This window comes from Balaenoptera musculus, chromosome 2, assembly GCF_009873245.2.
Source record: "Balaenoptera musculus isolate JJ_BM4_2016_0621 chromosome 2, mBalMus1.pri.v3, whole genome shotgun sequence".
Taxonomy (NCBI): Eukaryota; Metazoa; Chordata; class Mammalia; order Artiodactyla; family Balaenopteridae; genus Balaenoptera; species Balaenoptera musculus.
Window position 1 is genome coordinate 116454029 of NC_045786.1, and position 144179 is coordinate 116598207.

Sequence of the window (144179 nt, forward strand, 5' to 3'; positions counted from 1 at the left end):
TCCCCCTCCCCGTGTCCTCAAGTCCATTCTCTACGTCTGCGTCTTTATTCCTGTCCTGCCCCTAGGTTCTTCAGAACTACTTTTTTTTTAAGATTCCATGTATATGTGTTAGCATACGGTATTTGTTTTTCTCTTTCTGACTTACTTCACTCTGTATGACAGACTCTAGGTCCATCCACCTCACTACAAATAATTCAGTTTTGTTTCTTTTTATGGCTGAGTAATTCCATTGTATATATGTGCCACATCTTCTTTATCCATTCATCTGTTGATGGACACTTAGGTTGCTTCCATGTCCTGGCTATTATAAATAGAGCTGCAATGAACATAGTGGTACATGACTCTTTTTGAATTATGGTTTTCTCAGGGTATATGCACAGTAGTGGGATTGCTGGGTCGTATGGTAGTTCTATATTTAGTTTAAGGACCCTCCATACTGTTCTCCATAGTGGCTGTATCAATTTACATTCCTGCCAACAGTGCAAGAGGGTTCCCTTTTTTCCACACCCTCTCCAGCATTTATTGTTTGTAGATTTTTTTGATGATGGCCATTCTGACCAGTGTGAGGTGATACCTCATTGTAGTTCTGATTTGCATTTCTCTAACGAATAGTCATGTTGAGCATCCTTTCATGTGTTTGTTGGCAATCTGTATATCTTCTTTGGAGAAATGTCTATTTAGGTCTTCTGCCCATTTTTGGATTGGGTTGTTTGTTTTTTTGTTATTGAGCTGCATGAGCTGCTTGTAAATCTTGGAGATTAATCCTTTGTCAGTTGCTTCATTTGCAAATATTTTCTCGCATTTTGAAGGTTGTCTTTTCATCTTGTTTCTGTTTTCCTTTGCTGTGCAAAAACTTTTAAGTTTCATTAGGTCCCATTTGTTTATTTTTGTTTTTACTTCCATTTCTCTAGGAGGTGGGTCACAAAGGATCTTGCTGTGATTTATGTCAAAGAGTGTTCTGCCTATGTTTTCTTCTAAGAGTTTTATAGTGTCTGGCCTTACATTTAGGTCTTTAATCCATTTTGAGTTTATTTCTGTGTATGGTGTTAGGGAGTGTTCTAATTTCATTCTTTTACATATAGCTGTCCAGTTTTCCCAACACCACTTTTTTTTTTTTTTAAACATCTTTATTGGAGTATAATTGCTTTACAATGGTGTGTTAGTTTCTGCTTTATAACAAAGTGAATCAGTTATACATATACATATGTTCCCATATCTCTTCCCTCTTGCATCTCCCTCCCTCCCACCCTCCCTATCCCACCCCTCTAGGTGGTCACAAAGCACCAAGCTGATCTCCCTGTGCTATGTGGCTGCTTCCCACTAGCTATCTATTTTACATTTGGTAGTGTATATATGTCCATGACACTCTCTCACCCTGTCACATCTCACCCCTCCCCCTCCCCATATCCTCAAGTCCATTCTCTAGTAGGTCTGTGTCTATATCCCGTCTTGCCACTAGGTTCTTCATGACCTTTTTTTTTTTTTTTCTTAGATTCCATATATATGTGTTAGCATACTGTATTTGGTTTTCTCTTTCTGACTTACTTCACTCTGTATGACAGACTCTAACTCCATCCACCTCATTACAAATACCTCCATTTCATTTCTTTTTATAGCTGAGTAATATTCCATTGTATATATGTGCCACATCTTCTTTATCCATTCATCCAATGATGGACACTTAGGTTGCTTCCATGTCCTGGCTATTGTAAATAGAGCTGCAATGAACATTGTGGTACATGACTCTTTTTGAATTATGGTTTTCTCAGGGTATATGCCCAGTAGTGGGATTGCTGGGTCATATGGTAGTTCTATTTTTAGTTTTTTAAGGAACCTCCATACTGTTCTCCATAGTGGCTGTATCAATTTACATTCCCACCAACAGTGCAAGAGTGTTCCCTTTTCTCCACACCCTCTCCAGCATTTACTGTTTCTAGATTTTTTGATGATGGCCATTCTGACTGGTGTGAGATGATACCTCATTGTAGTTTTGATTTGCATTTCTCTAATGATTAATGATGTTGAGCATTCTTTCATGTGTCTGTTGGCCATCTGTATATCTTCTTTGGAGAAATGTCTATTTAGGTCTTCTGCCCATTTTTGGATTGGGTTGTTTGTTTTTTTGTTATTGAGCTGCATGAGCTGCTTGTAAATCTTGGAGATTAATCCTTTGTCAGTTGCTTCATTTGCAAATATTTTCTCCCATTCTGAGGGTTGTCTTTTGGTCTTATTTATGGTTTCCTTTGCTGTGCAAAAGCTTTTAAGTTTCATTAGGTCCCATTTGTTTATTTGTGTTTTTATTTCCATTTCTCTAGGAGCTGGGTCAAAAAGGATCTTGCTGATTTATGTCATAGAGTGTTCTGCCTATGTTTTCCTCTAAGAGTTTGATAGTGTCTGGCCTTACACTTAGGTCTTTAATCCATTTTGAGTTTATTTTTGTGTATGGTGTCAGGGAGTGTTCTAATTTCATACTTTTACATGTACCTGTCCAATTTTCCCAGCACCACTTATTGAAGAGGCTGTCTTTTCTCCACTGTATATGCTTGCCTCCTTTATCGAAGATAAGGTGACCATATGTGTGTGGGTTTATCTCTGGGCTTTCTATCCTGTTCCATTGATCTATATTTCTGTTTTTGTGCCAGTACCAAACTGTCTTGATTACTGTAGCTTTGTAATATAGTCTGAAATCAGGGAGCCTGATTCCTCCAGCTCCATTTTTCGTTCTCAAGACTGCTTTGGCTATTCGGGTCTTTTGTGTCTCCATACAAATTGTGAAATTTTTTGTTCTAGTTCTGTGAAAAATGCCAGTGGTAGTTTGATAGGGATTGCATTGAATCTGTAGATTGCTTTGGGTAGTAGAGTCATTTTCACAATGTTGATTCTTACAATCCAAGAACATGGTATATCTCTCCATCTATTTGTATCATCTTTAATTTCTTTCATCAGTGTCCTATAATTTTCTGCATACAGGTCTTTTGTCTCCTTAGGTAGGTTTATTCCTAGATATTTTATTCTTTTTGTTGCAATGGTAAATGGGAGTGTTTTCTTAATTTCACTTTCAGATTTTTCATCATTAGTATATAGGAATGCAAGAGATTTCTGTGCATTAATTTTGTATCCTGCTACTTTACCAAATTCATTGATTAGCTCTAGGAGTTTTCTGGTAGCATCTTTAGGATTCTCTATGTATAGTATGATGTCATCTGCAAACACTAACAGCTTTACTTCTTCTTTTCCGATTTGGATTCCTTTTATTTCTTTGTCTTCTCTGATTGCTGTGGCTAACACTTCCAAAACTATGTTGAATAATAGTGGTGAGAGTGGGCAACCTTGTCTTGTTCCCGATCTTAGTGGAAATGGTTTCATTTTTTCACCATTGAGGACAATGTTGGCTGTGGGTTTGTCATATATGGCCTTTATTATGTTGAGGAAAGTTCCCTCTATGCCTACTTTCTGCAGGGCTTTTATCATAAATGGGTGTTGAATTTTGTCAAAAGCTTTCTCTGCATCTATTGAGATGATCATATGGTTTTTCTCCTTCAATTTGTTAATATGATGTATCACGTTGATTGATTTGCATATATTGAAGAATCCTTGCATTCCTGGAATAAACCCCACTTGATCATGGTGTATAATCCTTTTAATGCAGCACCACTTGTTGAAGAGGCTGTCTTTTCTCCATCTTGCCTCCTTTATCAAAAATAAGGTGACTATATGTGTGTGGGTTTATCTCTGGGCTTTCTATCTAGTTCCATTCATCTATATTTCCGTTTTTGTGCCAGTACCATACTGTCTTGATTTCTGTAGCTTTGGAGTATAGTCCAGGAGCCTGATTCCTCCAGCTCCATTTTACTTTCTCAAGATTGTTTTGGCTATTTGGGGTCTTTTGTGTTTCCATACAAATTGTGAAATTTTTTGTTGTAGCTCTGTGAAAAATGCCATTGGTAGTTTGATAGGGATTGCATTGAATCTGTAGATTGCTTTGGGTAGTATAGTCATTTTCACAATGTTGATTCTTCCAATCCAAGAACATGGTATATCTCTCCATCTGTTTGTATCATTTTTAATTTCTTTCATCAGGGTCTTATAGTTTTCTGCATACAGGTCTTTTGTCTCCTTAGGTATGTTTATTCCTAGGCATTTTATTGTTTTTGCTGCAATGATAACCCATACTCTTAAATGTTTTTTTTAGCAGTCCTGAAATGGAGGTAAAGTCATTATCAAGTATTGTGAGTTTGTGAGATAGGGAATGGCTGAAATATGGAAATATTCCTCCGAATCACTCCCAACCACAATATTGATGTTTGCAGCAAATTTACTGAGCTTTTACAGTGTTCTAAATACTGATTTAAGTGATTTAAATATAACAACATATATATTTTTTATGACAATATAGGTGAGTACTATTATTATTTTGGGGATGAGAAAACTAAGGCACATAGAGTCCTATAGTTAGTCCTACCTGTGGCCCAAGGTCTCATGGTTAGGAAGTGACACAGTTGGGGATACAACCCAAGTCTTCTGGGTGCAGAGTCTACACCCTTAGCGCTTACACCGCCAGTCTTCTGGGAAGGTTTGGTTTTGTTATTTAGAACTGCTGGAAGAAAGTGGAATGGAAAAGCTGACTTCTACAGGAATATGCCAGGCTTTCAGAGCCAGAAATTTTTTTTCCCCAGTGCATAATTGTGAATAGGGCTTGTGGATCAAGAAGCACCTTTGAGCAACTTGTAATGATGATACAATAGCCCCAGTATGATTCCATATTTTGGATTAATGCTTTTGTTGTAATCTAACCTCTCGTTGGAAAATGAATTGATACTATCAAGCATTATAAGCTCTACATTGAAGACTAGGAAACTACAAGTCAAACCTGAAATTCTTTCTCTTGTTCAAGTTTCTGACTCACATAAAAATTCAGTTTATGTGTGTCATAAACATTGGGAGTAATCCACACTATTTACTTTTACCTAAAGTCCCAAAGCAATGGCTCCCTTTCTTCTGTAACACTTTGGGGAGATTCTGATCTCCTCATTGAGTGTCATGAAATTATAAGATTAAAAAGTTCCTACTATTATATAAAATGCCTATGATACATATGATGACACTTTTTGGTGGGTGGGTATGAGGGTTATGGCTGTGATATAATTCCACAAAGATTTAATAACTGTGTAAGAATGTAGAGAACATTTTTGCTTACTTTGCTATGTACCTATCTTCCATAATGCCAAGTGTGAATAGATACTTTATAAAAATGGAAGAGAAAGACAAGACTGAAGTTGAACAGGCTGGGTGAGGACACTGGCACAAATACTAAGAGGGAAAGACTGATTTCTACAACAGTTATCTGGGCTGATGGGCATATTGTTGGGGGTAGAGCAGGGAGAGGAGGCTGAAATATGAGGAGAGGCAAAGGAAGACAGAAATCTTCCTCTTTAGAATCAATGCCATCTGCAGTAAAAGAACCATCCCAGTGTCTCAAAGCAGCAGCACGATGTCTTCTGGTACAGCAGCTAGGGATAACTGGAGAAGGACTTTTGCTATGCAATTAAAAGAAAAGAACCAGGATGTCTGCCTTATAGAAGAACTAGCCCTCATGGAGACAGCCATGTAGCTGTGAGGCAGGAGGGCATGGGAGGTATCACGGAAGCCATGGGCATCAAGCTGCAGCATCCAGGCTGGCTTCCCAGACTAATTGGGTGTGGTTGGCATCGCTAGAGGGCTCATTTCAAGTGCGTGAGAAAACGACAGCAGTTTGAGAGGCCCTTGGATTGGTGCTTTAATCCAAGGGACCATTCAGCCAAGGATCACACCATTTCTACCTCCTAGAACAGGAGGAAGGGAATTGCATGGGTATATAAGGGTTTCAGTGAATCAGACAGTGGACTGGTCTTTGCACCATGATCACTCTCCCCATCCCCTAATTTCATTGACGTACTTTCGAGATATACCTGGTACCCTATGGCAATGCCTAATTTTGTGACATCTCACCAGCCAGTGCATTGGCAATCAGAGTATTTCGAGTATTCTAGTAATTCGAATTAAGGGGGTTCAGAGAGTATAAAGAGAAGCTATAATACTTTGAGGCTTTAAAATGCGAGTATTTTTGGCATATATGGTGGAGAGAACAAATAGTTATGTGACAAGAGACCAGAGTCTCCTTTGACACTAATTAGTAAGATATCTTTTTTTTTTAATCCATAAAATTGTGGAGTTGTATTAGGTAATCCTTTAGGTTTCTTCCATACCTAGAGTTTTGGAGTACTCCACACACTATGGGTTTTTTTTCTGTGTAGTCTGTGGTTACCACTTCTTTTTACCATGGACATAAAATTTTATTATTGTCTTTTGTAGTCTTTTTGGTATTGATAGTTTAGATTTAATTTTTGGCATCTGGCATTTGGCTTACATACTGTTGTTGTGGAGTTTTTTTTTTTTAATCTTGTGCCTTGAGGGTTTTCTTAAAATAAAATTCAGTCTCCCTTTTGTTTTCAGGATGATTGCATCTAATTATGTAATTAGGATAAATACATGCAATCAGAAGCACGTAACAAATATTAGGTTCTAACTTTGTAAAATTTATTTTTGATAGTAAATGCCTCAGGGGCAGAGCTTTCTTATTTATGCCTGCTAATACCTTGCACAGTGTTATGCATGTACCGGGAACTCAATAGTTACTTGTTGAATTAATGAAGTATTTTTAAGATACTGTGCAAGTCTCATCAAAATCAAAAATATGCAAATTCTCTCAGAGACTAGAAGTATTTTCGAAGTTATTTAAAACCATATTATGTTTGGACCATATATCAGTTCAGAATAAATTGATTTATCAGGCTGCTTGTTTTGGCACTGTAGTGACTATGAGTGCATTGGCTGTCTTTGGAAGAAAAATGATTTTTATAGGTCGTAAGTTAGGTCAGTTAGTTATCATAGATTTACTGTGTTTCTGAGCTGCTTCTTTAGATTTGATCTGGCTTTTCTCTTGTACATTTGAAGCTTATTTAGGAGTCTGTCAGAACAAGCTGTCTCTTCAGCCCAAATTGTTAGCCTTGAGGGCAGGAACCACGTTGTTATATTATGTTCAGAGCAAAGCACAGGAGAGAGCTGCCCAGATAATAAGGGATAGTGATGAGCTCATGTGGATGACCTGGTTCCTTGGTCTGGACACCGTGGGCTGGAGAACACGTGCCATCTTTCTCAGGGTTTTTTCCTTGACAACCCCTTTGAAGCTACTCTTCACTTTGATATGAAGTCTTATTTTATTTTACTTAAAAAAAAATACATGCCTGTAAACATAACTTGCCTACTTCCATTTTGTAAGCAAGCATTTCAGTTTTATAAGCACTTAAAAGTCATACTTTATCTTATTTGTGTTTTTATACTTAATGCTTAGCTGAATTTCTGGCACATACAGGCGTTTGATAAATGTGTTGAATCAAATTGAGTTGGTACATTTGAGAGTGAGTAATCAGGCAATTGAGAGCTGAATAAGATCTAGAATCCTGATTTCCTGTCTCCTTTCAGAGAAACAGTGAATTCTGATGGCACTTTGATCCTCACCCAGAATCCATCCTGGTTTTGGGTTGCCATAGATCATAAGGCCATGGAATTGAGAGAAACAGCAGACTTGAAAAAGGTAGTTAGGTTTGTAATTGAGTTTGGTGTCACCTTGGGTTTGTAATGTAAGCAGTCTGGGGCAATGCCTGGTTCTCCTGCACTTGGAGAAGTTTGTGCTGCTAAAAGGGGTCCAGAGGAGCTGGGAAGCTGGGAGCAGGAAGACTTAAACTTCTTATTAAAATTGGGCTTTCCTAATGATGGCATGTCGAAACCTTATAAAACAGCTATTTTGGTGCTTTCACTGGACTTGTTTAAACTTGTATTGCTCAATGCCAATATAACAGGAATAAGAAACTGTGTTCTGCCAGGAAAACATTCATTTGAGAAAGATGGTAAATTTACTGGGAACGTTTCAGGGCTGAAGCATATTTGTAATTGTGAGATATGGCCTCAGTTACTAATCATCATGAGAAACCAGAGAGAACTGACTCTGATATACTAGATTAATGACACTTGATTTTACTACCCCAAACTGAAATCATCATCTACAAAGAGATTTTCAGTCGTTTCAGTGATTCAGCCCTGGCTCTGTCATAGCCCCAGAACTGTGGCTTTTAATTACTGCTGACTTCATTTTACCTTCTCCTAGGGATGTCATTTTGAAGCGTGGTGAGAGGATTCAAATCATCCCAAATTTGACACTTTGAACTAAAGTTAATCCAGAGCTGCGGCTTATTTCTTTGATCTTTTTTTTTAGACCAGTAGGAAATGAAAGAGGAAAGGTCTTATTTTTTGATCACTTACTATATTTTAGGAACATTACCCAAATGTAGGTATTATTCCCATTTTACAGATGAGAAATCCGAGACCTGGCATAGTTAAATGTTTTGCCTGTGGCTGCACCACTTATAAGAAGTCATCCAGGATCAAAACAGCCTGAATGACTTCTAAGTCCATATGCTTCTTACTCCTCTAGGGATTTCTCCTTGAGTTTTGCACTTGTTTAAATGTTTACAGCAGTTTGTTCCTCATACGGCACTTACACTGTTGTTGCAGTTATGACAAATTTAGTTTTATCTCATTAGTCTATGTTCTTCTTAATGAATAAGGTTGTATCTTTGTATTTTCTAAGCACCTGGCACAGAGCCTCTTGCATGTAGTAGATGCTTTGTAAATATTTATTGAATACAATTGTTCAAGAATCTGACATTGTTTACTACTTGGTATAGATCTAGTGTTCAAAATTATTCTTTCCCAAAATAATGCTAGTGGCTGGTAATTAAAATGTGAAATCTCTGTTGCAAAGTTATAATTCTCACTTTTATCAATTTTTTTTTAACAAAAACCAGCTTACAAATAGTGATTTATTTTCCTAAAGGGTAAGAGAAACTATTTAGAGGGGATACAAATAAATACACTGAGGTCTCTATCCTTTGGGAGTTCATAGCCAAGTGGCAGTGATGAGAGATATTTATGGTATTTATAATATAGGGTAGAATGTTCTAGTGCCTTAAGAAAATATTCAAGCAGAGTTCTAAAAGTTTAGAGGAGAGATGACTTTTAATTTGCAAGGATCAGGGAAGGATTAATGAAAGAGGGGACATTTGACCTGGAATTTAGAAGGATGAGTACATTTTGACAGATAGATTTCAGGGGAAGGGACTCCAGGCAGAGGAAACAGCTTGAGAATAGTCACTGAGGCATAAGTGTCAAATCAATGATAATGAGTTTAATCTGACTAGAGTATAGGGCATGTTAAAGGTAATGAAAAAGATAAGACAGGAAAGGATACTTGGGGATAGAGTCTGGGGAGCCTTGTACTAGATGATATTTAAGTTCCTTTTTAACAATTTTATGATCCTATAATTCTCTGAATGCTGTGACAAGGCAGTTGAGCTTTATTCAGTAAGCAATTTTGAGTTTCAAAAATATTTTGAATTGTGACATCTTATCTTCATTTGATATTCTTACAAGTGTCACAGAGTGACACAATCAGAACTGTGCTTTGTAGGCACAGATTTAAGAAGATTATTTTGGCAGCAATGTATAGTATTGGATGAAGTGGAAAAGGATTGAAGGTTAGAAGTTAGAAGGCTGTTGCAATAGTATGGGTTAGAAAATGGTACAGATTATACTATTGGACAATAGTATAGATTAGAAAAAAAGCATTGTGTAGATTAGAAAAAATTGTATGGATTGGAAACAAGGACCTGAACTATGATGACATCAATAGGAATAAAGAATTAGAGATAAATTTAAGATGAATTTTAGAATTATATTTGATAGGGCTTGGTAATTGATTGAATATGTATGTATGTATTAATAGTGTTGGAGAGGGTGTGCTTAAAGATAATTTTAGTTTGGAGCATAGGGGATTATAAGAAGGTTAAGACCATAATAGAATTAGAGGAATTAGTTGGTGAAATTTATTTAAGGAAGACAAGAAAGATGAGTTTATTTTTGGTTGTGTTGAGTTAATGGAATGGAATTCAGGGCAATCTATTAGATTGGAAATTGGGAATAAAATAAAAAGGGTGATGTTATTTCTATACATGCAAAACCTTGGTGAGGAAGGTTTAGGACAAGGTACAAAAGGGAACATTATTAAATTTTCAACACATCTATTAATCATAGATCCTAAATGACTCTATAATTAATAAATAGACATACTGTAATAATAAAAAGACACAGACACAGAAACATATACACTCACACAAATATCCCTGTGTAGATAACTCATAATAATTACCATAATGAATTTAGAGTGGCTATCTCTGTCATTAGCAAAGAATGAGACAGCTTTAACTTCAAAATTGATTAGGATAAAATGACTCCAGGAAGTTCCATGATAGTGCTTCTTTTTTTTTTTAAAGTCAGTGAGACAGCTTTAGCTTCAAAATTGATTTGGATAAAATGACTCCAGGAAGTTCCATAATAGTGCTTCTTCTTTTTTTTTTTAAAGTCCAAGACCCTTCCTCAGGCCCTTTTGGTTGATTAATTTTCTTATTGTTAACAATCTCCTATAAGGAGATGTGGGTAGAACAGGATTTGTGCTATCTTGGAGCTATTTTTATCAATTGGTGCTTGAAGGATGCAGATGAATCTTCTAGAAGTTAGGTTTCATTTTATTAATGGATGTCCATAAGATCCAGAATTTGCTTAACTTAGGTGGGGCACAGCTGTTAGGCCATTAACTCTCCAGCTACATTTGTCTTCCAATAACCAAACTGAAATTTAATTTCTAAGATAGGTTTTTCAAGTCTACCTACCCCTCCTCCCTTTCTCTCCTTTCCCTCTTTATTTAAAAAAAAAAATTTATTAAATGCCTGTTGAATGCTAGGAATAGACTGATGGATAATTTTCTGTTTTTAGGGATCTCATAGTCTAGTGGGGTGGGATTATAAATGCTCTGCTAGAGGAACACAAAAATGGAAACTAAATCAGACCTGGAAGTAGAGGGGTAAATTAGAAATGGTTTTCTGGAAGTGGTGACATCTGAACCGAGTTTTGAAGATAAATAGGAAGTAGCTAGACAAAAAATGGAGTTGTGGGATGGGAGAGCCCCTTTTAGGTAGAGGTTTAAAGACATATTCAGAGATTTACAAGTAGTCTGTATAGCTGGAGAAAAGGCAGTGTATCTGAGGAATTCTAGGAGATGTAGTTAAAGAAGTATGCAGGAGGTAAATAAATATGTGTTGGGGTTTTTTTGAAGTATAATTGACCTACAACACTATGTTAGTTCCTGGTGCATGACATAGTGATTCGGTATTTCTATATACTACAAAATGATTACTACAATAAGTCTACTTACCATCTGTCACCATACAAAGATATTACATTATTATTGACTATATTCCCCATGCTATACATTCCATCCCCATGACTCATTTATTTTTGTAACTGGAAGTTTGCTTCTCTTAATTTCTCTTACTTCACTCATCTCCCTACCACCCTTACCTCTGGCAACCACCTGTTTGTTTTCTGTATCTAGGAAACTTTCTGTTTGTTTGTTCATTTGTTTTGTTTCTTAGATTCCACGTATAAGTGAAATCATATGTTTTGAGCAAGAAATAAAAATTACAGGGTCATCCTATGAGCTGATGCCGTAGGCATGGATGTTGAACCCTTAGGGTAATGGGGTGAGGACTGAGGTTAGAGTTCTCAGGAAGACAATCGATAATCAGAGGAGCACATAAAGGAGAGAGAGAAACATGAGGTGTAACAGGAAGGAGAAAAACCAGAGAGGAGCAATGTAATGGAAACAAAGAAAGAGTTTAAAGAAGCAGGAACTGCCATTAGTATCAAACCTGCAATCAGGTATCCTAAGAACTACAGAGAAATTTTTATTGTATTTGCCATAAAGATATAGTCAGGGACCTTTGACCTGAGCAGTTGCAGTAGAGCAGTATGGGCAGGGCTGAGTTTGGGACAGAATTGTGTCCAATTATAAGGGGGATAGCTGAGTTAGGGACAAAAAATGAAATAGTAAGATGAGAACAGATCAAAAGTCTTGGGAGCAAAGCTGGGTTGCGGGCCAAAATGAATAGCAGGTGATCCCAGACAGGAACAGGGAGGGAACAAACACAAGGCTCAGAAAGATTCTATTGGAATATGATACGGTTGTAGCTGGCATGGCTTTAGTTAGGATGCCTTAAAGCCATTACACAACTTCTCACACCGCATTTCTGAGACATGTTTTCTGCTGACTAACCACTTCACATATAGGCTGCAAATCAGAAATCCTAACCAGTTACATGCAACTGCTCATCTGGCATTAAATAGTCAGAACTGTTCCAACACAGTAAGGCAAAGTGTCCGTGGGAAGAAGAGTCCTTTATCATATACTACACAGACCCAGGAATCAATAAGTGCTTGACAATCTGGAAAGCATCCTTTTGGTGATGGATCCAGTGCCACTGGAAGTACTTAAATGCCTCAGCAATGTTTGTCTTTTGTGAAAGAAAAACATGGTTGTAAATTGCACGCACGGAGAAGGCTTGAAGCTCTTGCTTTGTTTTCAGGGTGTGCATGCCAAGGATATCATGGCCACGTTTTGAGGGATACTAATCTAGCAGCATTGCTGAGGTAGCTAATTTAGTAGACAAGGCTGCTGTGTGTGGATGTCCAGCTGAGTAGGCTGTTCTCTGGTCAGGGACTTGCTTAACCTGGTAAAAGTAGCTCTGGTGCAAAGGCAAGCAGACTGACTCTGTACTTGGTTCACATTTGACTCTGCTTCTTACCTACTTGCTCCCCTTAAGCACCCACTTTCTCTGGTTACTGATCTTCAGCTTTCCTCTTGGCTATATTACTGGATCCTCTGCAATCTGGGCTTGTTGTGTTTTCCTGTGAAATACTGGCAGCTGACTCTTGCTCACCTTCTTGGATGATACCATGTCTTATAAAATAAACTTACCTGGGCAGAAATACACCTTGTTACTGCAGACTCAAGTAAAGGGTTTTGCCCACTCTGACCACCAGCATGTTGGCTAAGAATCTTGAGGCTCTCTCAATCCAGTTGTCTGTCTATAACAATATGAGGAGCTCTCTAATTTAGAACTTTATTAAGCAACAAAAGAATTTCTGGACAATGTCTGATTCCCAAGTCTGGAAGGAGAGCTATTTTAGTTCATACAGTTTAATACCACAAAGTATAAAACTGGACAGTGGCTTTTGATATAAATTTCCAGTTTCTTGGTGAAAACACTTCACCAGAGAAATAGTTTTTGTTCTTGTCTGGTTTGAATTTTCTCACGTTGGCCAAGTTTAGCTGACCTTCCTCTGATCCTCTTCTGTATGTTACATATTATTTTTGCCCACTGTCTTCTGCCCAAGGATATAACTTCTTTATTTAAAGGTCATTTTTAGAATGATGTTTTCCATTGATACTGTGAAAAATGTTTAATTCATTTTGTTCTGCAAAATGTTGCTGCCTGCTTTCTTCTTACCTCTGAAATGGCTGGTTGTTGTTGCCCTGTGTCTGTCTATGCGTTGTCATTTATCTCTATCTTCATGGTCCTTGCTCACCTTTCCCACCCAGCACTCTCTGTCCTGATCTGCATTATCCTCACTGTGGTGATGGTTAATAGCTAAGACTTAAGAATGAGACAGGCCAGAATTTACCTTAGCACTGTCTGCTCCTTGATGTGTGATCTTGGACAAATCATTTGGCATTGATATGCTTTAATTTTCTCATCTCTGAAATGGAGTCATAATGATACCTACCTCATAAGTTATGAGGATTACATGAGACAATACATGCAGAGTGCTCAACACGGCACTGGCAGGCAGTAAGGGTTTCATCATTATTAATGTTTACTGCTTGAGTCCTAAACAAAATATGTATTTACTCCCCACTGTTAAGTAGAAACAAAATTCCACGATACTGCCCGTGTTATATCATTAAACCTACCCTTTTCCAGCGGCAGCAGCTGACAGGGAATTCCTCTTCAACTATTGGTGTTCAATATTTGTGCCAGTTATTGCTTCTCTTACAGAAGATCCTACGTTTCTCCTGCTTTTAGGTCCCCAGTAAGATACAATTCCACATCTTTCACCCTTCCTTTCCCTTTTCTTTCCTTTTTTGTTTCTTTATCTCTAACCCGGTGTATTATTTTTCTTTTGTTGCATAATAAAATTACACAAACTCGGCTTAAAATGATACACATTTGTTATCTCACAGTTTCAATGAATCAGGAGTTTAGACATAGCTTAGCTGGGTCTTCTGCTCAGGTTTTCACAAGACTGCAACCAAGGTGTTGGCTGGGCTGTATTCTCATCTGGAGATTCCAGCTGGGGAAGAATTTGCTTCCAGACTCATTCAAGTTGGCAGGATTCATGTCCTTGAGGATGTATTACTGAGGGCCCAGGCTTCTTATTGGCTGTTGGCTAGAGACCTCCCACAGTTTCTTGCCAAATGGCCTTCTCAATATGGCTGCTTGCTTTATCAGGACAGCAAGGAGAATCTCTCACTCTAGTCTGCTGAGATGGAATCTTACGTGATGTAATGTAAACATAAGCATGATATCCCATCACCTTTTCCATGTTCTGTTTGTTAGAAGCAAGTCATAGGTCTCTCTTGCACTAAAGAGGAGGGGATTATGCAAAGTTGTGAACACTAGGAAATGGGCACTCTTTGGGGAGAAGGATCGTGTTAGGGTCTGTTCACCATGCCCAGATGCTTGACTTAATGTTATAAGACATACTGAACTCTTCCATAACCTTAATCTTGTTAATTCTATGAGCAAGATATCAAAATATGGTACCACACCTGGAATTCTTGGAAAGATATCACAATGATAGAAAGCTTGAACTTAAGGTATTTACCTTTGAAAGCACCCTTGAAGCTAAGAAGCTTAGGAAAGGTCAACAAATTTTGCAAAGATCTTTCAGGAAATTAGATAAGGGTGTTTCGGTCAGAGCAAAGTAGAAAGAGTTTGGAATAGTTCAAGTGGGTAACATGATAATAGTAGATTGAAGTGGAGGGATAAAACAAAATTGCTAAGTAACAGTGAGTGTCTAATTTAGACCCATTGGAATGAATTTGTAACAGGATCAATGAACAGTTTCAAGGTGTTTTGCAGCAATATTGGTCAATCTGGAGGTAGGACTAGAAAAAAAATGTGGAGTTTAATCAGAGATGGGGATTGGCAAAGCAAGAACAATGGATATTTAGAGGGTGGGAAATCCTAAATCTTACTACTACTGCAATTTGGCTTGTCTAGCTAGAGACAATTTTTTTCAATCTTAACTTATGAACTATTCTAAACATACAGAAAAAAACCCCAGAAAATAATGTAATAGCAACCACCTATTCCCAATTATATTTAACAGACGTTAACATTTCACATATTTCCTTCAAATATTCTTCTTCTTTTTATTTAAACAGCTAAAACGACACCTCCTATCCAATCTTCTCTCCTTTTTTTCTCCCTTAATGAAGATTTGAGGTTTGCAGTTATTATTGTATCCGTTTAAACTGGTCAGTATGTATAAGCTCTGAATGTCATTTTAAAGAGGGATTTCTTTCACACACTCATTAGCAAGTAATAGATATAAAGCAAGGAGAAAAAACTGGAACAATCTTTGAGGACAACGACTAATGCCCAGATGTTTTGTTACAACATTAATGTGCCTGATTTCAGAGCGAGCATTAAAATGCTTTAATATCCAATTGGCTTGAAAGGTTAAGGGCAGAAAAACAAATGTACTCTTCTGTGGAGGAATTAAACTGGGAGGCAAAGGGAGCTTCTTGTCTAGTGAGCTATAAGAGATAATTATTCATCAGAGAGTGTGAAGTTTGTTGTAAGTACAACCACATTCGTTAGCCAGTTCCCTGCTTCCTGTCAGTAATGGGCATTTTCTCTCTGTTCAACTAGAAGGAATTCTGGCTTTTGCACTACAGATCCTTTTCTGGGTTTTTAATATCCTGGCCTTTGGTCTTTCTTATTTTTGGATTATCACTGAATAGGTGTAACCTCAAGGCAGAGTATAAGTTATTTCTTAAGTAACATGTTCCAAATGTATGACAAGTTCTCAGAGAATATAGCGTATACATAGAAATCAAGCAAAAACACCCCAAACATAAAATATTTATATAAAAGGATACCTAAAATATATTTATACCAATTAACAAATATTATATTTTGCTGATAAGCATAACCAAAAGCCAGAAATTTAGGACATCAACAAAAATTACTAAGTTTGTTTTGTTTTGGAGACACGTCTAGCAACTTAACTTACATAAATATAAACGTCACAATATTTTGGCAGATAAAGATTTTATGTTGCTAGGTATCAGGGTCAACTCTGGATTTAACTCAAGGGTGAGCCCACTCTAAACTACGTGGTTTGGACTTGTTTTCTGGGGTAACAAATAGCCTACCCTTCCCTCTTGATTAGGCCTGATAGGTAGTTAAACCTCCCTAACAGCAAGCAACCTAACCATATAAAAGGATGCATGTGGGAAAGAAAGTGGGTATGTAAATATGGGGTGGTGTTATGAATGGGGGTAGGTGAGAATGGGTTACAAATACACTTACATTATCGTGTAATGGATCTTTAAAATTCATTCCTTTCAAACCACGCATATAGTGAGACGCTGCTTGTGCCACTTACTGTGCTACCCTTAAGAGGAAAGGCAAATATGTGAAAATTCTTACTGTCATGATATTAATGCAGATTGATTAAATCCTTCAAGATGATAAGGAGCTTCATTCTTCTGGTAGAGTGGTGGGTTTGATTCATGGGTAATAGGCTGGATACTTTAGGGTATGGTTATGTCATTGAGTGACCTTTAGAGCCTCTTGATAATTGATTAGGTAAAGAGGGTATTGGAAATTTATTTAACATGTTGAAACACTCATTAGTGATATTCCTGGAGGTTAACCTTGTGTGGGTTACATAACATTGAAAAGCAAATGCCACACCCTAGGAGAACTTCCATGAGATTGGACTTCTGACTAAGGAAATTCTATGTGAATATGCTCTGACAGCAACAGAACCTGATATAACCTTGTATTCTGATAACCTATAATCTGATATCATCTGTTCAACAGGCTGGGAAAGAAAAGGCTCTCAACCTTTGTTTTCCCCTGGTATATATAAGATTCAACTTTGAAAGTGTCCTCCAACGTATGATTTCTGATTGGCTGAAGGAAGGTGACACTGGACAGTCTAAAAGTTCTCATTTCTCCAAAATGTGCCTGAAACAACCAGACAGTGAGTGTGAGGAAAATCATTAAAATCAGGAACACTTGGCTTTATCTCTATTTAGGATTAAAATGGGGATTCCAGATGGAAACTGCACATAAATTCATAGACATGCATATTTTCTGAAATGTAGAGAATTATATAGGACCCTTGCATCATTCTATTCTCAAAGCATTTACAAAGCTCTTATTATATGTGAGACATGGTTCTGAGCATTAGAGATATAAAGATGAATAAACCATCATTCCTGCCCTCCACTGTAAGAACAGTTACAACAAAGTGATTAATGCTACAATAGAGGAATAAACAAGATGCTGAGAAGGCACAAGAGAGGAAGCACTTCACTTTTCTAGGAGAGGCTAGAAAAGGCTTTTCAAAGAGGGTAGCATTTGAGTAGATTCTTGAAGAATGAATTAGTTTTTCAGGGTATTGTCAGCTGAATATAAAACATATGAGAAAAGCAGAAAGATGTGAAGCAGCCAGGAGACCAAGGTGTGTGCAGATATAATTTTTAAAGGTGGATAGGAGCAGAAATACTGAAAAAACTTGTATACCCTACTCTGGAGTTCAGACTTCAACCTGTAGGCTTTGGGGGCCTTTGATGGGTTTGATTTCACAAGGATGTTGAATGGAGTGTACAGGGGGTGGGTGATGGCAGATTCTGGATGACCAGTTAGAAACATATCATAGTTATTTTGATGAGAAATGATGGGGGTCTGGGCAGAGGAACATGATGGGATTCCTTTCAGCTTTCTGACTTTGTGGATCATTGTTTCATTAATCAAAAGAGAAGAGCCAGCTTTTGGGAAGGGAAAGATGGATTCAGTTTTGGACACCTTAAGTTTGAGGTTCCATTGAACAACTGAGTGGAGATGACCATGAAGCAGTTGGTAAAATAAGCTTGAAGTTCAAGAGGAGGAGATCCAATTTAAAGATAACAAATTTTAGAATCATCAGTGTATAAAAATTTTTGGAGCCATGAATGTGAATAAGATTGCTCAGGAAGAGTGTGTCAAATCAGAGGAGAGGAGCAAAGGCCAACCCAGGCAATTCTAATAATTAAGGTGGTAAAGAGAGGAGTGGTAGACAGAGCTGAGAAGGAATTATGGGAGGAAGTAAAAGAAAAATCAGGAGGAAGTGATGCCAGGGGAGTGGATAATTCCAAGAAGGAGGTACTGGGTAGTAGGATCAAATGCTCTTGTTGACCAAGTTTGAAAATGACACTGGATTAAGTCATCACAGGCCAAGAGAAGAGCAACCACAATTTTATTGAAATGGTAAAAGAGGAATAAGATTACAGTGGGTTGAGGATTGAATGGGAAGTGAGGAAGTAAAGTCATCAAATGCTCATTATGATTTGAACCTTCCCTTGAAGGCAAGAAAAAAAGAGATATTTGTAGCTTGAGGGGCCAAAGAGTCTCAGAATTGGACTTTTAAAAATAATAGAAGAAACTTGATATTTTAGGACAGCTCAAGAACGTGGTCTGGTGGCTATTGAGCTAGGTTGAAAAAAATTTATTTTGCTTCCTTTTTGGGTGTTGGTTTAAGAGTGTTTTATAACTAGCTGTGACTTTGAAATGTCTAAACCTGCCTAGAAGTGCCTTGAGAAACACTTGAGACAGAGGATGATTTAGGAAAGAGTCCCCACTGCTGCTGCATGCAGAGCGTGGCTAGATGTGTGAGATGATGAGGTTTAAATAATGGCAAAGAAAGTTGAAAGGCTCTCAGCATCTTTGCTGACTCCAAGAAGCAAAATCAACCTGCCTTCCGGCAAACACATTTTCCCTTCTGAAATTCTGTCAAATAAATTCAGAGGGACATGAAAAAAATGGAAATATATCTTGTAACATGTGCTGATATGGTTGCACAGCCCCTGTTTCATAGATTGTGCATTATGAATGTTAACAGTATATCTGATTTCTCTGGCATGTACACTGTGTAAAAGAGCTTGTAGAGGTACAATGTTATAATCATTCCAGGGAACTTGAGAAGGCATTGCACCAAAATGAGACTACAGATATTATATAAGCAAGAAGAAATCTTTCCCTCAAAAATGAAAGCATTTCATAATAACATTCAAGGAAAATTGTATCCTTCGAGGCACTCTACACATTCTTTCTTACCGATGACAAGAAATGCAGCTTAGGTTTAGCATTTCATTCGGAGTATCACAGCCCTAGATAGTTTTCAATGGGCTTATTTTTCAAGAACTGAAGTGGTAGCTTGTCATATATATTTCAGCTTCTGAAATGATTGGTATTCCTCTCCTATCTAGCAGCTGTTGGTGGGTTTTTTAATTTAACCAGTGAAGAGTTCCAAAATAGAAGTGTTGTCCTGGATATATTTTAAAAACACACATTTCAGGCCTTTCCTCTTTAACTTGAAGTAGTAGATAAAAATTCCCAAGTGAAAACGACAAGATAACATTGTGACATTGACTCACAAAGGCATGAGGCATCTACAGATGCCCCTACATGTCAGCTCCCGAAGCAAACACTGCAACTGTCATACCCAACATCCAAGAGCTAAATAGATTTAGTCAAAACCTTGATTCAATGCAAGGCTAATGGAACCAGGTGTTCTGGGTAACTAAATTCTCTTCTTATTTATTAGGTGGCTAAATAGAATACCCTTTTATTTGAATTTTTGTTACCACAGAGTTTTAGAAATGTGTCACCATATTTTATTAATTTGGTGATTTTCCTATTGGTGTAAAAGTTGAGTTTGAGTGTGGACTCTATTCCTGTTGAAGGTAGGGAGGCAGTTGTTTTCTTGATATTTTCCTTGGGGTCTGTGCACAGCAGAGCGTGGCTGGGGGTTGCTTTTTCCTGTTCTAGACCTTGTGATTGGTCTGTTCAATATGTTCTCAGGCATCCTCCCTCCACCACCCTGTCAAGTTTATATAATATGTTATTTTATTCTTAATCTATTTTTAAACCCTCAGGTATTTGATGTAGGTTGGATTCTGAAGTTGCGAAAATGTATAAGTAACATACAACCCAATAAGGGGAGAGGCATGCACTGCTGAAAAGCTAACTGCCTGGGATTGAATCCTGGCTCTGCTACTGGCTAACTGTATGACCTTGAGTAAGAACTAAATGTATTTGTGTCTCAATTTCCTCTGCTGTAAAACAGAGAAAACATTAATACTTAACTCAGAGGGTTGCACTTTGTATCTCTAAAGTACTTAGATCAGGGCCTAGTGCAAAGTACACTCCATGCATATGCTTGCTGTGATTGTTCCCACCCTATATCTTTATTTGAGGTTAGGCCCTAGAATGCATCTTCTACTCCTGTGCCATGGGAGATGTCTTAGTTTGGGCTGCTATAACAGAGCACCACAAACCAGGTGGCTTCAACAACAGAAACTTATTTTCACAGTTCTGGAGGCTGAAGCCCAAGATCAGGGTGCCAGCATGGTTGGGGACTGGTGAGGGTTCTCTTCCTGGTTTGTTGCCTTCTTGCTCTATCTTTATATGGTGAAAAGAAAGACGGCTCTAGGCTCTTCCTCTTCTTATAAGGAAACTAATCCCATCATGGGCTCTACCCTCATGACCTTATCTAAACCTTATTACCTCCCAATGGTCCCACCTCCTAATACCATCACTTGTGGGGGTAGGGTTTTAGCATATGAATTTTGGGTCCATACTATAGCAAGAGAAGATGGAGATTTCACTTGGAGAGCATAATCCTCAATCTCCAGAGTTTTGGAAGAGCCTTCTCTCCTGAGTTTGGTATTGTCTGGCCCTTTTATGTATGAATGTTCTTAGACTGGGTTTATATGCGCCACTGTAAGAGATGGTGTGCTTAAAAAAACAAATAAAAGAAGAAAAAAGAAAAGAAAAGAAAGAAACACAAAAGAACCCTGATAGAGGTTGTTGTCATTTGCTTCTCTAGAGCTGAAAACAATTTCTGGTTACTAAATTATCGTAAATTGAGGGTTTCAGTGGATTAATCAAGGTTTTCTATAATATGCTACAATTGAAGACAATGAGTAATTACATGAATTACAAAACATAAAAGTAAACCCAAATATAATGAGAAAAGGCAATTTATTAGTGCTTTTCCCATGCCTCAGTGTGTAGCTTGATCTATGCAGAGAATAGCAGGTTGACTTCCCCTCCTCCAGGGCAGGCAGTAACTGGAGGATTCTTTTGATCATTTTATTCATTTTGTGTTAAAACTACAGCACTTCTAATTTATAGACATATTGTGAATGTCAAGGAAATGTCACCCAAATCATTGAAATACAGTGAAATTCATCCATTATATTTAAGTAACAGGTTGCCCTGGGCTCCAAGGGAAGCAGGCTTAAATGGAAATGGGATTTTGACTGTTCAATTTCAGTACTTTAAAGACACAGAATAATCAAGGTGGATTTCTTAAAGGAAGAGAGTCTGAGGATAGAAAAGTAACTGTGAAGTATTTCTGGATGAGCCATTAAGTGGCAGATTGGCATACGGCTACATTTCAGACCCCGATTTGTTTGGTTTAATGTGAATCACTTTTTTTCCCCTTAAAATTGAAGCCCAAATCCTATAATGGAGATACTTAAATTAACCCTCTGGTTCACTTAGGCATCTATTTCAGCATCCCTCTGAGAAATTCAACAGTCTGTTATAAATTGAGTTTTATATGTTTCTGTCAAAGCCTAAGGACAAATTTGATTATCCTCCAGATATTTCCCAATCCTTTAACTAAATTGGATTATTTACTGATTTACCCTTTACTTTCTAGTGCTATAGTAGTGTCTTAGTTGCAAACTTTATAGTATAAACTGACAAGATTATAAAATGTTTATCTTCCTAGGGAAGCAGCGTGGTCATCTTTGCCTTTGGGCTTAAATGGATCCACATTCCAACCCTGCTTTTGTTGCATATTAACTGGGTGACCTTAAGCAAGTTACACGATTTCTGTGGGTTTCAGTCTCTTTGTAAGTACAGTGGGGATACTAATAGTGACCTTGCATGGATTTTGGTAAGGATGAGTAGAGACAAGGCATGTGGAAATACTGGGTCCAGAGACACCCTCAATAAATGTAACTCACCTCCCATGTCCCCAACCCCAAACCATTTTTTATTTATTGAGGAAACATACAACCAAGGATATGTTTAGACTCAGGCTCTTTTAGGGTGGGAGCCCAAGATAATGCATCTTAAGTCAATCTGTATCAGTCAGGATTCAAGCAGAGAAGCAGACCAGTAGGAGATGTATATTAGAGATTTACCACAAGGAATTGGTTTATGCAATGTGTGGGCTGGCCTAGCCAAATCTGAAATTCATAGGGCAGGCTGTCAAGAAGGGCAGGAGCTGAAGTTCCTGTTTCAAGTAGAATTTATTCTTCTTCGGAAGCCTCAGCTCTACTCGTAAGGCCTTTCAACTGATTCTATCAGGCTTATCCAGAAAAAGTGCACATATCATGAGTATACAGCCTGATGATTTTTTACGAAGTGAACACACCCCTGTAATCAGCTCACAGGTCCAGGCAGAAAATATAACTAGCACTCCAGGAGCACTCCCCGCCTACCCCCCCACACCCCCACACCCCCGCTGTTCCCCTTTCCAGTCACTACAGGCACTACTCCTCTCCTTCTCCCTCCCTAGAGGAAGGCTCTATGAATTTCCTGACTTTTTGGAGTGATGCCACTGTGGTACTGTGGATTTAATATTGCTCACAGAGGTAAGAGAGTTAAAGCCTAGCTCTTTTATTTCCTCACTATATGACTTTGGATCCCTTTAACTCTCTGGGCCTCAGTTACCATATCTGTAACATGGAGATAATAATACATTTTTGGTTTAGCAAGAAATTTCAATGAATTAAGAGAAGTGGAATCTTCTAATAAAGTTCCTGGCACAGAGTAGGTACTAGGTAAGTGTTGGCCCCTGAAAGCTAAGTGTCCCTTTATGAGCTGGAGGTTATGAACCCATGGGACATCATATACAGACTGTACGATCTTTTGACATTGACTTTCCCATGTGCAACTTCTTGCCTCTGTTGCCACAGTCCCTTTTCTCAGGCATTTTTCTATTCTAGGGACAAATTTTCCCAAGACATCCTTCATCCTGAATGACTGACACTGGAGTTCCAATATGTAGTCTAGTCTCACCTTACAAGTCCTGGTTTGCTGGCCTCATTGTTAGTTGGATATGAACTTTGATAAAATTCGTGTGCAGTTGAAGAAAACAGCAGTGTAGATCAACAGCTTCTCTCATATTTATGCTTTATACTTGAAGCTTGTTTCAAGTCACAACACTTGACACCATTGGAATGCAATGCTACTCTCTGCATAACTCCAATTCTAGCCTCTGCTTTTGAGTACTGAATGAAGTTCGACAGTTCTATCTTTATTGTTAGTGGTAGGTGCTCAATGGAAAATACATATAATGTCCTCAACTTTTGGAACTGGATATACGTGGTAAAGTCTACATGTTTTCTATCTCATTCCCTTATTTAGAATCATGAACTATTCATTTTGTATGTTCTTGTCATACAGTTTTTATCTTTTACCTTCTTTACTGAAATCATTAGAGTGGCTAGATGTGCACCGAATGTATATTTTATGTTTCTATTTTCCTGAGAGGAGGAAGACATTTTTTCCCTTCTGCCATTGTTTTATTTTCTATGTAGTATAAGCACATTTTAATTGTGTCATGAATTTTTGTGCCCATTAATTTGAGGAAATAGACCATATTTGTGACTTTCAATGAGGCTGTGAAAATTTCATCAGTTTGCATAGATTCACCTGTAAGTGAAAATTAGGGCAGGGTGATAAAGTATAAAAAATGTGAATGGAGGGAAAGGTGGAAATTGCACTTATTATCTGGATATTGTGTATGTGTGTTACTGTATTTTACCTATATTATCTCATGTAATGTCACCATGCCAAAGTAAAGGCACTATGAAAATCAAACACCTGTATGATGGCATCAAGGTGATGGTACCTCTCTATTAGGTATCTTTAGAATTTCCAGATACCAAGTTTAGGTCCCTCTAAGAGAGCAACAGATTGATCAGCCACATGTCTTGAAAAACTCATATGTTTAAGTTTCATTCTTTATTTTATCTTTATTAAAGTCTTATAAAGTTTATATTTTATTACCCTAAAAATGAGAAGTAAAGGAGAGAGGCTCAAATGATTTGTTTGAATTTATTGAGGACAGAATGTCCTTAGAGTCCTGTAGGAAGTCTGGGAAATGAAGTAACACATTCTGGTTTTTGATCTTGTATACATTTGAGTTAGAGCAATGGTTATTACTTTAGTAACAAATATTTATTGAGTTCCTACTTTGGGCCAACCCCTGCTCTGTGCTGGAGATACAGTGATGAGCAAGATATGGTCTGTCCCTGAGATCATAGCCTAATGAGGAAGCCAGGCATGAAAACACAATCACAATCCAAAGACGTAAGTGCTGAAGTAGGGACACTGCTGAATATTGTAGTATCTCAAATGTGGGAGTGCCCAACATCAGGACCCTAGTTAACTTTGTGGGTTAAGGGCTTCAGGAGTCTTCCCAGTAGAAGATGAACACAGGTGGAAGATTAATACAAGATGGATGAGTAGGAAGGGCATTAAAAACCAGCAAGTACAGGGCATAGTGTAGTTCAGAGAAATGCAAGAAGTTGATGTCTCAGGTATTTTGCACAGATGTCTTTGGTGGCATCCACCAGCCACTGTGGGGGAATTATGAAAATCCCTTCCCCAAATCCACATTTGGTAGGAGTCTAAAATCCTTTCAATCCTACCTTTATGACATTGCTCATATCTATTCCCTCTGCTGTTTCCCCATTATTAATGCATCATCTCCTACCAGGGCTATTGCAGTTGTCCTCTAAATCATCTTGCTGCCTTCAGCCTTGACCATCTTGGATCTGTTCTCCATAGTGTTGCCCAAGTGATCATTCTATACGCAGATATGATATTTTCTGTGTCTCTAAAATCCTTCTAAATCTGCCTTCCCTCTGGCAACAAAATAAACTCTTTGCATGTTACAGGAAGCTCTCATGATCTGGCTCCTGTCTGATATCTATTTATCTTGAAAGCAAACACAAGGTTTTGGGGGGCAGAAATGAGAGTTATTACTTACAGCAATGACTGCACTCATTTTCCCATACTCAGTAATTCACAAGTGATGCAATGAGAGCCAGGTGTTCTCCTGTATGCTGGGGGATGGGAGAGTCTACACCGCAGGAGAGGAACCATGAAATTATGAATCTGGGAGCTTATATAGTCTACATGCTGCCTCCCTCACCTCTGGAGAGAGAGAGAGAGAGAGAGAGAGAGAGAGAGAGAGAAAGAGAGACCTTTACTCTCTAGTCTTTTACTGTCCTTTGTAATGTAAAGGACTGGCTTCCAGGCTCAGGGTTTCATCACCCTTAGATAAGGAAACAGAGAAGTAAGTCTCTAAACTAATTGGAGGTCTCTAGGTATTCAATCACTCTTTAACTTCCAAGGTTTATCTTTTAACCCAGGTTCCAATTTTCTTTGGTGAGAAACATGAAAATATCTTCACTCTGGTTTCACACTGCTTACCTTTCCAGGCTTATGTGCTCTTGCTTCCTTGCTCAAACACTGTGCTTCACAGCTGCTGTACTAGTTGCAGTTTTCTATACAGTACTATGCTGTTTTTGTCCTCAGGCCTTTGTTTATTTGTTTCAATATTGCCTCATGAATTTTTTGACCCGTTATTTCTATGGAGGACAAATTTACATACAGTGAATTGCACTGATTTTAAGTTTACAATCTGGTAAGTTTTGATAAATGTAAGTACCTGTGTAACACCACCCCAGTCAAGATTTAAAACATTTCTATCAAACCAAGATGTTCCTTTTGTGCCCTCTTCTAGTCAATTCCCCCCTCCTCTCACAGCAACTACTGTTTTGATTTCTGTCATCATTGATTAGTTTTGCCTGTACTTGAACTTCATAAAAGTGGAATCATACAGTATATACTCTTTTGTGTCTGGCTTCTTTAGCTCAACATAATATTTTTGAAATTCATGTATGTTGTTGAGTGAGTCAGTAGTTTATTCTTTCTTGTGTAGTAGTTTCCATTGCATGAATGTTGCTCAGTAATTTTGTCTTATTTTTATGTGATGACATTGGGGTATTTCCAGTTTTTGTCTATTATAAATAGAACTGCCATAAGCATTCTTATTCAGGAATTTTTTGTGGGCCTATCTTTTTATCTCTCTTGGGTAAATACCTAGGGATAGGATTGCTGGGTTGTAGACAAAGTGTATGCTTAACTATACAGGAAACTGTCAAATAGTTTGCCAAAATGTTTGTACCTCCAGGCTCCATGTTTTTTTTTTTTTTTTTCTTCCCTATTGTCTCTTTGTTGAAACCTCTGAGCTGTAGATTACTGCAGAGCTCAGCTGATGGCCCTGGCCCATGCTCTGGGCACAAAAAGTGTAATTTCACAATACCCTGTCTATCTGACAGAACAAGGACACTTAGATTAGGAACTTCCCTCCTAAACTCCCTGGCCCTCAGATCAAACATCTTAAATCATAACTCGGATTGCCACTTACCTTTTTTTTTTTAATTTTTGAATTTTATTTTATTTCTTTTTTTATACAGCAGGTTCTTATTAGTCATCAATGTTATACACATTAGTGTATACATGTCAAACCCAATCTCCCAATTCATCACACCACCACCTCCACCCCCCGCCGCTTTCCCCGCTTGGTGTCCATATGTTTGTTCTCTACATCTGTGTCTCAATTTCTGCCCTGCAAACCGGTTCATCTGTACCATTTTTCTAGGTCCCACATATATGCGTTAATATACGATATTTGTTTTTCTCTTTCTGACTTACTTCACTCTGTATGACAGTCTCTAGATCCATCCACGTCTCAACAAATGACCCAATTTCATTCCTTTTTATGGCTGAGTAATATTTCATTGTATACATGTACCACATCTTCTTTATCCATTTGTCTGTTGATGGGCATTTAGGTTGCTTCCATGACCTGGCTATTGTAAATAGTGCTGCAATGAACATTGCGATGCATGTGTCTTTTTGAATTATGGTTTTCTCTGGGTATATGCCCAGTAGTGGGATTGCTGGATCATATGGTAATTCTATTTTTAGTTTTTTAAGGAACCTCCATACTGTTCTCCATAGTGGCTGTATCAATTTACATTCCCACCAACAGTGCAAGAGGGTCCCCTTTTCTCCACACCCTCTCCAGCATTTGTTGTTTGTAGATTTTCTGATGATGCCCATTCTAACTGGTGTGAGGTAATACCTCATTGTAGTTTTGATTTGCATTTCTCTAATAATTAGTGATGTTGAGCAGCTTTTCATGTGCTTCTTGGACATCTGTATGTCTCCTTTGGTGAAATGTCTATTTAGGTCTTCTGCTCATTTTTGGATTGGGTTGTTTGTTTCTTTAATATTGAGCTGCATGAGCTGTTTTTGGAGAAATATATTTTGGAGATTAATCCTTTGTCCGTTGATTCGTTTGCAAGTATATTCTTGCATTCTGAGGGTTGTCTTTTCGTCTTGTTTATGGTTTCCTTTGTTGTGCAAAAGCTTTGAAGTTTCATTAGGTCCCATTTGTTTATTTTTGTTTTTGTTTCCATTTATCTAGGAGGTGGATCAAAAAAGATCTTGCTGTGATTTATGTCAAAGAGTGTTCTTCCTATGTTTTCCTCTAAGAGTTTTATAGTGTCTGGCCTTACATTTAGGTCTCTAATCCATTTTGAGTTTATTTTTGTGTATGGTGTTAGGGAGTGTTCTAATTTCATTCTTTTACATGTAGCTGTCCAGTTTTCCCAGCACCACTTATTGAAGAGACTGTCTTTTCTCCATTGCATATCCTTATCTCCTTTGTCATAGATTAGTTGACCATAGGTTCGTGGGTTTATCTCTGGGCTTTCTATCTTGTTCCATTGATCTAAGTTTCTGTTTTTGTGCCAGTACCATATTGTCTTGATTACTGTAGCTTTATAGTATAGTCTGAAGTCAGGGAGTCTGATTCCTCCGGCTCCGTTTTTTTCCCTCAAGACTGCTTTGGCTATTTGGGGTCTTTTGTGTCTCCATACAAATTTTAACATTTTTTGTTCTAGTTCCATAAAAAATGCCATTGGTAATTTGATAGGGATTGCATTGAATCTGCAGATTGCTTTGGGTAATATAGTCATTTTCACAATATTGATTCTTCCAATCCAAGAACATGGTATATCTCTCCATCTCTTAGTATCACCTTTAATTTCTTTCATCAGTGTCTTATAGATTTCTGCACACAGGTCTTTTGTCTCCCTAGGTAGGTTTATTCCTAGGTATTTTATTCTTTTTGTTGCAGTGGTAAATGGGAGTGTTTCCTTAATTTCTCCTTCAGATTTTTCATCATTAGTGTATAGAAATGCAAGAGATTTTGGTGCATTAATTTTGTATCCTGCAACTTTACCAAATTCATTGATTAGCTCTAGTAGTTTTCTGGTGGCATCTTTAGGATTCTCTATGTATAGTATCATGTCATCTGCAAACAGTGACAGTTTTACTTCTTCTTTTCCAATTTGTATTCCTTTTATTTCTTTTTCTTCTCTGATTGTCATGGCTAGGACTTTGAAAACTATGCTGAATAATAGTGTCGGGAGTGGACATCCTTGTCTTTTTCCTGATCTTAGAGGAAATGCTTTCAGTTTTTCATCATTGAGAATGATGTTTGCTGTGGGTTTGTCATATATGGCCTTTATTATGTTGAGGTAGGTTCCCTCTGTGCCCACTTTCTGGAGAGTTTTTATCATAAATGGGTGTTGAATTTTGTCAAAAGCTTTTTCTGCATCTATTGAGATGATCATATGGTTTTTATTCTTCAATTTGTTAATATGGTGTATCACATTGATTGATTTGCCTATATTGAAGAATCCTTGCATCCCTGGGATAAATCCCACTTGATCATGGTGTATGATCCTTTTAATGTGTTGTTGGATTCTGTTTGCTACTATTTTGTTGAGGATTTCTGCCTCTATATTCATAAGTGATATTGGTCTGTAATTTTCTTTTCTATTAGTATCTTTGGTTTTGGTATCAAGGTGATGGTGGCCTCATAGAATGAGTTTGGAAGTATTCCTTACTCTGAAATTTTTTGGAAGAGTTTTAGAAGGATGGGTGTTAGGTCTTCTCTAAATGTTTGATAGAATTCATCTGTGAAGCCATGTGGTTCTGGACTTTTGTTTGTTGGAAGATTTTTAATCACAGTTTCCATTTCATTACTTGTGATTGGTCTGTTCATATTTTCTATTTCTTCCTGGTTCAGTCTTTGAAGGTTATACCTTTTTAAAAATTTGTCATTTCTTCCAGGTTGTCCATTTTATTGGCATAGAGTTGCTTGTAGTAGTCTCTTAGGATGCCTTGTATTTCTGCAGTGTCTGTTGTAACTTCTCCTTTTTCATTTCTAATTTTATTGATTTGAGTCCTCTCCCTGTTTATCTTGATGAGTCTGACTAATGTTTTATCAATTTTGTTTATCTTCTCAAAGAACCAGCTTTTAATTTTATTGATCTTTGCTATTGTTTTCTTTGTTTCTATTTCATTTATTTCTGCTCTGATCTTTATGATTTCTTTCCTTCTGCTAACTTTGGGTTTTGTTTGTTCTTCTTTCTCTAATTCCTTCAGGCGCAAGGTTAGATTGTTTATTTTAGATTTTTCTTGTTTCTTGCGGTAGGCTTTTATAGCTATAAACTTCCCTATTAGAACCGCTTTTGCTGCATCCCATAGGTTTTGGGTCGTCGTGTTTTCATTGTCATTTGTCTCTAGGTATTTTTTGATTTCCTCTTTGATTTCTTCAGTGATCTCTTGATTATTTAGTAACGTATTGTTTAGCCTCCGTGTGTTTGTCTTTTTTACGTTTTTTTCCCTGTAATTCATTTCTAATCTCATAGCGTTGTGGTCAGAAAAGATGCGTGATATGATTTCAATTTTCTTAAATTTACTGATTCTTGATTTGTGACCCAAGATGTGATATATGCTGGAGAATGTTCCGTGCGTACTTGAGAAGAAAGTGTAATCTGCTGTTTTTGGAGGGAATGTCCTATAAATATCAATTAAATCTATCTGGTCTATTGTGTCATTTAAAGCTTCTGTTTCCTTATTTATTTTCATTTTGGATGATCTGTCCATTGGTGTAAGTGAAGTGTTAAAGTCCCCCACTATTATTGTGTTACTGTCAATTTCCTCTTTTATAGCTGTTAGCAGTTGCCTTATGTATTGAGGTGCTCCTATGTTGGGTGCATATCTATTTATAATTGTTAGATCTTCTTCTTGGATTGATCCCTCGATCATTATGTAGTGTCCTTCCTTGTCTCTTGTAACATTCTTTATTTTAAAGTCTATTTTATCTGATATGCGTATTGCCACTCCAGCTTTCTTTTGATTTCCATTTGCATGGAATATCTTTTTCTATCCCCTCGCTTTCAGTCTGAATGTGTCCCTAGGTCTGAAGTGGGTCTCTTCTAGACAGCATATATATGTGTCTTGTTTTTGTATCCATTCAGCAAGCCTTTGTCTTTTGGTTGGAGCAATTAATCCATTCACGTTAAGGTAATTATCGATGTGTATGTTTTATGACCATTTTCTTAATTGTTTTGGGTTTCTTTTTGTAGGTCCTTTTCTTCTCTTGTGTTTCCCAGTTAGAGAAGTTCCCTTAGCATTTGTTGTAGAGCTGGTTCGGTGGTGCTGAATTCCCTTAGCTTTTGCTTGTCTGTAAAGCTTTTGATTTCTCCATCGAATGTGAATGAGATCCTTGCTGGGTAGAGTAATCTTGGTTGTAGGTTCTTCCCTTTCATCACTTTAAGTATATCATGCCACTCCCTTCTGGCTTGTAGAGTTTCTGCTGAGAAATCACCTGTTAACCTTATGGGAGTTCCCTTGTATGTTATTTGTCGTTTTTCCCTTGCTGCTTTCAATAATTTTTCTTTGTCTTTAATTTTTGCTAATTTCATTACTCTGTGTCTCGGTGTGTTTCTCCTTGGGTTTATCCTATATGGGAGTCTCTGTGCTTCCTGGACTTGGGTGGCTATTTCCTTTCCCATGTTAGGGAAGTTTTCAACTATAATCTCTTCACATATTTTCTCTGGTCCTTTCTCTCTCTCTTCTCTTTCTGGGACCCCTATAATGTGAATGTTGTTGCATTTAATGTTGTCCCAGAGGTCTCTTAGGCTGTCTTCATTTCTTTTCATTCTTTTTTCTTCATTCTATTCCACAGCAGTGAATTCCACCATTCTGTATTCCAGGTCACTTATCCGTTCTTCTGCCTCAGTTATTCTGCTATTGATTCCTTCTAGTGTAGTTTTCATTTCAGTTATTGTATTGTTCATCTCTGTTTGTTTGTTCTTTAATTCTTCTAGTTCTTTGTTAAACAGTTCTTGCATCTTCTCAATCTTTGCCTCCATTCTTTTTCCGAGGTCCTGGATCATCTTCACTATCATTATTCTGAATTCTTTTTCTGGAAGGTTGCCTATCTCCACTTCATTTAGTTGTTTTTCTTGGGGTTTTATCTTGTTCCTTCATGTGGTACATAGCCCTCTGCCTTTTCTTTTTGTCTATGTTTCTGTGAATGTGGTTTTTGTTCCACAGGCTGCAGGATTGTAGTTCTTCTTGCTTCTGCTCTTTGCCCTCTGGTGGATGCAGCTATCTAAGAGGCTTGAGCAAGTTTCCTGATGGGATGGACTGGTGGTGGGTAGGCTGGGTGTTGCTCTGGTGGGCAGAGCTCATTAAAACTTTAATCTGCTTGTCTGCTGATGGGTGGGGTTGGGTTCCCTCCCTTTTGGTTTTTTGGCCTGAGGTGACCCAACACTGGAGCCTACCTGGGCTCATTAGCCCCTGGGTGGGGCTAATGGGGACTCTGGGAGGGCTCACGCCAAGGAGTACTTCCCAGAACTTCTGCTGCCAGTGTCCTTGTCCCCACGGTGAAACAGAGCCACCCCCTGCCTCTGCAGGAGACCCTCCAACACTAGCAGGTAAGTCTGGTTCAGTCTCCCCTGGGGTCACTGCTCCTTCCCCTGGGTCCCGATGTGCACACTACTTTGTGTGTCCCCTCCAAGAGTGGAGTCTCTGTTTCCCCCAGTTCTGTCAAAATCCTGCAATCAAATCCCAGTAGCCTTCAAAGTCTGATTCTCTAGCAATTCCTCCTCCTATTGCCGGATCCCCAGGTTGGGAAGCCTGACGTGGAGCTCAGAACCTTCACTCCAGCGGGTAGACTTTTCTGTGGTATAAATGTTCTCCAGTCTGTGAGTCACCCACCCAGCAGTTATGGGATTTGATTTTACTGTGATTGCGCCCCTCCTACCGTCTCATTGTGGCTTCTCCTTTGTCTTTGGATGTGGGGTATCTTTTTTGGTGAGTTTCAGTGTCTTCCTGTCGATGATTGTCCAGCAGCTAGTTGTGATTCTGGTGTTCTCGCAAGACGGAGTGGGAGCCCGTCCTTCTACTCCGCCATCTTGTTTCCAATCCCTGGCTCCATGCTTTTTGAACGTGCTGTTTTTTTTCTGCCTGGAAGGTTATTCTGACCCCTTTTGCTTGGTCAACTCTTTCTCATCTTTCAAGTCATAACCCAAGCTCTACCTCCCCTATGAAAGCTTCAGGAGAGTTGATTATACTGATAAGTGGAATATTCCCTGCCATATCAGTAAACAAAGGATGTCACAGTCATCAGCAGTTACAGCCACTGTCAATGGTGAGCTGGTGAGCCCGGAGGGAACTCAGGAAGGAAAAGAATACCTGCCATCTAGCAGCCATCAGACTGAAGCCACTCCCTATGGTGAGCCCTGAGGAAACTCAGGGTGTAAAAACAGAGGATCCTGTCCCCAGATAGCTGAGGTGCATATCAAAGGAATGATTTCAGGGAGCCCAGACTCTTGCATCTTCCCATACAAAGAAAACTGCTAAATTCATTAGCCTGGCATATCTGGTTTCTTTATTTAACAGTAATCTTTTGATGTTCCTGATTACCTGCCCTTTGTTGCAAAACCCCTGTATATCCTAGCTCCCCCCTTGCCTCCTTGTAGCCATTTCTTAGAGCTATCCGAAATGCTGTCTCCCTGGCTGCGGTCCTCTTTTTGCCCCAAATAAAACTTAACTTGCAACTCTCACATTGTGCATGTTTTCTAAGTCAACAGTAATGGCGACTGATGTAGGGACCAGAGCAGGTTCCTCTCCTTCTCCTGAACTCTATAAGGATCCCTAGCCTTGGTACCAGCAGATGCCTCTTGTGCGCATCTGCCTCCTCAGGAAGTCCAGACGAATTTGGGTGAGTCTCTCCTGATTCTCAGTTCTCCGGTGTTGGTGGATGATCCTGAGTTTTATTTGGCAGTGTGTAACAGGTACCTGCCCTCCCAGGTGAAAGCTACTTGGAGTGGGGGCGGGGGGCCTGGTTGAAAGATACCAGGGAAATACCCACCCAGGTGAAAGTTACCAGGGTTTGCTCAGTTGCGGAAGACTGAGTGGTCTGTGCTCAGTGGTTAGGTAAGAGGCTGGTCTGACGCTTTTCCTCAGTTCGGCTGCCTTAATAGAATTTGTTGGGATAAAAGTGAAGATATTACATGAGAGCTTTGCTCTGAAGAAAAGGGACAAGACTCTTCCTGGACCATTACGGCTCTCTCAGGAGACTGAGAAATTTACGAGAGTGATGGACGCAGAGGCCTCATACTGTGCAGTGGTCCCATAGGGAAACCTACTCATTAATTAAAAGACTTGCTTGTCCGGGGGTCACAAATAAGAATTGGCCATTCAGCAGTCGAGCACCCGCGGTGGTCTTAAACCACTGAAGGGAGAAACCGAGACACGTAAGAGGGCTGAAACGACTCTAGGGTTACGCCTGGAGGAATTAAGCTCACAAGCAGCACATTGGCCCTGCACACAATTTCACTAGTAAATTTTATCCCTGACAAATTCAACTTTAAAAAGAAACGACAGATTGCCAGCCTCCAACTAATACCCCAGCCAGGTTTATGTACGTGTGAAACTTACAAGTACTTACTTAATTGGGAATTAAGGAAATCTCGCCCCAAAAATGAGGGGGCTCTTTTATTGCGTACAGAGTTAAGTTAAATTAAGTTGAAAAAGCCGGCTTGGTAAAAATATCTTTTCAGAATTCTGACTTTAAACAGAGGCCTTCTGGGGGAAACTTGCATTTCTCTGTGTCTTTGAGATGTAAACGTTCTACCTGATCTTCCTGGGACGTTGTGTGTTTGTGTGTGTGTGTATGTGTTATTTTTGAGAATAAACTCTCTGGATTTTACTTAGGTTATATCCTCCCCCACTGTCTTATGGGGAAGCCTCTTGTGTCTTAGTGGTTTGAATCACTATTATATATTTTTTATTTATGGCCAAATGATGGATGCTTTTAAAATTGGAGAAAGTAACAAATTGGTGAATCTAGAGCACTCTCATTATAAACAGCTGTTTTATTTGTACCTATAGAAACAAAAATCAAATTTAAGGTGGAAAAAATATATCTAATGATTAATCTAAGAACTTCTTTAGTTTAAAACAAGTAAGAAAAACTGGTTTGGGAAGCTTTATTTGTGGTCTTTCCTTCCCCTCAATGGGTCTTAACAGATACTAATAAAAGCATTAGAATAATTAATGTTAACAGGAAAAACCCTGTAAGGAAAGTCTAGATACTATTTCCAACAAGGTAGAATTTTTAAATGGAATTATCTCAAATGAATAAAGAAATCTTTAGATAGTTATTTAAAATGGGATAAATAAAATGGACATTTATGTCATTAAAACACAAGGTTTTGATATTCCTACACTACCTAAGGTTAAATGGGCCAAAAGGGACCCCCAATTGTCCCCAACATTAAAAGCCAAACATGTCTGTTCTATTTAGCGTAGTTTTAAAATATGTATTTAAGGGGCTAGAAAAAAAATGTACACTGAGTTACCTGACCAACAATTAGTTGGGGCAACAGTTAGGCCAAAGGGTCTGAGTTCCTTGGCTCAACCCCGCCCTGGGTGATCTCGGGTGGCCTCGGCCTGCAGCAGCTTGAAGCAGGGTGTCGGTTCCCGGCCAGAGATTGAGGTCAGGTCGTGGCAGTGAGAGCGCCGAATCCTAGCCACTAGACCACCAGGGACCAGTGACCAGTGACAAGGCCCTGGCCCTTCGGCTTTGCAGAAGAGAATTCCCACAAAGACAAAAGTAGTGAAAAAAGTAAAGCATTTATTAGGCGGAAAAAAGTACAGAACATGTGGCTAGATACACAGGCGGACTCAGAGAGAGAGAGTCGCACCCTCATGGTAGTTTAAAATCACTTATATGGGGCATTTCTTCCAGGTTTCCTATGGCCAATCATTTTGATTTGCCTGGTTCAGAATCCATATTTGGTGTATCTCAGGATCCTTCCGTGTGTGCGTGCACATCTCTCAGCCAAGATGGATTCCACTGAAGAGGCCTATGGGTAGCTTAACGTCACTCCCCTTTGACCTCCAAGGAGCTTTCTAGTTGGGAAGTTCTCCTCGACTTTGAGAATGAGAAATATGTGGTCTCTTATCTTCTATCTGGGCGGGGCCCAGCCTCCTCTCTCAATTGTCCTGCTATTCTCATCTTGGAGTATCATCCAGGTCCACAGGGAACCAATTGCTTACCCTGGGTGGTGGGTGGTGGGTGGTGGGTGGTGGGGGGGTGGGGCATCTACCTCCTGCGTCATGGGCATCCCAGAGCCTTTTATATAAAAATAGATAAAATGGACAGGGAACAAAAAGAAGAAAAACTTCTAGAACTCCTCCTGTAAGATCAAAGCTTGTTGATTGGATCCTAATGAAAAGTAAAGTTAAAGGTATAAAGTTGATGGAATTGAGATGAAAGTATATAAAATTGGTATATTTAAATGGGCTTTATATAAGATGGTTCCATCTCTTTTGTTTAATTATATCGTGGGATAGGCATGTTTCACTGGGAAATACTTCCCCTGCATGGTATTCTAAGACAAGGCATACAGATTGCCCCTCAGGAAGTATTAAACATACTAAAGGAAACCAATAGGGTTACTTGAGCCATACAAATAAGTAAAAGCTGGGAACTAACATTCAAGGGCTAATAAAAATAAAAAGAGTGATTTTGCTCTGGGCTTAACCTGTGAACTCAAAATGAAGATCTTTGCTGAATGCCTTATACAAACCTTTGAAGGCATGATAAATTAAATTCTAAAGTTCTAGAACATAGAACTTGTAAAATAAATTTCAGTTTAGTTAGAATTCTTTTCACTGATAAAATCTTTTTGTATTGTTTAGGTGACAGACCTGTTCTTTGGGGAACTAAAAGCAACTGTTTTTCTCTTGCAAATCTCTACAAACCAGAAATGTAAATACAGGCCACAAGGACCTGAGACTGAGCCTAATTAGCTCAATCAGGCAAGACCTGAAACCAAGGGAAAAAAAATGACAAAGTGGCAATTTAAAAATTCAAACTGCTGGGAATGCTCCCTCAGCCAAACTTTACAAACAGTAAAACCTTAGTCACCTGAGCAAGCAACTTTAATGTATATCAACTGTTTGTAAAATAGTAAGTTTATATTGTAATAACTGAGTCATAGCTAAGTTTTTAAGTGAAGCCATGAAATCTCTAGTTTTGCCTGTTCATGTCTGTGTACACATTATACATATGAGATATCTCTACCTCTGGAGAATAATATCAAAAATGAATTTATAAAGAGCTCTATCTAATTTAAAAGAAAGCACCTACAAATAAAGAAACCAGCCAAAATGACTTTCAGGTTCACATGAACTGGGAAATATTCAATGTTAAGTTGATACCTGGTATTAAAGTTTAAGTTTGTTAATCTAATTAATATAGACATATCTTTAGAGTCATCAATATTAAGTATAATACTTTATTGTACCTAAGTTTAATAGAAGTCAGATAAGACCTTATTATATCTGTTGCAAGGAAAATAACTTGATATGATGAGACTTTATGAAGTAAATGTAAATGAGATAAGAGATTTTAGGTAAACTCTTTAAAAATATATTTTAGAAATGTCTACTTTAAAAAAAAAAAGTCTACTTAAAATGAGCTTTCCAGATATTTGGTAACTTAAAGTTCTGGAATTGTGCTAATTTTAAGCGATGGAAGTTTTTTGAATAGCTAGATAATCCCCCCCCACACACACAAAAAAGATACTGAGACATCAATTACTAAATAGAGAAACTAAAGGCATTTAGGACTATTAATGAAAATGTTTGGTGACACCCTGAGATGCTCTCTATAAGAAAACAAATGTTTTTAGAAATTATCACTCATATTTATGTTCACCAATCTACAGAATGCTAATGTAAAAGACAGTACATAATTGCTTACTTCTTAACTTTCACTAGAAATTAAGGTTTTTTAGAGCTGAGGATTCTAATTTAAACATGTAATTAAAGCTAATTGGAATAATACGGAAACATTTCAGTGTACAGTAGGAAAGTAGAATGTGTGTTTTCAGTAAAGAAGGTATGAGGAATAGAACTACATTTTATTGAGGGAAAAGAAAGAAAGTGTGTCTTAGAGCTAGTTGGTTTTATTTGGATGGAAAAAAGGGACAGGCTGATACAGATACAGAAAGTGATGAAAGGTTGTGGAAAGGAATTGAGGAGAAAAAAAAAAGTTTATACATGGTCAGGATTAACTAAATTTAGATTGAAGTTAATTAAGTAAATGGATTTTGTTAAGTAAGCTAATATAAGACTGGAATTTGATTTCTCTCTCTGTAAGAGTCCTGCTTTTTGATAACAGATGGTGTGAGTTTCTGCGCCCTTAAGTGATCTACATTTGTTGTTTTCTTTTAATCATTTTGTGACTTTGGTTAAATGAATAAGTATTATTTCACAATGAGCTATGATCCTGTTGTGTTTTAAAACTTTTTTGATGTTTTTAACAAACTTCCCAAATGTCAAAATCTAACTAAAGTTCTCTTAGCTTCCAGCTGACTCTGGATGTTTTGAAGGAACATCTCTGAGACATCTCAGAGAAGAATGTTAAACTAACTAAGTTTATTTGGTATGTTTAGTTACTTCAGAAACATTGTCAAGTGATTGGAGATGAACCTTAGGTTATAGTGTATGTATAAATGTTATCAATATAGATATTCCAAAATTTATATGGAATTCCTAACATCTGATATGCCCTGATATAATGTTATCAGTCATAATTCTAGTTATTATCCTAAAATGTTATATGTCACAGAAATATCCAAGCTTCCTACTAATTGCATTATACTCAAATCTTTAACCATGCTATTTTAAGTTTTGTCCTGATGCTTTTACAAAATGAAGATTATCAAGAAGACTCATAAAAAGAACTTTTCTTTTTAAACAAATATAAGTTTCTGATATAGCATTTAGGTAATACCACTGAGCTATGTAACAAATAATAAAATTCTAATGGAAAACATGATTAGTTCATCCAAATCAGCAGAATTAATAACATGGGAATGAATGAACTGATGAATATGATTTATAACTTTACGAATTTGGAAATATACTAGGTTTAATCTTTGTTTTTCAGAAAAACCTTTTCTCTTATGCTATGACCTACAACAAGTTGATAAAGTATACCTCTGTAAACAAAGATGAAACATTTATCTTTTTCTCTTTACCTGATCCTTCCAGAATTTGGCTTCTCCGGCTGGCTCTCCGGCTGGACTTGATGGTTTATTGCAGCTGGATTACAGCTAGTTATACTAATCATTGTTTCAATATTGTTCTTTGTTTCCAAATTGTTTATGATTTGTGTCTCTGCTGCACTATGACTTTGTCAGTATTACTAGCTGCATTACTTATATCCTGTCTATTTTATAAGATTGTTGTCTCTTACAGTGCTCAGTGTGTAACCAGGCCTCCAACAAAATTGATGATGGCTAAACATCTTGAAAAAAAAATAGATCACATTTATGACTCTTATACAATAATTGTAATAGTGTGATTCTAGGTATGGGAAGAAGCAATAAGGGAAACTATCTCCTGGATCATAATAGACTAGTAAGACAGAGGATCCATAGAATCTTTAATTATCAACAGGGTCTAATCTGAAAGTTAGCACCCGGAATGGAATATCAACAACAATTTTCACCTGAACTGGGACTAACCTCCCAGCGCCATGGGACAAAAATTGGTCATGAAATGTCTCCCAAACATTGGTTGAATTTCCAACCGAGAGGAGGGACTGATAAATGGAATATTGCCTGCCATATCAGTAAACAGAGGATGTCACAGTCATCAGCAATTACAGCCACTGCCAATGGTGAGCTGGTGAGCCCTGAGGGAACTCAGGAAGGGAAAGAATACCTGCCATTTAGCAGCCATCAGACTGCAGCCACTCCCTATGACAAGCCCTGAGGAAACTCAGGGTGTAAAAACAGAGGATACTGGCCCCAGATAGCTGAGGTGCATATCAAAGGAATGATTTCAGTAAGCCCAGACTCTTGCATCTTCCCATACATAAAAAAGTGCTAAATTCCTTAACTTGACATACCTGGTTTCCTTAATTAACAGGAATCTTTTGATGTTCCTGACTACCTGACCTTTGTTGCAAAACTCCTGTATATCCTAGTTCCTCCCTCACTTTCTCAGAGCAGTTTCTTAGAGCTGCCCGAAATGCTGTCTCCCGGGCGGCAGTCCTCATTTTGCCCCAGATAAAACTTAACTCAGCAGCTCTCATGTTGTGCACTTTTTCTAAGTCAGCAATACCCTTTTAGGCCACCACTTTGTCTCATTCATTCCTCTCCTTTTCTGCTCCTCTCTCTAGTCTGTAGAAAGCAGGAATAGTGTCATATGTACTGTCGACTAAAAAAAAAAAATTGCGCAACCTGAAAGTTGAGAATTATGTTTTATTCGGCAAACTTTCTGAGAACTTCAAGCCCATAGGCAGCTCCGAAGAGGTAAGGGAGGAGCCAGGATATGTAGGAGTTTTGTAACAAAAACCAGGTAGTCTGAACATCAAAAGATTACTGTTAATTAAAGAAAACCAAATATCTCAATTTAATGAATTTAGCACTTTTCTGTGTAGGGAAAGATGCAGGAGTCTTGGCTCACTGAAATCATTCCTTTGATATGCATCTTAGCTGTCTGGGACCAGTATCCTGTCCTTTCCCATCCTGAGTCCCCTCAGGGTGCACCACTGGGGTTGGCTGCAGTGACTGACAGCTTGATGGCCACAACGTCTTTTGTTTACCGACATGGCAGGACGGCATTCTTAGTCCAAGGTACCTTACACACGCAGAGTGAAATGGTACATTATGGGAAGCTACCAACGTTGTGTATTAGATGTCATTCCTTTATTCCATGAAATTCTACTAAGCAGTCACCATGCCAGGCAGAGCATGTGATAAGTTTATAAAGGAAACTTATGACATATAGATGTCAATTTTTTTTTTCATTGATTGATGGAGGAATCTGATTGATGAAAGATGTTACATTGAGGACAAGGAAGTTATGGTTGCCAAACCAGCTTTGTACTCCTCTTTGTGTTTGTGTAGTGAAAATCCAGGGATAGCTAGCATGAAGTCACATAGGGTTGAAATAAAGCTACTGTTGCCTCAACAAGGCAAGAAGAAATAAATATGAAGAATGCATATGGATTATTTAGTACTTAAGGTTACAAAACATCATTATCCCCTAATTCAAATGTAAGAAGGTGGCACAGCAAAGAAAACTATCTTATCACTACCACCTTCCATTTCTTTTATGCTATTTTTTGAATTGTAAAGTATTTTATCTTTAATTCATCAAAGGATCATAACTTTTTCTGTCTCCTGTGAAGCTGGTCTAACCACAGAGCACCCCCTGACTAAATAGTGGACGCTGTGGGCTGTGGAGCAAGATGAGAAACAACATCTAAATGACATGTGTGCTGAGCAACAGAAAACAGAAAATGCATTTATTCTAACTTCTCCATGTGTCCTTTTTAAGAAAAAAGATTTCACGACAACTAAATATTTTAATAGTTCATTGTTCAAAATCTATTGCGGTTTCTTCTCCACCTCCACAATTCCCAGGTAGGGGAGATGAGTTATCATTGCTTAATAGTCAGTAAGGTTGATATTTAATGAGAAAGCAGTTCTGCAAAGTGGATGGGTCTTAAAGATCTCAGCATGAAGAAGTTGAAATATTAAAGGTAACAGCTGCCTGTAAATGATTGCTGTTAAGCTTCAATTTACATATTAAAGAGCAGAAATTCTAAGATTTCTTCATTCTTAACATTTTAATGATCAAACTATAAGAACACAACACTTTAAGTTGGTAACTTTTAAGTTTTATTTTTCAGGAATGCACTAAGACAGATGAGTAAGCCCATGTGCTGCCAAAAACACTATAGTAAAATATTTATGCAGTACTATTCTTAGCTAATGTGCCAGTTTTTCTCAGAATACACAATCAGATGCTATTTCTATGAATTTCACAGAGGTTGCTTAAAGGGCTCATGGAGCACAGTATATGTTCCTTCTTTAAGTGAGCTACAGGACAATGGTGACTTGGGGCTGAATTTACCAATGGCATATATGTCGTGTATATTCACTGAGTGCTTGCAATGTTCAAAATGCTATGCAGGAAAACATTGAAGATATGCAACCTAGCCACTGGCTTCAAGAAATTTTAGATTTAGGTTATGCTTTGGAACAACTGAGGGGCACATTTACATATCAATATAAATAAATGCAAATTTCAACAAAGCGGACTAAGTCTTGAAACAACTTGAAAGGAAGTCTTTAAGTGTTCTTTTATTATGAGCTTAACCTACTTTAAAAATGAAACCTGGTGAAAATCAAAAACCTCTTCCAGCTCTCATAATGTATAGATGTATTTTGATTAAATTAAAAATGTCTCTAGTTTTTATTACATATACTTTAGAAAATACATAAAAAAGAAACTCAGAATCACTTATAGTTCCAAAAACCCAGAGAGAGTCACGGTTCATTCTGTCCTTTGTATGTATGTATATGTGTTCAATTATACATGTGTGCAGTCGCACACATATTAACTAATTTATAAAATGGGATCACACGCTTTTATAACCTGCTTTTTTTAAGGTTAGCAAAATTTACACATAATTTCAAATGATGAAATTAAGACGTACACCTATTGTATAGTTGTTCTATAATGTATACAATTAAATCCTTGTTGTTGGACATTAGATTGTTTCCAGTGCTATGATGAACATTTGTGTATTTGTGCTACATCCTTAGGGCAGACTCTAGACATAGACTTCTTTGTGGGGCAAAGGATATGTCCTTTAAGATGTTTCACCAAAATATTTCACCAAAATTTTGTCAACAAAGTAGCCTTCATAAAGCTTGTACAGTTATAATCCTCCATTTCCTTCCTCCTAGCGTCATGTCCATTTCCATAAATCCTTGACAATATGAGAAATTGCTATTAAAAAGCACCCCAGATAGCTTGTAGAGTATTTGATGGAAAACAATTTTATTGTTGTTTGAATTTTTATTTCTTTGGTAAGGAAGTTGAGATTTATGGTATGTTTTTGATCATCTATATTTCTTCTTGTATATATTGTCTGTTCATGTCATTTGCCCATTTTTTTCTCTTTGATACTCATTTTTTCATATTTATTTATAGGAACTCTTACTGTGTTAATGATAACTTAGTCATGCATGCCCTTTTAGACAAAGAAGTAATGAGGTCTGTCATATTTTGTATTCTATTACTTTCTCTTAACATTGTTTCACATATGCATTTCTGTGAGCTGATATAAATCACAAATTTGTTTTTAGAAAGTTGTACAGTATTCCATCTCACATATATATTTTCTGTTTTCAAACTTAGCAATGTATAAACATATCAAAAATTTCACAACACCCCAGTGTTGAAAGAGTATTTTTATTCAGAACCTAACTAAGATATATATACTATCATCAAACTAGGCTTGCACTCCTTCGTTTATAGGGTCTAGGTAGGCAACAATAAAACCAGAATAAATTAACAATCAAAATACAGCAGAACTGCAAAACAAATACCATTCATGTTAATAACCAATGATGTTGCTTTACTAAATGTAACCATTTCTTAAAACTTTAACATGGGGTTGATCCTTAAGGTGCATTTTTGAGTTCTACATTATCATTCTTCCTGTGGGAGTGTGAGAATTCAATTATTCTACAGCTTTTCTTTATTTAAACTGTTGTGAATATTTTGTTAACACAGTAAATGAATTTGGCCCTCTCTTGAATGGAATAATTTTACTCGGTGGTACTAAATTAAAAGTTGGTCGTAGAAAACTGAAAGTATGCTTATCTTAATTCTTTGATATTTTCATCCAACTACAAACAAAAACTTTAAAAATTGTTATAGAAAACACTTGGATGATGATTTGAGAACTTCTGACCCACAGCAAGTTTCCTATGTTCTTCCCCTATGCCAGGGCATTTTTAGGCTGATGAAAAAAATTCACATGAATTAATATAGGAACGTAAGATGGGGAAGTCAATCATGAAACGTTTTATCTCAACAAAATTATCACTGGAAATCTTCTATTTAGACAAAGCCGAATCATTTCTTAATTGTACAAAAATGTGAGCGTACATTTATTAGTACACTTTTCACATTGCATTATAATGTTACATGTTTTCTCCTTGATAGATCAACTCTTATAGAAATCATATTTTTTATCACTCTGTTCAGCACCTAGCAGTGTCTACCTAGCTCATTTGAAATGCTCAATAAATGTGTATTTTATTGAGCTACCATATATGTATTGCATTTAAAATAAATGAGTTAAAAATGCAATTGATGAAATGTTTTAAAATAGTGCAATGCAGTATTAATTTCAGTTCTTATTGTCAACTCAATGAAAGAGCTCTTAAATTTTTTCTGTAAAAAAAGGTCTAAATTTTTATCATTTTCTGGAGGTGATGCTCATAAGGATACCACAGTTGATTTTCCCTGAATTAATGGGGATATAAGTACATTTTATTGAGTTAAATAGTCAACATTTTTAAAGTTATTTGTAGTTGTTTGCTTGACTTAACAATAATTGAGAGAAGTATTATGTAATCTTCCACCCTGATGTGAGATTTGTTAATTTATTTTTGTAGCTCTATTAATTTTGCTTCATATATTTTGAGGCAATTACGTGTATACAAGTTTGAAATTCTTAAATCTTATAAGTTAATCAAAACTTTATCATTCTGTAATGACTTGTAATACCTTTTGTCTTAAAGTTGATAATCATCCCAGCTTTTCTTTTGGTTAATATATGCTTGAGGCACATAGCTAAATTAAAAAAAATTCAATCCATCCCTTTTTGTTTTTTAATTGGCTATTTTAAACTACTTACATGTTTGTGACCACTGTTATATATAGACTTGTGACTTTCTTTTTTTAAATTAAAAAAAAAAATCATTTATTTATTTATGTATTTTTGGCTGCGTTGGGTCTTCGTTGCTGTGCGCGGGCTTTCTCTAGTTGCAGTGAGCGGGGAGCTCTTCCTTGCGGTGCGAGGGCTTCTCATTGTCGTGGCTTCTCTTGTTGCGGAGCACGGGCTCTAGGCACGCAGCCTTCAGTAGTTGTGGCACGTGGGCTTAGTTGCTCCGCGGCACGTGGGATCTTCCCGGGCCAGGGCTTGAACCTGTGTCCCTTGCATTGGCAGGCAGATTCTTAACCACTGCACCACCAGGGAAGCCCTGGACTTGTGACTTTCATCCTAGATTTCCTCTCTGTTTCAGTTTTAAATGTTATGTTTCAATTTTTAAAAAAAATATTGAATGTATTTAAAGATTTATTTTCTTTCTTGTTTTCCTCCTCAATTAGTGTGAAAGTTGTATATTCCATTTCTATTATTTTAAGGTTACCCTTGAAATTTTACCATACAGACTTAAATTCTAGAGTTAATATCTAAACCTCTCTTCCAAATGATACCAAAGCTTTAGGACACTTTAATTCTGATCACTCTGCTTCCAAATAATGCCATTGTTGTCCTGTATTTTAGTTTGGTTCTTTTTTTTTTTTTTAATTTTATTGAAGTATAGTTGATTTACAATGTTGTATTAATTTCTGCTGTACAGCAAAGTGATTTGGTTATACATATATATATTCTTTTTCATATTCTTTTCCATTATGGTTTATCACAGAATATTGAATATAGTTCCCTGTGCTGTATAGTAGGACCTTGTTGTTTATCCATCCTATATATACTTGTTTGCATCTGCTAGTCCCAAACTCCCAATCCTTCCCTCCCACGCCCCCCCACCCCTAGGCTGCCACAAGTCTGTTCTCTATGTCTGTTTCTGATTCATAGATATGTTCATTTGTCTCATATTTTAGATTCCACATATAAGTGATACATTATGGTATTTGTCTTTCTCTTTCTAACTTACTTCACTTAGTATGTAATCTCTAGGTCCATCCATATTGCTGCAAAGGTCATTATTTCATTCTTTTTTAAAAAGATTTATTTTCATTCTTGTTTTCCTCCTCAATTAGTGTGAATGTTGTATATTCCATTTCTATTATTTTAAGGTTATCCTTGAAATTGATGAGTAATATTCCATTATATATATATATACATATATATGTACATATATATATGTATATATATATATATATATATATACACACCACATCTTCTTTATCCATTTGTCTGCTGATGTACATTTAGGTTGTTTCCATGTCTTGGCTATTGTGAATAGTGCTGCTATGAACATTGGGGTGCATGTATGTTTTTGAATTATAGTTTTGTCTGGGTATATGCCCAGGGGTGGGACTGCTGGATTATATGGCAACTCTATTCTTAGTTGTTTTCTTTTTTGCCACACCATGCAGCATGCGAGATCCTAGATCCCTGACCAAGGGTTGAACCCATGCCCTCTACAGTGAAAGCGTGGAAGTCTTAACCACTGAACCACCAAGAAAGTCCCATCTATTATTAGTTTTTTGAGGAACCTCCATACTGTTTTCCATAGTGGCTGCACCAATTTACATTCCCAAGTTTGGTCCTTTTAATGTGAAAAGTGTTACTATAATTGACAGCATTCTGATCACCCCCACCAAAATTACATGCTACTTTGCACAGCATTTAAATTTGTGCCTTTAAAAAGTGATTGTATACAGTGTGTTTTTAAAATTACCTAGTATTTCCCAATTTATTTGTTCTTCCCTTCTTACATCTCAGACCCTCGTTCAGGGATTGTTGTTTTTCCTGGAGTCTATCCCTTAAAGTGTTCCTTTAGTGAAGGTCTGTTTGGGGTAAACTCTCTTGGTTTTAGTTTATCTGAAAATGTATACTTTTTCTCAGTCTTAGAAAGTAGTTTCCTTTGGTTTTATTATTTTCTCCTAGCACTTTGTAAAAATTATTGCACTATCTTCCAGTTTTCATTGTTGCTGTTGGAAAGACAGTTGTCATTCTGTTTGTTCTCTTGTAGGTGGCTTGTCTCAGGTTGCTTTTTAAAATATTCTCTTCATGATTCTTGTTTTCCATACATTTACGTCTTTTAGTTAGTTTTTGAAAATTCATGACCATTAAGTCTTCAAATATTTCCTCTCCTCTTTCTTTTTCTCTGGGACTCTCACAAGATATATATGTGGTTTGATAATAGTCATGATTTTCCCTGAGTAGTCTTGGTGTAAGTCTTTTGTCATAATGAGTTATTAATAAAGTCCCCTTTTACTCTCAAAAATATCTGGATTGTATGATGCCCCAGACCGGCTGCAGAAAGCTAGAAGTTCCTGGCGGTGAGGGGTAAGGAACTGAAAAGCACCAGTATGGGGTCAGAAGGGCCAAGACAACTGATGGTTGCAAGGCAAGTTTATTCAAAGAGCATGAATGTATATATAAGTTCAGCACGGAACGAACACTAGGCAACAAATCAGTAAACCTTGTATTTCCACATAATTCTGCAGCCACTATCTATGCGCCACTATCTATGCGCCACTATCTATGCACCACTATCTATGCACCACTATCTATGCGTCAGCATGCCTTATGGGCCGTTCTTTGGAGATACAGACTTCCCCCTCAGGGCAGCACGTCCTTCTTCTGGGGAACAACCAGGGGCTCTTAGATCCAGAGCAGGCACCTGGAACGAAACTGGCCGCAAGCCATTTTCCTTTTTTATGCTCAATACCGCAGTGTCAGGAGTGCATACCAAGAAAGAGACAAGCAGTTCTCCGGAAAGCAGAAAGCTGAATAAGCTTACAGCTTGGGGGCCACCACATTTCCCCCTTTTTTATTATTTTTTAAAGCTTGATAATGTAGTTTTAAGCCATGAACATCCTGACGCAAGACAGCGAAGCGCCCCATTACAAATCTAACAACACAAGGTAATAAACCGATCACCAATAAAAGTAGTACACCAATTGATATCAGGCCTGAGAGCCCTCCATGAATCCATTGTATCGGATTTAGCCCTTGTAGTTGATCTAATAATCCTTGAATCAAATTCTGGGGTCCATCTTCGTCCAGGTGGGCCTCTTGAATAGCTTGTATTTCGGCATTTAACTTCTGAATATCAAGGCTAATGTGTCCATCAGTCCATACACTTAATATATGCATTTTTACTTTTTCCCAATCCCATTGTGAATCATTATATAAATGTTGAGTTACACAAATCCAGGTATATTTGGCATGACAAATCAAACGCATTTTTAATTTTAAAGCCATAACTTGATCCCCTATTCCTATTAAAACATTTTTTAATTCATCTACTTCCGTTTTTAGTTGGGTATCAATATGACTTTGTAGGGCTAATGCTACACTAGTATTTTTAGATAACTGATTAACATAATGAGCCTGGTGAATAGTTTGTGAAAGAGCAATCCCAGCAGTGGCCGCAGTAGCAGTTAAAGCTGCTAAGGCTAGGATTGCACATATTAGAACACCTATAAATCTCTTTGGTCGTTTTAATGCTTCAGTCAATTCCAGCCAGGCTTGCATGCCAGTGTTATGGTACCATGGTTCAGACAAATTAACAGGTAACATTACATAAGAAGGTTGCTTCATAATCATAACAGATGTAGATCCTTTAACGGGCAAAACACAACTACTAAAGATACAATTAACACAAGTAATATTATAACCTATAGGATTCATAGTGTTTTCTACAATTAAATCTCCAATCAATAAAGCATAAGGAGGAGCGACGCAAGTAATCACCGGTCTATAAGAAAAGGATAAGGCAAGTTTCCAGAATTCCCATTGCTTGTAAAAAACAAGGCTGTTATTATTAACGGGGACAGAAGAAACTAGTATGGTGCCATTATCATAATCTAAAGTACACCAGACAGAGGCTTTAGTCCATGTATCATTACAAACAGGAAAATCAAACTGCGGGAATTCAGAAGCCATAAAAGCAGGAAATTGTAGTCCTGTGACAGTCTTTACGACCATAATTTGATGTCCAGCTAATAACGTCCCTTGATTACCTATGGTAGTTTCAATACACAAATAATGTCCAGTATCTTCAATCCTCAAGCGATATATGCATAGAGAATGATCCAACGAAGTATTAGAAGCAAGCTTAGTTACTCTAGCATTCATGTGAATGGGAACGTTATCCTTATACCAAAATACAAAGGTGGATAAATCTTCTCGTCTAGAAACAGTCTGTTTGCAAGGAAGACAAATATTAGATCCCATAGCTTTATAATTTTTACGTAAATGAGTAAAAAATTGAGAATTTACAGTGGTTTGGTAAGAAATAGCATGTTCTAAAGCAACAGCCGTAACACAACCAGAATTGGTACTCATAGGACTTAAACAAACAGGGGGAGTATTAAACCAATTAGAGTAATTAACAGAAGTATTAGTAATAGGCAAATTTCCTAGCACTCTTCCAAAAGTAGAATCATTATAGAAAATTGGAAGGTCAGCTTCAGACCATGTAACAGGTTGTAATAAAGGAGGATCGGGTACATAAGCCCAATAAGATTTAGCCTCTATAGGTGGGGCTGCCAATACAGCTATCATGGCTAAAAAAAAGGTAAGAGGAGAGCGAGGATGAGCATTCTCCTCCATAATCCTACGTGCTTGAAATACTAAACATTGCAATTGATACCAAGTAATTTGATTTCGATCTCCCCTCGCCTCCCTGACAAGTTGTCTACTACTCCGTCGCCGCATTCTTCTCGTCCGCCGGGGGAACCGGTTGGGGTGTGCTGTGGTCGATTGCGAGAGCCTCAGGCGACGCATTCTTCGAGTCAGGGTGTTTATTGGTGATGGCATGATAATGTCGAACCAAGCGCTCCGGGAGCCACCGAGGAGAGTCTGCCTCCCTAGGGAAAACACAAACATGGCCTCGGCCCCATACTAAAACAGGGTCTGGTCCATGCCAAAGGTTAGTCATGGGATCTTTCCATTTAACAAGCGCTTTTTCAGGAGGGGTTCCAGAAAGACCTGTAAACAATCGTTCATAAGGCGTGTGACTAAATGCATCTAAAGTTAAAAAATTTAAAATAAATAAAGCATGATTAAGCATAATCTGAGGAGATCTATCATATTCCCCCTTTTTTATTTTTTGTAATGTAATTTTTAATTGTTGGTTGGCACGTTCTACAATACCTTGACCCTGAGGATTGTAGGGAATGCCTGTTTTATGTGAAATATGGAATGTTGCACAAAAATTGGCAAAAGCTTTACTCGTATATCCTGGAGCATTATCTGTTTTTAAAGCTTTAGGAATTCCCATAGATGCAAAACAATGAAATAAATGAGTAATTACATATTTAGTAGATTCCCCAGCCAAAGGCGTAGCACATATAAAATTAGAGTAAGTATCAACAGTTACATGAACAAATTGTAATTTACCAAAAGAGGGAATATGAGTAACATCCATTTGCCAAAGATGATGAGGGAGTAAACCCCGAGGATTGACTCCAAATCGTGGAACAGGAAGGTGGGGTAAACATTTAGAGCAGGACTTAACAATGTATCGGGCTGTTTCTCTAGAAATAGAGAATTGTTTTTGAAGCATAGCAGCAGATTGATGATGTAAATTATGTGATTGAGTAGCAAGATCCTGAGGTTGAGATAAACTTAAGGCTATAATCTTTGTATTTTCGTCAGCCAATTGATTTCCCAAAGACAATGGGCCAGGGAGACCTGAATGGGCTCGAATATGTAATATGGCTACAGGAAAGTCATGCTGACGAATAATCTTTTGTAGTTGAAAGAAAGTCTGAAACAATTGAGAATCAACAGTACAATTTTTTGCAAAATGACCTGGCTTCCCACATTTAAAACAGTTTTTACTTTTAGCATTTGGCCCAAATCCTGCCTTAGTTAGGGCTGCAGCTATAGCTGCTCCCTGTAAGTAAGATGATCCAATATCAGAACAAACTCGAATATAATCCTCTAAATTTCCTTTCCTTTTCCATGGACGTATAGCTGCTTGACAAATATTATTAGCATTTTCGAAAGCCAATTGTTTGACGATAATTGCTCCAGAAGGACCATCAGAAATAATTCTATTAACAGCCTGTAATAATCTAGCCACAAAATCAGCATAAGGTTCATCTGCCCCTTGCCTTATTTTAGCAAGGTCTTCAGTCCTAGTGGAGGCAGGTAAATGTTTCCATGCATGTAGAGCTATATGATTGATCTGAGCATAAGCCACAAAAGGGAAAGCTAATTGATCCTGTAATAACTGATGTTGTCCTTCCCCAATCAACATCTCATAATTTACTAGCACATTATGTGCAGTATTTCTTTCAGCTTGTTCAGCAGCCTTTTCATAATATTCTGATTTCCAAAGTAAATAGTCACCACCAGTGAGACAAGCACGAGCAATAGATTTCCAGTCTGCTGGAGGCAATGCTTCTGTTGAAATAGTATCCAACATAGTAATAGTGAAAGGGGCTATAGGCCCATATTGTGCACAGGCTGCTTTTAAATATCTTTCAAAACCTTAAAGGAGAGAGGCTGATATTCCCGATTATTTTGTTGTGGATTTTGAGGATTGGGTCGTTCCACCACCGGGCAGCAGAATAAAGGATCCTCCCCTCTATTAAGAGCTCCCCGTACTGCTTGTTGTAAAGGACTAAGCTTAGGAGGGATAGGGACAGAGACATGTAATTGCTGTAACCGCGGAAGAATATTTTCATCAGGATATTTTTCAGCCTCATATTTGGCTTCTTCGCCCGCTAAATCAAAAGAAAAGTTATCATCATCAAGTGAATTAACTCTTTTTATCCTCGGTGGCAACGGAGGAGCAGTAGCTACTGCAGCAATATGTTCTACAGATTTAGCTGTTAATTTTGGAACTGAATCATAAATTGGATTAAAACAATCTCTTATTAAATTCCACAAGCTAAAAATGGAAACTGAAACAGAAGATGGTCCATGAGCTTCATGATATTTAGATAATTCATCTCCTACACGAGTCCAAATTGCTAAGTCCACTGATCCTCCTTCAGGGAACCAAGGACAAGCATCATATACTAATTGCAAAAATTCCAGAAGTTGTGAGGTAGTTGCCTTAGTTCCACGGGCTTTTAACATTGAAAGCAAAACCTGAGCAAATAAATCACGCTCCTTAGAGCCCTTTTGTCCCATATTATTTTACTTCTGACTCTTTCTCGAGTTACCGTCCTAAAAACGAAATTATTTCTTGTGGCCACACTATCTCACTCGAGAGTTCTACTTACCTGAAATCTTCCGAAATGCCTCACGCACTCAGGTCCCTGTTCGGGCGCCACTTGCCGCAGACCGGCTGCAGAAAGCTAGAAGTTCCTGGCGGTGAGGGGTAAGGAACTGAAAAGCACCAGTATGGGGTCAGAAGGGCCAAGACAACTGATGGTTGCAAGGCAAGTTTATTCAAAGAGCATGAATGTATATATAAGTTCAGCACGGAACGAACACTAGGCAACAAATCAGTAAACCTTGTATTTCCACATAATTCTGTCGCCACTATCTATGCGCCACTATCTATGCGCCACTATCTATGCGCCACTATCTATGCACCACTATCTATGCACCACTATCTATGCGTCAGCATGCCTTATGGGCCGTTCTTTGGAGATACAGACTTCCCCCTCAGGGCAGCACGTCCTTCTTCTGGGGAACAACCAGGGGCTCTTAGATCCAGAGCAGGCACCTGGAACGAAACTGGCCGCAAGCCATTTTCCTTTTTTACGCTCAATACCGCAGCGTCAGGAGTGCATACCAAGAAAGAGACAAGCAGTTCTCCGGAAAGCAGAAAGCTGAATAAGCTTACAGCTTGGGGGCCACCACAGTATGATAAATTAATTTAACCCTGTGTGAGATCTTCTGAGTTTTTCTCATCCATATCTCTTTTCTTTTATATTGTCTACTTATCTTTCTAAACCATATCAACAAATGATGTGTTTTCAACCTCACAAACTCCTGTTTTAGGTTAATTTCTTCAGAAATATATTCCAATTCACTAATTATTATTTCATCTGTGTCTAATCTGCTATTTAACTCATTAATTCAGTTTTTTATTTTAATAATTAAAAAAAATTTTTTAGGTGTTCTACTTGGCTCTTTTCTAAATCCACCTGGTGATTTTTTTTTTTTTTTTTTTTTTTTTTTTTATTCACACACACACACACACTGTATTTTATTTTTACAAGACATAAATAGACTGACACCAAGCATTGTACATGGATGACCACAACAAAAGCAACAATGATTGCAATTACCAAACATGAAACACACTCATACTATGTCATAATATTGACATTCAGTCCAGTAATCCTCCACTGTAACAGCTCCTTTACTTTGCAGTGAAAATTGATTTGTATATTCTTTGCCTCTGAGTCCTTGTGGGATTTTTTTTTTTTTTTTTAAATTCAGACAGAAAGTCACAAAAATTATACTCATCCCCATCAGTTCACTCAGTCCCATGTAATTAATTTTTTTTTTCATCTTGATCTTTTGTTAGCACTTTTATGAGTTCATCAGTTTTTCATTAGAGTTCTGAAAATGCTTATTCATTCAGTTCAACAGTACAGTCAGTTACCAGAAACCTGTACTTGTCAGAGTCTTTTCCATGAATTTCTTGAAGATGAAACCCTTTTATAGGAACATATTTGCAAAATCATCAGAGTACACCCAGAACTGTCTGTAAATGACAAAAGACTTAAAAATGACCACGGTTAAAGATTTGATGAAAGTTCATAATAATGCAGTTGACAAGAATATTAGTTATTTCTGAGATATACATTTTAAAGTAATAACTAGGATTATTACTTATAACATTATACCAGAACATATAAGATTTTTAGAAATTTCATGTAATGTCTGAAACATTTATATTAACATATTTCCATACATATTTCCATACAAATACAAATATAAGATTTTTAGAAATTTCATGTAATGTCTGAAACATTTATATTAACATATTTCCATACATATTTCCATACAAATACAAATATAAGATTTTTAGAAATTTCATGTAATGTCTGAAACATTTATATTAACATATTTCCATACAAATAACCCAATGAAAGTTTAGTATTAGTTGTTTTGTTTGTTTTTTTATACTGCAGGTTCTTATTAGGCATCAGTTTTATACACATCAGTGTATACATGTCAATCCCAATTGCCCAATTCAGCACACCACCATCCCCACCTCACCGCAGTTTTCCCCCCTTGGTGTCCATATGACCATTCTCTACATTTGTGTCTCAACTTCTGCCCTGCAAACTGGCTCATCTGTACCATTTTTCTAGGTTCCGCATACATGCATTAATATACGATATTTGTTTTTCTCTTTCTGACTTACTTCACTCTGTATGACAGTCTCTAGATCCATCCATGTCTCAACAAATGACTCAATTTCGTTCCTTTTTATGGCTGAGTAATATTCCATTGTATATATGTACCACAACTTCTTTATCCATTCGTCTGTTGATGGGCATTTAGGTTGCTTCCATGACCTGGCTATTGTAAATAGTGCTGCAATGAACATTCGGGTGCATGTGTCTTTTTGAATTACGGTTTTCTCTGGGTATATGCCCAGTAGTGGGATTGTTGGGTCATATGGTAATTCTATTTTTAGTTTTTTAAGGAACCTCCATACTGTTCTCCATAGTGGCTGTATCAATTTACATTCCCACCAACAGTGCAAGAGGGTTCCCTTTTCTCCACACCCTCTCCAGCATTTGTTGTTTGTAGATTTTCTGATGATGCCCATTCTAACAGGAGTGAGGTGATACCTCATTGTAGTTTTGATTTGCATTTCTCTAATAATTAGTGATGTTGAGCATCTTTTCATGTGCTTCGTGGCCATCTGTATGTCTTCTTTGGAGAAATGTCTATTTAGGTCTTCTGCCCATTTTTGGATTGGGGTGTTTGTTTCTTTGATATTGAGCTGAATGAGCTGTTTATATATTTTGGAGATTAATCCTTTGTCCGTTGATTCATTTGCAAATATTTTCTCCCATTCTGAGGGTTGTCTTTTCGTCTTGTTTATGGTTTCCTTTGCTGTGCAAAAGCTTTGAAGTTTCATTAGGTCCCATTTGTTTATTTTTGTTTTTATTTCCATTACTCTAGGTGGTGGATCAAAAAAGATCTTGCTGTGATTTATGTCAAAGAGTGTTCTTCCTATGTTTTCCTCTAAGAGTTTTATAGTGTCCAGTCTTATATTTAGGTCTCTAATCCATTTTGAGTTTATTTTTGTGTATGGTGTTAGGGAGTATTCTAATTTCATTCTTTTACATGTAGCTGTCCAGTTTTCCCAGCACCACTTATTGAAGAGACTGTCTTTTCTCCATTGTATATCTTTGCCTCCTTTGTCATAGATTAGTTGACCATAGGTGCGTGGGTTAATCTCTGGGCTTTCTATCTTGTTCCATTGATCTATATTTCTGTTTTTGTGCCAGTACCATACTGTCTTGATTACTGTAGCTTTGTAGTATAGTCTGAAGTCAGGGAGTCTGATTCCTCCAGCTCCATTTTTTTCCCTCAAGACTGCTTTGGCTATTCGGGGTCTTTTGTGTCTCCATACAAATTTGAAGATGATTTGTTCTAGCTCCGTAAAAAATGCCATTGGTAATTTGATAGGGATTGCATTGAATCTGTAGATTGCTTTGGGTAGTATACTCATTTTCACAATGTTGATTCTTCCAATCCAAGAACATGGTATATCTCTCCATCTGTTGGTATCATCTTTAATTTCTTTCATCAGTGTCTTATAGTTTTCTGCATACAGGTCTTTCGTCTCCCTAGGTAGGTTTATTCCTAGGTATTTTATTCTTTTTGTTGCAATGGTAAATGGGAGTGTTTCCATAATTTCTCTTTCAGATTTTTCATCATTAGTGTATAGGAATGCAAGAGATTTCTGTGCATTAATTTTGTATCCTGCAACTTTACCATATTCATTAATTAGCTCTAGCAGTTTTCTGGTGGCAGTTTTAGGATTCTCTATGTATAGTATCATGTCATCTGCAAACAGTGACAGTTTTACTTCTTCTTTTCCAATTTGTATTCCTTTTATTTCTTTTTCTTCTCTGATTGCCGTGGCTAGGACTTCCAGAACTATGTTGAATAATAGTGGTGAGAGTGGACATCCTTGTCTCGTTCCTGATCTTAGAGGAAATGCTTTCAGTTTTTCACCATTGAGAATGATGTTTGCTGTGGGTTTGTCATATATGGCCTTTATTATGTTGAGGTAGGTTCCCTCTATGCCCACTTTCTGGAGAGTTTTTATCAGAAATGGGTGTTGAATTTTGTCAAAAGCTTTTTCTGCATCTATTGAGATGATCATATGGTTTTTATTCTTCAATTTGTTAATATGGTGTATCACATTGATTGATTTGCATATATTGAAGAATCCTTGCATCCCTGGGATAAATCCCACTTGATCGTGGTGTATGATCCTTTTAATGTGTTGCTGGATTCTGTTTGCTAGTATTTTGTTGAGGATTTTTGCATCTATATTCATCAGTGATATTGGTCTGTAATTTTCTTTTTTTGTAGTGTCTTTGTCTGGTTTTGGTATCAGGGTGATGGTGGCCTCATAGAATGAGTTTGGGAGTGTTCCTTCCTCTGCAATTTTTTGGAAGAGTTTGAGAAGGATGGGTGTTAGCTCTTCTCTAAATGTTTGATAGAATTCACCTGTGAAGCCATCTGGTCCTGGACTTTTGTTTGTTGGAAGATTTTTAATCACAGTTTCAATTTCATTACTTGTGATTGGTCTGTTCATATTTTCTGTTTCTTCCTGATTCAGTCTGGGAAGGTTATACCTTTCTAAGAATTTGTCCATTTCTTCCAGGTTGTCCATTTTATTGGCATAAAGTTGCTTGTAGTAGTCTCTTAGGATGCTTTGTATTTCTGCGGTGTCTGTTGTAACTCCTCCTTTTTCATTTCTGATTTTATTGATTTGAGTCCTCTCCCTCTTTTTCTTGATGAGTCTGGCTAATGGCTTATCAATTTTGTTTATCTTCTCAAAGAACCAACTTTTAGTTTTATTGATCTTTGCTATTGTTTTCTTTGTTTCTATTTCATTTATTTCTGCTCTGATCTTTATGATTTCTTTCCTTCTGCTAACTTTGGGTTTTGTTTGTTCTTCTTTCTCTAGTTTCTTTAGGTGTAAGGTTAGATTGTTTACTTGAGATTTTTCTTGTTTCTTTAGGTAGGCTTGTATAGCTATAAACTTCCCTCTTAGAACCGCTTTTGCTGCATCCCATAGGTTTTGGGTCGTCGTGTTTTCATTGTCATTTGTCTCTAGGTATTTTTTGATTTCCTCTTTGATTTCTTCAGTGATCTCTTGGTTATTTAGTAACGTATTGTTTAGCCTCCATGTGTTTGTCCTTTTTACGTTTCTTTCCCTGTAATTCATTTCTAATCTCATAGCGTTGTGGTCAGAAAAGATGCTTGATATGATTTCAATTTTCTTAAATTTACTGAGGCTTGATTTGTGACCCAAGATGTGATCTATCCTGGAGAATGTTCCGTGCGCACTTGAGAAGAACGTGTAATCTGCTGTTTTTGGATGGAATATCCTATATATATCAATTAAATCTATCTGGTCTATTGTGTCATTTAAAGCTTCTGTTTCCTTATTTATTTTCATTTTGGATGATCTGTCCATTGGTGTAAGTGAGGTGTTAAAGTCCCCCACTATTATTGTGTTACTGTCGATTTCCTCTTTTATAGCTGTTAGCAGTTGCCTTATGTATTGAGGTGCTCCTATGTTGGGTGCATATATATTTATAATTGTTATATCTTCTTCTTGGATTGATCCCTGGATCATTATGTAGTGTCCTTCCTTGTCTCTTGTAACATTCTTTATTTTAAAGTCTATTTTATCTGATATGAGTATAGCTACTCCAGCTTTCTTTTGATTTCCATTTGCATGGAATATCTTTTTCCATCCCCTCACTTTCAGTCTGTATGTGTCCCTAGGTCTAAAGTGGGTCTCTTGTAGACAGCATATATATGGGTCTTGTTTTTGTATCCATTCAGCCAGTCTATGTCTTTTGGTTGGGGCATTTAATCCATTCACGTTTAAGGTAATTATCGATATGTATGTTCCTATGACCATTTTCTTAATTGTTTTGGGTTTGTTTTTGTAGGTCTTTTTCTTCTCTTGTGTTTCCCACTTAGAGAAGTTCCTTTAGCATTTGTTGTAGAGCTGGTTTGGTGGTGCTGAATTCTCTTAGCTTTTGCTTGTCTGCAAAGCTTTTGATTTCTCCATCAAATCTAAATGAGATCCTTGCCGGGTAGAGTAATCTTGGTTGTAGGTTCTTCCCTTTCATCACTTTAAGTATATCATGCCACTCCCTTCTGGCTTGCAGAGTTTCTGCTGAGAAATCAGCTGTTAACCTTATGGGAGTTCCCTTGTATGTTATTTGTCGTTTTTCCCTTGCTGCTTTCAATAATTTTTCTTTGTCTTTAATTTTTGCCACTTTGATTACTATGTGTCTCGGCGTGTTTCTCCTTGGGTTTATTCTGTATGGGACTCTCTGCGCTTCCTGGACTTGGGTGGCTATTTCCTTTCCCATGTTAGGGAAGTTTTCGACTATAATCTCTTCAAATATTTTCTCTGGTCCTTTCTCTCTCTCTTCTCCTTCTGGGACCCCTATAATGCGAATGTTGTTGCGTTTAATGTTGTCCCAGAGGTCTCTTAGGCTGTCTTCATTTCTTTTCATTCTTTTTTCTTTAGTCTGTTCTGCAGCAGTGAATTCCACCATTCTGTCTTCCAGGTCACTTGTCCGTTCTTCTGCCTCAGTTATTCTGCTATTGATTCCTTCTAGTGTAGTTTTCATTTCAGTTATTGTATTGGTGATCTCTGTTTGTTTGTTCTTTAATTCTTCTAGGTCTTTGTTAATCATTTCTTGCATCTTCTCAATCTTTGCCTCCATTCTTATTCCGAGGTCCTGGATCATCTTCACTATCATTATTCTGAATTCTTTTTCTGGAAGGTTGCCTATCTCCACTTCATTTAGTTGTTTTTCTGGGGTTTTTTCTTGTTCCTTCATCTGGTACATAGCCCTCTGCCTTTTCATCTTCTCTATCTTTCTGTAACTGTGGTTTTTGGTCCACAGGCTGCAGGATCGTAGTTTTTCTTGCTTCTGTTGTCTGCCCTCTGGTGGTTGAGGCTATCTAAGAGGCTTGATGGAAGGCTCTGGTGGTGGGTAGAGCTGACTGTTGCTGTGGCGGTCAGAGCTCAGTAAAGCCTTAATCCACTTGACTGTTGATGGGTGGGGCTGGGTTCCCTCCCTGTTGCTGTGGCGGTCAGAGCTCAGTAAAACCTTAATCCACTTGACTGTTGATGGGTGGGGCTGGGTTCCCTCCCTGTTGGTTGTTTTGCCTGAGGCAACCCAACACTGGAGCCTACCGGTGCTCTTTGGTGGGGTTAATGGCAGACTCTGGGAGGGCTCACGCCAAGGAGAACTTCCCAGAACCTCTGCTGCCAGTGTCCTTATCCCCACGGTGAAACAGAGCCACTACTCGCCTCTGCAGGAGACCCCCCAACACCAGCAGGTAGGTCTGGTTCAGTCTCCCCCAGGGTCACTGCTCCTTCCCCTGGGTCCCGATGCACACATTACTTTGTGTGTGCCCTCCAAGAGTGGGGTCTCTGTTTCCCCCAGTCCTGTCAAAGTCCTGCAATCAATTCCCACTAGGCTTCAAAGTCTGATTCTCTAGGAATTCCTCCTCCCGTTGCCGGACCCCCAGGTTGGGAAGCCTGACGTGGGGCTCAGAACCTTCACTCCAGTGGGTGGAATTCTGTGGTATAAGTGTTCGCCAGTCTGTGAGTCACCCACCCAGCAGTTATGGGATTTGATTTTACTCTGATTGCGCCCCTCCTACCGTCTCACTGTGGCTTCTCCTCTGTCCTTGGACGCGGGGTATCCTCCTTGGTGAAGTCCAGGGTCTTCCTGTCAATGATTGTCCAGCAGCCAGTGGTGATTCTGGTGCTCTCGCAAGAGGGAGTCCACCTGGTGATTTTTAATGGTCTTTGTATTTGCTCATTTTTGTACTCATTCTTTTATTAACTCAAACATTCTGTGCATAGTAATTTTATATTTTGTTATATGATAATCCCAGTTTTGAAGTCCCTGATGTTGTAAATCCGTTATTTGTTCTGGCTTTCAGTTGTGATTGCTTATTTCCCCTTGTATTTCATAATGGTATTGATTGTGAGCCAGTATTATTCTCAAATATTGGGAATCCAGGAAGCTTACATAGATGCTTTCCTCCAAAGAGAGTTTGTGTATTCTTTTGAGAACCAGGGTTACTATTGACCTGGGACCATGATAACCACCTTCTGGGATACTTCTTAATGTAGAAAGTGCAAGCTAAGTACTCCAATGTTGTCATTAGTCCATAATGTATTGTTATACCATAGTGCCTGTATTGGCATTTGTCCTTAGGTGTTTGCTTGCTGCTCTTGGCTCACTGCTTTAGTTTCAGTTTTTTTTTTTCCCCTAAATCAAGGAGAGTGTCTCTCAGAGAGTTCCTTTGCTTAATTGGAACACCCAAATGAATTTAAAGTCCATTTTCCTGAGATACAGTTGTTTTTTTAGTGAGAAGGTCTTTCAGAGTATCTTGTTCAACTTAATGCTAGAAGCAGAAGTCTTAGGTTATTTGTTGTTATAGTCAGTGTGTTTTAAGTGGAGGTTGATAAAAATTCTTAATTCTTTTAAAACTTTTTAATAATTTTTCTTACACGTAAGAAAGCTAAATTTTGGATGTTTCGGCCAGTTTTAAAGTTTGCACGTGAACTAATATATTTCACATTTAGTTTCATATATTAAGAAATGTTATATTGTATAATTGATGTTGTTACTTGATTATTTTGAAAGCCACTGTATATTTTGGATGTGGCAGTCAACCTTTCAAAGCTGTCCCCCTAATTTCCAAACTCCTATCTTCTAAGCGCCGTGTGTGTGTTTGTGTGTGTGATATGTTTGTGTGACTTTTGGGTTGCGTAGAGTGTAGGGTGAAAGGTGAATGTGTGCTTACATTTGGGTGTATGTGGGCTTTTTATTTGGGCAAAGGTGGGGGTTGATGGAGGTGGGGTTGAGAACACAGCTAGTTGTTGATATCTCTGGGAGGAAGGGAATGGCAATCTTGAGTTGAGAAGAAATTGTGCAATAAATAACTACTATTTATTGAGCCTGTGTAAGGCTTTGTGCTAATAACAAATCCTCAGAAAGCCCTATAAAATCTGTAGTAGTATTACTTCAGTTTAAAAATGAGGAAACTGAGGCGTAGAGAGGTTAACTATCCTTGCCCCAGGTCACATTGTTATTAAGTAGCAGAGCCAAGACTTGAGCCCAGAGTTAGTGACTCCAAAAGCTGCACTCCTTTTCTTATTCCAAATTGCCCAAGGAATGAACGTTAGCCTGTGTATAATCTTTAGCACCCACCTATGGGTTTCACATTCCTTTTATATTACTAACATAGAAATGAAATTATTTAATCCATTAGTATCTTAAATGTTCTTTAACTTTCATTTGGAGATAACTATTTTCTCCTTCTCTGTTTAGGAGACTGCTTTGAACAAATGGATTTTTAATATTTTGGGTATGTAATATGGAATAGAAAAAAATGGATGTGTTGGCATAGTCAATAGGGAGGAAGATCATATATTTTGAAGATGCAGCCTACTTCGGTCTGTTCCATATTTCTGGGAAAATGTTTTATATACTTGAATATCTTTCATTTAAAAATTATATCCTATGCTTTCTTATTTTTACTCAGAAACATATATTTATGAAAATATTTATAAATTAACTTCTCAAATCAATGACATTGAAGTATTTTACAGCTTTTGAGGGAGCAATCTATTCATAGCTAAATGACTTAAATATTAAAACTTTGACTCGTTCTTTATATCAGTTAATAAAATGCTAAATTTACATAATTAATTAATTTTTATTAATATTAATGTAACATGTTAAATTAATTTATTAATCACATTAAATTAATTACTTATTTAAAAAGCAGTACAATACTTGAAAAGGCTGAACATTTAATCACACTTATAATATTTCATATTAAAAGTAACTCCAATTATATTTAACTGCTGACAAAGCTGTTGAAGAAACTGACATTATATTAAATAGTTTTAATTTTTTTTTCTGCTTTGTGTTTTTCTTTTGATTTGGAGTTAGATTGTTACAAAAGAGATCTCATAATAATAGGTTGATACTGAGGGATGTAATAACATCTTGGGATTCTTTTCTGGAGGTCTGTTAGGTGGTATCTGGTACAATAAATTAACAGTGAACTCCATGTTAGGAAACACTAGCACACACTTGCTTTCTTTTAAGCTATTTTAATGAATGTGCTTATTGTTTACTTGACTTTTTGAAAACACAATTTATGGAATGTGGAATCCTTGAGGGATGCTGTATGAAGATATTCACTGATATTTTATGAAAAGTTTGAAAGTTTGGGGTTTGATTCTATTTTTTCTTAAGCATGGAGTTGAAAAGTAATTTAAAAACTAAATAAAAGTCTCTACAGGGACCTTTCAGCTTGTGGGCTTACCAATAACATTTTGAAAAATCCTATTACTATTAAGCATTACACTTCTTCATTAGATTTCAACAGCCCTTTATCTCTTTCTCTCCGACACTTTGTAAGTAACAAATCTGTCCAATTGGAATATAACACTTAACTGTGGCTTAGTATTAATTGTCTTTCTTAGTCCATCAAATAACATTTAAAACAATGCTTTGAAGAATATTAACAACCTTTAATTGAAGGTTAAAGGTTGAAGAGCAACCTTTTCAGTCATTCAGAGAAATGACTTTGAAGTGACATTAACTTTCACATAAAATTCTGTTGGGAAACCTTATAATGGCTCATTTTTAGGGGGGGCGTGGAGGGAAAGACTTCTGTGCTAAAGTTTTTGACTTTCTTTAGCCACATTCATGCTTTTAGCTTGCTCCATCTAAGTCAAAATAACTTGGTATTTTAGAGACTTAAAGATTAATATTAACAGTTTTAAATAATCCTCTTCCTGAGAACCATGTTGGACATTTCTGTTACTTTTATCATTATATGCTTTGTAGCAGTCTCTTAATGAGACTTTCATAAAGTCATAAATTTTCTAATCCACTTTAATCTCTTGTATCTGTGAATTTCATATTTCACTGCATTTTTAAGTCAATTCAAATTAAAGTTTGTTTTTATAAAAACTTTATTTCGATAGAAGTTTGTTGTTTATAGTTAATTTTCTTAAAGTAACTTTGAGTTTTCTCATTAACTGAGCCAAATAGCTTTTGGGGAAAGTATTTCTCTGCATCTTTTCCCCTCTTATGCATGTAGAACTCAAGAAAGTCAAAGCGTCAAGGTACGTTTGCCATTTCTTTAGGAATGTCATAAGACTTTCCCTTTCTGGAACCTATGTCGATATCCAAGTGGGTGGTATATATATCTAATGTTACTTTCTTAATAGTAGAATTTGCTAATATTTCATTTACACTACTTGACTTAAAACAACAAGGACTTTTTACTTCTGGGCTGTCTGGATGGTTCTGCTATATATGGCGTTGGCTAGGGTTCCTCATGTATGTTTGTTCAGTTGGTGGGTGGTCTAGCCTGCAAGGTCCAGGAAGTCTTCTGGCACATATTTGGGATCTCAGTATTGACTGTTCATTGGGTGACTATTTTATCTTCCAGGTGACCTTTCTGTTCAAGTAGTATGTATTGAATACTAGGCTTCTAACTGGCACCGCATCACTTCTACCACACTGTGGCAAATGCTATTCTAGTGTATTCTAGATACAAGTCCCTCATCAGCTATATGATTTTCAATTTTTGGAAGGGCAAGCAATGGTTTCTTAGATATGACAGCAAAAAGCATAAGCAGCAAAAGAAGCAAATGGATAAATTAGACTTCATCAAGTTTAAAAACTTTTGTGCATCAAAGGACACTATCAAGAGAGTAAAAAGACAGGATGGGAGAAAATATTTGCAAATCTAGAATATATAAAGAGCTCTTTATTCTTTATATAAAGAATATATAAAGAACTCTTATATCTTAACAACAAAAAGACAGACAACCCAATTAAAAAATGGCTGAAGGACTCAGATATTGAGTGGAGACATTCAATTTGGAGAATGGAGACATTCTCCAAAGATGATACACAAATGACTGATAAACACAAGAAGATGCTCAACATCATTAGTCATCAGGGAAATGCAAATTAAAAGCACAATGAGATATCACTTCACATACCACATAACAAGTGTTGGTGAGGATATGGTGAATTTAGAAACCTCATACATGACTGTTGCAAATGTAAAATGGTGTGGTTGCTGTGGAAAACAGTTTTGCATTTCCTCAGAATGTTAAAAATAGAATTACCGTATGACCCAGCAGTTCTACTTCTAGGTATATACTCCAAAGAGTTGAAAACAGTTATAGAAACAAAAACTTGTACACAAGGTACAGTACTGTTTGCAACAGCCAAAAGGTAGAAACAACCCAAATTTCCATCAACTGATTAATGGATAAACAAAATGTTGTAGATCCAGACAATGGAATTTACTGATCAGTGATAAATCTTAGTGCATGCTACACATGGATGAACCTTGAAAACATTATGCTAAGACACAAAAGGCCACATATTGCATAGTTTTCACTTTTATGAAATATCCAGAGTAGACAGAAAGCAGGTGAGTGATTGCCAGGGACTGGGGAGAACGGAGAAATGGGCAGTCAGTGCTTAATGGGTATAAGATTTCCTTTTGGGGTAATGAAAATGTTCTGGAACTAGAGGTGGTAATGGTTATCCAACATTGTTCTTTAACTACATGTCGCTAAGTTGTATACTTTAAAACAGTTGAAACCGTGAATTTTATGTTACATATATTTTACTACAATGAAGACAAGCAATTGCGCAAATGGATCTGCTCGCTCCTATGCCTTATCCATGAGAACATGCTCAGGCTAGCCATTGGGAAGATAAGTGGAACAGAACTGAGTCACCCCAGTTGTCCCAGCCAAAGCAATCCTAAACCACCAGACAACCATCCAACCCCCAAACATATGAGAGTGCTGGGCTAAGATCAGCAGAGCCATCTCGTCTACTCCTAGCTGACTCTAAATCAGCAATAAATGCTTTTATTTTACGCTTTTGAAGTGTTTCAACTTGTTTAACAGCATTATCATGACAATTTGACTGATACAGTGTCTAATACCATTTCTCATTAAAAGATATCAGGGCTTCTTTTCTTCAAATGGCTGATTTGAAGACCCTTGGCAAAGAAGGTAACAGGTGAATCTTGGATATCTCATATCAGAAAGGAATCTTTTAAGGAATAATGAGGTTGTCTTAAAAGGGCATAAAGTTCTGGAGATGGATAATGGTGATGGTTGCACATCAATGTGAATGTAATTAATACCACTTAATTACACACTTAAAAATAGCTAAAAAGGTAAATTTTATGTTATATATATTTTACCACAATTAATAAAAAAGGACACAGGAGCCAGGCTGAAGGGATCCCTACTAATCAAAGTTACATCAATATGAGCATTAAATTTGACCTCAAAAACAATAATGATTGTAGTATAGTAAAACACATTAAATATGTAAAAATCTTGAGTTCATAATAATATTAGAAATAAAAAAACTAAAGTCAGAAAAAACTCATGTATCACTAATGAGGTGACTGTTAAACCTGCATAAGGACTCAACCTTAAGGTAAATATAACAATGCAAGATCCTGGATTAGATCTTTGTTTAGTGAAACCAGCTGTAAATGTCATTTTTGGGGACAACTGGGGAACTTTAGGGGAAAAGTGACCTTACGGTAGAGATTGCTAATTGCTTTCCAATAGTTAATCTCCCTTTGCTCTATTTAGAAATAGAACTGCCTGAGTTTTAGCTGCAGTCACACTACCCAACTAGAGACTACATTTTCCAGTCTTCTTGTGACTTTGGGTGATATGTCATTAAGTTCTGGCCAATGGGATATGAGCAAAAGTGATGTATGTACTTGGAGTTAAGGCCCTGGCTATTCCGTAAGAGATAATTCTATCTTGTTTGAACCACTTGTTTTGGGGGTTTCTGTGAAACCTCAGTTTAGCCTATTTCCTAATGAAATGCAAACCCTGTTTGACATCTGGACAACTGAAGCATTCATACATACATATACCCAGATGAAGTACGAATAAGATAAGAAATAATAAAAAGACAAAGTAACATAGTAAAGGAGAGCTAAAGGGAAATAAGTGTTTCTTTAAGACATTCAAGAGTTTAAAAAGCTAAAGGAACTATGTGTTAAGATATTTTTTCTAAGTGCTGAAAGAAATATACCAGTTTATAAGGAGAGAGAGATTTTTTTGCGATACTGAACTCAGAGAATTTATGAGATGACCTTTTTGTAGTTGTTCAAATATATAAGGATTATATCTTTAATATAAATTTTATAAAAATAAATTTTACATATAGCATTTATTTTATTATCTTTTGATTAATAATGTGTTCTCTGTGTATAGCTTTCTGATGAACTGGCTTAATACAAGATAACACAAGCTAAAGTAACCAGCAGCAGGAGGTTAATATATCTTAGATCAATGTTTCCAACTGTGTTCTATAAATGGCAGGACAGAGGAGGGAATCTACAACTGTTTGATTTGAACTTGTGTGAAATGTTTAAAAATATGTTTTAACCACTGTTAAAAAACAGTTGTTATAACATACTTTCCTGAGATCTCTATTTTAGTGAAGAGAATTCTGAGAGTGCAGAGTGAGCTATTACAAAACTTTTACCATTTGAAATTAATTTCTTGTGTGATTTAGATTGTCTCAATATATGAAAACAAATTGGAGGGCTTCCCTGGTGGCCCAGTGCTTAAGAAGCCTCCTGCCAATGCAGGGGACATGGGTTCGAGCCCTGGTCCTGGAAGATCCCTCATGCTGTGGAGCAACCAAGACACTGAGCCACAACTACTGAGCCTGCACTCTAGAGCCCCCAAGCCACAACTACTGAGTCTGCATGCCACAACTACTGAGCCCACATGCCACAACTACTGAAGCCCACGTGCCTAGAGCCCATGCTCCACAACAAGAGAAGCCACTGCAATGAGAAGCCTGTGCACTGCAACAAAGAGTAGCCCCTGCTTGCCACAACTAGAGAAAGCCCACGCACAGCAACAAAGACCCAACACAGCCAAAAATAAAATTAAATAAATTAATTAAAACAAAAACAAGAACAAAGAAACAAATTGGATGCTGAGGCTGGTGAAGCTACTGTTGACAACCATAACCACCAATTTAAAATCTTTGGGGTTCAACCGAACAACTTCATTTTCTATAAATTTGAACTAAACTAAATTTAAATATTATTTTGTATATTAGAATTGAGTGGAGAATTCTAATTGACAGGGTTGCTTTGCTAGAATAATTTGAAATCCATGTATTTAGATTTTCCCTGTAGAATATCAATAGTCTCCACTAGGCTTTGGATAAGAACCGTGAGACAGATAATTCTCCATTGAGATAGATAGTCAGTGTCTGACAGGAAGAGACTCTCTGCTGTTGACTGAAAGAATATCAATATGTTCTAGATGCCAGTAGCATAGATGGTGAAGGTGCTGATAGGAGCCTAATTTGTATTCCAGGCTTAGTTGAGGGCCACCCAATTTTGCTTGCACTTGGTCTCAGGAGGCAGGACAAGACTTTACTTGGACATTAGCTCTGGATCTATTCAATTGCTTAACAGAGTCTTGCTTTTAAGGCTGAGAGTTTTGTGCCTTAAAAAAGAAGAATGTCCTTGTATGAATATTTTTTTTTAAAAAAATTTTATTTATTTTTTATATAGCAGGTTCTTATTAGTTATCCATTTTATACATATTAGTGTATGTATTTCAATCCCAGTCTCCCAATTCATCACACCAGCCCCCACCCCCCCTGACGCCACTTTCCCCCTTGGTGTCCATAGGTTTGTTCTCTACATCTGTGTCTCTATTTCTGCCTTGCAAACCGGTTCATCTGTACCATTTTTCTAGGTTCCACATATATGTGTTAATATACGATATTTGTTTTTCTCTTTCTGATTTACTTCACTCTGCATGACAGTCTCTAGGTCCATCCACATCTCTGCAAATGACCATTTTCATTCCTCCTTATGGCTGAGTAATATTCCATTGTATATATGTACCACATCTTCCTTATCCATTTGTCTGTCGATAGGCATTTAGGTTGATTCCATGACCATTGTAAATAGTGCTGCAATGAACATTGGGGTGCATGTGTCTTTTTGAATTATGGTTTTCTCCGGGTATATGCCCAGTAGTGGGATTGCTGGATCATATGGTAATTCTATTTTTAGTTTTTTAAGGAACCTCCATACTGTTCTCCATAGTGGCTGTATCAATTTACATTCCCACCAACAGTGCAAGAGACTTCCCTTTTCTCCACACCGTCTCCAGCGTTTGTAGTTTGTAGATTTTCTTATGATGGCCATTCTGACTGGTGTGAGGTGATAAGTCATTGTAGTTTTGATCTGCATTTCTCTAATAATTAGTGATATTGATCAGCTTTTCATGTGCCTCTTGGCCATCTGTATGTCTTCTTTGGAGAAATGTCTATTTAGGTCTTCTGCCCATTTTTTGATTGGGTTGTTTGATTGTTTAATATTGAGATGCATGAGCTGTCTATATATTTTGGAGATTAATCCTTTGTCCGTTGATTCATTTGCAAATATTTTCTCCCATGCTGAGAGTTGTCTTTTCGTCCTGTTTATAGTTTCCTTTGCTGTGCAAAAGCTTTGAAGTTTCATCAGGTCCCATTTGTCTATTTTTGCTTTTATTTCCATTATTCTAGGAGGTGGGTCAAAAAAGATCTTGCTGTGATTTATGTCAAAGAGTGTTCTTCCTATGTGTTCTTTGCTCTAAGAGTTTTATAGTGTCTGGTCTTACATTTAGGTCTTTAATCCATTTTGAGTTTATTTTTGTGTTTGGTGTTAGGGAGTGTTCTAATTTCATTCTTTTACATGTAGCTGTCCAGTTTCCCAGCACCACTTATTGAAGAGACTGTCTTTTCTCCATTGTATATCCTTACTTCCTTTGTCATAGATTAGTTGACCATAGGCGTGTGGGTTTGTCTCTGGGCTTTCTATCCTGTTCCACTGATCTAGATTTCTGTTTTTGTGCCAGTACCATATTGTCTTGATTACTGTAGCTTTGTATTATAGTCTGAAGTCAGGGAGTCTGATTCCTCCAGCTCCATTTTTTTCCCTCAAGATTGCTTTTGCTATTCAGGGTCTTTTGTGTCTCCACACACATTTTAAGATTTTTTGTTCTAGTTCTGTAAAAAATGCCATTGGTAATTTGATAGGGATCGCATTGAATCTGTGGATTGCTTTGGGTAGTATAGTCATTTTCACAATATTGATTCTTCCAATCCAAGAACATGGTATATCTCTCCATCTGTTGTGCCATCTTTGATTTCTTTCATCACTGTCTTATAGTTTTCTGAGTACAGGTCTTTGACCTCCCTAGGTAAGTTTATTCCTAGGTATTTTATTCTTTTTGTTGCAATGGTGAATAGGACTGTTTCCTTAATTTCTCTTTTTGATCTTTCATTGTTAGTGTATACGAATGCAAGAGATTTCTGTGCATTAATTTTGTATCCTGCAACTTTACCAAATTCACTGATTAGCTCTAGAAGTTTTCTGGTGGCATCTTTAGGATTTTCTATGTATAGTATCATGTCATCTGCAAACAGTGACAGTTTTACTTCTCCAATTTGTATTCCTTTTATTCCTTTTTATTCTTTGATTGTCATGGCTAGGACTTCCAAAAGTATATTGAATAATAGTGGCGAGAGTGGACTTCCTTGTCTTCTTCCTGATCTTAGAGGAAATGCTTTCAGTTTTTCACCATTGAGAACAATGTTGGCTGTGGGTTTGTCATATATGGCCTTTATTATGTTGAGGTAGGTTCCCTCTATGCCCACTTTCTGGAGAGTTTTTATCATAAATGGGTGTTGAAATTTGTCAAAAGCTTTTTCTGCATCTATTGAGATTATCATATGGTTTTTATTCTTCAATTTGTTAATATTGTGTATCACATTGATTGATTTGCGTATATTGAAGAATCCTTGCATCCCTGGGATAAATCCCACTTGATCATGGTGTATGATCCTTTTAATGTGTTGTTGGATTCTGTTTGCTCGTATTTTGTTGAGGATTTTTGTCTCTATATTCATCAGTGATATTGGTCTGTAATTTTCTTTTTTTGTAGTATCTTTGTCTGGTTTTGGTATCAGGGTGATGGTGGCCTTGTAGAATGAGTTTGGGAGTGTTCCTTCCTTTGCAATTTTTTGCAAGAGTTTGAGAAGGATGGGTGTTAGGTCTTGAAATATGGAGCAAATTCACCCGTGAAGCCATCTGGTCCTGGACTTTTGTTTGTTGGAAGATTTTTAGTCACAGTTTCAATTTCATTACTTGTGATTGGTCTGTTCATATTTTCTATTTCCTCCTGGTTTAGTCTCAGAAGGTTATACCTTTCTAAGAATTTGTCCATTCTTCCAGGTTGTCAATTTTATTGGCATAGAGTTGCCTGTAGTATTCTCTCATGATATTTTGTATTTCTTGCGTATAACACAATGGTGTTCATTGTAACTTCTCCTTTTTCATTTCTAATCATATTGATTTGAGTCCTCTCCCTCTTTTTCTTGATGAGTCTGGCTAAAGGTTTATCAATTTTGGTAATCTTCTCAAAGAACCAGCTTTTAGTCTTATTGATCTTTGCTATTGCTTTCTTTGTTTCTATTTTATTTACTTCTGCTCTGATCTTTATGATCTCTTTCCTTCTACTCACTTTGGGTTTTGTTTGTTCTTCTTTCTCTAGTTCCTTTAGGTGTAAGGTTAGATTGTTTATTTGAGATTTTTCTTGTTTCTTGAGGTAGGATTGTATTGCTATAAACTTCCCTCTTAGAACTGCTTTTGCTGCATCCCATAGGTTTTGGATCAACGAGTTTTCATTGTCATTTGTCTCTAGGTACTTTTTGATTTCCTCTTTGATTTCCTCAGTGGTCTCTTGGTCATTTACTAACGTATTTTGGAACCTCCATGTGTTTGTGTTTTTTACATTTTCCCCCTGTAATTTATTTGTAATCTCAAAGCTTTGTGGTCAGAAAAGATGCTTGATATGATTTCAATTTTCTTAAATTTACTACGGCTTGATATGTGACCTAAGATGGAATTTATCCTGGAGAATGTTCCATGTGCACTTGAGAAGAAAGTGTAATCTGCTGTTTTTGGATGGAATGTCCTATAATTATCAATTAAATCTATCTGGTCTATTGTGTCATTTAAAGCTTGTGTTTCCTTATTAATTTTCTGTCTAGATGGTCTGTCCATTGGCGTAAGTGAGGTGTTAGAATCCCACACTATTATTGTGTTACTGTCGATTTCCTTTTATAGCTGTTAACATTTGCCTTATGTATTGAGGTGCTCCTATGTTGAGTGCATATATATTTATAATTGTTATATCTTCTTCTTGGGTTGATCCCTTGATCATTATGTAGTGTCCTTCCTTGTCTCTGGTAACATTCTTTATTTTAAGTTTTATTTTATCTTATATGAGTATTGGTCCTCCAGTTTTCTTTTGATTTCCATTTGCATGGAAAATCTTTTTCTATCCCCTCACTTTCAGTCTGTATTTGTCCCTAGATCTGAAGTGGGTCTCATGTAGACAGCATACATATGGGTCTTGTTTTTGTATCCATTCAGCGAGCTGTGTCTCTTGGTTGGAGCATTTAATCCATTCACATTTAAGGTAATTATTGATATGTACATTCCTATTACTATTTTCTTAATTGTTTTGGGTTTGTGTTTGTAGGTCCTTTCCTTCTCTTGTGTTTCCCAGTTAGAGAAATTCCTTTAGCATTTGTTGTAGAGCTGGTTTGGTGGTGCTGAATTCTCTTAGCTTTTGCTTGTCTGTAAAGCTTTTGATTTCTTTGTTGATCTGAATGAGATCCTTGTCGGGTAGAGTAATATTGGTTGTAGGTTCTTCCCTTTCATCACTTTAAGTATATCATGCCACTCCCTTTTGGCTTGTAGAGTTTCTGCTGAGAAATGAGACGTTAACCTTATGGGAGTTCCCTTGTATGTTATTTGTCATTTTTCCTTTGTTGCTTTTAATAATTTTTCTTTGTCTTTAATTTTTGTCAGTTTGATTACTATGTCTCTCAGTGTGTTTCTCCTTGGGTTTATCCTGCCTGGGACTCTCTGCGCTTCCTGGACTTGGGTGGTTATTTCCTTTCCCATGTTGGGGAAGTTTTTGACTATAATCACTTCAAATATTTTCTCAGGTCGTTTCTCTGTCTCTTCTCCTTCTGGGACCCCTATAATGCAAATGTTGGTGTGTTTAATGTTGTCTGAGAGGTCTCTTAAGCTGTCTTCATTTCTTTTCATTCTTTTTCTTTATTCTGTTCCGTGGCAGTGAATTCCACCATTCTGTCTTCCAGGTCAATTATCCATTCTTCTGCCTCAGTTATTCTGCTATTGATTCCTTCCAGTGTATATTTCATTTTAGTTATTGCATTTTTCATCTCTGTTTGTTCTTTAGTTATTCTAGGTGTTTGTTCTTTAATTCTTCTAGTTCTTTGTTAAACAGTTCTTGCATCTTCTCAATCTTTGCCTCCATTCTTTTTCCGAGGTCCTGGATCATCTTCACTATCATTATTCTGAATTCTGTTTCTGGAAGGTTGCCTGTCTCCACTTCATTTAGTTGTTTTTCTGGGATATTATCTTGTTCCTTCACCTGGAACATAGTCCTCTGCCTTTTCATTTTGTCTGTCTTTCTGTGAATGTGGTTTTCATTCCACAGGCTGCAGGTTTGTAGTTCTTCTTGCTTCTGCTGTCTGTCCTGTGGTGGATGAGGCTATCTAAGAGGCTTGTGCAAGCTTTCTGATGGGAGGGACTGGTGGTGGGTAGAGCTGTGTGTTGCTCTGGTGGGAAGAGCTCATTAAAACTTTAATCCCCTTGTCTGCTGATGGGTGGGACTAAGTTCCCTCCTTGTTGGTTGTTCGGCCTGAGGTGACCCAGCACTGGAGGCCACAGTCTCTTTGGTGGGGCTAATGGTGGACTCCAGGAGGGCTCATGTCATGGAATACTTCCCAGAACTTCTGATGTCAGTGTCCTTCTCCCTGTGGTGAACCACAGCCACCCCTTGCCTCTGCAGGAGACCCTCCAACACTAGCAGGCATGTCTGGTTCAGTCTCCCATGTGGTCACTGCTCCTTCCCCTTGGGTCCTGATGCACACACCACTCTGTGTGTGCCCTCCAAGAGTGGAGTCTTTGTTTCCCCCATCCTGTCGAAGTCCTGCTATAAAATCCTGCTAGACTTCAAAGTCGACTCCCTGGGAATTCCCCCTCCCGTTGCTGGACCCCAAGGTTGGGAAGCCTGATGTGGGGCTGAGAACCTTCATTCCAGTCAGTGGAATTCTGTGGTATAATTGTTCTCCAGTTTGTGTGTTACCCACCCAGTGGTTATGTGATTTGATTTTATTGTGATTGTGCCCCTCTACCATCTCATTGTGGCTTCTTCTTTGTCTTTGGATGTAGGGTATCTTTTTTGGTGAGTTCCAGTATCTTCCTGTAGGTGATTGTTCAGCAGTTAGTTGTGATTCTGGTGCTCTCGCAAGAGGGAGTCACTTTATGGATTTCTACTTGTTGTCTTGCGTCTAAAATGTGGATACGGTTCTTATATTCAGGGAAATATTCTTTTCTTTCTTTGTTGAGTTTATTTTGAAGATAAACTTAGTTTAGGTATCATTTTCATGTGAGACTCTTTTTCTGAAATTTGTATTCATCACAAAATAATTGTCTCTATGGATTCAAACTGCCCCTTTGTTTTTTAGTATTGCTCATTTCATTTCTTTTTATTGCAAGCTTACTCCTGTGCTGTTCAGTATGTAGGCTAATTGTTTATCATAAATTGATTTTGGTTCTTCAACTATGATATTTGTGTGCAGTTCAAGAAAATATATTGACTATTTTCTAAGGGTCTAATACTATTTTCTTTCCCTCGGGATGTTAATTAACTTTCATTGTTATTATTAGTTCTAAAATAAATGGCCTCCATATTTAGGATATTTTCACCCTAGGCTTTGCATCCTCTCTATGTGCCCTCAGGATATCTCCAGTTAAATGTCCTACTCTCAACTGAGTTTTTGTAGGTTGAGAATAGAGTTCTTCTTCCTAAATAAATAGGTACCCCTGTCTAACTGCCCAGGGTCACCATCTTTACAGGGTCTCAAAGTTTCACTTTTGTGTGATTTTGTGCTGCTTTCCTTCTTTGCATCCTTCATTCAATTAGTTACCAATCCTATCGACTGAATGTTTGTGTCTCCCCAAAATTCATGTGCTGAAGCCCTAATCCCAGATATGATGATATTTGGAGGTGGAGCCTTTGGGGGGTAATATGGTCATGAGGACAGAGCCCTCATGAATGGGATTAGTGCCCTTAAAAGAAGAGAAACCAGAGAGATGATCTCTCAGCCGTGTAAGGACACAGCAAGAAGTCATGCTGGCACCCTGTTCTCAGACTTCCAGCCTTCAGAACTGTGAGAAACAAGCGCTTAAGCCTCCCACTCTATGGTGTCTTATTATAGCAGCCAGAAATGACTATGACAGCAACCTTCGTGTCATGGGCTAGATTGTATCCCTCCTCAGATTCATATATTGAAGTCCTAACCCTAAGTACCGCAGAATGTGACTGTATTTGAAGATAGGGTCCTTAAGAGGTAATTAAGGTTAAATGAGGTCATTAGGGTGGGCCTAATCCAATATGATTGGTGTTTTATAAGAAGAGGAAATTAGGACACAGACATGTACAGAGGGGCATCCATGTAAAGACACAAGGGGAAGATGGCCATCCACAAGCCAAGGAGAGAGACCCTCAGAAGAAACTAACCCTGCTTACACATTGATCTTGGACTCTGAGCCTCCAGAACTGTGAGGAAATAAATTTCTGTTGTTTAATTACCCCATCTGTGTACTTTGTTATGGCATCCCTTGTAAACTAGTACAATTTGGCAATTCTCTGCAATGTCTCTTGAATTTTGGCCGGTTGAAGAGTACATGTTGATTCCTTATTGTCATTTTATTTACATATATATTATTCTCTTTTTCTAAAACAGCATTATATTTTCCATATTTTGGCTTAATTTGGAGAGGTACCAACAGTTTTGAAAAAAATCCCCATTTGTCTGTTACTTCTCAACTTAGAAGTAACCTTCTCTAAAAGGCATGCCCATATATCCATTCTTTGGGATCCTTTGCATTATAGTGCTTATCCCAATTACAACACTTTATCATACCATGTTATAATTGTACATTTTACCACTTTTCTTTCCCACCTGCTAGATTGTAAATCTAACATCATGGACTGATTCTTAAATATTATTATAGTCCTACTACCTAGGATAGTGCCTGGTACCAAGAATGTGCTCAATAAATATTTATGAATAAATTACTTTGTATTTTGCTGCAGTAATGAACAACCCCCAAATACCAATGTCTTAGAACCACAACAGTTTATTTCTTGCTTATGATAGTTGTTCATTGTGGTTCTGCTAGAGGTTCTGCTCTGTGTCATCTTTACTCCTGGATCCAAGTTAATGGAGTAGCCACCATTTGGAGTATTATCTGTCACTGTGCCAGAGGAGAAAGGAGAGCAAGATGATCCATAAGTCTCCTGCACAGCTGTCACTTCTGCTCATATTTCATTCGTCAGAGCAAGTCCTATAGCATCATAGGATGTCAGTGGGGGGAAGAAATTACAATCCTACCATATGCCAGAAAGAGAAAAAACCAGAGATATTTGTGAATAGCATTAGTCACCACCCGAAACTCCTATGTTGGTACATGGTATATTGTTTCATTTATGATTTGGTCTTTTTAGTTTCATGTTTTTCTACTATCTTTACCTTAGTGTGCTTGAATTTTGCTAAAATATTAACCTTGAAAGTATATTTTTACTATATTCAGTGTGGATCTTATGACCCATCAGAAACTGTTCTTGTTTTTCTTTTATATTTTGAACCTTATCCTCTTGGAGGATTATATCATCTAGTTCTTATAGCTTATGATCTTACTGTAGTTTCATATATTGTGCACTATGATCATGGATAGAACAAAACTTTTCTGCTTTTCAATTTCCTTATCTGTAAAATGATATGATATATCAAGTTCCTTCTAGCTTTTTATTTCACATATATGTTAAATATATATTATTAGTGACTATGGTATTCATGGATTTATTTTTATTTGGTTGGTGTAGAAGTGCATGTTTGTTGTTTAATTATGGTAAAAATTAACACAAAAATATTTAAACCAAATGAGATTTTGGGAAAAATATTTGCAAGAAATAAAAATAGACAAAGGATTTATATAACTATTTTACAGAGGGATCACATAAACTAATAAGAAGAAATACAGTCAGAAGAATGGGCTAAGGATATGAACAAGCATTTTGCACTCACATACCCATACCCACACTCCCTCCACCCCCAGCCAATGAACATATGAAAAGATGTAAAATCTCAGTGCTGACAGAGTGGGGGAAATGGACATTCCTCACTGTTGGTGAAGAGTATAATGGTATAATCCTTTGTGGGTAAGGTAGTATAACCCTTTGTGGCATGTATTTTTAAAATGTCAATATATTTTAACTTGGCTACTCCATTTCTTGGAATCAATCTCCTAGAAAGGACAGGGAGGCTCACGGCAGCACTGTTTGTAAAAGTAAAAAATTAGAAGCAATTTAATCTCTCAATAAGGGAAAAACATAACCATAAAATTTAATAGTATGCATATATTAGAAGAATGAGGAAATAGTAATAAAACAAAGCTAAAATTTATTGAGCGCTTACTATGTTCCAGACACAATTGTAAGTGCTTGTTTAAAGGCAGATTTATAAATGTGAACATGGTAATATATACATGATATATTAAGTGAAAAATGTTTCAGACCAATATGAAAATAGATGTGAGTAAATAAATGCAAGTACAAATATATTATTGTAAAGATCCAGATACTTACATTTCTATATATACCTACATGCAGATATGTAGATAGAGACATATATGCATGTATATAGGAAAACCTGGGAAGGCTATATTCCAAAGTATTAACAGTAGTTAATTCTAGGAATTGGATTAGATGGGGGATGGTTTTATTTCTTATATAATCATAAAAACATGGGACTGTGGGTAATTTTTACTTTTTTTTGCTTTTTAAATAAAAAGTTAAATAAAAACGTGGTGGTGATGCTCCAGGAATAGTAGTGTTCTACTTTATCATAGAAAGTGCAGCTTTATAGTTTTGGTAGAAAAGCTGGGGAGAAGGATACTACTTTCGTGGTGTGGTCACAGAGAACTAGATGTCCCCCTAAGTGGTGAGCCTTTATTCTATCAATAACTTATAACTAAGAATACTTTTCTTAAAAAATAAATTTGTTTATTTATTTATTTTTGGCTGTGTGGGGTCTTCGTTTCTGTGCGAGGGCTTTCTCCAGTTGCGGCAAGTGGGGGCCACTCCTCTTCGCGGTGCGCGGGCCTCTCACTATCGCGGCCTCTCCTGTTGCTGAGCACAGGTTCCAGACGCGCAGGCTCAGTAGTTGTGGCCCACGGGCCCAGTTGCTCCGCGGCATGTGGGCTCCTCCCAGACCAGGGCTCGAACCCGTGTCCCCTGCATTGGCAGGCAGACCCTCAACCACTGCGCCACCAGGGAAGCCCAAGAATGCTTTTTAAAAATAGATAATAATTAGTCCTCTCATTGAGGAAAGAACCCACCTGAATGGTCAGGCCGCTCAAGATGGCTGTTCCCTTGCTCTCTGTACATCCCCTGCCCAGGCAGTGCCTGCTTCACTTAAACCTTACATGCATGACTGACCTTGCTACTTACTTGCCCCAGGCCCCAGCTGGTGATTGTTCTTATCAAAGAGGCAGTGAGGGGCGTGCCCCTCTACTGGTTTCCTTGGTAACTAATGAGCCCAGGTGAAGTCAATTCCCCTTTAACTGGTAATCTTCCCCCTCCCACCACTTCCTCCGGAGCGAAGACTACCACCACGTCCTGTCTGCAGACCACCTTACAGTGTGTGTTGTCGCTCCAGGACCTTACTTCAGACATGTAAGCTTCCCCCCATCCATTAAACCACTGACGTCTTTGTTGCTGACTCCAGGCTCTTTCTTTGCTCTTGAAACTGGGCAAGCACAGGCCTTGTAGGCCTGTGGGGTGCAGCCCAACACCACCAGGTAAGAGAAATTTTGGTAGTTACAATAGGGAGTTAAAGCATGGAGAGGTACATTTTGGGAAAGCAGATATGGATGGGATGACAGTTTGGATCATTGTATATGTCACACGGGGGCTCTGGAGGCCCAGGGGATGGGATAAAGCAGGAAAGAGTATAGGTTGTTTGATTCCCCTTGCACATTTGCCTTTGGTTCTTCTATTTGCTGTTTTGTCACAAAATAACTTCCAAACTCTAGATTAACAATACCTGAGTCTGAGTATTAGGTCTGGTTTGGAGGGAGCAAAGCTTCATTATCAGTGGTTCGGCTGCCCCTCATCCAGCATCTTTTTTTTTTTTTTTTAATTTTAATTAATTAATTAATTAATTTATGGCTGTGTTGGGTCTTCGTTTCTGTGCGAGGGCTTTCTCTAGTTGTGGCGAGCAGGGGCTACTCTTCATCGCGGTGCGCGGGCCTCTCACTATTGCGGCCTCTCTTGTTGGGGAGCACAGGCTCCAGACGCACAGGCTCAATAATTGTGGCTCACGGGTCCAGTTGCTCCGCGGCATGTGGGATCTTCCCAGACCAGGGCTCGAACCCGTGTCCCCTGCATTGGCAGGCAGATTCTCAACCCCTGTGCCACCAGGGAAGCCCCAGCGTCTTCTTAATGATTCTCTCCTTTCCATTCTTCTTCCATTGGCATGGAGAAGAGAAGACAGAGTGTGCATGGGAAAAAAAAAGGACCAAGACTATTTTTGAATCACTCGCTGCTACAAAAGTAGTTCAGCAGAAGGACTGGTTGCTTTTAGGATCCCTGTGCCCAGCACACCCCTCTTATTTTTACATGGACATCCCACATCTCTCCAGATTTGTGGGTGACTGTCCTGTGACTTTAGTTCTCTGGTGGCTTCATGAAAAGTCATTAATTTGCTGTCTGTCCAGGTTTCTTCTTGTTGCAAATATGAAAGCTGCAGCTCTGAGACTACAAGTAAGAGATAAGATTTTAAGTAATTAAATTATTGAAACAATGCAGGTAAATTGAAGATAAAAATTAAAACGTGGCAGAAATCTAAAGGATAGAAGTTTAGAAAGGATGTGTGAGCAATGTAACTAAGAAAATAGCATCAGCCAAAAACAATCCTACTAGTTTTCCAAAAATGATTTCTAATTATTTATAAATATTTATTGAGCATCTATTAAGTGCAATGTATCTTCTTAAGTGCTTTGCTTACTTTTTAAAATTGAATCTTTTCAGCAACCTTCTGAGTTAGATTCTCTTTTTATTCCTATTATGAGGAAACTGAGGCACAAAAAGTTTGAGTGACTTGCCCAAGGTCATACAACTAATAAATGTTGGAACTGGGACTCTAATTCAGGAGGTCTGAATCCAGAATCTGTCTTCATAATATAAATAAAATGAGGCTATCACTTTTTCTGATATTAAAAGGAACCCAGCTGAACAAAGAAAGAACATACTGTAAGAAATAGTTCAATAGCAGAAGATACTATAATAGATATGAAAGGAGAAAGATTCTCAGATTGTTGAAAGGAAGAAAAGAAAAGGAAAGCTTCTGAGGATTTTAGAGCATCCTGACCATGGCAGCATGTCTGACCCAGGCAGACACTTCTAAGAGCTGCATGGAACTGTATTTAAGGTTGACAGGAATAAAACCATCCATTTTATCATACTTTTCTTGTATATACCCTCAGACTCATCTCTATTATTCACTGGCAACTCCAGCGTTTGAACTCTGAAAATTACACTAAAAGTACTGAAAAAAGATACTTTTTTATTTTAAATTATATCTTCCTACTGTTTGTAGATATTATGTGCATTACATTGCTAAAGAATCATTCTCTTTGCCTGAGGAACAAGACAGTTTAAAAATAACTTGTGTTGTGATTAGAAAAGTCTTTGTATAAAGATACCTGAAAAAGAGAGTGTGCACAGGCACCTGTATAACACATGACAGGTGACAATTTTCAACTATGCTTGGGGAAACAATTTGTTCTGTATAGAAACAAAGCATAGACAGGAAAAAAAACATGACATGTTAGTGTTAGATGTATTTGGCATGTATTTAAATGTATCTGTTCCTAACGAGCTGCATAAATCCTCTAAATATAAAATATATAAAATTTTGGAAATGCATTTGGCCATAGGTCCTCTTTTGTGATCTATTAGTGGTGGTGGTGGAGGGGAAAGGAGGCAGACAGGAGTCAGGGAGATAGGATTCCCACTGGAAAAATTTAAACCTCAGGTGTATTAAGATACTCTCCTTCCTGCTGTACTGATTATGCTTAATACAGACAGTGGGGCTTATTTGTAAGTCCCTATGTGCTCTTTACACTGAAAGGGTGGGAGACTACAATATACCCAGTGGAGGCGGATGTGTGGAAATCTTACTGTGAGTCCAACAATTACAGAGAATCCAGGGTATTTTGTAACACCATTATCTCTTTCAAAGTCCAGCCTAGACTTTTAAAATATTTGAATAACACTGGATTGTAGGAAAATAACATCTTGTTGAAGAAAATAACCCTCTCCCATCCAACCTGAAATGGATTAAGGCAGTAGTAACTTTAGTCGATTCTGAAACAAAATCTGCTTCCCTAACCTTTTTAGTAGACAAGCCAACCACATCATCTGAGATTGGAAAGTCCACTTGGAAGTTTTGCCTTTAAAAATTGTCTTAATATGGAGAGGAAATGGACCCTCCAGTGACTCTTTGCCCTGGCAGCATGAAGAGGGGTAGGGCGCTGGTGTCCCAGCTGGAGGAGCCACTGGTTACTCAGTGCCTTTTATTTCAACATTAAAACACTATAGAGAAAAGGGTCTGACTTTCCACCTTTTAATATTGCTCAATCATTTCTTTTTACTTCTTGCTTCAGTGAGCACAGTATGTGGTTTTCTGGGGGAATTTATTAAAAAGAAAACCTTTCACTGTTTTATGGATGGATTTTGGAGAAATCTACAGTCGATGTATATTTCTCAATCCCTTCACAACTGTTCTATTCTCTAAATCTTAGTGAGGACATGCTAAAAAATTGCCTCCTAATTTATAATTTAACAAATGACAGAATATTTTGACATTAGCAAATGAAGCAAAATGACATTAGCAAAATGAAATGTTTTATATACCTTCAGTAGTTCACACCATGAGTACGGCTTTCTATTTTGGCCACTTGTACCGAGCAGATAGTCATAATCAAATAGCAGGGCTGTTTGACACCCAGGCCAGTTTTGTTGAAATTTTCTGGGTAACTGAGATCATTTGGGGTCAGTCTTGTATTTACATTAGAGTGGTTATCTGCTTTCTGTGTTAAGAATGCCCCCCAACCCCGGCCTTTTTTTGTCTTACCCAAAGTGACCTAAACTTTTTTTGAATATCTATTTATAATTTTGAGTCTATTATCATTTTTTGACTTTAGCTGCTTGTTTTCCATTTTTTAAGGGCCAATCTCAGCATTTCACCCACATCTCCTAAATCATAGTGAGTAGAAGATGGCAAGAAACAAGCCAGAGCAGGTGTCAGTGGGCCAGGGAAAGATCCAGTATAGAGATTATTGTCTTATGTTCTGGTAGAAGCCATGCTTCTGGGGTCTGTATCCTCACCCACTTGGATTCTCTCTCACACAGATTCTGATGTAGGGCATATGGTGTCATCTTTCAGCTGGCTTAAAAAAGACTTACACAGAATGTACTCTTTGAGAAATCCTTGAATATAAATTTGTATTAATCCAGGTAATTCTCTAGACCACAATCTTAAAACCCTGTAGGAGATGTGTGTAACAAATATAAATGAGTAAAGTGGGTCATATTAACACTAACATTGCCTTTTAAATCTGTGTGAGCATAAAATTCACATACACTATTAAGGTCCACTGGCTGGCTGGGCGTGACTCCCGGTTAATGCTCACCGTTTTCTGGCACTAAGAAAGCTTCACTATATAATAGAGCTCTCTCTTCCAGAGTCCCTGAGAAACCAACCTCCCAGCTGCAGTCCCTGTTTTTAGCTAGGACAAGTCTCATCTTATTTAACCATTCTATCCAGAAGTGGCTGAGTTGAGGAAGTTATTGCCTTCTGTGGTCTCAATTGCCTGTTAGAAAGTAATTTAACCTAAATCCTAGGACCCCTGTGGGACAATCCCAACTGTTTACCATGCCTGTGGACTAAATAAGGTGCTGACTGGCTTCTCCTCACAAGGAGAACTAGTTTTAAGATCTTCACTCACAGGCCTTCACTTAAACTTGAAAATTTCCTATTTGTTATAGCAAGGAAGGCAATTCAATTTGGCTGTTTTAAAATATTATTACAAAGAGTCTGCTCTTGGATATAGTTCAATTCCTGAATACGACTGTTGCTGGGAGATTTGACTGAATATGTTGTATCTTGACTTAAGCATATATTGTGAAAACAAGATTTATTTGCAAAACTCTGTGGTATCCATCAGGTGTTACTTCTTTTGTCAAAATTAAAAACCCATAAATCTTTTTTCTTGTCATATAATCAAGTACTTAAGAGGATTGTACAATAACTATCCTTTAAAAAAGTAGGATTTGATATTTAACTACATGTTCGGCAAAATTAATTAATTGGAGGCTTCTGCAGTTCAGGCATGGACAGTTGTCCAAGGAACCTGCAAAGGCTTCATGCTGTAAAATTATTAAAGCACATAATGATTATACCTTTAACCTGTGAGGACATTTTATAGATAGCTCATCATTAATAGGCATTTATTAAGGCAATTAAAAGTACACTCTGCTTTTATAGCTACAAATAAACCTTCCCATTTCCTTTGAAAGCGTATTATTATCCCCTTATGTGGAAGAGTAAATGGAAGCAAAGATTGAGCATTACTAGTAGGTGTGTTTTCTGCTTAGGCTGATTAGCATATTATGAAGGGATTAATAACTGAATAGATGATAATTTTTATATCTATGACTCATGTCCAATAATGATCAATTCTTTACCATTATCAAAATAATGGAATCTTATTTGCAGTAAAAGGATAACTTCTCGGATGGCTTTAAAACATGGTCAACCAATTTCTGATGCTCCTTCGTTAAGAGGATGGATCTTTGTCCTCTTTCCTTGAATCAGGGCTCTGTGACTGCTTGATCAATAGCACTGAAAGTGACACTGTGCTAATCCCTGACCCAGGCTTCTAGAAGCTAGCAGCTCCTACTTCTTGTCTCTTGGGATGCCTATTCTTGGAATCCAGCCACCATGCCATGAGAAAGCCTAAGCAGCCAGTGCAGCAACCCTCAAGGGACATCCAGCGCACAGCTCTAGCTGAACTTCCAGATTATGGCCAGCTCCAATTTGCCAGCCATGAGTGAGCCATCCTGAAAGTGAGTCCTCCAGCCCTCAGGGAGTTGCCGTTGATGATACCGTGTGGAACACAGATTAGCGATCTCTGTTGATCCCTGCTCAAATTACAGATTTATAAGCAAACTAAATGATTATTGCTGTTTTTAAGCCAGTAAGTTTTGAGGTGATTTTTTTACACAACAATAAATAACTGGAACATGCTCTAAGGAAATGGTAATGTTCCTAGCTCCCTTCTCTACCGCACAGCAAAAGCTAGGTACTATTTTAAATCTCAACCCTTGATACTACTGGCTCGTAAAGGAAGGAAGTGAACACACCAGGTTTCCAAGGGAGGCTCCCAGCTCTCACTAAATATTGGTGGAACTGTACTTGTTCTAGGCTGATGCATCACAGACTCATCTAATTTACTGAGCACCTACTAAATTCTAGGCACAGGTGTAGCTCTAATGGAGGCAGCTTTGCTCTTTCTCAGGCTGCTTGAGCTACTAATTCACTTTGGGATACTTGACAAGTTATTCTGTATTAGAGTCCCATTTCCTCATCTGTAAAATGAGAGGGCTTGGATAAATGTTCTCTCAGGTTCTTTCAGCTCTAATATAATATTATTCATGACTTTAAAACTTTAGCTGCTCCATTTGAAAATCCAAATATTCATTGCCCCTCCCCGAGGACTCCTCCCTTCATTATTTGAATGTTCTTTCCTTTGTAGAGAGTAATTCATTCCTAAGAAGGGTTGAAAGTAAAGCTCACCTGGTCTCTATCTGATGCTTTCCAACTGATGACGATTCTCCAACCTAAATCTAAAGCCACAAACAAAAAAGGAACTAGAAGCTGAGATGAGGAAGTCCTGATGGGCAAGTCAAAATGGGACCAATAATATTTACCTCATATGTAAAGCCCATAGTTCGGGGTCTGAACTTAGCAGATACTCAACAAAAGTTGTTCTTCTTTTTTTTCTTGAGAAGCAACCCAGACTAATTGCTTGAAATGTAAAATTTTGATCATAGAATTTCATAAAATACTTTCCGATTTCTACAAAAGTTTCTGAAATCTTAAATGTCCTACACTAATTGATTGTTATTAAATATATCATATTTCTTCTTGATATGTATGTATGTTTGATAAATACTGGCTGCCTGGTTTCTGATATTGTCAAATTTGCCTTTTTTTTTTGGTACATGGATCATCATAGCATCTTTATTTTTAATAGACAGAATTGTAACAACCTCGAGCACCCATCAACAGGCGAATGAATAAACACACTGTGGTATACTCATACAGTGAAACACTACTCAGCAAAACAAAGTAATAAACTATTGATACCCACAAAAATATGAATTACTCTCAAAATAATTACATTGAGTGAAAGAAGCCAGATAAAAGAGTCCTCACTGTGTGAATCCATTTATATAAATTTCTAGAAAAATGCAAACACATCTATAACAATAGAAAGCATATCAGTGGTCACCTGGGGATGTGGAGGGGTGGAATGTGGGGGAAAAAAAGGGGGCTTTATGAATGAGGCATTAAAACACTTTCAAGTGATGGATATGTTCCTTTTCTTGATTGTGTTGGCAGTTCCATGGGTATATGCATATTTCAGAACTTAAATTGTGTTCTTTAAGTATGTGCAGTTTACTGTGTGTCCGTTATATTTAACAGAGCCATTAAAAAAAAGGCGAAGAACAGACGTTTGTCTCAACAAATAAATGTAGCAAAGAACAGATTGCCTTTTTTTGGGGGTTTGTTTAAATAATAAGGAATCACTCAATACAAATGCAAGCCAGGATATATGTGATGAATAATTTTTTCTAAGAAAATGTCTGAAAAGATGAGTTGTGGCATGACATTTTATAAAATTCATAAAATGAATTATCAGTATTTTTTTGTTGGAGAAATTTTTAAGAGTATATTGTTGTTCCTTGCATGTATTAGTTATCTACTGATGTATAACAAATTATCCCAAAACTTAGTGTCTAAAACAACAACAAATATTTATTATCTCACTCAGTTTCTGTGGGTCACAAATTTAGGAGCAACTGAGTTGGATGTTTCTGACTTGAGCCTCTTATGAGATTGTAGATAAGATGTCACCCAGGGCTGCAGCCATCTGAAAGTTTGACTGGGGTTGGGGGGTTTGTGTACAGTGGTTCACACATGTGCTGGCAAGTTGGTGCTGGCTGTTATTAGGAGACATCAATTCCATGCCATACAGATCTCTCCTTAGAGCTACTTCAGTGTTTTATAACATGGCATTTGACTCTCTCCAAGATAGCTCAAGGAGGAAGCCACAATATCTTTTATGACCTAGCCTTGTAAGTCAAACTCTGCCACTTCTACAGCATCTTATTAGTCATACAGGTCAGTCCTATTCAATTTGGGAGGGGACCACCCAAGTGCTAGAGTACTAGGAACTGAGAATCATGTGGACTATCTTGGGTGATGGTTACCATGTCAAGGTTTTTGCTTTGGCTCTTTTATCACTATGCACATTTTCTATGGACAAACCCATCCATATCCATAGTTTCACATGCCACCTTTAAGGCCATTACTCTCAAATATATAAGTAAGCCTTGATTTCTCTTCTGTTCTTCAGACCCCAATGCATAATACCTATTTGAAATTCATCTTATCCTACTGCTATTTACTGAGTAGGCACTAGGAACCAGACCTTAGACTACTCTGGGTAAAGAAGACAGACCTCCTGCCCTCATGGAGATTGAAATTTAGTGAAGCAGGAGGAAAATAAATAAATGAAGAAAGAAAATTTGTACAGCTTGTAGTAAGTATGATAAAAAATATACTGCTGTGATAATAATAATGGGAGTGTGTGATGTGAGAGGAGAGGGTTAGCTATTTTAGATGCAGTGGAAAACAAGAACTCTTTTTTTTTTTTTTTGCTGTGAATATCTGACAGGCAAAGACTTTTTTTAAAAAAAATTTATTTATTTATTTATTTATTTTTGGCTGTGTTGGGTCTTCGTTTCTGTGCGAGGGCCTTCTCTAGTTGTGGCAAGCGGGCGCCGCCTTCATCGCGGTGTGCGGGCCTCTCACTATTGCGGCCTCTCTTGTTGCGGAGCACAGGCTCCAGACGCGCAGGCTCAGCAATTGTGGCTCACGGGTCCAGTTGCTCCACGGCATGTGGGATCTTCCCAGACCAGGGCTTGAACCTGTGTCCCCTGCATTGGCAGGAAGATTCTCAACCACTGCGCCACCAGGGAAGCCCAACAAGAACTCTTTTAAGAAATGACATTTAAGCTGAGACTGGAGGGATAAGATGTGAAAGATGGGGGAAGAAACTGTTTCAGTCACTGAGAACAGCAAGTGGAAAGGCCTGAGGAAAGGAAGAGCATGGCATGATCTAAAAAATGTCAGAATAATTGTGGCTGGAGCAGTATGAGTGAGAGAGAGAATGGCTTCCAGTCTTATGGTATATGTAATGTAACAAGTCCATATGTAAAATCATTATTCTCATCTCCCACTCCAAATTGCTGTTTCTCTAATGCTTCCTGCATCACTGAATAGCAGCAGTTGTTATGAGTTGTAGGATTTGGAGTTGCCAAGCCTGTTTGAAGCCTGGCTCTACAGCTCACTAGCAAAGATATCTTGGAAGTGTTATTTACTTTTTCTGATCTCCAGTGTCCTCACCTTTAAAGTGGGAACATTGTTGAGGATTAAATTGTCTGGAAACTGGTTGTATTTGAAACATGGTGGCTATGATTATTTTCTTTTTTGAGATTTGTGGTCTTAAATTTATTTTATTTTATTTTATTAAAAAATTTTTAAATTTAATTTAATTTATTTTTTTATACAGCAGGTTCTTATTAGTCATCAATTTTATACACATCAGTGTATACATGTCAATCCCAATCGCCCAATTCATCACACCACCACCCCCAACCCCCGCCGCTTTTCCCCCTTGGTGTCCATACGTTTGTTCTCTACATCTGTGTTTCAATTTCTGCCCTGAAAACCGGTTCATCTGTACCATTTTTCTAGGTTCCACATATATGCGTTAATATACGATATTTGTTTTTCTCTTTCTGACTTACTTCATTCTATATGACAGTCTTTAGATTCATCCACATCTCAACAAATGACCCAATTTCTTTCCTTTTTATGGCTGAGTAATATTCCACTGTATATATGTACCACATCTTCTTTATCCATTCATCTGTCGATGGGCATTTAGGTTGCTTCCATGACCTGGCTATTGTAAATAGTGTTGCAGTGAACATTGGGGTGCATGTGTCTTTTTGAATTATGGTTTTCTCCGGGTATATGCCCAGTAGTGGGATTGCTGGGTCATATGGTAGTTCTATTTTTAGTTTTTTAAGGAACCTCCATACTGTTCTCCATAGTGGCTGTATCAATTTACATTCCCACCAACAGTGCAAGAGGGTTCCCTTTTCTCCACACTGTCTCCAGCATTTGTTGTTTGTAGATTTTCTGATGATGCCCATTCTTACTGGTGTGAGGTGATACCTCATAGTAGTTTTTTTTTTTTATAGAATTTTTTTAAAAAAATTAATTAATTTATTTATTTTTGGCTGTGTTGAGTCTTCGTTTCTGTGCGAGGGCTTTCTCGCACAGAGAGAGCAGGTGAGCAGGGGGCACTCTTCATCGTGGTGTGCGGGCCTCTCACTGTCGCGGCCTCTCCCGTTGCGGAGCACGGGCTCCAGATGTGCAGGCTCAGTAGCTGTGGCTCACGGGTTTAGTTGCTGTGCGGCATGTGGGATCCTCCCAGACTAGGGCTCGAACCTGTGTCCCCTGCATTGGCAGGCAGATTGTCAACCACTGCGCCACCAGGGAAGCCCCCTCATAGTAGTTTTGATTTGCATTTCTCTAATAATTAGTGATGTTGAGCAGCTTTTCATGTGCTTCTTGGCCATCTGTATATCTTCTTTGGAGAAATGTCTATTTAGGTCTTCTGCCCATTTTTGGATTGGGTTGTTTGTTTTTTTAATATTGAGCTGCATGAGCTGTCTATATATTTTGGAGATTAATCCTTTGTATGTCGATTCATTTGCAAATATTTTCTCCCATTCTGAGAGTTGTCTTTTTGTCTTGTTTATGTTTTCCTTTGCTGTGCAAAAGCTTTGAAGTTTCATTAGGTCTCGTTTGTTTATTTTTGCTTTTATTTCCATTACTCTAGGAGGTGGATCAAAAAAGATCTTGCTGTGCTTTATGTCAAAGAGTGTTCTTCCTATGTTTTCCTCTAAGAGTTTTATAGTGTCTGGTCTTACCTTTAGGTTTCTAATCCATTTTGAGTTTTTTTTTGGGTATGCTGTTAGGGAGTGTTCTAATTTCATTCTTTTACATGTAGTTGTCCAGTTTTCCCAGCACCACTTATTGAGGAGACTGTCTTTTCTCCATTGTATAGCCTTGCCTCCTTTGTCATAGATTAGTTGACCATAGGTGTGTGGGTTTATCTCTGGGCTTTCTATCCTGTTCCATTGATCCATGTTTCTGTTTTTGTGCCAATACCATACTGTCTTGATTACTGTAGCTTTATAGTATAGTCTGAAGTCAGGGAGTCAGATTCTTCCAGCTCCGTTTTTTTCCCTCAAGACTGCTTTGGCTATTCGGGGTCCTTTGTGTCTCCATACAAATTTTAAGATTTTTTGTTCTAGTTCCGTAAAAAATGCCATTGGTAATTTGATAGGGATTGCATTGAATCTGTAGATTGCTTTGGGTAGTATAGTCATTTTCACAATATTGATTCTTCCAATCCAAGAACATGGTATATCTGTCCATCTGTTGGTATCATCTTTAATTTCTTTCATCAGTGTCTTATAGTTTTCTGCATATAGGTCTTTTGTCTCCCTAGGTAGGTTTATCCCTAGGTAGTTTATTCTTTTTGTTGCAATGGTAAATGGGAGTGTTTCCTTAACTTCTCTTTCAGATTTTTCATCATTAGTGTATAGGAATGCAAGAGATTTCTGTTCATTAATTTTGTATCTTGCAACTTAACCAAATTCATTGATTAGCTCTAGTAGTTTTCTGGTGGCATCTTTAGGGTTCTCTATGTATAGTATCATGTCATCTGCAAACAGTGACAGTTTTACTTCTTCTTTTCCAATTTGTGTTCCTTTTATTTCATTTTCTTTTCTGATTGCCGTGGCTAGGGCTTCCAAAACTATATTAAATAATAGTGATGACAGTGGACATCCTTGCCTTGTTCTTGTACTTAGAGGAAATGCTTTCAGTTTTTCACCATTGAGAATGATGTTTGCTGTGGGTTTGTGGTATATGGCCTTTATTATGTTGAGGTAAGTTCCCTCTATGCCCACCTTCTGGAGAGTTTTTATCATAAATCGGTGTTGAATTTTGTCAAAAGCTTTTTCTGCATCTATTGAGATGATCATATGGTTTTTATTCTTCAGTTTGTTAATATGGTGTATCACATTGATTGATTTGTGTATAGTGAAGAATCCTTGCATCCCTGGGATAAATCCCACTTGATCATGGTGTATGATCCTTTTAATGTGTTGTTGGATTCTGTTTGCTACTATTTTGTTGAGGATTTTTGCATGTATATTCATCAGTGATATTGGTCTGTAATTTTCTTTTCTTGTAGTATCTTTGTCTGGTTTTGGTATCAGGGTGATGGTGGCCTCATAGAATTAGTTTGGGAGTGTTCCTTCCTCTGCAATTTTTTGGAAGAGTTTGGGAAGGATGGGTGTTAGCTCTTCTCTAAATGTTTGATAGAATTCACCTGTGAAGGCATCTGGTCCTGGACTTTTGTTTGTTGGAAGATTTTTAATCACAGTTTCAATTTCATTACTTGTGATTGGTCTGTTCATATTTTCTATTTCTTCCTGGTTCAGTCTTGGAAGCTTATACCTTTCTAAGAATTTGTTCATTTCTTCCAGGTTGTCCATTTTATTGGCATAGAGTTGCTTGTAGTAATCTCTTAGGATGCTTTGTATTTCTGCAGTGTCTGTTGTAACTTCTCCTTTTTCATTTCTAATTTTATTGATTTGAGTCTTCTCCCTCTTTTTCTTGATGAGTCTGGCTAATGTTTCATCAATTTTGTTTATCTTCCCAAAGAACCAGCTTTTAGCTTTATTGATCTTTGCTATTGTTTTCTTTTGTTCTATTTCATTTATTTCTGCTCTGATCTTTATGATTTCTTTCCTTCTGCTAACTTTGGGTTTTGTTTGTTCTTCTTTCTCTAGTTCCTTTAGGTGTAAGGTTAGATTGTTTATTTGAGATTTTTCTTGTTTCTTGAGATAGGCTTGTATAGCTATAAACTTCCCTCTTAGAACTGCTTTTGCTGCATCCCATAGGTTTTGGATCATCGTGTTTTCATTGTTATTTGTCTCTAGGTATTTTTTGATTTCCTCTCTGATTTCTTCAGTGATCTCTTGGTTATTTAGTAACGTATTGTTTAGCCTCCATGTGTTTGTTTTTTTACGTATTTTTCCCTGTAATTCATTTCTAATCTCATTGCGTTGTTGTCAGAAAAGATGCTTGATATGATTTCAGTTTTCTTAAATTTACTGAGGCTTGATTTGTGACCCAAGATGTGATCTATCCTGGAGAATGTTCTGTGCACACTTGAGAAGAAAGTGTAATCTGCTGTTTTTGGATGGAATGTCCTATAAATATCAATTAAATCTATCTGGTCTGTTGTCTCACTTAAAGCTTATGTTTCCTTATTTGTTTTCTGTTTGGATGATCTGTCCATTGGTGTAAGTGAGGTGTTAAAGTCCCGCACTATTATTATAAGTGTTACTGTCGACTTCCCCTTTTATAGCTGTTAGCAGTTGCCTTATGTATTGAGGTGCTCCTATGTTGAATGCATATATATTTATAATTTTTATATCTTCTTCTTGGATTGATTCCTTGATCATTATGTAGTGTCCTTCCTTGTCTCTTGTAACATTCTTTATTTTAAAGTCTGTTTTATTTGATATGAGTATTGCTACTCCAGCTGTCTTTTGATTTCCATTTGCATGGAATATCTTTTTCTATCCCCTCACTTTCAGTCTGTATGTGTCTGTAGGTCTGAAGTCAGTCTCTTGTAGACAGCATATATATGGGTCTTGTTTTTATATCCATTCAGCAAGCCTGTGTCTTTTGGTTGGAGCATTTAATCCATTCACGTTTAAGGTAATTTTTGATATGTATGTTTTATGACCATTTTCTTAATTGTTTTGGGTTTGTTTTTGTAGGTCCTTTTCTTCTCTTGTGTTTCCCAGTTAGAGAATTTCCTTTAGCATTTGTTGTAGAGCTGGTTTGATGGTGCTGAATTCTCTTAGCTTTTGCTTGTCTGTAAAGCTTTGGATTTCTCCATCAAATCTGAATGAGATCATTGCTGGGTAGAGTAATCTTGGTTGTAGGTTCTTCCCTTTCATCACTTTAAGTATACCATGCCACTCCCTTCTGGCTTGTAGAATTTCTGCTGAGAAATAACACACACAAGGGAGTTCCCTTGTGTGTTATTTGTCGTTTTTCCCTTGCTGCTTTCAGTAATTTTTCTTTTCTTTAATTTTTGCCAATTTGATTACTATGTGTCTCGGCATGTTTCTCCTTGGGTTTATCCTGCCTGGGACTCTCTGCGCTTCCTGGACTTGGGTGGTTATTTCCTTTCCCATGTTAGGGAAGTTTTCTACTATAATCTCTTCACATATTTTCTCTGGTCCTTTCTCTCTCTCTTCTCCTTCTGGTACCCCTATAATGTGAATGTTGTTGCGTTTAATGTTGTCCCAGAGGTCTCTTATGCTGTCTTCATTTCTTTTCATTCTTTAGTCTGTTCTGCAGCAGTGAATTCCACCATTCTGTCTCCAGGTCACTTATCCGTTTCTTCTGCCTCAGTTTTTCTGCTATTGATTCCTTCTAGTGTAGTTTTCATTTCAGTTACTCTATTGTTCATCTTTGTGTGTTTGTTCTTTAATTCTTCTAGGTCTTTGTTAAACATTTCTTGTATCTTCTCGATCTTTGCCTCCATTCTTCTCTGAGGTCCTGGATCATCTTCACTATCATTATTCTGAATTCTTTTTCTGGAAGGTTGCCTATTTCCACTTCATTTAGTTGTTTTTCTGGGGTTTTATCTTGTTCCTTCATGTGGTACATAGCCCTCTGCCTTTTCATCTTTTCTATCTTTCTGTGAATGTGGTTTTTGTTCCACAGGCTGCAGGACTGTAGTTCTTCTTGCTTCTGCTGTCTGCCCTCTGGTGGATGAGACAATCTAAGAGGCTTATGCGAGTTTCCTGATGGTGATTATTTTCTTTTAATAGTGAAAATGGGCCCTCTGAGGTATCCCTATCTCATGTTTCTTATCTTACTTCTAAATGAACTATCCAAATCCTATTTCCATGGCCAGCAATGGAATACAGATCTCATGCAGTGTAGGGCTCTCAAACTACAGGGCAAAATAATTTACAGGTTGAGTCACATACTAAAACAGGGTTTAAAACATGGGGAAAGTTTTTGAGAGAAAGAAAAGTTTTCCTTTCTCCCCAAATTGGCTAAGGACTCTGTAGTCTTTGAATTAGCTAGGTTAAGTATGACTAGCCTTTAAGTATAAGTTCAAAGTCCTTTTTATAAGTCCAAACTTCCCCTAACCAGCAGATACTAAGTCCAGACACCTAAGTCTAATATTTGTTTTTCATTATGTATTATTTAGGATGCCAGCTCCCGAAAATTTCCGTAAATGACTGATTTAATGGGGGCACTACATGTTATCCCCATCTCTTGGAGGCTTAGAATTGTGATAAATAGCTAAGGCTCTATGAGAATCTGTTTAATGGTGTTTAACTCAGTATTTCCAAACATATTTGACATTAGAAATTCCTCCTACCCTGAAACACATATTAAAACCTCCCCCCACTTTGGGAAACTCCACTTCAGGCTAATTTCTCATTCTCCTGATTTGCATATCCCTGTGTCTTTATTCCAAGTGTCCTCAGCTCTGGTAAAGTAGCATCAATTTCCCCATCCTAGTTTTTTCTTAATTCTACCTGATTGTCTTATTCCCACACGTTCTACTTCCTGCCCTTTCTTGTCACTGCCAGTGATGTCTTTGTTCATGTCCTTTCTGGCCTCCAGATTTAATGGTAACATTTAATTTTTTTTCATTTTTATGAAATGTGGTTCATTCTCTAACCCTTTATTTTCTGGGTTATTAGATATATACTTTTGTCATACTTCTTTTTTAATTGAGATATAATTGACTTATAATATTCTATTAGTTTCAGGTGTACAACATAATGATTTGCTAATTGTATATATTGTGAAATGATCACCATAATAAGTCTAGTTAATATCTGTCACCACACATAGTTACAATTTTTTTTCCTTATGATGTGAACTTTTAAGATCTATTGTATTAGCAACTTTCAAATATATAGTAGGGTATTAACTGTAGTCACCATGCTGTACATTACATTACCATGATGCACTTATTTTATAGCTGGAAGTCTGTATCTTTTGACACCCTTCACCTATTTTACCCACGCCCTACCTCCGCCTCTGAACCATCAGTCTGTACTCTGTATCTATGATTTATTTATTTACCACATATAAATGAGGTCATATGGTATTTGTCTGACTTATTTAACTTAGCATAATGGCTTCACGTTCCATCCATGTTATCACAAATAACAAAATTTCCTTCTTTTTTTTTATGGCTGGAAAATATTTCATTATATATATATATGTATAAAGCACATTTTCTTATATGCATTCACCTATTGGTGGACACTTAGGTTGCTTTCATGTCTTGGCTGTTGCAAACTGGGTTATTATATTAATGTCTCCCAAACTGCCTTTCTTTATGGCCTTAGAAGTTATGTTTTCTATAGAAAATTAGAGGTATTTAGCATTAAATTTAGTTTTAGTTGTTGGTACAAACTCCTTCCACATCCCCTCTTCAGGCATCCTTTCTTCATTGCCCTTAACTGAACATTTAAGTACCAAAGAGTACTTGAAGCGCAGCCCTTTTTATTTGGACAACTCCAATTTTTAGGAAATTCTTTCTTATACTGAAACCAAGTGTGCCTCACTATCATTGGTGGCTTAGTTTAACTCCTTTTGCATTGTTTTGTCATGTCCTTCCTATACTGTCTCTTTTTCAGGACAGCTCTGCATACGATATCATTTCATGACACTTCACTATTCTATTTACCCATTTTAAACTAGTGTATACAATGAGGTTGCTCTCTTCTTAGTGATGGAGCCCAGTAAATATCATACTCACAACTTAAATCGTCTTTCTACCAAAATAGTATTAAGTTTGGTTTGGATTGCAGCTGGTGACACCATCATGTATGTGGCCAGCTGGAATAGCTTAGTCTTCTCTCAGGACAGCAAGTTGAAGGTCTAGTAGGGAATAATTCAGAGGCTGGATAAAGAAATGTAAGTCAACCACTCATTGCAACTCTAGGGAAAATTTTGAAGTAGGTGAAGCTTGTTTTGATATTCTTAGCTTGCTTCTTCTGATTCCTTTTTTTTTTTTTTTTTTTTTTTTTTTTAGTTTTTTTTTTTTTTTTTTTATTCACACACACACACACTGTATTTTATTTTTACAAGACATAAATAGACTGACACCAAGCATTGTACATGGATGACCACAACATAAGCAACAATGATTGCAATTACCAAACATGAAACACACTCATACTATGTCATAATATTGACATTCAGTCCAGTAATCCTCCACTGTAACAGCTCCTTTACTTTGCAGTGAAAATTGATTTGTATATTCTTTGCCTCTGAGCCCTTGTGGGATTTTTTTTTTTTTAAAATTCAGACAGAAAGTCACAAAATTATACTCATCCTCATCAGTTCACTCAGTCCCATGTAATTAATTTTTTTTTCATCTTGATCTTTTGTTAGCACTTTTATGAGTTCATCAGTTTTTCATTAGAGTTCTGAAAATGCTTATTCATTCAGTTCAGCAGTACAGTCAGTTACCAGAAACCTGTACTTGTCAGAGTCTTTTCCATGAATTTCTTGAAGATGAAACCCTTTTATAGGAACATATTTGCAAAATCATCAGAGTACACCCAGAACTGTCTGTAAATGACAAAAGACTTAAAAATGACCACGGTTAAAGATTTGATGAAGTTCATAATAATGCAGTTGACAAGAAAATTAGTTATTTCTGAGATATACATTTTAAAGTAATAACTAGGATTATTACTTATAACATTATACCAGAACATATAAGATTTTTAGAAATTTCATGTAATGTCTGAAACATTTATATTAACATATTCCATACATATTTCCATACAAATACAATATAAGATTTTTAGAAATTTCATGTAATGTCTGAAACATTTATATTAACATATTTCCATACATATTTCCATACAAATACAAATATAAGATTTTTAGAAATTTCATGTAATGTCTGAAACATTTATATTAACATATTTCCATACATATTTCCATACAAATACAAATATAAGATTTTTAGAAATTTCATGTAATGTCTGAAACATTTATATTAACATATTTCCATACAAATAACCCAATGAAAGTTTAGTATTAGTTGTTTTGTTTGTTTTTTTATACTGCAGGTTCTTATTAGGCATCAGTTTTATACACATCAGTGTATACATGTCAATCCCAATTGCCCAATTCAGCACACCACCATCCCCACCTCACCGCAGTTTTCCCCCCTTGGTGTCCATATGACCATTCTCTACATTTGTGTCTCAACTTCTGCCCTGCAAACTGGCTCATCTGTACCATTTTTCTAGGTTCCGCATACATGCATTAATATACGATATTTGTTTTTCTCTTTCTGACTTACTTCACTCTGTATGACAGTCTCTAGATCCATCCATGTCTCAACAAATGACTCAATTTCGTTCCTTTTTATGGCTGAGTAATATTCCATTGTATATATGTACCACATCTTCTTTATCCATTCGTCTGTTGATGGGCATTTAGGTTGCTTCCATGACCTGGCTATTGTAAATAGTGCTGCAATGAACATTCGGGTGCATGTGTCTTTTTGAATTACGGTTTTCTCTGGGTATATGCCCAGTAGTGGATTGCTGGGTCATATGGTAATTCTATTTTAGTTTTTTAAGGAACCTCCATATTGTTCTCCATAGTGGCTGTATCAATTTACATTCCCACCAACAGTGCAAGAGGGTTCCCTTTTCTCCACACCCTCTCCAGCATTTGTTGTTTGTAGATTTTCTGATGATGCCCATTCTAACAGGAGTGAGGTGATACCTCATTGTAGTTTTGATTTGCATTTCTCTAATAATTAGTGATGTTGAGCATCTTTTCATGTGCTTCGTGGCCGTCTGTATGTCTTCTTTGGAGAAATGTCTATTTAGGTCTTCTGCCCATTTTTGGATTGGGGTGTTTGTTTCTTTGATATTGAGCTGAATGAGCTGTTTATATATTTTGGAGATTAATCCTTTGTCCGTTGATTCATTTGCAAATATTTTCTCCCATTCTGAGGGTTGTCTTTTTGTCTTGTTTATGGTTTCCTTTGCTGTGCAAAAGCTTTGAAGTTTCATTAGGTCCCATTTGTTTATTTTTGTTTTTATTTCCATTACTCTAGGAGGTGGATCAAAAAGATCTTGCTGTGATTTATGTCAAAGAGTGTTCTTCCTATGTTTTCCTCTAAGAGTTTTATAGTGTCCAGTCTTATATTTAGGTCTCTAATCCATTTGAGTTTATTTTTGTGTATGGTGTTAGGGAGTATTCTAATTTCATTCTTTTACATGTAGCTGTCCAGTTTTCCCAGCACCACTTATTGAAGAGACTGTCTTTTCTCCATTGTATATCTTTGCCTCCTTTGTCATAGATTAGTTGACCATAGGTGCGTGGGTTAATCTCTGGGCTTTCTATCTTGTTCCATTGATCTATGTTTCTGTTTTTGTGCCAGTACCATACTGTCTTGATTACTGTAGCTTTGTAGTATAGTCTGAAGTCAGGGAGTCTGATTCCTCCTGCTCCATTTTTTTCCCTCAAGACTGCTTTGGCTATTCGGGGTCTTTTGTGTCTCCATACAAATTTTAAGATGATTTGTTCTAGCTCCGTAAAAAATGCCATTGGTAATTTGATAGGGATTGCATTGAATCTGTAGATTGCTTTGGGTAGTATAGTCATTTTCACAATGTTGATTCTTCCAATCCAAGAACATGGTATATCTCTCCATCTGTTGGTATCATCTTTAATTTCTTTCATCAGTGTCTTATAGTTTTCTGCATACAGGTCTTTTGTCTCCCTAGGTAGGTTTATTCCTAGGTATTTTATTCTTTTTGTTGCAATGGTAAATGGGAGTGTTTCCATAATTTCTCTTTCAGATTTTTCATCATTAGTGTATAGGAATGCAAGAGATTTCTGTGCATTAATTTTGTATCCTGCAACTTTACCATATTCATTAATTAGCTCTAGCAGTTTTCTGGTGGCAGTTTTAGGATTCTCTATGTATAGTATCATGTCATCCGCAAACAGTGACAGTTTTACTTCTTCTTTTCCAATTTGTATTCCTTTTATTTCTTTTTCTTCTCTGATTGCCGTGGCTAGGACTTCCAGAACTATGTTGAATAATAGTGGTGAGAGTGGACATCCTTGTCTCGTTCCTGATCTTAGAGGAAATGCTTTCAGTTTTTCACCATTGAGAATGATGTTTGCTGTGGGTTTGTCATATATGGCCTTTATTATGTTGAGGTAGGTTCCCTCTATGCCCACTTTCTGGAGAGTTTTTATCAGAAATGGGTGTTGAATTTTGTCAAAAGCTTTTTCTGCATCTATTGAGATGATCATATGGTTTTTCTCCTTCAATTTGTTAATATGGTGTATCACATTGATTGATTTGCGTATATTGAAGAATCCTTGCATCCCTGGGATAAATCCCACTTGATCGTGGTGTATGATCCTTTTAATGTGTTGCTGGATTCTGTTTGCTAGTATTTTGTTGAGGATTTTTGCATCTATATTCATCAGTGATATTGGTCTGTAATTTTCTTTTTTTGTAGTGTCTTTGTCTGGTTTTGGTATCAGGGTGATGGTGGCCTCATAGAATGAGTTTGGGAGTGTTCCTTCCTCTGCAATTTTTTGGAAGAGTTTGAGAAGGATGGGTGTTAGCTCTTCTCTAAATGTTTGATAGAATTCACCTGTGAAGCCATCTGGTCCTGGACTTTTGTTTGTTGGAAGATTTTTAATCACAGTTTCAATTTCATTACTTGTGATTGGTCTGTTCATATTTTCTGTTTCTTCCTGATTCAGTCTGGGAAGGTTATACCTTTCTAAGAATTTGTCCATTTCTTCCAGGTTGTCCATTTTATTGGCATAAAGTTGCTTGTAGTAGTCTCTTAGGATGCTTTGTATTTCTGCGGTGTCTGTTGTAACTTCTCCTTTTTCATTTCTGATTTTATTGATTTGAGTCCTCTCCCTCTTTTTCTTGATGAGTCTGGCTAATGGCTTATCAATTTTGTTTATCTTCTCAAGAACCAACTTTTAGTTTTATTGATCTTTGCTATTGTTTTCTTTGTTTCTATTTCATTTATTTCTGCTCTGATCTTTATGATTTCTTTCCTTCTGCTAACTTTGGGTTTTGTTTGTTCTTCTTTCTCTAGTTTCTTTAGGTGTAAGGTTAGATTGTTTACTTGAGATTTTTCTTGTTTCTTTAGGTAGGCTTGTATAGCTATAAACTTCCCTCTTAGAACCGCTTTTGCTGCATCCCATAGGTTTTGGGTCGTCGTGTTTTCATTGTCATTTGTCTCTAGGTATTTTTTGATTTCCTCTTGATTTCTTCAGTGATCTCTTGGTTATTTAGTAACGTATTGTTTAGCCTCCATGTGTTTGTCCTTTTTACGTTTTTTTCCCTGTAATTCATTTCTAATCTCATAGCGTTGTGGTCAGAAAAGATGCTTGATATGATTTCAATTTTCTTAAATTTACTGAGGCTTGATTTGTGACCCAAAATGTGATCTATCCTGGAGAATGTTCCGTGAGCACTTGAGAAGAACGTGTAATCTGCTGTTTTTGGATGGAATGTCCTATATATATCAATTAAATCTATCTGGTCTATTGTGTCATTTAAAGCTTCTGTTTCCTTATTTATTTTCATTTTGGATGATCTGTCCATTGGTGTAAGTGAGGTGTTAAAGTCCCCCACTATTATTGTGTTACTGTCGATTTCCTCTTTTAGAGCTGTTAGCAGTTGCCTTATGTATTGAGGTGCTCCTATGTTGGGTGCATATATATTTATAATTGTTATATCTTCTTCTTGGATTGATCCCTGGATCATTATGTAGTGTCCTTCCTTGTCTCTTGTAACATTCTTTATTTTAAAGTCTATTTTATCTGATATGAGTATAGCTACTCCAGCTTTCTTTTGATTTCCATTTGCATGGAATATCTTTTTCCATCCCCTCACTTTCAGTCTGTATGTGTCCCTAGGTCTAAAGTGGGTCTCTTGTAGACAGCATATATATGGGTCTTGTTTTTGTATCCATTCAGCCAGTCTATGTCTTTTGGTTGGGGCATTTAATCCATTCACGTTTAAGGTAATTATCGATATGTATGTTCCTATGACCATTTTCTTAATTGTTTTGGGTTTGTTTTTGTAGGTCCTTTTCTTCTCTTGTGTTTCCCACTTAGAGAAGTTCCTTTAGCATTTGTTGTAGAGCTGGTTTGGTGGTGCTGAATTCTCTTAGCTTTTGCTTGTCTGCAAAGCTTTTGATTTCTCCATCAAATCTAAATGAGATCCTTGCCGGGTAGAGTAATCTTGGTTGTAGGTTCTTCCCTTTCATCACTTTAAGTATATCATGCCACTCCCTTCTGGCTTGCAGAGTTTCTGCTGAGAAATCAGCTGTTAACCTTATGGGAGTTCCCTTGTATGTTATTTGTCGTTTTTCTCTTGCTGCTTTCAATAATTTTTCTTTGTCTTTAATTTTTGCCACTTTGATTACTATGTGTCTCGGCGTGTTTCTCCTTGGGTTTATTCTGTATGGGACTCTCTGCGCTTCCTGGACTTGGGTGGCTATTTCCTTTCCCATGTTAGGGAAGTTTTCGACTATAATCTCTTCAAATATTTTCTCTGGTCCTTTCTCTCTCTCTTCTCCTTCTGGGACCCCTATAATGCGAATGTTGTTGCGTTTAATGTTGTCCCAGAGGTCTCTTAGGCTGTCTTCATTTCTTTTCATTCTTTTTTCTTTAGTCTGTTCTGCAGCAGTGAATTCCACCATTCTGTCTTCCAGGTCACTTATCCGTTCTTCTGCCTCAGTTATTCTGCTATTGATTCCTTCTAGTGTAGTTTTCATTTCAGTTATTGTATTGGTCATCTCTGTTTGTTTGTTCTTTAATTCTTCTAGGTCTTTGTTGATCATTTCTTGCATCTTCTCAATCTTTGCCTCCATTCTTATTCCGAGGTCCTGGATCATCTTCACTATCATTATTCTGAATTCTTTTTCTGGAAGGTTGCCTATCTCCACTTCATTTAGTTGTTTTTCTGGGGTTTTTTCTTGTTCCTTCATCTGGTACATAGCCCTCTGCCTTTTCATCTTCTCTATCTTTCTGTAACTGTGGTTTTTGGTCCACAGGCTGCAGGATCGTAGTTTTTCTTGCTTCTGTTGTCTGCCCTCTGGTGGTTGAGGCTAAGAGGCTTGATGGGAGGCTCTGGTGGTGGGTAGAGCTGACTGTTGCTGTGGCGGTCAGAGCTCAGTAAAACCTTAATCCACTTGACTGTTGATGGGTGGGGCTGGGTTCCCTCCCTGCTGGTTGTTCTGCCTGAGGCAACCCAACACTGGAGCCTACCGGTGCTCTTTGGTGGGGTTAATGGCAGACTCTGGGAGGGCTCACGCCAAGGAGAACTTCCCAGAACCTCTGCTGCCAGTGTCCTTATCCCCACGGTGAAACAGAGCCACTACTCGCCTCTGCAGGAGACCCCCCAACACCAGCAGGTAGGTCTGGTTCAGTCTCCCCCAGGGTCACTGCTCCTTCCCCTGGGTCCCGATGCACACATTACTTTGTGTGTGCCCTCCAAGAGTGGGGTCTCTGTTTCCCCCAGTCCTGTCAAAGTCCTGCAATCAATTCCCACTAGGCTTCAAAGTCTGATTCTCTAGGAATTCCTCCTCCCGTTGCCGGACCCCCAGGTTGGGAAGCCTGACGTGGGGCTCAGAACCTTCACTCCAGTGGGTGGAATTCTGTGGTATAAGTGTTCGCCAGTCTGTGAGTCACCCACCCAGCAGTTATGGGATTTGATTTTACTCTGATTGCGCCCCTCCTACCGTCTCACTGTGGCTTCTCCTCTGTCCTTGGACGTGGGGTATCCTCCTTGGTGAAGTCCAGGGTCTTCCTGTCAATGATTGTCCAGCAGCCAGTGGTGATTCTGGTGCTCTCGCAAGAGGGAGTGAGAGCACGTCCTTCTACTCCGCCATCTTGGTTAATCTCTGATTCCTTTTTCTATTGCATGGATTCCCTTCTTGTTCTTCTGTACTTCATGTACCCCAAACTTTCTTGCTCTTTCCTTCAATTAAAACCTGCTTTCAGGAAAAATTTAATTTCAATTACTTGTATATATGTTGGGAATATATTGTGCTGTCGTTCTCAGGTTTATGTGTACTTTAAGCCTTACTGCTGAATATGGGTTGAAGAGTCTTGTGTGAAAGGCATTTTAAGTTTTAACAACTAGGTGGGACAGATTTTGGAGGTCTGGGCAAGAGATGTATATTGGTTTGTCTAAAATCCTACAAATATTTTGGCTGCCTGTTTTCTTGCATTTAAGCCCATTCTTGCAAATTCCCCTAAACATTCTGTTCCTTTAAATAAATTCTGTAATGTTTCCTGCCTAAGGAATTTCCCATGCAGTATTTCTCAAACTTTAAATCAATGTGCTCCTGATAATCAAAGGAGAGTGAATGCATAAAGCCCTGGGATCTGAGAGTGTGGCTTGAAGAGCAGTCCTTAGACTGAAACTGATTCCCTTGGGAAATTGTTTCCTTCTCTGATAGACTAAATATCAATTTAATTCAAAAGATCAGTGAAAATGGAAAATCACTGTGAAAGTCTTATCCATACAGGGCAGTAATGATGGCATAGCACTAATCTGGAGAATAGCTAATCCCTTTTGATGAATGGCACATAAATAAATTCATTCCAAACAGACCTTTTCATTTATTACATGTCCATCTTTTATTGTTTCAGGGTCACTTTAATAATGAGGCATTTTATAAATGAAGCTGTCCTATACAATATAGACTCTCACAGAGTGAGACAGTAACTCCACATTCATCACTGAAATCAGTCCAAGAGAATATTCTTCTTAACCAGGCATTCTGTGAGTACACAACTTAATATTTCATTGTGATGTATAGTCGAGGATTCTGAACAAAGATGAATATAATTTATACAAAGTCACCTTCATGCAGATGGCAGTTCTGGATGAAAGTGAGAATGCCTGTTTCTTAATCTTAGTAACTTCATTTTTCCTGTAGTCTTACGAGTTCTGACACAAGATGCTGGTGGTGAAAGTTAATATTGTGTGATACTAAACAAATTCTTGTGAGGCATTCTTTCCCTTTGGAGTTGTTTTTCAAGATTTTTATAAGTGCAACCACTGCAAAACTACTCCTAAAGTTATTTCAATCTATATTATCTGTGAAGGTAGATTAAGACTATAGTATTTTACTACAGCTATCCAATTTATGACAATTATTATTTTAAAGACTTTAACTTTGTTATTAAACTATAACTTAATGTAATTAAGAAGTCATTGCTGGAGATGTTAATGATTTCAACCTTTTACTAATATATTGAGAATCGGCACTGGACAGCATAGAGTAAGTTCTAAAGCCTTAGAAAACATTTAAAACTAAAAAATAGAAAACTGGAAAAAATGAAACTAAAAAATAATACAGTTTAAAATCCATGTGATTAAACTGCGTGATTCAAGCGTCCAAAAGAAAATTGCTTATATTTGCAGACTAAAACCTGTGTTATTATTTCTACTACTTGTATGATGATAATTATTAGTCAACCATTTAATGAATCAGTAATTCACTAGTGAACGCCTATAATCTGTGAACCTGGGGATCCAGGCTTAGAGAGGTAGTAGGGGGTGGAATCAACATTTAGGAAGCACTGATTATATTTGATGTTTTATGTACTCTGGTGATTGGTTTATCATTCTCAATTATTTGTTTCTTCTTGACAGGTAGTATATTCTTCCCTATTGACTTTGGGCTTGGCCACATGAGGTGCTTTGGTCATTGGAATATGGGCAGAAATGAAAGCATCTGGTGATCTGAAATTTTAAGAGATTTTGTGGGTATCCAGTCAACCTCTTACTTCCATCCTGGAACTATTATTCTGGAACCCAGGATTCAGCCTGGATTCCAGAATAATAACATACACGGAGCACCAACTGAGTGAGGAAAGCAAGAAATAAATATTTGTTCTTGGAAGCCATTTAGATGTTGAGGTTGTCTGATGCAATATAACCTTAAGAAAGTTTTATCTCTATACACTTAAGCTTCATAGCCATCGTATAAGCTAGATATAATGTTTTTATTTCACAGATGAGGAAATTGGAGTGTCAAAGGGGTTCAGTCTTTTTTTCCATGGTCACATTGCTGGAAAGTGGCAAATCTAACCCCAAAGGTCAAAGTGTTTATACTGCACCCTGCTTCCTAGTGTAGAAATATGGAACAAGGGCAAGAGCCCTGCCTGAAGGTGAGAAACCAGGTTCTAGTCTTAGGGAAATCACTGAGTGTTTTACTCTAGGACGGGCATATAGACTGAAGTCTCTGTTGGGTCATAATTCCCTTTCAGGGCTGCTGTTGTCTCTGATTAGTAGACTGTGCATACAATTGGCATTTAATGAGGATTACTCTGAGTAAGATTGTCAACAGTAAATATTAGCTGTGGTCCTCTAATTTCTTTCAGAGATAGTGTTATTACTTTCTAATATAATGGGAATGAAAAGAAAGCACTGACTCTCAGTTCTCCAATGATTTATGTAATTTGTGAGTCATAGACTATGAGTAATCAGATGTTCAGAAACACTTAGAGAAGCTCCAGGGATAATGCCAGCTTCCATATGGTGGTACTTAACACACTTCCCCCGCAGAGCAAGCTGAGCAGTCAATGTCTTATCTGGGTAATTTAGGCCAAAATTGTGGTTTTCAAAATATCCCTGAATTTCATGGATAATTACACCAACTCCCATTTCAATGGAAACTTATAGAATTACCCTATAGTCATAGATTAATTATGACTAACTTAAACTTTGGGAAGAATGATTCCATCCATACAAATGAGTACTCTATGATACAAATGAAATTTTCTTTGGGTCGTGATTCACCTTTTTTATTTTCTCTTTTCCACAGTATTTTTTAAAAAATGAATCATCATACTCTCATAGCAAGGAAGGTATTATAAAATCACCAGTGCCATTAAGTCTTATTCTTGGTACCCTACAGTCAGGCTATTTTGTGGGCCTCAGTTTCACTTATCATTTCCTACAAAGACAAGTAACAGGTTTTCTCATATAATATCTCTCTTCTACATAAGAATAGAAAGACCTCTTTAAGCTATCAAGAAAATCTTGGTACTTTAGAATTGCCTCTGAAACAAGTTTCTTTGGCTTCTCTTACTTTTTGTTCTGTCAGATTAGAAATTTTTAGTTCATTTTCCTTCTTTTTCTTTTCCATTATAGTTTATTACAGGATATTGAATATATTTCCCAGTGCAATACAGTAGGACCTTATTGTTTATCCATTCTATATATAATAGTTTGTGTCTGCTAACCACAAGCTCCCAATCCCACTCTCCCCCACCCCACTCCCCCTTGGCAACCACAAGTCTGTTCTGTATGTCTGTGAGTTTGTTTCTGTTTCACAGATAAGTTCACTTGTGTCCTATTTTAGATTCCACATATAAGTGATATCATATGGTATTTGTCTTTCTCTTTCTGACTTACTTCTTAGTACGATAATCTCTAGGTCCAACCATGTTGCTGCAAACACCATTCTTTCATTCTTCTTATGGCTGAGTAGTATTCTATTGTATAACTATACCACGTCTTCTTTATCCATTCATCTGTCATTGGACATTTAGGTTGTTTCCATGCCTTGGCTATAGTGCCGCTATGAAAATAGGGGTGCATGTATCTTTTTGAATTATAGTTATGTCGAGATATATGCCCAGGAGTGGGATTGCTGGATCATATAGTAACTCTATTTTTAGTTAGTTTTTTTTTTTTTTTTACTTTTTTGGCTTCACCATGTAGCCTGCAGGATCTTAGTTCCCCGACCAGGGATTGAACCCGTGCCCCCTGCATTGGGAGCACAGTGTCTTAACCACTGGACCCCCAGGGAAGTCCCTATTTTTAGTTTTTTGAGGACCCTCCATTCTGTTTTCCATAGTGGCTGTACCAACTTACATTCCCACCAACAGTGTAGGAGGATTCCCTTTTCTCCACACCCCCTCCAGCATTTGTTATTTGTAGACTTTTTAATGATGGCCATTTTGACTGGTGTGAGGTGTTACCTCATTGTAGTTTTGACTTGCGTTTATCTAATAATTAGCAATGTTGAGCATCTTTTCATGTGCCCATTGGCCATCTGTATGTCTTCTTTGGAGAAATGTCTATTTAGGTCTTCTGCCCATTTTTGGGTAGGGTTGTTTGTCTTTTTGTTATTGAGTTGTACATGCTGAGTAACTTTTATTTCTTAGCTGAAAACTTTTCAAGTTTCTCATGGACAACGCAAACTTGGTTTCTTAAGCACTAGCAAAAGAGATACCATTCAAAGTTTTCTGGAAAATATATAACCTGTGCAACAGGACACCTAAAAATTCAACTTTTCTATTTATCTGCACACCTAAAGATTCAACTTTACTGTTTACCTGCCACCCAACTAGAAATTCTGTTCTCTTTCTTGTGTGTTTAAAGTACAGTAAGTCCCCGACATAGGAACGAGTTCTGTTCTGAGAGCGCATTCTTAAGTCCAGTTTGTTCGTAAGTCCAATTTGTTTGTAAGTCCAACAAAGTTAGCCTATGTACCCAACTAACACAATTGGCTATATAGTACTGTGTTATAATAGGTTTATAATACTTTTCACACAAATAATACATAAAAAACAAACAAACACAAAAAAATAAGGGAAACATTTTTAATCTTACAGTACAGTACCTTGAATAGTACAGTACAGCAGCTGGCATACAGGGGCTCACATCGAGTGAATAGGCAAGAAGAGTTACTGACTGGAGGAGGGAGGGGAGGTGGGAGATGGTAGAGCTGAAGGATCATCAGCAATAGGAGACGGAGGGCAAGCTGCAATGTCACTCACGCCTGATGTTGAAGCACAGATTCTGGTTCCTTGATGGATTCAATTCTATTTACCCTCTTGAAAAAACGATCCAGCCATGTCTGCATAGTAGCTCTTTTTTTCTTGTCATAGATGACACAGTAGCACTGGATTTCATTCTGAACGGCTGCTGCAACCTTCGTGTACCGTTCTATGTTTGAGTCCTGTGCCTCAAAAACTAACAGTGCCTCCTCAGATAAAGAAAACCCTCTTGCCATTTCCTGTGTCGTGAATCTCTTTGGTTCTTCAGTGACTTCTTCTTCCTCTGGTTGCTCCACTCTCAATTATTTTCACTTTTGTTTCCATTGTTATCGCTTGGCCCTTCTTCGCAGTACCAGCTACATCACCACTGCTTTTATGCTTGCTTCTGGGCATCCTGGGCTTGAAATAAAGATACTGTACTACTGTACTCTATACAGTAGTGTAAAGTACAGAAAAGCACAACCACTTGTAGAGGATGCACGCACGTCACAGTATGCTAGACATGTGAACTAACTTACATGATTGGACATGCAAACTCACGTTTGCATCTTTGAAAGTTCACAACTTGAAGGTTCGTATATAGGGGACTTACTACATGGGGTCTCTGAGAATTTATTTTCATTGTGTGACTAAGGAAGTGGTAGCTCATTAAACTCCCACTAGTTATTAATATCCACTGGAAATTAAGTTATCAGATGATTTTTCAATCATGCTGGTACTCCACTGGGGGAGTCTCCATTCTGGAAACAAGGAGAAGAGCAATCTCCTATCTTGCATCCACTCTAAGCCAGGAACTCTGTCGGTGTGTTAAATATATTATCATTTCTAAACTTCACAGCAGTTTTAGGTGTCAAGGCTTGGCAAGTATGTAATTTCCCCACATACACAGGGTGCCACGATTCGTACCTATGTTGCCTGACTTCAAAGCCCATGGTCATTCTACTGCACCTTGCTTCTAAGTGGTGTTCTAAAGGAAGGTTTGGAAGTTAGAACAAGTCATGAATATAAGTATATTTTTAACAGCAACTTTAACCTATATAATATATTTGTTCATATGGTGAGAGTTCTTACATGTGATTGCAAGTTTCTTTTTTGAGGAGATACTCTTATAAAACTCTTATCATCATTGAAATGATGATATCTTGTGACAAAATAACTCAACATGATAAATAGTTTTTACTGTTCCACAAATTCCCCCTTTTGAGTCTCCCCCTTCTTTGCACTGGTGATCTCCACTCCTGCTTTCCAAGAAAGTTTACCATCACTGTTGAGCATCTACCACAAAGAAAGCACTATCAACCTTGACCTCTTGGCTTGCCCTCTACATGGCTCACCTCCCTCTAGATAGGTCTTTGTGGTCCTGGTCTTTCCATTTCCCAAATTTCCATCAAAATTTGCTAGTCAGATGTTCTGTTTCCTTAGGGACCTGAAGAAATCCATACTGATACTCTGTTCTTGTTAATACTTAAATGTTTATTCTGTATAGATAACATAGCTGTACTTGGCCAGGGACCTTTTGGATAAAATGTCTTTAAGTTTAATGGAAATAACCTATGATCTATCAGAGTCATAGTGTTTTAAAGCTAAAAGAAAAGTTATAAAATTTTCTATAAAATTCCATTATTTTTCAAATGGCAAAATGAGGCCAGGAGAAATTCCTAGAATTTAGTTCTTAAATCACACTTTCAAGATAGAGAAATGGCAATTATTGCTTCAGAAATAGAGAAAAAGAGGTACAGAAAGAACTGACTTGATTGAAGCTACACAGAGGATCAAAACCCCAACTGGAATGGGTTTCATTTCACCTACCTTCAGTCTGATTTTGAAAGTAGTATTTGTGATGTCCACAAAATCCTTCTACCTGAAGATAATAAATTTTCAGCTGCAGGCCTCTTTAATTTTGCTTAGAAAACTTGCCCTTGTCTTTTTAACCTGTTAAGTTGAAATATCATGCAGGTTTGTGCACCAGAAGTAGCAGTGATGGGGCTGGAGGGTGAGTAGAGTTAGGGAGAACGCACCCTTAGGTTTTTGTTGCTTTTATTTTAGAAGTCACTCCTCTTCTTAAGGCAGTATACTGGCAGTAATGTGATGACTGATATGATGAGAAAACTAAGGACCAACCAACTACTGTCAGTGTCATATTAGTCACTTTTGTAAATAAAAAAACTTTCCAGTTAGGATCTTGATAGGCCATCTAGATTTGATAGTTTTCTTTAGCAAAAATAAATACTAAAAACTGTAAACCAATCATTTCTAAATTGACTATAGTACTAAAATATGCTACTAAGAATATTTACTTTCCATTTGCTAACAGGAAGAAATTATTAAATGTATTAGCTGTCTTTGCTTTTTCTGTACTGAACAAGAATGTTGAGATTTAAAGCCTTGATGATCAATTAATTCATAACTGACAGGTAAAGGAATTTGAGTAGTGATATGACAGAATTTAGATTGGGAATTCACCATTTATTCTTCAAGCAAAAGTACAGATTCTTATTATTATGAAACAAATTAGTGAGGTCAAATGACTTCAGTGGGTTAACTTTCTTTTCTTTTAATCCAGTCCCTAATGACATCTTTCACCACTAGCTGAATGAGATTAGGATGAGATTTTATGAGATTTTAAAGGATGAGATTTTATGTTTTGGCCTCATGGGTATTCAATACCTACTTTCTTACTTAATTCCACACTAGAGATATGATTATATTTTATGATGTGTGATACCTGTAGCTCTGTGATATGACATTTTAATTTTTTTATTATTATTTTTAAAACATCTTTATTGGAGTATAATTGCTATACAATGGTGTGTTTGTTTCTGCTGTATAACAAAGTGAATCAGCTATACATATATCCCTATTCCCTCCCTCTTGCGTCTCCCTCCCACTCCCCCAGCCCACCCCTCTAGGTGGTCACAAAGCAACGAGCTGATCTCCCTGTGCTATGTGGCTGCTTCCCACTAGCTATCTATTTTACATTTGGTAGTGTATATATGTCCATGCCACTCTCTCACATCGTCCCAGCTTACCCTTCCCCCTCCCTGTGTCCTCAAGTCCATTCTCTATGTCTGCGTCTTTATTCCTGTCCTGCACCTAGGTTCCTCAGAACCTTTTTTTTTTTTAAATTCCATATATATGTGTTAGCATACGGTATTTGTTTTTCTCTTTCTGACTTACTTCACTCTGTATGACAGTTTCTAGGACCATCCGCCTCACTACAAATAACCCAGTTTCGTTTCTTTTTATGGCTGAGTAATATTCCATTGTATATATGTGCCACATCTTCTTTATCCATTCATCTATTGATGGACACTTAGGTTGCTTCCATGTCCTGGCTATTGTAAATAGAGCTGCAATGAACATTGTGGTACATGACTCTTTTTGAATTATGGTTTTCTAAGGGTACATGCCCAGTAGTGGGATTGCTGGGTCGTATGGGAGTTCTATTTTTAGTTTTTTAAGGAACCTCCATACTGTTCTCCATAGTGGCTGTATCAATTTAAATTCCTACCAACAGTGCAAGAGGGTTCCCTTTTCTCTACACACTCTCCAGCATTTATTGTTTGTAGGTTTTTTGATGATGGCCATTCTGACCAGTGTGAGGTGATACCTCATAGTAGCTTTTTTTTTTTTTTAAAGAATTACTGAGGTATAATTTACATAAAATTCACCCATTTTAAGTGTACATTTCTTTTTTTTTTCACAACTCACACACACACACTGTATTTTATTTTTACAAGAGATAAATAAACTGACACCAAGCATTGTAAATGGATGACCACAACAAAAGCAACAATGATTGCAATTACCAAACACGAAACACACTCATACTATGTCATAATTTTGACATTCAGTCCAGTAGTCCTCCACTGTAACAGCTCCTTTACTTTGCAGTGAAAATTGATTTGTATATTTTTTGCCTCTGAGTCCTTGTGGGATTTTTTTTGTTTTTTTTGGGTTTTTTTATTCAAACAGAAAGTCACAAAAATTATAATCATCCTCATCAGTTCACTCAGTCCCATGTAATTAATTTTTTTTTCATCTTGATCTTTTGTTAGCACTTTTATGAATTCATCAGTTTTCCATAGGAGTTCTGAAAATGCTTATTCATTCAGTTCAGCACTATAGTCAGTTACCAGAAACCTGTAATTGTCAGAGTCTTTTCCATGAATTCCTTGAAGATGAAACCCTTTTAAAGGAACATTTTTGCAAAAGCATCAGAGTACACCCAGAACTGTCTGTAAATGACAAAAGACTTAAAAATGACCACGGTTAAAGATTTGATGAAAGTTCATAATAATGCAATTGACAAGGAAATATAGTTATTTCTGAGATATACATTTTAAAGTAATAACTAGAATTATGACTTATAGCATTATACCAGAACATATAAGATTTTTAGAACTTTCATGTAATGTCTGAAACATTTATATTAACATATTTCCATACAAATAACCCAAAGAAAGTTTAGTATTAGTTGTTTTTTTGTTTGTTTGTTTTTAATACTGCAGATTCTTATAAGTCATCAATTTTATACACATCAGTGTATACATGTCAATCCCAATCACCCAATTCAGCACACCACCATCCCCACCCCCCATGATTTTCCCCCCTTGGTGTCCCTACGTTTGTTCTCTACATCTGTGTCTCAACTTCTCGTCTGCAAACCGGTTCATCTGTAGCGTTTTTCTAGGTTCCACATACATGTGTTAATATACAATATTTGTTTTTCTCTTTCTGACTTACTTCACTCTGTATGACAGTCTCTAGATCCATCCACGTCTCAACAAATGACCCAATTTCTTTCCTTTTTATGGCTGAGTAATATTCCATTGTATATATGTACCACAACTTCTTTATCCATTTGCCTGTCGATGGGCATTTAGGTTGCTTCCATGACCTGGCTATTGTAAACAGTCCTGCAATGAATATTGGGGTGCATGTGTCTTTTTGAATTATGGTTTTCTCTGGGTATATGCCCAGTAGTGGGATTGCTGGATCATATGGTAATTCTATTTTTAGTTTTTTAAGGAACCTCCATACTGTTCTCCATAGTGGCTGTATCAATTTACATTCCCACCAACAGTGCAAGAGGGTTCCCTTTTCTCCATACCCTCTCCAGCATTTGTTGTTTGTAGATTTTCTGATGACACCCATTCTAACTGGTGTGAGGTGATACTTCATTGTAGTTTTGATTTGCATTTCTCTAATAATTAGTGATGTTGAGCAGCTTTTCATGTGTCTTGGCCATCTGTATGTATTCTTTGGAGAAATGTCTATTTAGGTCTTCTGCCCATTTTTGGATTTGGTTGTTTGTTTCTTTAATATTGAGCTGCGTGAGCTGTTTATGTATTTTGGAGATTAATCCTTTGTCCATTGATTCGTTTGCAAATATTTTCTCCCATTCTGAGGGTTGTCTTTTTGTCTTGTTTATGGTTTCCTTTGCTCTGCAAAAGCTTTGAAGTTTCATTAGGTCCCATTTGTTTTTTTTTGTTTTTATTTTCCTTACTCTAGGAGGTGGATCAAAAAAGATCTTGCTGTGATTTATGTCAAAGAGTGTTCTTCCTATGTTTTCCTCTAAGAGTTTTATAGTGTCTGGTCTTACATTTAGGTCTCTAATCCATTTTGAGTTTATTTTTGTGTATGGTGTTAGGGAGTGTTATAATTTCATTCTTTTACATGTAGCTGTCCAGTTTTCCCAGCATCACTTATTGAAGAGACTGTCTTTCCTCCATTGTATATCTTTGCCTCCTTTGTCATAGATTAGTTGACCATAGGTGCGTGGGTTTATCTCTGGGCTTTCTATCTTGTTCCATTGATCTATATTTCTGTTTTTGTGCCAGTACCATATTGTCTTGATTACTGTAGCTTTGTAGTATAGTCTGAAGTCCAGGAGGCTGATTCCTCCAGCTCCGTTTCTCTTTCTCAAGATTGCTTTGGCTCTTCAGGGTCTTTTGTGTTTCCATACAAATTGTGAAACTTTTTGTTCTAGTTATGTGAAAAGAAAGCCATTTGTAGTTTGATAGGGATTGCACTGAATATGTAGATTGTTTTGGGAAGTATAGTCATTTTCACACTGTTGATTCTTCCAATCAAAGACATGGTATATCTCTCCATCTGTTTGTATCATCTTTAATTTCTTTCATCAGCATCTTGTAGTTTTCTGCATACAGGTCTTCTGTCTCCTTAGGTCGGATTATTCCTAGGTAATTTATTCTTTGTGCTGCAGTGGTAAATGGGAGTGTTTCCTTAATTTCTCTTTCATATTTTTCATTATTGCTGTATAGGAATGCAAGAGATTTTGGTGCATTAATTTTGTTACCTGCTACTTTACCAAATGCATTCATTAACTCTAGTAGTTTTGTGGTAGCATCTTTAGGGTTATCTATGTATAGTATCATGTCATCTGCAAACAGTGATACTTTTACTTCTTCTTTTCCGATTTGGATTCCTTTTATCTCTTTTTCGTCTCTGATTGCTGTGGCTAAAACTTCTAAAACTATGTTAAATAATAGTGGTGAGAATGGGCAACCTTGTCTTTTTCCTGATCTTAGTGGAAATGGTTTCAGTTTTTCACCATTGAGAACAATGTTGGCTGTGGGTTTGTCATATATGGCCTTTATTATGTTGAGGTAAGTTCCCTCTGGAGGGTTTTTATCATAAATGGGTGTTGAATTTTGTTGAAAGCTTTTTCTGCCTCTATTGAGATGATCATATGGTTTTTCTCCTTCAATTTGTTAATATGCTATATCACATTGATTGATTTGCATATATTGAAGAATCCTTGCCTTCCTGGGATAAACCCCACTTGATCATGGTGTATGATCCTTTTAATGTGCTGTTGGATTCTGTTTGCTAGTATTTTGTTGAGGATTTTTGCATCTATGTTCATCAGTGATATTGGCCTGTAGTTTTCTTTCTTTGTGACATCTTTGGTTTTGGTATCAGGGTGATGGTGGCCTCATAGAATGAGTTTGGGAGTGTTCCTCCCTCTGCTATATTTTGGAAGAGTTTGAGAAAGATAGGTGTTAGCTCTTCTCTGAATGTTTGATAGAATTCACCTGTGAAGCCATCTGGTCCTGGGCTTTGTATGTTGGAAGATTTTAAATCACAGTTTCAATTTCAGTGCTTGTGATTGGTCTGTTTGTATTTTCTATATCTTCCTGATTCAGTCTCCGTAGGTTGTGCTTTTCTAAGAATTTATGCATTTCTTCCAGGGTGTCCATTTATTGGCATGTAGTTGCTTATAGTAATCTCTCATGATCCTTTGTATTTCTGCAGTGTCAGTTGTTACTTCTCCTTTTTCATTTCTAACTCTATTGATTTGAGTCTTCTTCTTTTTTTCTTGATGGGTCTGGCTAATGGTTTATCAATTTTGTTTATCTTCTCAAAGAACCAGCTTTTAGTTTTATTGATATTTGCTATTGTGTCCTTCATTTCTTTTTCTTTTATTTCTGCTCTGATTTTTATGATTTCTTTCCTTCTGCTAACTTTGGGTTTTGTTTGTTCTTCTTTCTGTAATTGCTTTAGGTGTAAGGTTAGGTTTTTTATTTGAGATTTGTCTTGTTTCCTTAGGTAGGATTGTATTGCTATAAACTTCCCTCTTAGAACTGCCTTTGTGGCATCCATAGGTTTTGTGTCATCTTGTTTTCATTATCATCTGTTTCTAGGTATTTTTTGATTTCCTCTTTGATTTCTTCAGTGATCTCTTGTTTAGCCTGCATGTGTTTGTATTTTTCACGGTTTTTTTCCTTTAATTGATATCTAGTCTCAAAACATTGTGGACGGAATAGATACTTGGTGTGATTTCAATTTTCTTAAATTTACCAAGGCTTGATTTGTGACCCAAGATATGATCTATCCTGGAGAATGTTCCATGAGCACTTGAGAAGAAAGTGTATTCTGTTGTTTTTGGATGGAATGTCCTATAAATATGAATTATGTCCATGTTGTTTAATTTGTCATTTAAAGTTTGTGTTTCCTTACTTATTTTCATTTTGGATGATCTGTCTATTGGTTAATGTGGGGTGTTAAATTCCCCTACTATTACTGTGTTACTGTCGATTCCCCTTTTTATGGTTGTTAGCATTTGCCTTATGTATTGAGGTGCTCCTGTGTTGGGTGCATAAATATGTACAATTGTTATATCTTCTTCTTGGATTGATCCCTTGATCATTATGTCGTGTCCTTCTTTGTCTCTTGTAATAGTCTTTATTTTAAAGTCTACTTTGTCTGGTATGAGAATTGCTACTCCAGCTTTCTTTTGATTTCCTTTTGCATGCAATATCTTTTTCCATGCCCCCACTTTCAGTCTGTATGTGTCCCTAAGTCTGAAGTGGGTCTCATGTAGACAGCATATATACGGGTCTTGTTTGTGTATCCATTTAGCCACTCTATGTCTTTTGGTTGGAGCATTTAATCCATTTACATTTAAGGTAGTTATCGATATGTATGTTCCTATTACCATTTTCTTAATTGTTTTGGGTTTGTTATTGTAGGGCTTATCTTTCTCTTGTGTTTCCTGTCTAGAGAAGTTCCTTTAACATTTGTTGTATAGCTGGTTTGGTGGTGCTGAATTCTCTTAGCTTTTGCTTGTCTGTAAAGGTTTTAATTTCTCCATCAAATCTGAATGAGATCCTTGCTGTGTAGAGTAATCTTGGTTGTAGGTTTTTCCCTTTCATCACTTTAAATATGCCCTGCCACTTTCTTCTGGCTTGCAGAGTTTCTGCTGAAAGATCAGCTGTTACCCTTATGGGGATTCCCTTGTACGTTTTTTGTTGTTTTTCCCTTGCTGCTTTTAATATTTTTCCTTTGTATTTAATTTTTGATAGTTTGATTAATATGTGTCTTGTCGTGTTTCTCCTTGGATTTATCCTGTATGGGACTCTCTGAGCTTCCTGGACTTGATTGACTATTTCCTTTCCCATATTAGGGAAGTTTTCAACTATAATCTCTTCAAATATTTTCTCAGTCCCTTTCTTTTTCTCTTCTTCTTTTGGGAACACTATAATTAGAATGTTGGTGCATTTAATATTGTCCCAGAGATCTCTGAGACTGTCCTCAATTCTTTTCACTCTTTTTTCTTTATTCTGCTCTGTGGTAGTTATTTCCACTATTTTATCTTCCAGGTCCCTTATCTGTTCTTCTGCCTCAGTTATTCTGCAATTGATTCCTTCTAGAGAATTTTTAATTTCATTTATTGTGTTGTTCATGACTGTTTGCTCTTTAGTTCTTCTAGGTCCTTGTTAAATGTTTCTTGTATTTTCTCCATTCTATTTCCAATATTTTGGATCATCTTTATTATCATCACTCTGAATTCTTTTTCAGGTAGACTGCGTATTTCCTCTTCATTTGTTTGTTCTTGTGGGTTTTTATCTTGCTCTTTCACCTGGTGTGTATATCTCTGTCTTCTCATTTTGCTTAACTTACTGTGTTTGGGGTCTCCTTTTTGAAGGCTGCAGGTTCGTAGTTCCTGTTGTTTTTGGTGCCTGCCCGCAGTGGGTTCAGTGGCTTGTGTAGGCTTCATGGTGGAGGGGACTGATGCCTGTGTTCTGGTGGATGAGGCTGGATCTTGTCTTTCTGGTGGGCAGGACCATGCCTGGTGGTGTGTTTTGAGGTGTCTGTGAACTTAGTATGATTGTAGGCAGCCTCTCTGCTAATGGGTGCGGTTGTGTTCCTGTCTTGCTAGTTGTTTGGCATAGGGTGTCCAGCACTGTAGCTTGCTGGTCATTGAGTGGAGCTGGGTCTTAGCATTGAGATGGAGATCTCTGGGAGGGCTTTTGCCGTTTGATATTACGAGGGGCTGGGAGATCTCTGTTGTACCAATGTCCTGAACCAGGTTCTCTCACCTCAGAGGCACAGGCTTGACACCTGGCCAGAGCACCAAAACCCTATCTGTCTCATGGCTCAGAAGAAAAGGGAGCAAAAGAAAGAATGAAAGAAAGAAAAATAATATAAAATAAAATAAATAAAATAAAGTTATTAAAATAAAAAATTAAAAAGTATAAAAAAAGAAAAAAAGTAGAGAGCAACCAAACCAATAAACAAATCCACCAATGATAACAAACGCTAAAAACTGTTGTACTAAAAAACAAACAAATAAACAAAAATGGTCAGACAGAATCCTTGGACAAATGGTAAAAGCAAAGTGATATAGATAAAATCACAGAAAGAAGCATACTCATACACACTCACAAAAAGAGAGAAAGTAAAAAAATATATATATATGTTAAAAAAGAAAAGGAAGAGAGCATCCAAATCAATAAACAAATTGACCAATTATAATAAGCTCTAAATACTAAACTAAGATAAACATAAAATCAGAAACAAATTAGATGCAGAAAGCTAACCCCAAGTCTACAGGTGCTCCCAAAGTCCACCACCTCAATTTTGGGATGATTTGTTGTCTATTTAGGTATTCCACAGATGCAGGGTACATCAAGTTGATTGTGTAGATTTAATCCTCTTCTCCTGAGGCTGCTGGGAGAGATTTCCCTTTGTCTTCTGTGTTTGCACAGCTCCTGGGGTTCAGCTTTGGATTTGGCCCCGCCTTTGCATGTAGGTCACCTGAGGGCATGTGTTCACACCCAGACAGGACGGGGTTAAAGGAGCAGCTCATTAGGGGGCTCTGGCTTACTGAGGCTGGGGGGAGGGAGGGGTACAGAATGCGGGATGAGCCTGCAGCAGCAGAGTCCCGTGTGACATTGCACCAGCCTGAGGCGCACCGTGTGTTCTCCCGGGGAAGTTGTCCCTGGATCATGGGACACTGGTAGTGGCAGGCTGCACAGACTCCCTGGAGGGGAGGTGTAGATAGTGACCTGTGCTTGCACACAGGCTTCTTGGTGGCTGCAGTAGCAGCCTTAGCATCTCATGCCCATCTCTGGGGTCCATGCTGATATCCGCGGCTCACGCCCATCTCTGGAGCTCATGTAGGTGGTGCTCTGAATCCCCTCTCCTCATGCAATCCGAAACAATGGTCTCTTGCCTCTTAGGCAATTCCAGACTTTTTCCCATACTCCCTCCTGGCTAGCTGTGGCACACTAGCCCCTTCAGGCTGTGTTCACGCAGCCAACCCCAGTCCTCTCCCTGGGATCTGACCTCCGAAGCCCAAGTCTCAGCTCCCAGCCCCCACCTGCCCTGATGGGTGAGCAGAGAAGCCTCTCAGGCTGGTGAGTGCTGGTCGCACCATCTTCTGTGTGGGAATGTCTCTGCTTTGCCCTCTGCACCCCTTTTGTTGAGCTCTTGTCCGTGGCTCCAAAGCCTCCTCCTCTCCCACACCCACCCCACGTCTCCACCAGTGAAGGGGCTTCCTAGTTTGTGGAATCTTTTCCTCCTTCACAGCTCCCTCCCAGAGGTGCTGGTCCTGTCCCTATCCTTTTGTCTCTGTTTTTCCTTTTTTCTTTTGCCCTACCCAAGTACCTGGGGAGTTTCTTGCCTTTTGGGAAGTCTGAGGTCTTCTGCCAGCGTTCAGTAGGTGTTCTGTAGGAGTTGTTCCCCATGTAGATGTATTTTTTTTTTTAAATGATGCTTTCTCATTTTTTTTTTAAAACCCCACATTTGTTTATTTATTTTTGGCTGTGTTGGGTCTTCATTTCTGTGCGAGGGCTTTCTCTAATTGTGGCAAGCGGGGGCCACTCTTCATCGTGGTGCGCGGGCCTCTCACTATCGCGGCCTCTCCTGTTGCGGAGCACAGGCTCCAGATGCACAGGCTCAGTAGTTGTGGCTCGTGGTCCTAGTTGCTCCGCGGCATGTGGGATCTTCCCAGACCAGGGCTCGAACCCATGTCCCCTGCATTAGCAGGCAGATTCTCAACCACTGCGCCACCAGGGAATCCCTGTAGATGTATTTTTGATGTATTTGTGGGAGGAAGGTGATCTCCACGTCTTACTCTTCCACCACCTTGAAGGTCTCCTCTCGACATTTTTATATTTGTGGGTTTCAAAGATTATCTATTTTATTATGTTTATTTATAAGATAAAAATAGCATATATGAAACATTTACTATTTTCCAGGTGCTGTGCCCAGAGCTCTGCATACATTGTCTACTTAAGTTTTGCACAAACCAACAAGTTATATACAATCATCACTCCTATTTTAAAGATGAGGAAGCTGAGATTTGGAGGAGTTAGGTAACTGTGGTCCACATTTATCAAGGAGGAGCTGAAACACAAGTCCAAGTTTGCCTGGCTTCAAAGCCTGTGCTGTCATCCTTTTTGCTAAACTAGTTGATGAATAAGAAAACTGATGAAGAAACTAGGTGAGGACTAATACATGAAAGCTGGACAGAGAGGAAATCTGAAGAAGCATCTAATTCTCACTCTTATTACCAGTCCTAGCTCAAAACAGCACTCTTTGCTCTGTTGCAGAATATTCTTATTTGATGAAGAGGGGATAAACTTGTGGATGGTGGGAGGTAAAATGGATGATTTTTCTCTCACCCCTGACATGTAATCATTGACAAGTTTTATTGATTCTTTCTTTTAAACTTTTCTGAAATTCTTCTTTTTCTTTCATCCTCCCTCCCACTGATTTGGTTTAAAAGTCCCTCTTTAGGTCTCATCTAGTATCCTCTTACTAGACTACTAATCTCTGTGCCTGCCCAGTCTTCCTATCCATTCTGCAATATTCCTTCAGTATAAAGAGTTAAATTAAACAGAGATTGTCACCAAACAGCGTATGGACTTGTATGAGGGACAGCATCTAAATAGGTAATTACAAAACATTATGGTAAATCCTTGATCTGTCCAATTCTGTGGGAGCATAGAGAGGCCAGAATTTCAGGGAGAGAACCAAGGTAAAAAGTGACATTTAATGGAAGTGCTACTTACTAATATTGGACATAGAATAGTCTATTGATAATTTCACTACTCCTAATATTTATTGAGCTATTATTCCTTTGTGTCAAGCACTGTGTTAAGTCCTTTACATACACTGTCTCATTTAATCCTCATCACCACATTGTGTAGTAGGCACTATTATTATCTCCACTTTATTCACGAGGAAACCCAAGTATTTGAGAGTTTAAGTAACCTGCCCAAGGGTTACTAGTAGCTAGTAAGGGTGGTGCTAGGAACCTAACTAAAGCGGTCTGAACTAATTGCTAATTTCATTTACAGAAAGAGGGGTTGAGTTCATATATGCATTGCATTTGAGGAGTAGAGTTGTTCCAAAGGCAGTGGGTATGCAGATCTCAGGTTTAGGAGATGTGGAATTGGGGGTCATCAGCCTATACAAGTTACCTGAAGCTAAGAACATTGATGAAAATGCCCCAGGAGTGTGAGTTAGAAAAGAAGAGGTCCAAGGCAAAAACCTTGGAGGATACCACCATATAAGGGGAAAGTAGATGTGGAAAAGCCACTAAAAATAAATATGTCAAGGGACTCCCAGACAGGATCATTATTTGGAGGTAGACATATCTTGGCTGGCTTGGTGCATAAGAGTTAAAAGAGAGCATTGATTATTATGAAGACCCCACCACAGCTCTCTCTTTGCCCAAAGATGCTTTCTTCTCCAGTTGAGTCTTTATCACAGCTGCTGACCTGGTGCTCTCTGTGACTCAGCTCTTGTAACCATCTAGAGCAGGGATTGGCAAACGTCTTCTCCAAAGGGACAGATAGTAAATATTTTGGGCTTTGTAAACCATGTAATCTCTGCTGTAACTACTCAATTCTGCCATCTGTTGTGGCACCAACGCAGCCATAGACAATATGTAAACAAATGGATGTTGCCGTGTTCCAATAAAGCTTTATTTACAAAAACAAAAGATGGGTTGGATTTGGCTCATGGGCTCTGGTTTGTTGATCCTTGATCTAGAGTCACCTGTCTTGGTTTGGTGTCTTTTCAAAAACCCTCAGCTTTGGTCCTTTCTTCATCAGACACTTAGCTCCACACAGTTGAATGCTCTTGTACATCTTCCTTATTCCTTCCTTATTCTCCTCCTTCTGGTACATTCTGTGATACATTCTCTAGTAGAATTCTCTGGGCAAGAAAAATTTTTAATAGTTGTTGTAATAGCATCTCCATAGGAAGGCTAATATGGGAAGCTGGTAGTTAACTGAAATATGTTAATGTGAAATCCGGTGTTTTGGTGATCTGCTCTGTTACAACTCTGGTTTCTTAAATGTTTCCCATCTCCTCTCCCCCCCCAAAAAAAATTCAAAATAATTTATTACAAAGTGAGCTTGATTTGTATTTCAGACAGAAGGAGTTACACTTAATAATATGACAAACTACGTTTTATTTGTGAAGCAAGGAGTGATTTTGATTCCATTGAGGCAAAATCCTTTCGGTTTGTTTTGCTTCTTTGAGAGTTTCGTAGTTTTGTGAAATAAAGAAGGATCCCCAGCATTTTCTTAGATGGAATCCCCATGGAAGGGCACACAGAGTGATTGAAGATTACCCTGAGAATTGGGGAAATTCAGTTTATACCTGAACATTTTAAGTAGAAAACGAAAGCATCCATTGCATCTCAGTAGAACTGAAAATTGGAAAATAAGTACTAAAACAGTTTGCTTCCTGGTAAAGCAAGATGTAGAAAATATTGGAAATCTGCTAAAGCATCATTTTCCTCCATAGTTTTCATCTTTGGGGTTCTTGCTATTGATTATGAAGTACATTCAAATCTTTTTTTAAATTGAATGATCCTTATTTATATTTATTGATCATTAAACCAAGAAGGCTGATAGAATAAGCCTGACTTTCCAATCTTCCTAATCTTAATTGAGTTGCTTATATAGCATTTCAAGCCTGCTATCAATTAAACATATACTCTGTGAAGTGTGAGTTGAGGAGTGAAAAAGCAGTGATTTTTGTGTCAACTCCATTTTTGATAAGAAATCTATATGAACAGCAGAGCCAGGAAAACCTTAAAATCCTTTTGTGGTTGATAATACTTTCTATGTCAGGGTAGACTTGTGCTGCTCCATCCTCCTTCCCAGGAGGGTCTTGCTACCCAGCTGTGGGGAATGAAGTCATCAGACAGCCTGAAGATGTCAGCTTCTTTAGGGTTGGCCTCAGCTGAGGTCGTGCCCTTTGAGGACGTCTCATAAGTGATGATTGTGAGAGATGAGGGTAGCGGTGATGGTAATAGAGACCAGACCATTGCGTCCTGCTGTGGGATGGGACAATACTTGCTCCAGGGTTCTCTGCCAGCTTTGTGGAGCCTGCATTGCAATTTAACTTTTCCTGCTGCCCGACGTTGCTTCTATTCCTTGTGTTCGCAGGATTGATTCCTTATAAACATCAAAACATCGAGCTTACATCCAAAGCTGCGTCTCAGAATCTGCTTCCAGAGAACCTGGCCTGTAGTAGCAGGTAAGTGATCAGCACTCCCCTGGCTTCCCCATAAAAGGGATGGAACTATCAGGAGGATGTGTACTTCATAGTGTTTGTTTCTTAGTGGTGATGGGTTCTCCCAGTCATGCAGTCTCTGTGAGAGGAATGACTTGAGGAATAAAATTCAAAGGTGGGTAACCTGGAAGCACTTTCTTCTGAGCAGACAGTAGAAACTGCTAGAAATTTGAATGGTTTGCTGTCTTTGCCAAAATATTTAAAAGTTGATTTAGAGTCCTTCTGGCATATGAAGTCTTAGCTGAAAATGTATTTCTTCCATTTTTCCTGAGGGTTCCTTCATGCTCACCCTCTTTCCTTTCTCCAGTTCTTCCTGTATAGTGAGTCTTTCAGTTGCCACAGCCTCTGTGGGTCCAGTTATCCGGCCTGCCTAGGCTTCTGTGGCACAAGCTGGGTATGGAGTATAATACAAGAAAGAAGAGGAAGCCAGCATTGGACCAAATGCCAGGAGAAGTCACCTAGTGTGGTCCCTGAGGGAGGGGACAATGGTCCCAATTACAGGCTCTAAGGAGTTTGCTGGATTGTGTTCAATCTGGCTCCTGTTGACATGTGGAAGGAGGCTGATGTTTACGGAGGTTCTATATGCCCTAGGCCCTTTACACGTCATCTCATTTAAGTTTCAAACAAATGTACAAGGTAGATATTTTAGAGTTGAGGAAATTGAAGTACATAGAGATTTAACTGGCTTGCCCAAGGTCATATGATATCTGATGGCAGAGATGGTGGTGAAGAGTGAGTGCTGTAACAGATATCACTAATTTTCTGTTAAATAGCCATTCTCCCTTCTTCTTTAATAAGAGAACCCTAAGGTTCAGCTGAGTTTGCTGTGGCCTCAAATATAACTATTTGTCTGTGTCCAGTGCAACTAAGTATAGCCAAGTGACCAAGTTCTCACCAATGAGATGTGAGTAGAAGTGCTGCATGGGACTGTTGGGAAGTCTCTAAAGAAGAGGCAATGCGATTTTCCTCCTTGTTTCTTCCATCCTGCTGTCTGGAATGTGATGTAATGGCTGGAGCTCTCATGCAGCCACCTAGACCATAAGATGATTTTGAGAATGAAAATCATGCACCAGGATGGGCGAAGAAAGAGGAGCGCTTGAGTAGGAGACGATGCTGTGACCCATTGTTCCATCCCTGGATTGTTTTAACTCCAGATTTCTTAGTGTAAGAGACAAATTCTTTCTCTCTTCTAAGACTTTAAGCTATTCTCTTGTTGAATATTCGTTACATGTAGCTGAACCTAGTCCTAACTGATATGAATGCTAACCCCTTTTGACAGGGAAAGTCATTTCCTACTTGGAATAAGCATTTAAAATGGATCTTCTGTGTATATAAATATGAATATAATGTAGTTATTTTTTAAGTAACACCATTAAACTCCACATCTCCCTTCTAGCAGCAGTACTTAGGAAGTAGCTCAGGGCCTTTCTGTTTAACCACTTCATTCCCAATAGTGTTGTGGACATACACAAATGTACTTTTAACAGACATTCTTTTGATTGACGGGTATTCAACTTATGACATTCAGAGTTGCTGTCAGGGATGCAAATCTTTAGTCTCTAGTTCCTACATCCTCTAGTTCCCTGAATCCTCGTAAAAAATGGCAGCTTCCACCCGGTTGTAATCAGCTGAGGTGAGTGATTTGATCTCTAACCTGTGGCATTTTTGTTCTGAGGGTATCTCACAACTAAAATGAACACTGTAGTCGAGCAAACAGAGATCAGAGCCAAGGAATCATTGGAATGAATGTTTGCATCTGACTCTTTGATTACAATAAGCAATGTGGCCTAGCTGGAGAATGCTGTATTTTCACAATTGACAGACCAAGCAGCCTGCAGCAATCAGCAAAGGGTGGCTTATTTGGAGCAAAAACATCCATCAGACTGTGATGAGAAAAGCAGTGCTGCAATCAGTGGCAGGTTCTTCAAAGAGCTGCTGATGAAAAATGGATTTTACACGTATCTAGTGGAGGAGAAGCTGCTGCTCTCTTTTTTAGCCTCATTTGCATGCACGCACAATAACAGTGGGAACACTTTAGACATGAAAGAGAGTGATACAATAGTTCTATCATGAGTGGGACTTTTCTGACCTTGTCATAACATAGTATACCCAGTCTGTGGCAGGAATGTATTATGTTTTAAAAAGGCAAGGTAATAAGCAATTTCAAAGAAAGATTTAACAGTCAGTCCAAATGTCTTATGCAGATGTATTATTTTCACTAGAATTATGATGGAAGAATTCTATTGATGTAACCAATAGAATGGAGATTTTTGATAACATTTCCAGTCTTATTCATAGTGGCTTTATTCCATATCACTAAAAAATTAGAACTGTTTAGCTCTGTGAATCCTTTCACCGAACGATATATCATGAAAGCTCTGTAGGTTCAAAGTTTGTGATCTGAGGTGAAAGAAAATTTGTTCAAATAGGAATCTTCAGCTTTCTTCTTTAGATAGCATCTCCTGCTGTGGTTATGGGATCTTTGGTTTTGATATGTGTTACAATATTTGTTTTACCTTAAGTGACAGAAAGAGATGCTAGATACAAAATGATCTTTGTTTTTAAGCATTAAGTTGCTCTCTCCTTAAGGCCTACTAATTATACAGGGAGGCACTTAGAATTGGGACTTGATCTTGGGCCATTTAGGCTGTTCTGTTCAGTTTTGTGCTGCCTCCTATAGGGGAGCTGTGGGAAGAAAGCAAGATGATGTACTGGTTTGGGTTTATAGCATCTAAAGACACTATTCAAAAAATGGGAGTTTTCTTTCCTATCTCCCATCTCTCATCAAGTAGTTCCTGGATTGGGTCTCAACTTCTTCTTTTTTTAAACATCTTTATTGGAATATAATTGCTTTACAATGGTGTGTTAGTTTCTGCTTTTTAACAAAGTGAATCAGCTATACATATACATATATCCCCATATACCCTCCCTCTTGCATCTCCCTCCCACCCTCCCTATCCCACCCCTCTAGGTGGTCACAAAGCACCGAGCTGATCTCCCTGTGCTATGCGGCTGCTTCCCACTAGCTATCTATTTTACATTTGGTAATATATATTAGTCCATGCCACTCTCTCACTTCGTCCCAGCTTCCCCTTCCCCTTCCCTGTGTCCCCAAGTCCATCCTCTACATCTGTGTCTTTATTCCTGTCCTGTCCGTAGGTGCTTCATAACCATTCTTTTTTTTTTTAGATTCCATATATATGTGTTAGCATACAGTATTTGTTTTCCTCTTTCTGACTTACTTCAGCCTGTATGATAGACTCTAGATCCATCCACCTCACTACAAATAACTCAATTTCGTTTTTTTTATGGCTGAGTAATATTCCATTGTATGTATGTGCCACATCTTCTTTATCCATTTATCTGTCGATGGACACCTAGGTTGCTTCCAAGTCCTGGCTATTGTAAATAGAGCTGCAATGAACATTGTGGTACATGACTCTTTTTCAATTATGGTTTCTCAGGGTATATGCCCAGTCGTGGGAAGGCCAGATCGTATGGTAGTTCTATTTTTAGTTTTTTGAGGAACCTCCATACTGTTCTCCATAGTGGCTGTATCAATTTACATTCCTGCCAACAGTGCAAGAAGGTTCCCTTTTCTCCACACCCTCTCCAGCATTTATTGTTTGTAGATTTTTTGATGATGGCCATTCAGACTGGTGTGAGGTGATACCTCACTGTGGTTTTGATTTGCATTTCTCTAATGATTAGTAATGTTGAGCATCCTTTCATGTGTTTGTTGGTAATCTGTATATCTTCTTTGGAGAAATGTCTATTTGCCTTCTGCCCATTGTTGGATTGGGTTGTTTGTTTTTTTGATATTGAGCTGCATGAGCTGCTTGTATATTTTGGAGATTAAACCTTTGTCAGTTGCTTCATTTGCAAATATTTTCTCCCATTCTGAGGGTTGTCTTTTCATCTTCTTTATGGTTTCCTTTTTAAGTTTCATTAGATCCCATTTGTTTATTTTTGTTTTTATTTCCATTTCTCTAGGAGGTGGGTCAAAAACGATCTTGCTGTGATGGATGTCATAGAGTGGTCTGCCTATGTTTTCCTCTAAGAGTTTTATAGTGTCTGGCCTTACATTTAGGTCTTTAATCCATTTTGAGTTTATTTTTGTGTATGGTGTTAGGGAGTGTTCTCATTACATTCTTTTACATGTAGTTGTCCAGTTTTCCTAGCACCACTTATTGAAGAGGCTATCTTTTCTCCATTGTATATTCTTGCCTCCTTTATAAAAAATAAGGTGACCATATGTGCGTGGATTTATTTCTGGGCTTTCTATCCTGTTCCATTGATCTATATTTCTGTTTTTGTGCCAGTATCATACTGTCTTGATTACTGTAGCTTGGTAGTATAGTCTGAAGTCAGGGAGCCTGATTCCTCCAGCTCCATTTTTCTTTCTCAAGATTGCTTTGGCTCTTCAGGGTCTTTTGTGTTTCCATATAAATTGTGAAATTTTTTGTTCTAGTTCTGTGACAAAAGCCATTGGTAGTTTGATAGGGATTGCACTGAATCTGTAGATTGCTTTGGGTAGTAGAGTCATTTTCACAATGTTGATTCTTCCAATCCAAGAACTTGGTATATCTCTCCATCTGTTTGTATCATCATTAATTTCTTTCATTAGTGTCTTATAGTTTTCTGCATACAGGTCTTTTGTCTCCTTAGGTAGGTTTATTCCTAGGTATTTTATTCTTTTTGTTGCAATGGTAAATGGGAGTGTTTCCTTAATTTCTCCTTCAGATTTTTCATCATTAGTGTATAGGAAGGCAAGAGATTTCTGTGCATTAATTTTGTATTCTGCAACTTTACCAAATTCATTGATTAGCTCTAGGAGTTTTCTGGTAGCATCTTTAGGGTTCTCTATGTATAGTATCATGTCATCTGCAAACAGTGACAGTTTTACTTCTTCTTTTCCAGTTTGTATTCCTTTTATTTCTTTTTCTTCTCTGATTTCTGTGGCTAAAACTTCCAAAACAATGTTGAATAATAGTGGTGAGAGTGGGCAACCTTGTCTTGTTCCTGATCTTAGAGGAAATGCTTTCAGTTTTTCACCATTGAAAACGATGTTGGCTGTGGGTTTGTCATATATGGCCTTTATTTTGTTGAGGTAAGATCCCTCTGGAGGGTTTTTATCATAAATGGGTGTTGAATTTTGTCAAAATCTTTTTCTGCATCTATTGAGATGATCATATGGTTTTTCTCCTTCAATTTGTTAATACGCTATATCACATTGATTGATTTGCGTATATTGAAGAATCCTTGCCTTCCTGGGATAAACCCCACTTGATCATGGTGTATGATCCTTTTAATGTGCTGTTGGATTCTGTTTGCTAGTATTTTGTTGAGGATTTTTGCATCTATGTTCATCAGTGATATTGGCCTGTAGTTTTCTTTCTTTGTGACATCTTTGTCTGGTTTTGGTGTCAGGGTGATGGTGACCTCGTAGAATGAGTTGGGGAGTGTTCCTCCCTCTGCTATGTTTTGGAAGAGTTTGAGAAGGATAGGCATTAGCTCTTCTCTAAATGTTTGACAGAAGTCACCTGTGAAGCCTTCTGGTCCTGGGGTTTGTGTTTTGGAAGATTTTTAATCGCAGTCTCAATTTCAGTGCTTGTGATTAGTCTGTTTACATTTTCTCTTTCTTCCTGGTTCAGTCTCGGAAGGTTGTGCTTTTCTAAGAATTTGTCCATTTCTTCCTGGTTGTCCATTTCTTGGCATATACTTGCTTGTAGTAATCTCTCATGATCCTTTGTATTTCTGCAGTGTCAGTTGTTACTTCTTCATTTTCATTACTAATTCTATTGATTTGAGTCTTCTCCCTTTTTTTCTTGATGAATCTGGCTAATGGTTTATCAATTTTGTTTATCTTCTCAAGGAACCAGCTTTTAGTTTTACTGATCTTTGCTATTGTTTCCTTCTTTTCTTTTTCATTTATTTCTGATCTGATCTTTATGATTTCTTTCCTTCTGCTAACTTTGGGGTTTTCTTGTTCTTCTTTCTCTAATTGCTTTAGGTGTAAGTTTAGGTTGTTTATGTGAGATGTTTCTTGTTTCTTGAGGTAGGATTGTATTGCTGTAAACTTCCCTGTCTGAACTGCTTTTCTGCATCCCATAGGTTTTTGGTCCTCGTGTTTTCACTGTCATTTGTTTCTAGGTGTTTTTTGATTTCCTCTTTGATTTCTTCAGTGATCTCTTGGTTATTAAGTAGTGTATTATTTAGCCTCCATGCGTTTGTATTCTTTACAGATTTCTTCCTGTAATTGTTATCTAGTCTAAAAGCATTGTGGTTGGAAAAGATACTTGATACGATTTCAATTTTCTTAAATTTACCAAGGCTTGATTTGTGCCCCAAGATATGATCTATCCTGGATAATGTTCCATGAGCACTTGAGAAGAAAGTGTATTCTGTTGTTTTTGGATGGAATGTCCTATAAATATCAATTAGGTGTATGTTGTTTTATGTGTCATTTAAAGCTTGTGTTTCCTTATTTATTTTCATTTTGGATGATCTGTGTATTGGTGAAAGTGGGGTGTTAAAGTCCCCTACTATTACTGTTTTACTGTCGATTTCCCCTTTTATGGCTGTTAACATTTGCTGTATGTATTGAGGTGCTTCAATGTTGGGTGCATAAATATTTACAATTGTTATATCTTCTTCTTGGATTGATCCCTTGATCATTATGCAGTGTCCTTCTTTGTTTCTTGTAACAGTCTTTATTTTAAAGTCTATTTTGTCTGATATGAGAATTGCTACTCCAGCTTTCTTTTGATTTCCATTTGCATGGAATATCTTTTTCCATGCCCTCACTTTCAGTCTGTATGTGTCCCTAGATCTGAAATGGGTCTCTTGTAGACAGCGCACTTATGGGTCTTGTTTTTGTATTCATTCAGCAAGCCTGTGTCTTTTGGTTGGAGCATTTAATCCATTTACATTTAAGGTAGTTAGGTATATGTATGTTCCTATTCCCATTTTCTTAATTGTGTTGGGTTTGTTATTGTAGCTCTTTTCCTTCTCTTGTATTTCCTGCCTAGAGAAATTCCTTTAGCATTTATTGTAAAGCTGGTTTGGCAGTGCTGAATTCTCTTAGCTTTTGCTTGTCTGTAAAGTTTTTAATTTCTTTGTTGAATCTGAATGAGATCCTTGCTGGGTAGAGTAATCTTGGTTGTAGATTCTTCAGTTTATCACTTTAAATATGTCCTGTCACTCCCTTCTGGCTTGCAGAGTTTCTGCCAAAAGATCAGCTGTTACCCTTATGGGGATTCCCTTGTAGGTTATTTGTTGTTTTTTCCTTGCTGCTTTTAATATTTCTTTCTTTGTATTTAATTTTTGATAGCTTGATTAAAATATGTCTTGGAGTGTTTCTCCTTGGATTTATCCTGTATGGGACTCTCTGAGCTTCCTGGACTTGATTAACTATTTCCTTTCCCATATTAGGGAAGTTTTCAACTATAATCTCTTCAAATATTTTCTCAGTCCCTTTCTTTTTCCCTTCTTCTTCTGGGACCCCTATAATTTGAATGTTGGTGCGTTTAATGTTGTCTCAGAGGTCTCTGAGACTGTCTTCAATTCTTTTCATTCTTTTATCTTTATTCTGCTCTGCGTAGTTATTTCCATATTTTATCTTCCAGGTCACTTATCTGTTCTTCTGCCTCAGTTTTTCTGCTATTGATTTCTTCTAGAGAATTTTAAATTTCATTTATTGTGTTGTTCATCATTGTTTGTTTGCTCTTTAGTTCTTCTAGGTCCCTGTTAAATGGTTCTTGTATTTTCTCCATTCTATTTCCAAGATTTTGGATCATCTTTACTATCTTCACTCTGAATTCTTTTTCAGGTAGGCTGCCTATTTCCTCTTCATTTGTTTGGTCTGGTTGGTTTTTATCTTACTCCTTCATCTGCTGTGTGTTTCTCATTTGCTTATCTTACTGTGTTTGGGGTCTCCTTTTCGCAAGCTGCAAGTTCGTATTTCCCGTTGTTTTTGGTGTCTGTCCCCAGAGGCCAAGGTTGGTTCAGTGGGTTGTGTAGGCTGGCTTCGTGGTGGAGGGGACTGGTGCCTGTGTTCTAGAGGATGAGGCTCGATCTTGTTTTTCTGGTGGGGAAGACAGTGTCAGTGGTGTGTTTTGGGGTTTCTGTGAACTTAGTATGATTTTAGGCAGCCTCTCTGCTAATGGGTGAGGTTGTGTTCCTGTCTTGCTAGTTGTTTGGCATAGGGTGTCCAGCACTGTAGCTTGCTGCTTGTTGAGTGTAGCTGGGTCTTTGCATTGAGTTGGAGATCTCTGGGAGATCTTTCACCGTTTCATATTATGTGGAGCCGGGAGGTCTCTGGTGGACCAATGTCCTGAACTCGGCTCTCCCACCTCAGAGGCACAGGGCTGACCCCCGGCTGGAGCACCAAGACCATGTCAGCCACACGGCTCAGAGAAAAGGGAGAAAAAAAGAAAGAAAGAAAGAAAGACAAAAAATAAAATAAAGTTATTAAAATAAAAAATAATTATTAAAAATAGAAGAATTTAAAAGTAGTAACAGAAGAATAAAAAGGAAAGAAAGAAGAGAGCAATAAAACCAGAAAACAAATCCACCAATGATAACAAGTGCTAAAAGCTATAGTAAAAATAACCCAAGGAAAACCAAAAAAAAAAAAAAAAAAGCTGGACAGACAGAACCCTAGGACAAATGGTAAAAGCAAAGGCATGCAGACAAAATCACACAAAGAAGCATACTCATACACACTCACAAAAAGAGAAAAAGAAAAATATATATATATATCGTTGCTCCCAAAGTCCACCGCCTCAATTTTGGGATGATTTGTTATCTATTCAGGTATTCCAGAGATGCAGGGTACATCAAGTTGATTGTGGAGATTTAATCTGTTGCTCCTGAGGCTGCTGGGAGAGATTTCCCTTTCTCTTCTTTGTTCGCACAGCTCCTGGGTTTCAGTTTTGTATTTGGCCCTGCCCCTACATGTAGGTCACCTGAGGGCATCTGTTCCCCACCGAGACAGGACGGGGTTAAAGAAGTGGCTGATTAGGGGGCTCTGGCTCACTCAGGCCGGGGGGAGGGAGGGGTATGGAATGCGGGGCAAGCCTGTGGTGGTAGAGGCTGGCATGACGTGATGTCGCAACAGCCTGAAGCATGCTGTGTGTTCTCCTGGGGAAGTTGTCCCTGGATTACGGAACCCTGGCAGTGGCGGGCTGCACAGGCTCCTGGGAGGGGAGGTGTGGATAGTGACCTGTGCTTGCACACAGGCTTCTTGGTGGCTGCAGCAAGAGCCTTAGCGTTTCATGCCCATCTCTGGTGTCCGCTCTGATAGCCGTGGCTCACTCCCGTCTCTGGAGCTCGTTTAGGTGGTGCTCTGAATCCTCTCTCCTCGTGCACCCTGTATTAGTGGTCTCTTGCCTCTTAGGTAGGTGCAGACTGTTTCCCTGACTCCCTCCTGGCTAGCTGTGGCGCACTAGCCCCCTTCAGGCTGTGTTCACGCAGCCAACCCCAGTCCTCTCCCTGGGATCTGACCTCTGAAGCCGGAGCCTCAGCTCCCAGCCCCAACCTGCACCGGTGGGTGAGCAGACAAGCCTCTCAGGCTGGTGAGTGCTGGTTGGCACCGATCCTCTGTGTGGGAATCTCTCCTCTTTGCCCTCTGCACCCCTGTTGCTGCACTCTCCTCCGTGGCTCCAAAGCTTACCCCTCGCCCCTCCCCCCGGTCTCTGCCAGTGATGGTGCTTCCTAGTGTGTGGAAACTTTTCCTCCTTCACAGCTCCCTCCCAGAGGTGCAAGTCCCATCCCTAATCTTTTGTCTCTGTGTTTCCTTTTTTCCTTTGCCCTACCCAAGTGTGTGGGGAGTTTTGTGCCTTTTGGGAAGTCTGAGGTCTTCTGCCAGCGTTCAGTAAGTGTTCTGTAGGAGTCGTTCCACATATTGATGTAATTCTGATGTATTTGTGGGGTGGAAGGTGATCTTTACGTCTCACTCCTCCGCCATCTTGAAGGTCTCCTCGACTTTTGTATTTGATCAAATTCCTCTCTTTAAGTCCGTAGGGATAGATTGTTTTTCTTTATGGGTTTGCTGAAAAGTAACAATCCCAACTGTCTATTTCTTCAAACAAGAGGATAATTAATACTTTAATATAAAAGGACACCACAGGCATACCTTGGAGATATTGCAGGTTCGAGGCCGTTGCAATAAAGTGAATATCGCATAAAGCAAGTCACATGAAGTTTTTTGTTTTCCAGTGCATATAAAAGTTATGTTTATAGTATACTGTAGTCTTTAAAGTGTGATGTAGCAGTATTTCTTAAAATGTGCGTACCTTAATTTAAAAATATTTTATTGTTAAAAAATGCTAACCATCACCTGAACCTTCAGCAAGTCATAACCTCTTTGCTGGTGGAGGGTCTTATCTTAGTGTTGATGGCTGCTGACTGATGAGGGTGGTGGTTGCTGAAGATTGGCGTGGCTGTGTCAATTTCTTAAAATAAGACAATGAAGTTTGCCACATTGACTGACTCCTCCTTTCACTGGTATGCTTAGAGGCAATTGTACGGTTATTAATTGGCCTAATTTCACTATTGTTGTATCTCAAGGAACAGGGAGGTCAAGGAGCGGGAGAGAGACTGGGAATGGCCAGTCAGTGGAGCAGTCAGAACACACACAACATTTATCAATTAATTTCTCTGTCTTATATGAGCACAGCTCATGGCACCCCAAAACAATTGCAATAGTAACAGCAAAGATCACAGACCACAGATTACCATAACAGATATAACAATAATGAAAACATTTGAAATATTGTGAGAATTACCAAAATCTGATACAGAGACACGAAGTGAGCAAATGCTGTTGGAAAAATGGCGTCGATAGACTTGCTCGTTGCAGGGTTGCCACAAACCTTCAATTTGTAAAAAAACACGGTATCTGTGAAGGGCAATAATGTGAAGCACAATAAAATGAGGTATGCCTGTAATTACAAAAAGAACAATATCAAGCAAAGATAAGGTCCTAGGTGCCTCAGGCATGATAGAGTATTAGTTTCTCCTTTTCTGCCATGTACAGTTGTTGAGGATCTAACATGTGAACTCTGGAGCTCAGACCAAAATATCTGTGTAGAGGTTGCCGTTCTAAGGGTGAGGTTACTTTCCCGTCCTTTATTATTCTCCCTAGGTTTTGTTTAAAACATCTTATTTGGAATTAGAAAGATGCCATGCAAAATGTCCTTGGCCGCTCACTCATTGGCTAATGTAAGCATTTTATCTAGCTGTTCACCCAATTTGTAGCAACCAAGGAAGGAGTGCTGTGGTCAACTATTGGCTAAATTGTAAGCAGTTTCAGAGAAAGTTTCAGAGGAAGTCTGGGAACAGTTGCTGATATATCATCCAAAGAGCAGGAGTGTTTTAAAAAAATCCTTTTTCTTTATTATTTTTTTTTATGTTGAATTAGCTCCCAGTATCCCCTTAGGCTGAATGCCAGCACTGTTGTCCTGGTTACAAAAACCAACTTGATGGATGGGGGGCATGGTAGACATGCTGACCTGAGCAATTGAACTGGTAAATGCCGGATTCTATAATGTGTGGAAGGATGTTTGCACTAAGTGTTAAAAATATGTCTTGCCACAGGGAGATAGTTTGATCTGAGTATTCTCTTCAGAGCTCCCTGAGTTTCTATGAATGGGAAGTTGTAGAGCATTTCCCATCAGTGATAGGGCTCCAGTATCCTTTTATCCTCTTGGGGTGGTAGTAGCAAGTCTATAGGACTTGTGGTCCAGTGTGTCTTATTTCATCTTTCAGTTCTCTAGGTGGCATATTATATGATGATATGAGAAAAATGTGCCTGCAATTCAAGTAGAAAGAATTCTAGAAGACTCACTTTATAGTCTTTATTCTCTTATGTATATTGAATGACAATAGCAGTGAAACTGCAAACTGTTCATTTGGATAGGGCAGCCATTGTGCACCTGGATATGACAATTCTTCTTATCAAATCTCCTGTTATTTGCATTTATATGGTACCTTTCCTCTAAAGCTCTTAAAACAATTTCAGCTTCACAATACTTGTGTGAATTGAATAAGAAGAAGCACACTTCATTTTGAGGCAGAGATAAAGGATGGTAATTGTCAATGGCTCTCCTCAACAGAACAGAACAGAGCACAGCCAGTGCCAAGTATTACCCACACTGATTCCCCTGGTGTCAAAGAGAAGGTTATTAAAGAAGGGGTCCAGACACACTGGGGAAAGGGTCCACTGTTAGGCTTCACAGCTTCTGTGAATTCCCTGAGAAAATGTACAAAATATAGTCCTCCTTTGTATCTTCCTGGGCTGAGGGTTTACAGTACTTATCAGATTCTCACAGGGCTTAAGGAACATGGTCTGGTGCAGTGCTTCTCAAACCTCTGGTGCATCTGAATCAACTGAGATGTTTGTCAGAAATTGCTGGCCACACATCCAGAAGTTCCAAGTTAATAAGTTTGAAATGGGTCCTTGGGACCTGAATTTTAACACCATGTGATTCTGATTCTGATGAACCAAGAGTCACACTTAAGAGGCCTAGCCCCTTGAGGAGAGCTAAAGAAATAAGTGAATGGTTGGAATCTTTGGAAATTATTGTTTCAGACTTTGGAAGAGATTAGCCAGAGGGAGGGTGTAGAGACTGTAATAGTGGCATAGAGTGCAGATAACTTTGTCATGTGTCTTAAAACCTGAATTGTATTTCAAGAGAAGTTAGGTTATAGTTCTTTGAGAGAAAATGATTTAAAATGGAAAATAAAACACCGTATGAAAGAACGATTTAAAAGATGCGGGATAATAGTGTTAGTAAATACAATAGTATTTTTAGATTTTTCTTATCTATTTTATATGGCCCTTAAGTCAGAAAAATAGAAGATGTTGGTGGGAAACAAATGCTCAGTGAAGTCATTAAATATTAGGTAAGTAGAAACTAAAATCTTGTCATTAATTAGAATCTAAGAAATAACAAGGTAAGGAAGACCATTTAGTCGCGTTTTTGGGAGAAATGAGTTAGCTGAACAAAGATCTCTTCTAAAGCAGCAAAGTATTTTGGGATTTCTTGTCTTTATAAACCCAGGAAAGTATAGCATAAGTAGAAGGATTTTATTCTGTTGAAGGGAGCACTTCTGCTTCCTTCCCACAAAGAATTTGTGTTTGACAAGAAGTTCTATGAAAATATTATTCTAAATATAGTCCGACCTGAACTGGGAGACCATCCAGATTCAGTGTAAACTGACGCATTGACCAGCTGGAAGAATACAATTTATTCCACCCCTGACCAGATCTTCACACTTTTCTCCAGGAACTACTCATGTCAAGGCCCAACAAAGTCCTCTTGTTACTCTGTCACCTTCCGTGCTACCAAATATACTTTGATGTGTGTGACACCACACTTAAGGAAAATTGCTTCATGAACTTTTATTTAAAGCTATAATAATGTTAGCTCTATGCCTTCTTTGCTTGTTACTTTGCCATTTAGTTTGGTTGCAAGAATATGATGCAGTGGTGAGTCAATTGCTCTGAAACCTCACCGCAATCTGTAAAGCACTATATTCGTAAAGTACCTTTTGGGAAGTACATAGTGTCTTTTGAAGAGAATCTTTTTAAGTTTAACAAAGGCTTTTTTTGTAAATGTATTGACACACACTTAGAGCACAGAATGCTGGAGCCTGGCAAGATCTTTTGAGAATACTTGTGCATGGCTGATGAAATGCCACCATTTGTTTGGAAAAAGCTTTTAGGAAACTAAATTGTGTTAAAAGAGACATGAGCTTTCTTGTGCGGGTATAATGTACCCTAATGTAAAATTGTAGCAAGTTATCCTGAAGAGAGACTTTGAGGAAAGCAAAGAAGGGTCCTGGTTGAAGGGATCTCTATCCTTCAGGTTGGCCTGAGCCAACAGAAAGCAGTCTTCCTCCCATCTGGTCCAGCTTTTGTGTGATCCCACTCCTCTTCTGCCACCCTCTTAAAACCCCTCCTCCTTCCCCTGTCCCAACACACACAAAGTCCTATTCATTGTTGCATGCCCAGTACTATGAAACTGGCATACAGTCAGGCTGAACAGATAGTTTTAAATGAATTGATGAACGTGTTAAATTTCCAATGGCTTTCTATCAACCTCTGGATAAAAGTCAAAGTCTTTACAATGACCTACAATGCCTGGGTTGATCTGGTTCTAGCTCATTTCTAGCTCATTTCTTAATGTGCCCCCCACCCCCACTTCCTCATTCGGTTCCAGCTATACTGGTCTCCTTGCAGTTCCTCACATAAGCCAGGCCTATACTCCTCTTCAGGGCCTTTGTGCTTTCTCATCCCTCTGCCTGGAGTACTTTTTTCCCCCAATATCAACATGGCTTCTTTATCACCTCTAAGTCTTCTCAATGAAGTCTCCCTATTCCTTATCCCCTATTTCAGATGTCTATCTATTGTTACATAATGAGCCACTCTAAAAGTTAGTGGCTTAAACAGCAATTGTTTGTTAAGACAATTTTGCAGGTGGAGTGGATGCTTCTCTACCCCCCCACCTCCTTCCCCAGGAGTGACTGTGTTCAGCTGGTATGTCTTGGGTCTCCTTCACGTGGCTCTTTCTACTTGATGATTCATCTTCCAGGTCCTCTCCACGTGGCTCTCTCTCCAGCAGAATAGTCAACCCTTGCTTAAATCATGAAAGCTTGCTTCCCAGTAGGAGTACTCCAGGAGGACAGGCCCCAAGGTGACCAGCTTATCAAGCCTCTGTTCATATCACACTTGCTAATGTTCCACTGGCCAAAGCCAGTCCATGGCCAAGCCCAATGTCAATGTGGAAGGAGATTACACTGAGTGTGAAGACCTGGAGGTATCATTCATTGGAGATTACCAACCTAACAGTCTACCCCATTCTGCCCTCTGACCTAAGCAATTCACATCCCTCCCACCTGTAAAATACACTCACCATCCCCCAAGACCCCTCAAGGTCTCATCCCATTAAGGCCTCCAGCTTAGGCTTGAGGTCAGGATCCTATCATTTAGATCATGTCCAGGTGTGACTGAAGTGTGTGGGTGCAATTCCTTAGGCACTACTCCTTAAGTGTGGCTCCTCCCGTGTAGCTGCCTATGACTGAGTCTGCAAGATCATTCTTTGCCTCTCAGCCCCTAGCTTAGAAATGCAGCATGTGTCTGTCTTCCTTTCCAGTGGTCAATAGAATTTAATATGCTTATCTTAATTCTTTCTCTTCTTAGGTAATTTGAATATTTTCTTTTTGCTCTTTTCTCAGAAAAGACATAGATAATCCCATTGTTGCATTGTAGTTCTTCACTTTGATAATTACCAATTTCCTCTTTACCCACCCTCCACCCCTCCCATGTTTCAGTTATCTATTTCAGTATAACTGTGTATACAGTGTAAGCACTCCCAAATTTAATGATTTAAATAATGATTCATTATTTCTTACTAATTTCTGGGCTTTTATTCTCTTCATATGGGGTCAGCGGGGGTCTCAAGTGTGTTGGCATGCAGGTGAGGGCTCAGAAGGTGCAACTAGGTTCTCTCCTGTTTTATCACCTTCTCCACGTTGGCCTCCTCGTCCAGGGCCTCTCCATGTGGCCTCTCTCTCCAGAAGATAGTTGGGACTTCCTTACAGCATGGTGGCTGGGTTCCAAGAGAACCTAAACAGAAGCTGCCAGGTTTCTTAAGGGCTAGGCCTGGAGCTGGAGCTCCTGCCTATTCTATTAGTCAAAGCTAGTCATAAAGCCAGCTAGGATTCAAGGAGAGGGAAGATAGATCCTCCATCTGTTACAGAGAGGAGTGAGATGTGAATACAGAGAGAGGAGCAATGGGGTGTGGTCATCTTTGGGAACTATACACTATATCCCTTCTTCCTGATTTTATTTTCTTTTAAGCTCTTATCACTCTGCATTTATCTTGTTTAGTATGTGTCTCCTACACTGGATGGACACTAGAAAGTTAGGGATTTTTGTCCATTTTATTCACTGCTGCTTACTCCCAGAATACTGTCTGCCACAGAGTGGGTGCTCATATAGTTTTTGAAGTGAACGTTTATCACCCTAGCTACTGGTATTCTTTTCTTGCTCTTCCACCTAGATATTTATCATCTACATGGTCCCTCATGGCTGATTTGAACGCAGGGTTTTGAACACATATTGATATGTTTATATGTTTGTATATTTGACTTTTGCTATATCTGAGCCCATTGCTTTGACTGTATCTTTGGGAGTTAGCTCTGGAATCATCAAATTCTTTACCTAGTCTGTCTTTTGATGTGGAATGATGATGCAGAATTTGATGCCAACTTGGCTGGCTGGTCCTGTGCCCATTTCAGACTGCTTTTGGTCTGCCTTGTCCTCATATATTCCTTGCTGCCTACTAAAAAGACTGATATTTCCATAAACCCAACATACTGGGAAAGTGACATTTTCTCTTATGTGTTGGGGAAATATATATATTCTTAAGACATGGAAAGGAAAATAGGAGTAAAAGGCACACATATTAGAGTTAACATCATGATAAAGTATAGAAATATTCCACACTTTGGGGTTCTGAAGATACCTAAGGAGAAACCTGATAGTATTTTTTTTTTTTTAGTACTTGACAAATAAAAAAGAGGTACTAAAAACTTTCAAATATTTTTTAGGGTATTAAAAGAACCAAAGGTTGATGTAAAAGTATCTATGCTTATTGATCTGTGCCATTTCTTTCTTTATTCCATTCCAGTGTAATTTCTTCTTACTACTTTTCTTCTTGTTCATTCCTTTCCCCAACTTATAAAAATTTCTTGTTGAAAAGGCAGAGTTATTTTTCTCAATTTCTACTTCTGTCTCAGCTCTCCCATCTACTTGATTTGGAAATATCTGATTGTTTTAACTCTGATTTTATTTGGCCTAAAGCTTCCTGGTAAAATTGTTGCAGCAGGGAATTACCTGTTGCTTTTACACAATATTGTGTTAGAGGTAGAATTAACCATATGATGTGTTCATATCATAATGCCATCGACCCAAGAAACTACATACACAAGCCTAAATTTTTTTTTTAACAGTCATGCATCTTATCTAGTAATGAAAGACATTAGGGTGACATGTGAAAATCATATTGAAACAGAGCAGGACCCTATGTTTCTCCCTGCCCCCGCCATGTCCTCAGCCTGCCTTTTGTCTGTGGAAAAAATTTAGCCAAAGAATAAGTTTAATCAGAGAAGTGAGAAAATGCAGAAACAGAGGAAGACAGTCAAAGGAGACCAAATAATAATAGTTTAGTCATTAAACATAGTCAAGACCTTTAGTTCCTCCTTAAGGGCTATAGATAATATTCTGAGTCATATCCTGTGAGCTGTCTTATAGATACTGAAACCCCCACCAGGTGGAAGAAGTTAACTACATGATGACCAGGCTGTAGCCATGATATAAGCTGCCACAATTCCAGGAATTGGCCTCAAAGAAATGGAAACAAACCGACCCTGGAAATAAAGATTAACTGTACCTAAAACAATCGAGATGATGCTGGTCAGACCACCGATGACCAATTTCAAGATGACTGTCAGAGCTGACTGTGCTGTTTCTGCATGTAGCCCCCTCCCTCTGTCTATAAAAGCTCTTGCCCCCTGATTGTCAGGGTGGGAGTCGGCCTTGGGACAGGAGTATGCCCACACGCCCGGTTGCCAGCCTCCGAAATAAAGCAACATTTCCTACCAACACTTGTCTCTCGAGAATTGGCTTTCAAGCAGCGAGCAGCCAGACCTGGGTTCAGTAACAATATTAATGGGTGGTTTCATCTAGTGTCTGTTGCTAGAAATTGCAAATGAATTCGGTGACTGCTACATGATTAGTTGTGCAGAATAAAAACAGCTATTATTTGCTGATAAGGTTTCTGTTTAAGCAAGTGAATATCATAGCCATGGGATAATTGCTGGCAGGATTTGCTGGGTGAAGTTTAAGATAAATAGGGAGAAGGAGGAGGGTAAAACATATAAAGAGACATATTTAAGTAGTGTAGTCAAAGCCAATGCTGAGAAAAAAGATGCAAGTGTCCTGAAACATATCATGAGATCTTTATGAATTATTAAAAAGAAAACCATAATATTATCATCCTTTCATATAAAGGATAATAAAATAATAGTATAAATGAGAGAACATCTATAAACTTCTGGAGGATAGTGGAGATAGAATATGATCATAAAGTTGATTGCTTTCTGAAGTAAAATTAGTAGATGTAGGCAATTCAGTAGATAATAGTATTTAACCACAGTTTCTTTGCTAAATAAGTTTATGTGTCTGCCAATTTACTTTTAGAATGATAATTGAAAACCTTGCTTATAAGTTGAAGTAAGAGGAAATCATTAAGTGCCATCTATCAGGGCAGTTTCAAACATTGCTCTTTCTCATCTATCAAGCTTGATTAAAGGAATCCAACCATTGGAGAAGAAGGCTGAAGTTTTTGCTGTATTTTTAATTCTTACATTTTGTGTGTTGAACACTAACATCACAATGAAGAGTTGGGTCAGAATGAGAGTTCTAAAACAAGGAAAACATTCAATCCAAGTTAACAAAAAAATTTATACAGTTTTAAGACCCTTTCAGTCTGGAGAAAGAGAACCTCCTCTCGAATTTTTCTACTGGTGAAGTGGCCCTGTGGTGTGCTGACCATTCTTTTACCTAGACATTCCTCATGCCTGATAGCAAAGATCCACTAAAGTGGAAATTCAATTACGTGTCCTCTCTGGGGCACAGATACAGTTTGAGAATGTTTTGGTTATGACAAAGAGCAATCTCAGATTTGGGGAAATCAGGAGAAAAGGAAACACTATTCTGAATGTGTGCTGCTGGGAAATTGTCTTACCAGTCACAGAGAATTCAGGGAGAAAATGGAGTCATCATCCACAGTCATTTATTGATATCCAACTATATATGTATGGCACATTTGAGGCACTAATAGAGAGAAGGAAATGCCCACCTACCCCCTGAAATGGAAATAATCAGAGGTGGGTTACACCATCTTTTGGAGAAAGATAGATCTAAAGGATTTTGTAGAAATAAAATTTTAGGGCAACAATGAATGATGTTTTTTTAAAAAAATCCTAGGGCTGATTCATTTTTGGCATAGAAATATTAATTTAACATAAAGATTTATTTTCTTTTCCAATTACGTTTCTGTTTTGTAAATTGTTTATTCCTGTTCCTTTATTTGTCCATTTGCTTATGAAGACTTTAATATTTTTCATATCAGGAATGCTAATTTTTAAAGGTAAAGTATTAGCTCATGTACTAAATTTAATTTTAGAGGACAACTTCTAGGAATGCATCTAGTCTGTCTATCAGTTAAACAGTTCAAACAATCTTCACCATCTTTACAAATATTTTTATGGAAAAGTGAAGGTTGCAATGATCACATCATTCTGCTTGTCAACAGTCTTTAATAGCTCTCTAGCACACAGTAAAATTGAAAGCTCTCCAAAATATAAATGCAGTGTGTCTTTTCATCTTTTCCCTTAATGCACTATATCCCTTTCTGTTAGTATTCTTCATCCCTTCCTGGGCTTATCCTATACCTATTAAACTTAAATCCTTGTTGTATTTGAAACAATATTTTCTATTCTTCAACTTGCTTCCTACAGACTCTCTCTGTGCTATTAACTCTATCCCAAACTTGCATATATAGATTCTTTAAGGCTGTTTATGTTCCACCTTCTCGTTTCATCTAGGCCTTCCCAGATATCCTCCAATGAGAAGTAGAATATTTCCCCTGTTATTTCATCATATCTGGTGAAGCTATTGGAACACTTTGCATCAGGGATGGCAGTGGTGTCCATGAACGACAGAGAACTGGTGTCAGGTATCATTAGGCTTATTCTCTGTTTTCTGTTCTTCCCAGCCCCTCTATTCTTCACTCCTGTCCTACTCTGCTTGGATTCAATAGCAGTGATTCTATTCCCATGACCACATTGATTTCTCTTTTCCATTGTCCTTCTGTTGACCTGGGAAAATCCAAATCCTGGATGAATCCAGTTATCATCCTTACCTGCATACTGAGACTACTGACCAAATCTGGGAGAATCTTGCAACCAGCTAGTGTGGTATGCTTACCCTCTGAACCCGATGGGCCCTCAAAATTGCTTACTTTCTGCTATGATCATTTCAAGACTTTGTTCCCTACTCTTCTCAGTTCTCTCCACCTACCACATCCTTACTTTCTCTTAGAAAATCACAATATTTTCTGCCCTACAAAAAAATAGAAGCCAGGACAAGAACTGCCTCAAATTCCCACCACCAAATCTCAAACTTACCTTCATCTACCAGCCCAGTTCCCTCCCTTCTTTGCTCCCTTTATAGTGGAAAAAGTAATTCCTTATGTATAAGGCAAGCCTTCTGTCTGAAGACTCTTAACCTCTCCTGCCTACAGAAGAACCTTGTCCTGGAACAGTGGTTCTTTTTTTTTTTTTTAATTTTTTTGTACAGCAGGTTCTTATTAGTCATCAGTTTTATACACATCAGTGTATACATGTCAATCCCAATCTCCCAGTTCATCACACCACCCCCCCACCCCCCCGCCGCTTTCCCCCCTTGGTGTCCATATGTTTGTTCTCTACATCTGTGTCTCAATTTCTGCCCTGCAAACCGGTTCATCTGTACCATTTTTCTAGGTTCCACATACATGCGTTAATATACGATATTTGTTTTTCTCTTTCTGACTTACTTCACTCTGTATGACAGTCTCTAGATCCATCCACGTCTCAACAAATGACCCAATTTCTTTCCTTTTTATGGCTGAGTAATATTCCATCGTATACATGTACCACATCTTCCTTATCCATTCGTCTGTCGATGGGCATTTAGGTTGCTTCCATGACCTGGCTATTGTAAATACTGCTGCAATGAACATTGGGGTGCATGTATCTTTTTGAATTGTGGTTTTCTCTGGGTATATGCCCAGTAGTGGGATTGCTGGATCATATGGTAATTCTATTTTTAGTTTTTTAAGGAACCTCCATACTGTTCTCCATAGTGGCTGTATCAATTCACATTCCCACAAACAGTGCAAGAGGGTTCCCTTTTCTCCACACCCTCTCCAGCATTTGTTGTTTGTAGGTTTTCTGATGATGCCCATTCTAACTGGTGTGAGGTGATACCTCATTGTAGTTTTGATTTGCATTTTCTAATAATTAGTGATGTTGAGCATCTTTTCATGTGCCTCTTGGCCATCTGTATGTCTTCTTTGAGAAATGTCTATTTAGGTCTTCTGCCCATTTTTGGATTGGGTTGTTTGTTTTTTTAATATTGAGCTACGTGAGCTGTTTATATATTTTGCAGATTAATCCTTTGTCCAATAATTCATTTGCAAATATTTTCTCCCATTCTGAAGGTTCTCTTTTCATCTTGTTTATGGTTTCCTTTTCTATGCAAAAGCTTTGAAGTTTCATTAGGTCCCATTTGTTTATTTTTGTTTTTATTTCCATTACTCTAGGAGGTGGATCAAAAAAGATCTTGCTGTGATTTATGTCAAAGAGTGTTCTTCCTATGTTTTCCTCTAAGAGTTTTATAGTGTCCGGTCTTACATTTAGGTCTCTAATCCATTTTGAGTTTAATTTTGGGTATGGTGTTAGGGAGTGTTCTAATTTCATTCTTTTACATGTAGCTGTCCAGTTTTCCCAGCACCACTTATTGAATAGACAATCTTTTCTCCATTGTATATCCTTGCTTCCTTTGTCATAGATTAGTTGACCATAGGTGTGTGGGTTTGTCTCTGGGCTTTCTATCTTGTTCCGTTGATGTATGTTTCTGTTTTTGTGCCAGTACCATATTGTCTTGATTACTGTAGCTTTGTAGTATAGTCTGAAGTCAGGGAATCTGATTCCTCCAGCTCCATTTTTTTCCCTCAAGACTGCTTTGGCTATTTGGGGTCTTTTGTGTCTCCATACAAATTTTAAGATTTTTTTGTTCTAATTCCGTAAAAAATGCCATGGGTAATTTGATAGGGATCCCATTGAATCTGTAGATTGCTTTGGGTAGTATAGTCATTTTCACAATATTGATTCTTCCAATCCAAGAACATGGTATATCTCTCCATCTGTTGGTATCATCTTTAATTTCTTTCATCAGTGTCTTATAATTTTCTGCATACAGGTCTTTTGTCTCCCTAGGTAGGTTTATTCCTAGGTATTTTATTCTTTTTGTTGCAATGGTAAATGGGAGTGTTTCCTTAATTTCTCTTTCAGATTTTTCATCATTGGTGTATAGGAATGCAAGAGATTTCTGTGCATTAATTTTGTATCCTGCAACTTTACCAGATTCATTGATTAGCTCTAGTAGTTTTCTGGTGGCATCTTTAGGATTCTCTATGTATAGTATCATGTCAT